This window comes from Drosophila elegans, unplaced genomic scaffold (genome assembly GCF_018152505.1).
Source record: "Drosophila elegans isolate 14027-0461.03 unplaced genomic scaffold, ASM1815250v1 contig_476, whole genome shotgun sequence".
In the NCBI taxonomy this organism is placed as follows: domain Eukaryota; kingdom Metazoa; phylum Arthropoda; class Insecta; order Diptera; family Drosophilidae; genus Drosophila; species Drosophila elegans.
The window spans coordinates 10,119,955-10,246,486 of record NW_024545863.1 but is presented as its reverse complement, the minus strand read 5'-3'; the positions used below and the strand labels follow the sequence as shown (position 1 = coordinate 10,246,486).

At 38.2% G+C, this 126,532-nt stretch overlaps 9 protein-coding genes and 1 long non-coding RNA gene across 13 annotated transcripts; 5 read left to right on the top strand and 5 right to left on the bottom strand.

Moving 5' to 3' along the window:
* The first annotated feature begins 21,831 nt into the window (after positions 1 to 21,831).
* Positions 21,832 to 22,874, top strand: LOC108141012 (nuclear RNA export factor 1). The gene has a single exon (XM_017264089.2). It carries the CDS (start codon positions 21,884 to 21,886, stop codon positions 22,712 to 22,714), a length of 831 nt encoding a protein of 276 aa, XP_017119578.1. The 5' UTR covers positions 21,832 to 21,883; the 3' UTR covers positions 22,715 to 22,874.
* Positions 22,875 to 24,336: 1,462 nt separating this feature from the next.
* LOC108140952 lies at positions 24,337 to 24,691 on the bottom strand. The gene is given in 3 exon segments (XM_017264021.1): positions 24,337 to 24,411; positions 24,510 to 24,541; positions 24,544 to 24,691. Coding segments are annotated over 3 exon segments (255 nt in total).
* A 7,904-nt stretch (positions 24,692 to 32,595) lies between these two features.
* On the bottom strand, positions 32,596 to 33,381 carry LOC108141013. Its single transcript, XM_017264090.2, has one exon. It carries the CDS (start codon positions 33,379 to 33,381, stop codon positions 32,653 to 32,655), a length of 729 nt encoding a protein of 242 aa, XP_017119579.2. The 3' UTR covers positions 32,596 to 32,652.
* Positions 33,382 to 35,815: 2,434 nt separating this feature from the next.
* Positions 35,816 to 36,299, bottom strand: LOC108141019 (male-specific sperm protein Mst84Dd). 4 transcript variants are annotated; one of them, XM_017264098.1, is made up of 2 exons: positions 36,184 to 36,299; positions 35,816 to 36,130 (listed from the first exon to the last, which is right to left on the bottom strand). In XM_017264098.1, exon 2 carries the CDS (start codon positions 36,113 to 36,115, stop codon positions 35,915 to 35,917), a length of 201 nt encoding a protein of 66 aa, XP_017119587.1. In that variant the 5' UTR covers positions 36,116 to 36,130; positions 36,184 to 36,299; the 3' UTR covers positions 35,816 to 35,914. The 4 variants fall into 4 exon arrangements, with proteins under 4 accessions (XP_017119587.1, XP_017119586.1, XP_017119588.1 ...); XM_017264097.1 differs by having other exon boundaries at positions 36,188 to 36,299; XM_017264099.2 differs by having other exon boundaries at positions 35,816 to 36,133; positions 36,188 to 36,280.
* Positions 36,300 to 37,841: 1,542 nt separating this feature from the next.
* Positions 37,842 to 38,341, bottom strand: LOC108140951 (the record flags this gene model as incomplete). Its single annotated transcript, XM_041709334.1, has 2 exons — positions 37,842 to 38,198; positions 38,255 to 38,341. Coding segments are annotated over 2 exons (336 nt in total), but the record flags the coding sequence as incomplete, so codon positions are not given.
* Positions 38,342 to 38,345: 4 nt separating this feature from the next.
* On the top strand, positions 38,346 to 38,939 carry LOC108141003. Its single transcript, XR_001774199.1, has 3 exons — positions 38,346 to 38,360; positions 38,453 to 38,646; positions 38,708 to 38,939. It is a non-coding gene; the product is annotated as an uncharacterized LOC108141003 (long non-coding RNA).
* Positions 38,940 to 39,789: 850 nt separating this feature from the next.
* On the bottom strand, positions 39,790 to 64,338 carry LOC108140950 (protein toll). The gene is made up of 3 exons (XM_017264019.2): positions 64,013 to 64,338; positions 41,584 to 42,052; positions 39,790 to 40,971 (listed from the first exon to the last, which is right to left on the bottom strand). The coding sequence occupies exons 1-3, from the start codon at positions 64,336 to 64,338 to the stop codon at positions 39,796 to 39,798; spliced, it is 1,971 nt and encodes a 656-aa protein (XP_017119508.1). The 3' UTR covers positions 39,790 to 39,795.
* A 3,346-nt stretch (positions 64,339 to 67,684) lies between these two features.
* LOC121467550 lies at positions 67,685 to 71,900 on the top strand. Its single transcript, XM_041709130.1, is given in 5 exon segments — positions 67,685 to 68,016; positions 71,416 to 71,453; positions 71,456 to 71,638; positions 71,641 to 71,713; positions 71,765 to 71,900. Coding segments are annotated over 5 exon segments (762 nt in total).
* An 18,222-nt stretch (positions 71,901 to 90,122) lies between these two features.
* On the top strand, positions 90,123 to 93,108 carry LOC108141017 (glutamate [NMDA] receptor subunit 1). Its single transcript, XM_017264093.2, has 5 exons — positions 90,123 to 90,655; positions 91,218 to 91,398; positions 91,461 to 91,591; positions 91,938 to 92,108; positions 92,169 to 93,108. Exons 1-5 carry the CDS (start codon positions 90,123 to 90,125, stop codon positions 93,106 to 93,108), a joined length of 1,956 nt encoding a protein of 651 aa, XP_017119582.2.
* A 14,528-nt stretch (positions 93,109 to 107,636) lies between these two features.
* On the top strand, positions 107,637 to 111,496 carry LOC108141001. The gene is made up of 8 exons (XM_017264075.2): positions 107,637 to 108,044; positions 108,101 to 108,270; positions 108,419 to 108,562; positions 109,421 to 109,630; positions 109,694 to 109,870; positions 109,967 to 110,262; positions 110,956 to 111,101; positions 111,155 to 111,496. The coding sequence occupies exons 1-8, from the start codon at positions 107,753 to 107,755 to the stop codon at positions 111,457 to 111,459; spliced, it is 1,740 nt and encodes a 579-aa protein (XP_017119564.1). The 5' UTR covers positions 107,637 to 107,752; the 3' UTR covers positions 111,460 to 111,496.
* The last annotated feature ends 15,036 nt before the right edge of the window (positions 111,497 to 126,532 follow it).

The window sequence follows — 126,532 nt, the reverse complement described above, 5'->3', positions numbered from 1 at the left end:
CGAAGAGAAGATCGGTGGAAAAAAGCCAATAAAACATCAACACGAGCAGAATGATAACAACTAAGTAAACGTCTGTCACTCAGTCGACCTGGCCAGAATTTTGATCAGCCGAAAAAAGAAGATCAAAGGAGGTGCACAGAAAAAAATTGCATTTGTTGAATCTAGAAAATAATAAATATGAATTGAAGCAAAAAATCCGATTTTGTTGTGTGTTGCAAGTGTGTTTACCAACTCGATATTAGTTTGAAATAAATACATTAAAAACGGATTTGTAATCGTCCTGTTCCTTGCAGTCTAACGTAGTTCTTAAATATAATATTATAAATATGTAAGATATTGAAGTATAGATCCTTATTTTTTCTGTGTGGAATCAGAGATAGGGAACCTTCGATTGAAGCCAACGGCAGTTGATCAAAGGCCCCCAAACTTGATTGAAGGCTGAGGGACACTGACGATTGCAGTGCAAATGATAATTTATTAGATTGCGATCTTTGGCCCGGCTCAAAAATGCGCCAGCCGAGAATAGAAGCTCCTCCGGACTGCTTTGGCATTTTTATTGAATTAATTTAACTCGTCATTGTCTGCATTTCTAATTAAGCCGAATTAATCATGAGCATCCGAGCCGGTCGCAGTGCACTAATTATGCGTAGACCAAACTGGGCTAACCCATATGGATAGAGTTCCTCCATCTTGTGTTGGTTTGGTGGGCCTCTGGAGCAGCTGCTGGCGGCAGTTTTGAAAGCGTTTTGCCAGAGCGATGATCATGATGAGGCCCACGATTATGATCAAACACTTGATACCGCAAACGCAATGGGAACTGGATCGGGAACTGTGGCGCAACATTGTCCGAGCTTTGAACCGAACTCAATCGGGCTTTGATGTCTACCGACTTGCACGACACTCTTAATGCCATTGCTTACCCTTTGGACCCAGACGATGGCCTTGATGGGGAACCTTAGAGGTATTTGGCCAAAAATTCCGAAACAGTTAGTAACAATTTGACCGCTTTTACGAGCTATTTTTGGCAAAAGGAAAGTATAAAAACCCCAAAGTAACCACAATGTATTCTTCAAATTGTTATACTTGTCTACATTTGTAAAAGATGTTACAGTTTCAGTCAAAAGTTTGCAAAGTAGCGAAAGAAATACGGATTTAATTTTATTAAAAAGGAAATATCGAAAGATTCAGCGGAAAATCGACATAGCTCTATTGTTTTTAGACACTACAACAAACAAAACAAAATATAGTTTTATATAGAAATTTGTGTATTAGGTGCAAGTGTATAAGTCTAGTATATTAACAAAGTTTGCTTCCTTTCTTGTTGTTCTACTACCAAAATAATAGGAGCCACTTTTGCATTTAATTGTTCAACTCTTTTTGTTTCTTCGGTAATGCTTTAAAAATTAATTTTTATTTTAAATATTAATCACAAGTTTTTTGTTAAAAGAAAGTTGTTCAATGTTTAGTATAGTTCATAGTTCATTTGTTAAATGTATTGTGATTCAATTGAAAATACAAATAAAAACTAACACTTGGTCAACTGATCACTTTTAAAATAAAAAATGATTTTGAATTAATACTCAGTTGGTTTTTGAACTTATTGTGTTCGTTACCTCATACTACAGTTTATAATAACAGCTTTAGAAAACGCGTAATGTAAATATAAAAATTGTTCCCTCTGCTTTGCAAAGCCTATATTGTTGTAAGCCAAAATTAACGTTTATAACCATTTTTAAATGTTGTTATGTTACTTTAAAGTGAAACGTTTTGAGGAAAATTGATTTAATAGGCCTTGAAATATACCATATAATTCCGTTTTAATCCAGTCCTCAGATGGGACATTTTACGCAAATTTGTTTTGTTTTCCACCAAATGTACCACTTAATTCGCTTCTAATCCACTTGCCAAAGTTGGGGCCAACAAAGGCGACTCGCATATATGGCTTAGAGGACTCCCGGCCAGACTCACGTCAAACCCACTGGCTGGTGTGTGTGTGTGTGTGTGCAACCTGCCCCTTTTAAACCGCTTAATAAAGTCACTTAAGGCCGACCTTTTGACTACGTTACAATTGACACCCAACACAAACACACGCACACTGCCTGGCGGGGTGTGTGTGTTGTGTGTTGACAAAAGTTGTTCCTTTGCCCCGGGGTGCTGCCATTGTTGCCGCTTTTACAAGATATGTGTACAAAAGGTGAGTTGGTGAGGGGGGATGGGGAGCGGGGGGACGGCGTGACAGGCTGTCTTTTGTTGCGGTCAACCGGAAAACTGCAAAACATGTCGCCCGGGCCGCTTCCTCCCTTGTTCTTGGCGAAACAACAACAACAGCCAGCTAAAAAAAGGATCAGAAACAAGTCTGTCAAGTTTTCAGCTTACAAAATACCTGTCGCCGCTGGATGTTTGGTATGTGTGTGTTTGCAGCCTACTCAAATGTGATAAATACGTGCAACATAAAATTGTGAATCATTAATAAAAACGGGGGTTGCAGCCCCCACTCTCCCAGGACCTAAGCAAACAGGACAACTTCGTCCTGAAGGTCCATTCCGCTCTGGCGAGAACGTTTCGCCGTCGCTGTGGTTGAAGTAATTTGTACCATTTTTCAGCCACATCATGTGTTGGCCCATCTCTTCGTTGGGGCAATCTGCGCATCATCATCATCATCATCATCAGCAGTAGCAGCAGTCGAGTCCTGCGATGTCCTGGCCCACATGATGGTCTTCTTGTTGGTCATTATGGTCATTAAGCCCCGTGCTACACGCATCTTAATCCCCGGCACATAGACAACCGCACTCCAAGTCCTTTATGACGGATTGCCGGAATTGCTACCTTTAATTTGATCAGATTTTGTGAGTTGGAAAAATGGCTGGAGCATTAATCCATCTCCCTGAAGAGGATATGTAGGTCAACATTAAAGGGGCGATGCTTGGAACATACTTGCTTGCATATTCTTTAAATTTGTGAAGCTTCTTTGTTCTAAGCACTAATTAATGTGCAAAGCCAAAGCTGAACCTCATTTAAAGGATGTGGCCCTCATCAGTTGATTCCACATACTCATTTTCAATTATTTCTTGTGCTGCTCCTTATAATTTATGTGACATATGTTACCAGGCAAAAGTTACTATGGCAGAAGGTGGGTATAATCTGAATAAAAATGCCGGGAAATCCAAACAATGCCGTACGAATTCCGTTGCTACCTTTCACGAGCAAAAGAATTTCACGCTGATTTATTTGCTTTCTGAGGTATGACAAATGTTGGCGGTAACAGAAAGAATTCACATTAAAAAGCTATTTCAAAGCTAAGGCTTACATTTCGTAGACTCACTTAAAGAATTGGGCCCTAAAAATTAACCCCTCGAGCTGGGTTCATTGACATTCTGCTTAGATGATTCACAGAACACTTGACAAATGAATTAGTTCAATTCACTCACAATGCGATACAATGCATGTCTTTCAATGGCAAAGTCAAAGTGTCAGGCTAAAGTCAAAATAACAGTAGACAGAACCCTCACGAAAATATAGAGAAGTCCGCCGACAAGCAAACAAGTCACACAAACAATCAAGGGCTTCCTGCTGAAACATTGCGAACTTCCGACAGGCCAAGGAACATGGAAACATATGCCGGCAGTGTGGGCAGCGACCTCACCATCAATACAGCAATAGCAATCCACAATCCATGCCAGATCCACAGAAAGAAATATCACACACAAAATGAAATATTCTAGGCCAAATATAGCTAAGAAATTTAACAGATGAGGAACTCTAATTTAAACATTAAACATAACTTAAAAAGTAATTTTCAAAAAGAAATAATAATAAATGACATAAAAGATCAAACCAATAAATTTGCCCCTTAAATACCTTCTTTTAAAAAAAGTACCTACACTGGATTAATTAAAAACCCTGTCCTGAACCGATTTTTGACTTTTTTTTTGCTATGATATCAGATAACTATAAATAATAAAGTTTAATATTTTCTTTTTGAAAATATTTAGTTCATCACAAATTTTATTTATATTTAAGGTTTTATTTTTCCAGTGTAGTTTCTAAGGAGCGAGTGTAGTTGAAATATTTTGGTGATTTATTTGCAGCGCGTAGTTTGTGGCATGTTCGCTGCCGACAAAGACGAGCCAGCGCCAATAAACAAATTGCCGACGCATTTTGTCAGCCCTTACGGGGCCAGGATTATGTTAAACAGTTTTGCCAGAGCCCCAAGATCCCGTCCGACTGCCAGTCAGTCTGTCTGTCGGGACCTCGACTCGACTCCTTGGGGGTCTCATTGTGAGCAGAGGACGAGTGGGGCAAGTGATTTAAATGAGCGTCTTTGGAGCGCCACTTAATGTGTCATTGAATTTAAATCAATTGGAGTTGTGTGACTCCTAACTTAATGGGCGTTCTCAACACATTTTTGTCACATTTCTTTATAAATATCATCAATCTATATACTATCCCAGTGGACACAAATACGATAGTTAAATGAAACTATCGTAAAATATTCGTAAACATACTTAAAAATTATACAAATCAACGAGCGTGGCCATATTATTTCACCTTTATCTCCAGTTTTTACTCACTTTCGAGTCCGTTCGCGATAATTATCAAGCATTGAGTACCTATTCAGGTCTCGGGTTCAAATCCTAGCCTGTGAAAACAATAAATTTATATTTTTGTTTGTTTTTTCGTTAATATTTTGTTTTTATTATATTTATAATCAAGCTGATTGATTTGAATCCTTATACGGGTTTAGTGGGTCTACAAATCCACAGGTTCTAGGTTCGAAACCAGCTTGGTTGAGGCGACTTGTTCCTTAAGAAAAGTAAGTTTGTTTACCTTTCCCTTAAATTTGTTAAATATTAAGAAATGCATAAAGGGTGTCCTCCGAGGACGTGAAATGAACAAACAAAACAATTTGTTTGACTATAACTTTTTTTTTTTAATTTTTAATATAAATGTCTTGCTGGTATATTATTTTCGGCTCGTTGACGATATTAAAATCTGCTTGCCAAAGATATAGTAAAATGAGTTTTTATGTTATCGAAAATGTTACTTTCACCGCCACAAACTGAGTGCCTAGTGATTCGTTTTTTGTATCGTTTTCGTATCGGAATACGACACGTGTTTTACGGGTTTTACTTTGGTTCCGTGCCACTTAAAACTAATTGTGTCCAGATGTGGGTACAAAGGTTTAATAATAAAAAGCTTAATTCCTTTTTCTACAATAATTTCGCACATTTTATCTGAACTGCAGAACTCCTTACCGCCACAACAAAATGGGTTAGTGCACTGCTCGTTGAGAGGGGCATTTTTGACATCTTGCTCAACGAAGATCGCACATACGGCCCATGTGTTCACTAGCCTTATTGTACGCATATTCCGCTGCTAAGATTTCGAGCCCAAGGAATCGTAGACAAGTCAATTCATTCACATTAACGCCGCCCCTCCCTGGCCATCTGGCCGACGACAGTAGCGCCTCCAGTGAAATAAATCACAGAAATATGTCTTTCATCTCGGCGCCTGCAGCTTGCAGTTGCCAGTTGGAACTTTAAAGTCTTCGGCCTTCTTGGCTTGGTAGCAATCACCGGGGTAGCGCCTAACTGCTGGCCATACATCATCGCAAATGGCAGATGGCCGGCCACGCCCCATTATGAATGTTTGTCGCCTTAATTACTGCTCAGAACCTTACAATATTTGTACAGCAACTGCAGTGATAATTATAAATTTCACTCAAAATAACAATATATTTAAAAAACAAATGTACCAAAAATAGTTAGCTTAAATTATACCATTAAAATAAAACACAAAATATTAGTTTGTTTCATATCTTTAACAAATTATTATTATTATTATATTTAAATAAAGTATAGATACAATTACTATCAATCAACATATATTTAAATCTGCTTGCTGTTGTAAAATTTACAAATAAATTTTTTAATTGTTTTGGCTAATTGCTTTTACAAGTCCAGGTGTTAAATGAGTTTTGCATTCCATTGTGAACAGTGTAAGACTTTTAGTTTGTCTGTAATTCTTGATGAATGAAAGGCGCCCGAGATTTAAAGGGGATTCCGAGGGGTCTTGTGGAGGGATTTTCTGAACCCCTTTGATTGGTGGCTTGATCGTTTGTCAAGGAACTGCATAGAATGTAAGCGCCTTAGGTCGCAGCGGAAGCAGTAATGAGTTATTCGAGGCAATTAACTTGCGAACTCCTCCCCAGGGTATCAGATGTCTCCTTCTTCGCCTATAAATACAGCGCCACCTTCTCCCACATAAGTTTTTGGTAACCTCTTTCGCAGACACAATGTACCTTGACTTGATAAACCACTAAAAATAATTTACGACTTTCTTAGGAATTTGAATTTCAACGCCATTGCCCGCTCTCTCTTTCCCTCTTCTCTCCATTTCTCTTTCTCTTTCTGACAGTCCCTTGTTGGTGCTCAAATACTTGAGATACTTTTTTAACCACAACGCGAAAATTTATGCGCTGCATGTGTGTTTGAGTAGGGCTCACAACAACCTGTTCCGAACGCCTCACCCACTCGACACAACATCCACACTTAGAGAAAGATGGTACATTTCCATGGCAAGGTGCCCGGAAAATTTCTTATGCGAGTTATTTAATATTGAACATTACTGAGTTTATGCGATAGCCATTTCATGCAATCATTTCATGAAAAGGGGAAATACGTGTGTGCATAAAAACCATTTCATGTATTCGCTTAGACACGAAAGGTGACCATGAATTTACACCAACCGCGTAAAATGTAAAACGTATTAACTAAAATAATAATACTAGCAGAGCTGTCAGACATGTAAATTAAGTTGGGAATTAATTTGGCATTTCAAATTTCTGCAACAAACAGGGGCAATTTTGATTCATTCAAGAGTTCTTGAAATTCTTATAATTAACTTATTATTTTTAATGCATATTACTTGATAGGGCCTAAATATTTTTAATCTAAAGGTGGTGAGCTCGTTTTAAAACTGATGGGAAAATGGAAATGGGATATGTATATAAAAATATGGAATATCTTAAAAAATGTTGTGTCCTTGCATAAAAACTAGCTTCTTAGTTTGCAGATCAAAGAGGCGTAATATTAGTCAATGCAAATTGGTGTCTTTAAAAAACAAATCTTCTCTAGATCGACTTCTAGTCCAGGCTCATAAGCTCTCAGTTTGATATTCACCTTAACCCAAGGCTCAGCTTTTCGTATTTTCTAAACTATTTTTTCGGTGTAACACAAAATACACTGTGAGCGTTTTTATTTCCGCTCAGATAAGTTTACTTCATAAGCGACACTAAATTATATGCCAAGAATGTGATAGCTGGTCGCCGTTTCTGGTAGACATCTTGTTCATTGTTGTTCCTCTTGTTCTGCCACTGCTATTGTAATTTATGCAAAAATATTTTCGTCTGAAAAATACTCGTACCCGTATCCGTACTTTTGCGGTAGTCTCTAGCAGCGGCAGCCTTGGCTCCTTCTCCAATCGTTAGAGATGCGACCGCCTTATCCACATCCGTATCTGCTGGTAGCTGGGCACGTATACCGAGTAGTTTTGATAAATGTTTACTTGGCCCAAAAGGCAGGAAGGGGTGCTGCGAGATAATAAAATACACGTATCCAGGTCTTGGCTTTTTGGCTATTGCATGTCTGTTTGTGACGACTTTTTTACATCCAAGCGTTGGGTAAAGCAGTGTAAGTGTTTAAATTATTTTAAAACGATGGTGGTGAACATTTACCGATTTCTCATCATTATAAAAAGTAAAGCGTAGTATATATCATCATCATTCTATTGAATATTGCTTCAGACATATTGTGACTAATTAAAATAGGTTAAGCCCAATCAACCCAACCAAATCACGCTTGGCGAAACCAAAGAAATTTTCCCAATTCGCAATCAAATAATAAAAACCAAGAGAACCAGGACAAAAAACCATCAGCCAGTGCAATGTCAGAAATGCAATTTTCTAAATAAATCGCAATAGCAATTCAACCCCTGAAGCGGAGCAACACGAGCAATTTGTGTCCCAGTGGGCGTTGCCCAGAGCGAAAAATTCGATGACGAGCGTCCTTGCAGCGTCTGCAAAATCTGCATAGACGTCACCTCCTCCCTGAACGGAGGAGAAGTTTTCGGCTGCGCAGGTCTCGAAAAGGGGGAGCCACGCCCCCTAGCATAAGTGCAACAAAAACAGCAAGTTCAAGTTGAACGGGGTGATTTAATAAACGAACCTGCAGAAAAAGCACGGACTGGGAAAATTTGCAGTGTAAATGGAAACAACAAAGTTGACATTGATATCGCCGTGGGTGAAGGAAAAACCAGAACTGTTTGTTGTCGGTGGGAGAGTTGATTAATATAATAATTGCTGGGATACTTTGTAATCACTCTAGCATTTCATCATTTTGTAGCTATGGCCTGGCTCCGTTTTCGTCGCATTCTAGGAAGTGTCAAAGGAATGTGCATCTGGATCGATCATTTTTACTGAGAATCAAGCTTAGCCAAACCAAAAGGGATTCTTACTTTATAAGACCCAGCCAAGCCAAATTTCGCAGACATTGTAATGATTAAATTAAAAGACTACTTTTTATACCCTTACAGAGGGTTTCATGGATTATGAATACAACCAAACTTACTACTTGTAAGTCCAATACTTTTCTGTTAAAGGAAATTAACTTTTTCCCAATATTTTCAGCTTATAAATTATAACTGTAGATATTTTATGAATCATTTTATACCTTTTATTTTATAACAAAAACTAAAAACTTTTCTTGTTTTATTTCGTTGATCCACCCTTTTGTAGCATTAGAATAAAAACCAAAGAAAACACACAATGTTATTGATTTATTAAACTATAACTGAAATATTTGGGACCTTATTCCATTTTGTATTCACTTGTAAACTGCTTTAACAATACTTTACAAAACAATCTCAATAATATTAGGAATTTATTGAAACCTTATAGCGTTCTTTTTAGATGTACATAAATATGATCATGCATTTAAGTTCAGTTTGATTTTACTAAAAAAGAATGCAAACTTCGGCAACTCGAAGTTTACATATCCTTGCAGCTATTACAAAAATTAAATATTCTTTTAAATGATTTTGGTTTTTATGCGCCAACAATGAATCTATGTCGCCTTTCCGGTGCATTTTTCCATCGATCGTATGGCAGATATACGACACTGCTATTCTTTTTTGTTAAGATAAAACAGTAATTCTGAAATAGTAAGTCTAAGTATATTTGTGAAAATTAAAAAACAGCCAAGTGGTACTTTTTGTGAGCAGAAACGGACAGCAGAACAGATCAACTTTACTAATAATGTTGATCAATAACATATATACTTAATAGGGTCTTCACTGCGTTACAAACTTTTGAGTGGAATCATATTTCCCTCTGCAAGGATATATAAACCTTTTCTATGGCATTGGGATAGGGTATCCGAACACTCGGCTTCTGTGCCCGCTTCCCAGACTCTTGGCAACTAATCCCCTGCCATATAGGTAGGTTCTCCGCGGGCTTTCCCGCCAGCTGGTCAGCCCACCTAGACTTCGATGGCCGTTCCGCTGCTGTGACTAATATGGCAGCGACCGGCAATGGCTTAGACCGCAGTACTCCTACTGGCCAGTAAGCACCATAATCAAGCCTTGCACTTTGCAGCTATTAAGCCATAAGACCCGAGGGGAGCGGGTCGATGGGACAGAGGGACAGAGGGAGCCCCAGTGTCTCTGCAGGCGGCAGTGGATGGAGAGTCTTTTCACCGGCCTGGCTTTTAATTATTGTTTACATTAAATGGTCATGAGTCTGCTGCGCCGCAGAGCCGAGGCATTGGGCGTAATTCGCGTTTTAGCCGCGGCTACACTACCGTGTACTTAAACAGCGATTAGGCTGGTCAGACTCTCTTCTTGTAATTAACGTGCAGGGGTTGAGTGCGATCAGCGGGAATTACTGTGAGAACCTCGGCGGTTTATGGGGCAACAGGTCAGAGCGGAGATTTGCCGAAAAAAAATGCCACTTCCTGTCCCCCTTTAATTCGCTTTTAAAAGTGGCAAAGTTTTTAATTAGGCACTCCGAGTGAAGGGTTATTTGCCCCATCACCATCCTGTGAAATTTTGCACACGTCATTTCCCGCTCGGCATGAATTTGCATTTTCCCGAGTTCACCAGCTCATTTCAATATCCTTTCGCTTGTTTTCCCCGCGTAAACGTTGTGGGGGGTAGTCGGGTTGCCAAGAGCTAGACGAACGGAAGTCATTTGTTTAATATGCGCCGACATTATCCTTTATTATGGCGGTTTTGCATTTCTGTGGCTTATGAACTGGCACGGAATCGAGGAAAACTGGGTAGCAATAGGGGTAGGGGTAGTGGTAGTGGTGGGTGGTCGGAGGGCGATTGGGTCTGCTGTGCAAATTCAAATTCGGTAATGGTTCCAGCAGTTTTTGCCTGAGTTGTAAAATCAATTAAGTGCTTTAAATTGTTTAAGATTTAGAACTGCCCGAGAAACGAAAATGAATATTGGGCTTATCCTGAACAAAAGTAAAGTGTTAGCCAGTGAAATCACTTAGAGAAACGGTTGGTGATTTTACACCCTTGCAGAGGGCATTATAATATCATATAGCTATCATTGAACCAATCGGGAAATACAAAAAATTATAATTTGGCTTTTTTTTTAATTTTAGATGTTTTAAATTTCATATGGCTCCCATGGGAACAATCGGAAGTCTAAAAATATAAAAAAAATAAATGAAACAAAATTGTATAATACCTTTTCATATTTCTAATTTTTTCAAATTCTTTAAGCCATAGTTGTGGTTTAATCTTTGAGAAGTACGCTTTTTATTTGTGTAAAATTCATCATTACTTAAATGTTTTTAAACATATACGCATATAATTAAAAATGTATATGTTTTATAGAATATTTAGTTGTTGCAATAGCTGCAAGGATACATCGGCTTGCCGAAACAAGCTTTTTATTTGTTCATGGTATTTTTCTTCAAAAATTAATGTTTTTTTGTGATTTGGAAACAAAATTAAAAAAAGAGAAAACAATTTGTGTTAGTATTTTCAATTTGTGAAGAAAAGGGTCCAAGTAAACTGGCCTAAAATTGAACTTAATTCCAAATATTTTGATATAACCTATAACTTTTTGTACAAAAGTGTTACTCGCATAACATGCTTGAAAAAACCTTTTTTCCCACAAAACTTTTATCAACATATGGGGTCAATATCAGTAAATCGTTTTATGGCAAACTTTATTACCAATTTCACACCAGCGGGGAAAAAGTTTTAATAACTTACCAAAAACTTTGCTTTGACTTTGAATACTCAAGAGAAAATGAACTATTGAAAGCTACCTCTTATTGGGAATTATTTCATTGGATTAATTATAACTAAGAAAATGATTATTTAGAAAGATTTATGACACTTTTTTCCCGTTAAATAATTAAAGAAATACGATTCTCCCCCAAGTAAACGTATTGTTTTCCTGCTGTCTTACAAATTATATTCGCATTTGTCGCGCTTTTCCAACTCCAACGACACACTTTAGCATATCTCCAGATTTTCATATGTCCTGAATATTCCACACCCTCGTTTTTTTCCCCGAAAAATGCCCGAGTCCTTGGCCTCACAGAATCAGGATCTTTCCTTTTCGACTCAGCGCACATAAATCATTATTGTCGCTGCGTTTATTTTTGACTTTGACAGGACTACCACTTATGTGTTTATGCTTGCGTTGAGAAGGAGAAACTGAGAAAGAAAGTTGGAGTAAGATTGAGATGGGGAACGAGAACGACAACGACAAGTAGTGGGAGATGATGGCCAAATTTTACTCAAGCTTCGGACTTTGTTTGCTTTGTTTGTTTAAATATCTTAATATAACAAAAAATATTTAATATTTGCTATCATAATAATGTACAAAAAACAATACAAATACAAATACGAAACATCCCGGACACAATAGACAGAATTATCAAAAAGGTTAAAAGCATTTTTGTACTACTCGCTTATGCTTTAAACCTTTTAATTATTTAAATATTTCGTTGTCGCTTGATGTGTGTAAAGGGAGATTAAATGTAGATCTTCATAACCATTCGTAAATATAATAAGACGTTTTCATTTAACCATTTTTTTAATAGACAAAAATCAGATTAATACTTTATCCAACTTGTTCTAAGCAATAGATTCAAAAACCTTTAACAGAGACTAAACAAATTCGGTCCAAGAGATTTGCAACTAAAAAAATTGTAGAAGAATTTTTTCATAGCCCATTTAACGCAGAATTACCGCTCAGGACTGCTCCACTAATTTCTACAATCTCGACTTGTAACATTTTAATTAATACATTTTATAAATCACAGCACCCATCTTCAGCCCCGATAAGGGAACAAACTTACTTTGCTGCCCCAAACCCACAAAGACACATACAAATTTGCATGCCGGACATCGCTGGACATTTGCTAAATGACCACAACACTTAGGCTAAGATTTATTTGCATTGGCCGACTCGGGTTTCATTGTAGCCCAGTTGGTGTTTACTTTTGAGTGAGCACACGCAAAAATAGAGATATAATTGAAAGGGGTCTCCGCTCGAGTTTAACACACTTCATTTAGCCGGAGGTATTGCCTCATCCCAGAAACGACCTTCCGGATTGCAAATTGTGGGCGTTGATTAGTTTGCCTGGCTAAAAAATTAAACCAAAGCCAAGCACTGCGGAGCATAAAATGTCTCCTGAAAAAGTTATGAAGGGAATGAGTTATTTGCAATAAATTTAAGTGCTGGCTGAAGCGGTTGCAAAAAGCTAGCACTGGAAGTTACAGTTTCTAATTTATGACAAATGCACATGCCCGTCTTGAAGTTTTTGGCCTGACCAGGAACTCACACTGAAATCGAGACTGGACCCGGCCCCGCCCACCTCCATTTGTGTATCGTTACTCGGGGGAAACTTATTGGGCGATGGGTTTTGCGGTTTCAAAATGCGGCGACTCGATTTCCAATTTACTAAATTTGCCTGCTCAAGTGTTGCGTAAAGCGTTGGTTTTAGTTTCTAAAATTTGTGAGCATTTGTTATGATAAATTGCACAGCAGGCGGTGTCACAGAAAAGGGAAGAGAGCAATCTGAAAGTTGAAAATTAAATTTGAGATGTCTGTTAAGGCTGGTGATGAACGCTGGAAGTATGAATATGAATATATCTTGGACTCATAAGTGAGTTCAATATCGCTATTTTGCTGACTATTTCACAATAAGTATATTTGATAAGTTGCTCGTACTTTAAGCAAACTCATGTATGATATATTATTTTGTGATAAACGTATCGCTACTTTGTTATGAGATTTAACACAGTGCTTTTTCACTTGCTTCAATAAAACTAGGAAATTCTAATCAACAATTGCAATCTCAGTCACGCCCCTCAACAAAGTTGTGCACTCTCATCAGTGCCAAAAACTATTTTCAATTACAAAACAAGTTCCTGGAGAAGTGATTTCTGGCAGAAGGAGCTGGCATCCACATTTTAATCACAGCATGTGGTCGGAATATCAAATTTTCGTATCGAAATCGAATAACTCACCAGCCGAAATGGTTGAAGTCAGCAATTACCTAAAAAGCGAGCAGCAGCGACATCCTGCGAAAAGGATAATAGTGCTGAGGCAAACAATTTGCACGGACCAATTTGGAATGTGTCCCGCTGCTGGCATATTTACACAGAAACAGATCCAAACATAGCAAAAAGAAGAGCAGCCCATAAATCACTCGACTGGGCACAAAGGCCGAATTCCAAAAGGATGTGAATTATATACAAATAATTTGACATGGCCCAACGTCGGGGGTTGTATAGCCAAACGAATTGCAATAGCCGCGAAGGCGATGCCAAAGTTCAAGATAAGCGGAGCTGCCAGATAGAAAAATCTGCGAATGCCTAGGGAGAATTTAAATCTCCTCTGTTATACCCATAATACCAGAGGGTATTATGAAACTTACCCAACAGTTGTCTTTCTATTGCAGGTAATACATTAGTCGGAACGAACGGGATCGGATGCCTATAGCATATAGCTCCCAAAGGAACAATCGGAAAAATATTTGAAACAAATTATAGCCTAAAAGACCTTTGCTTGGTGGTACTTAAAAGTGCCCACAGTATTTATTTAAAATTTTACATTAATATTGTAGGCATTTCACAAAAGAGGATCCTTAGTCAAATAGTTGCACTATAGCACAAATATCATTTGATTATGCAGTAAAATTCAGTTCGGCTCTTTCTAGTTGGCTCTTTGATATAATTATTTATTATAATTATTTATTTATTAATTTAAAAAACCATTTCACATCGATCACTACCTTAATTAACATTATCGTTACGTTAACAAACAAAAACATATTTCAATAGACTATTACTGAAATTCTATCGATTGAGATATTTTATTTTTACATAAATGACATGCTCGACCAAAATATATTTAATATATGTTTTAATTTCTTTACAATCTTTAGTTCCACTCAAGAGTATGCACCATTGTAAAGAAAAACTCTCTCTTAGAGCATTGACGGAAAAAATATAGTTTTAATAGCTGCAAAGCTTAAAATGAACAAAGAACTAAGAAACCAAAAAAAAAAAAAACAAACGTAAAAAGACGAAAAGGAGGTATTAATCCGAAGATAGCCCTCTAGTCTCTAAGTTTTGGGTTAGTTTAACAAGAAGAAAGTATGCTGCAAGATTTTTTTTTGGGCGCTTTGAATTTTTATAGTCATTAAAGTTTGTGTGCAATATTAAATGATTATGAATATAAATATGAACTTAACTTAACTTTTTTTCGCAATAAAATTTTTTTTCAATTTTACCAATGACATACAAATTTATGCGACTGGCCTATATTGCTTACATGATTTCCGCTTTTTAATTCGTTCTCTAACAGTTGTTTTACAGGGAATGTGTGTGCCCAGTCGACATCGCCTTTTCGGCTGATTATTCGATTATTTAACGTTGGCTGTGTGACCGTCCTGCTAAATTCATTTGACGTTAGTAGTGCAGTAGTACTGTAGTTATAGTTCTTTTTGAATATTATAAATGATTATGTTGTTAGCGCTTAACTGCTGCTGGTATATTGGTTTCAAAAGTTAGCCGACTTATCAGCTTTATGGACCATTAAAAGAATATTAAAGCTCGTTGTCCGAACTTAAACAAAATAAATACGCATTGACATTTTGGAATAAGTAAATTAAAGACAAATATAATGTGCCCTATTTCGTAATTTAATGACCGCATTTAAATTCAATTGTCCCTTTTTTTATTTTAAAGAGAGCGAAAACTTATTCGCCCATATTCGATGCCAATCAGTTTTAATTACCATTAACATTAATTTCCAATCCGGCCGCGAACAAGCTTTCTTTGTCCGCATTTTAATTGCCTGGCGTACTCCTGGGCCCTGACAACGGCTATTAATGAAACGCTTTTTAAATTATGTCATTAACATTGCAGCCTGCGCCGTGTAGGACTGGTTTATCTTGGCCAAAGCCTGGCTTCTGGGTAATTATGGCATATTTTTATTGGCTCGCCATCGAATCGGAATTAGATGCTTGTAAATAGCTTACAACAATTATTTCATTAGGTCTCGATCTTGCCCAGAAAGTTTTTCATTCGGAGCCAAGTACGATTGTCCGCGTACATCCTCATACCTCGAGGTCCCGGATGATAAACTGCTAGAAAGGAAAAGGGGCGCGGCCACATGCGGTAGCGGTCATATTGGTCCTATTATAAATGACTGGATGTGAACCGCCTGTCATGTTTTATCTTTATTCCCGTGCATTTTCGGCTGACGGCCGGCGTGTCTGCACATTTTCCGATTCATATTTTTTCGCCAGCCAGCAGGATGACGATAATGGCGCTTGCAGGCCCACTGACGTTTCTAACAAAGTGACTCGCATTAAGGATAATAGAGGCAACTAAAAGCAAGCCCCCACAACATGAAACAAAGCAGGCCAGGACGAAGCAGATTCGGAGGATGAGCCAGCGATGACTGCCAGCGATTTGCGCATCATTATCCCTGGCGGGAAGGGAAGACTTTCGACAGAGGTCCATGGCCCCAAGATGTCCATCAACGGCCAGAAAGAAGAGCTGCACTGCCTCCTGGCCGCATATCCTGGCACTTCCTGCCTCTGACGTTTTCATCGTCATCCTGCACGGAGAGAAATTAATTGTTAGTCAGGATTTCAACTTCAAATAGTTTGCTTGCATTTATTCGACACAACTCTATATGCTTTTAAGCGTTAAATTCAGACTTTATTGTTAAAGTAAGATTATTTCGCTGTTTTTAGCGTTTAAAAGTTTGCAATATTAGCCTTTAAGTTCTGGAAATATATCTTTTACATTATTGCAGCTTTGAACTAGCAATAAATTTATTGAAATCATTGTACATTTAATTTTTAGAAACCGTTGAATTCGCCATCGACAGCTCCAATAATAGAGCTAAATTGTAATTTTAAGATTCAAGTTTACTTATTTATTTTTAGCGTTTAAAAGTTTGCAATATTAGCCTTTAAATTTTGAAAATATTTCTTTTACATTATTGCAGCTTTGAACTCAGCAATAAATTTATTGAAATCATTGTACTTTTAATTTTTAGAAACCGTTGAATTCGCCATCGACAGCTCCAATAATAGAGCTAAATTGTAATTTAAAGATTCAAGTTTACTTATTTATTAATCGACCTCGATATTTATATACCGAAATAAATAAGTATGCCTATTCGTTATAGCTGAAAGGGAATATAAACTTTCTTGTTTTTATAATTATGTGTTGACGTTTTTATTGCTCTAAAGAGATTTTTATTTTTCAAGCAAATATGAAATATTTGGAGAGGCGAGTTTTCGTTTTCCAGATTTCTTCTTGCAGTGTGACGTTCAGGGAATGATTTATGACCGACTAGAAGACTCAAGTGTCGCACCCCCAAAAAGCAGAGAATGTCCTGCAATTGACAATTGTCCATTGTATTTAAGGAGAAGATCTCGACGCCCTTGTTCCGTTTTCTTACCTCCACTAACCAAACCTGAACGTGCCCTGAAACTAAGCAAATATTTATTAAGCGAATTAAAGTCGCGTCTCACAAATTGCCGGCAAATCCCCCGAATACAAATGACTGGAGATTTCTCATGAGCAAACATTTGATGCAGGTCATTTCGACACCGAAACAGTTGCCCCGTGACTCGGCAGCTTCCACTAACGAATTATGCGCTCTAGCGCCTCGAGTTCTCCAGCCAAATCTTCTGACATCATTAGTCAAAGCTTTAAGCCGATTTAATCAATAGCAATGGCAAGACGAAGTAGAAAAGCCTTCCTTGTTCCAGTGTTTACGAAAACCAAATTGCGTGTCCTTCAGGTCTGGCCGAAAAATTAAGAAAATTAAACGAAGCCTCACGTGCCATATGCAATACATAACCACCGTCTAACCAGCTGGTCTTACCGCTTCAAATTTCGGCCAACATACTGCAGAAATGGAAAACAAAAGGGCGGCCGAGAGGAACTGCTACTCATTAAACAATTACTGTACGCTTTTTATTACTGGTTCCTTTTTTTTGTGGTTTTTGCTTGGCAACTTTTGGCCTTAAATCACACCACTTTAAGACGGGATAATAAGAACACTTTTAGATTCACCATTATGTATTTTCGGACATGAAAGCGAGATCAAAAATTTCGACGCGGTGCTTCAATGTAACCAAAATGATAAATGAGTATACAAAGTACATGACCCATCGTAAGAACTTAAAAAAAATGATTGCAGCTGCTTATGGATGACATAAATGGGAGAAATTATACTCAAATGCATTGCAATAAACTAACAAACCCCAAGAGAGCGTTAGCAAATACAAGCCAATCATTACATATGTGTATATTCATATTTAATTTATTTAATTTAATAATATGTGGTTTGTGAACCACTTCTCAAGTAGCCATTTGATAAAATATAACTTCAGTGCATTGGAATATATCTCTTTAAAAGTTGTGTGCCTTGCTTATGCCATACAAATTTTAATTTCAGCATTTAATTAAATTTACCAAAGCAACTTTGAACAAATTTGCAAAGTCAAATCCGCATTTTTCGACAGCGAACAAGTGAATTAAGCGTTGCAAGACGGCAATCAGTTAACGTTTAATCGCCATTTTGCCAGATATATATTATGATTCCAGTTTTCCGTTATCTTACCATGTCTAATCGCAATTTGGTCTATCAGGCCTGTTTCAGTTTTCACTCGGATATTAATTTGATAACATTTTCGGATTTCCCTTAAACATATTCGAATTTCCCTGCTCCCTTCCCTTTAGTCCCTTTTGATCCCAAGCAAAATCAGCTGACTGGCAACTGGCAAAGGCGTGTGATTACTCTGAGTTTTGCTGCTGAATATATTTTGGAACGCTGATAACCCTCAGCTAATGTCCTTAATGGTGTACTAGTTTAACGCATAAAATCGAAGTGCCTGGCATAAGCGGTCACAAATACAAATTAAATAAATATTTGTATTTGTGAAAGCGGGTGATTACAATTACTATTACAATTATTTGAACATCACATGCTATTTAACCAGTGCTGAAATCTTCTGGTGGCAGTGCTGTGAACTATTAACATGTAGTGGGGAGGACCAGAGTTTTCCAATATTACTACATTAAATTAAACGGTAATAAGTTCAAAAACACTTTCAATATAAACTCAGATTAAATACCTTTCTAACCGTACTTAAGATTACACAAATTCGCAGGAACAAGAAATTAGAAGAAGAAAGGCGGGCTCACAAAAATGATAAGGGCTGAATTCGAACTGAATCTAAAAGCAACGCCAAAATAATTTTTGTAAAGTCAAATACGTTATTATACACTTTTAAATCACAGCTTGCAACAAAAGAATTTTTTAATTAAACTCAATTAATTCCAAACTCTATTGAAAAACCTTGTCAAATATTATCTACATAACTATTTTGAGCCATCTACGTCGCGCGGCATCTACCGTTCGATTTTAGAACTTGTAGCTTCTACATGTGAACTAGATATACTTTCTACAAATGTTTTTGGCGCCATCGAGCGGCAGGAAGCTAACTTTATGTTTACCACATTTTTCCATCAATCTGGCAGCCTCGTTAAAATAAAAATAAATAGATGTCGCGGAAGCTTAAAAACCACTTATTAAATAGTGTAAGATTAAAATATCTATTTCTTATTTAACAAGAAAGAAAGCAAACTTCGGCAAGCCGAAGTTCATATACCCTTGCAGCTATTGCAAGAATTAAACATTTTTGAAAACATTAAAATTATAATTTACTTGCGTATAAGTTTAAAAACATTGAAGCTATGATGATTTGCAGCTCAATTATTTGATAGTTATTTTATATATTTTTATTGTTCCTATGGGAGCTATATGATATAGTCGTCCGACTTTGATGAAATTTAAACCGTAAATCGAAAATATTTAACCATTACTAAATGTCGAAGAACTAAACAAAAAATTAAAAAACAGAAAAGTTATAATTTTTTTTCATTTATTTTTCCGATTGTTTCTATGGGAGCTATATGCTATAGTCGTCCGATTTTGATGAAATTTTTACCATAATTCTGAAATATTTAACCATTGCTTTATGTCGAAGAACAAAACAAAAAATTAAAAAACAGCAAAGTTATAATTTTTTTTCAATTATTTTTCCGATTGTTCCTATGGGAGCTATATGCTATAGTCGTCCGATTTTGATGAAATTTAAACCATAATTCTGAAATATTTAACCATTGCTATATGTCGAAGAACTAAACAAAAAATTTAAAAACAGCAAAGTTATAATTTTTTTTCATTTATTTTTCCGATTGTTCCTATGGGAGCTATATGCTATAGTCGTCCGATCCGGCTCGTTCCGACTTATATACTACCTGCAATAGAAAGACAACTTTTGGGAAAGTTTCATGCAGATAGCTTTAAAACTGAGAGACTAGTTTGCATATAAACGGACGGACAGACGGACAGACGGACAGACGGACAGACGGACATGGCTAGATCGACTCGCCTAGTGATGCTGATCAAGAATATATATACTTTATAGGGTCGGAGATGTCTCCTTCACTGCGTTGCAAACTTCTGACTGAAATTATAATACCCTCTGCAAGGGTATAACAAGAAGGGAAGCAAACTTCGGCAAGCCGAAGTTCATATACCCTTGCAGGTATTGCAAGAATTAAATATTTTTTAAAACATTAAAATTATGATTTACTTGCGGTTATGTCTAAAAACATTGAAGCTATGATGATTTGCAGCTCAATTATTAGATAGTTATTTTATATATTTTTATTGTTCCTATGGGAGCTATATGATATAGTCGTCCGATTTTGATTAAATTTAAACCGTAATTCTGAAATATTTAACCATTACTATATATCGAAGAACTAAAAAAAAAAATAGAAAACAGCAATGTCATAATTTTTTTTAATTTATTTTTTTGATTGTTCCTATGGAGCTATATGCTATAGTCGTCCGATCCGACTCATATACTACCTGCAATAGAAAGACAACTTTTGGGAATGTTGCATGCATATAGCTTTAAAACTGAGAGACTAGTTTGCATATAAACGGGCGGACAGGCGGACAGACGGACGGACAGACGGACAGATGAACAACCGGAAAAATAAATGAAAAAATTATAATTCTGCTGCTTTTTACATATTATTTTTTGACTTATAGTAATGGAGAAATATTTTAGAATTTAGAATCCGATATATCGGACCTTGAGTCTTTTTTATTAAGAGAAATATTATATTCCTAAGAGCACTGAAGTCATTAAAGGTTGGTTGAATAGAAAAGTAATTGGTCAAGACAATGCTTTGTCACACAACTAAGAATCTTATCAGCGGGTCCGAAAGGACTTTTCAAGCAAAAAAGGTCGCTGACCCTTAACTGTAAACATAAATATTATTAATGTGAGATAGGGGATAGGGATTGGGAGTGAAGCAGTGGAAAAATGTTGGAGAATAGGTTGACTGAAAAAAATGCGCAAAAGGTTAGAAATGTTTAAAGATGAGGATTCAGTTCTGTTGTCACAATTAAAAGATGAGGGTTACGCATTTGATATTCTTTTAGCATTTACAAAGGAATACAAATCTTTGGGCTCGTTGCGTAAATTCTCTGTACACTGAACAATGTAGCGATCTTGGCACAGGTCATAAGCATTAATAAACTCCCTACGGATAGAGTAGTTCGTTAAAACATCTTTCGCAGAGTTGGTTTTTATATATTTTTTATACAGCCTCAATGTTTTATTTTTGAGTGAGGGTCTCGTTGTTAACAACGATTAAATCAAGAAGCCTGTCTTAATATTATAATATTGTTCCTAACGAAGTCTATCTTAGGTAATTGAAAATCACCAATTATAATTTGATGATCCTTATCCCCATCGCCAGTTGAAGAGCCCACTTAATATATAATTATATGGCATTAAATGGAGAGAAGCATTAGGTCTAGGTAAAATGTAAGAGCAAGTTACTTACATATTAATATTCAATGGAACAGAAGTTTAAAAAATGAAAAAGCTCCGAAAAAAGTGAGTTGTTAAAGTAATTACGTCGTGATCGGTGGAAAGACTGTTACTCAGATTCCCCAAAGGGATATTAGCCCGTCCAGGAGCCCCTTGGCTTGGGAGAGGCGTATCATTGGAAAATGAAACAGCACTTGGTGCGACTGAGTTGATAGCAATTGGATCCAGTTGCCACTAAATTCAACTGTTTGGACATTCAATCCCCAACACGGCCATTGAAATGACTGAAAGCTATAGAACTAAAGCTATCACTTCGGTTATTGTCATTATAGTTTCATTCGTCCGTCATTTAGCACAAGGGTTTGTTCCGTTCCTTTCGATAAGCGAGACGTAAAAATATGTTCGTTACACCGCGTCGAAACTCCAGTGAAGGACCTTTGTGCCACTCCACACCGAGGTCCGATAGATACGAACCTCGACCGAAGCCCAACCTTCCCGTGAGCGTCTATGGCTGGTACCGAGTGCTCATATTCAGCAGCGATCGTCGACAGTCCATCAACCGAGTGATGAGGCAACTCCGGAGGAGCCTGTGTCCGCTGAAGCTGGACCCCCGTTACCTGCACTCCGGCGGGGAACCTGATGTGGCTGAGGACTTCGGCGCCTTATGCACGTTCTACGTCGACGGGTACAACATAGCGAGCGCCCTGTTTCGCCTCGGACGGCTTGATGAACGGGTGTGGCTGATGGTCAGCGACCGGATGCCCCGGATCCGGATCGATTCGGAATACCGGAGGCGGCTGAGGCGGGTGCTCCTGACCAGATATGACCGCCAGCAGCGCAGCCTGGACCTCACTCTGTTCCACAACGACGAGGCCTGGCGTGGCGAATTCTGCGCCCTAGCTCAGCCGGACTGCATGAGCACGGTGATCGGCATTATGGAGCGGGAGATGCCGGAGCTGGGGCGTTTGATTCTGGACCGGAACCACCTGACCCACCTGTGGCCCTTCGACCGAATCGAGCGGCGTCTGCCGCGGCTTCAGTGCGTCTCCCTGAAATACAACGACATCGAAAGCCTTTACTTGCTGCGCGTCTTCCGATTTCTGACCCTAGTCGAGCTGAACCTCGAGAGGAATCTGCTTCCGGCAGGCTACGAAAGGGACGTTCCATATCTATGGCCGAGCCTGGAGGTGCTCAATGAAAGTCCAGTGGAGCAAACGTACGGGTACTAGTCGGGTTCAGAAAGCTTTTGATGCAAAACAATGGTGACTACGACCATGCGGTTTGGGTTTTCTATAGAATGAGTGATCACGATCTATTAGTTAAAAAATTATGTTTTGTTGTTTCTGGTTTATTTGTGGATTCTATTAAAATTTGGTTATGTTTCCCAAAGCCGCTTGTTTTGCGACCCTTTTATAAAAAATATATAAATAATTTTTGAGTTTTTGGAAAAGATATCTGAAGATAATGGCGCACAAAAGAGTAAAGTATTAAGTAAGCTCGTTTGGGGTCTTGGCCTTTTACACACTTGAGCGTCTGTTTCTTGGGCCACTCCAATTACGTAATTTGCCTGTTAACCCAAATGTAATGTTCTTACTCAAAACCTAGAAAAGTTTCCTTTTTTCGGCGACTTTTTGGCATAGAACTTTTTACTTTTCACTTTTCACTTTGTGTTGAGCGAAAAGCTCAAAGGTGAAACGGCCACTACCGCTGCCACTGAAGTTGTCGTTATTTTGTTTCTCGAGTGCAAAATGAGTTACAAATTATTAAAAGAGACGTGGACACAACGCCTACGCAATGGCAACTGTTTTCCACTCCGACCGCAGGCTAAAAGTGCACTCAGAAAAATAGTTTGATTTCGATTTTACAAAAATCAATCTACTCGTATTGTTCGCAAAAGACTTTTGAGTCTATTGCACAACAATAAACAGATGAAATACTCGTGGAGCGACGAAATTAGTCCTAAATTAGTAATATCTTTCATTAAATCATAAGGAAATGATTTCAAAACTACACACTTTACATTGATATACTTTTGTACTCAGCAAATGCAAAACATGTTTTGAATTTTTGTCATAAACAATCGAACCTTAAGTTAAATTAATTTTTTATTGTGTATAAGTTAGACCGGCAATGAGAATGGAAAAAGTAATGGAAACAAGAAGTGGTTGCTGCGGTACGATGTTGGCCCAAACGGAAGTTGGCGCTGATGGCCGGGCTTTGGCTTTGCCAACTTCAAGATGCTGCTCCCAGGGCACGGGCCACTCGCTTTTCACTTTCTTGGCACTTTATTTTAATTTCTGAGGCGTTCCAAAGTTTCCTCTATGTTTTCTCCAACACTTCCATTCCGGCCCTGGTTAGTTGCGGCTAAGTAGAAATTACTTCAACTTGCGGCTTTGCCGACTACTTTTTTCAGGTCATCAGGGGGGCAACTTCAGGAGGTAGTCTAATGTTAAATGTTACTTTCTTCCAACAAAGCACGGTCCAGATCTGTGAGCATTACCTGCCATATCCACAAGTTGATTAGCTTTCTCAAACGAATGTTTTTTTTAAGATACATTTTTTTGTATTTACATTTAAATTTGTCGGCAGGGAACTATTGCTACTAATACTACTAAAAGAACTACTTTCTAATCCAGTTCTCATGAATGGGGCCCAGGAAAGTTAAGCTGTACAATTCATTTTTAAAAAGTAACCCCAATCTACGCTATTATTTAAACAATGTTAGGCAAATGTCTTCTGTGTCTCACAAATTAATTGTTAAATCAATTATCCCGAAACATATAAGTCTCCAACTAGGCATTACGCCTGTCTTGCTCGATAAGTCTAATCGCCTCCTGGGAGTCTTTGGTACTCAGGAAATGTCTGCAAATGTCTGGATTGCGGACTGAAATTTTTTCAGCTGTATCTGAGATTCGGTCAATAGGTTCTACAAATTGTGTGTTCAGAAATCTAAATATTAAATAAACTAATACAAAATGTGGAGTTCTGTTTCTATTAAAATTAAACTTTTTTTACAACATTTACCTGAAAGTCAAACAGTTTTTCCAAGTGCTCGTTTTTTTGTGGGCTAGTTTCGCCTCGACTTAACTCTCATGCAGCCGCCGGTCTTCAAATTTCAGCTCCTGTATGTGGAACTTATAACACTGTTGAAAAAAGCAATCTTAATTTATCAACTTTTTGAGATCTCTTTTACGAGGGTCCTCCATAGTTGTAAATAAATTGTACAAATAAAATGGATGTTCATTTAAAATGCTTAGGATGATATTAATGCGAATGTTTTGCATGTTTATTTTCCTAGCAAAAATAGTCATACTGAATTTGTTGTTTTCTTAAACTAAGATAAGAAACTTGAAATGCAATTGCAAACTTTAGCAGAACTAAAATTTTAGTAACTTTACCTATTTACCTATTTTTAGAAAAAAATGAGCTAAACTTTAATCACGTATGTCACAAACAAAAAGCGATAAAACATTAATTAGTCTAAGTTAAGTTGATGGACACTCAAATTCAAACAAAATGTTATATAAAAATGTGCAGTATGTGTGAATACTTAAAAAAAGTTGCCTTCAAAGTAAACATGAACAAGCAAATAAACATGAACAAGCAAATAACACATTATTATGTAAAAGTCTCACAATATAACTATTCTGCAGTCTCACGTTTTAAGATAAAGTGTGCAATGTATTGATTCTTAGTTTTCCACTTCGAATCCACGGACAGACAGAATGCAGAGTGTGGAGAGCATAAATACAATTTATGTATTCAAGTTTTGCGTTTTTCTTTTTCCGTTCCTTTTACTTTTTCCCGATCACCCATTCTGGGTTTTCAGGGACGACAACTGGGGGCGTGGCAGGAGCCATAAAGCTAACAAATTGCTGACACAACATATGAATGACAATATATCAGTTGTGGAACAAGCCAGCTGAGTGGCTGCTGCTGAATACCATTTGATTTAAGGATGGCACAAGTAGAAAACTGGTAACTGCTGGTATTTAAAACTTAACCATTGAATAAAACTCGCGATTTAAGTGCCCTAACCACCTATAGAACACTTTGTTTGCGTACTTTGGGCACTTCTCCAATTATCAACCACTTAGCACTTTACATTATTGGTGTAAATTATCTCTTCACTTTGTAGTGCACCTTCAAATAAGATACACGAAAAAATAACCGCAAAGCAGCCAAAATTAAAGCTTGTATAAATACAAACAACTGAATTGATACGTGTGAGCGAATTGGGTCAAGTGGAAAAATTCATTTCCGTTTCAGCCAATCCCAAAAGGGTGCCCAAACGAAAAAACAGAAAATTTATGCAACATTTTTATTGAATTCTTCGCGAAGGCCATTGCCACCGTTTTTCTTATTGTCAAGAAGGTTTTCCCATGATCGGGGATAACATCTTAGCGAAATCAACGGGGACCACCCAGCATGATGTTCAATTAATCAAATTGACACTCGTTGCGGCCACATTTCATGGCCATCTTAATATTTCAGGGTATAGAATGGCATTTGGCATTTGACATCCGCTCATCGTGCCTTAACATGTCCAATGAATGAGAAATCGCTGGGAGGTATTTGGCCGAATAGGGGAATCCCGTCCCAACCCATGCAGGAGCCCAAAACCACTGTAGTTTCGATTTGCCACATCGTTCAATATGCGACGTTTGACTTTGTGGCCCATGGAAACAAAAAACAGGAAGTGCGAGTGGCATTGTGGTCGGGAAATTGGGTTGGGTGGGTAAACTCTGTGCGTGTTTCTATGCCGGTGGTTAGGCGGAGTTCAAGTATCTGCATTTGACAGGTTAGTTGCCGTTTGCTGGTGGGGTTCTTTTCAACCAAGTACAAGACTTTACGCAAACAAAGGTAAAAACTAACTCTGTGATGTACTCATTTCAGTTGGCTAAAAATTCATTTTCCAACCAACTTTTGAAAGATTATAGTAAATTCCCGGAGATTAAAAATAAAAATCATTTCCGCCCAAACCAATAAATCAAAAAAGTCTAGGGCGAACAATATTAAGTGGCAGTTAACTGACCAGCTGACCAAATAATAATCAAGAACGATTACTGCGATTTGTCAAGTGTGCTCTTAAGTGGCGTTAAATTCATCCACCGAGAAAGTTTAAGGAAACTTAACTTACTAACAACTTTTGTAATTGATTGCAAGCAATGTAATGTGCTTTGGGCTATTACCGAACGAAAAGTATAGTGTTTAATATAGAAGCTAGCAGCAACTAGATTTACCTAAATTTATTTAACAGCTTTTGAATGAATATGTCGTCTCAATTGCAAATTGGACTAACGACTCAATTTTTTCAGCTTTGAGCAGCTTCTTTAACAAGGAAATGAAAAATCGACTGAATTTCCATTCCTATTTACAGATTTACAGTACAAAAGCTTTGGATGGAAAACGTAAACACAGTCATAATCAGCTCACAGACACCTACACTAATGCGTATACGTAATACGCAAGCCCATGTGAGCTTATAACAGGGATGCGTAGGAAATTGCAGCCTACTTTGCGGAGACGAAGAATAGGAAATAAATTACATCAAGCGTTTTAAATAGATACGCTGCCGATGGGGATATAAATGGGATTGGGAAGAAATCAAAATGTATGATAAGACGCAAACGGTAAATGTTGTCGTCCGCTTTGAAGCTCAACAAACACTTCGAACCGAAGCTTTAACTAATTATTTCAAATTGGATTTCTTTTTCAAAAAGAACCTCGTGGGAGTGTCCAAAAAATTCAGCTTTGTTGTTCCCTTGCAGATGATTCTCGCCCGTCTGTCCGTCTGTCCGCCTAGCAACTGCAAATGAGTGCTATAAGCTTACACCTCTGTGCGAATGTGTGACTGGGAAAGCCTTGCAAAAAAGGCAGCAAAGCGGTAAACCGGTAGCAGCTATATTGAGCCGAGCAGCTGCGGGCGACACCCTGCCACTTTTGCCTGAAGAAAAAACCACGCCGAGCTCAGTTTGCTAATACCGTCTCTGCGCAGAAAGAAAATTCGATGGTGTGTGCATTGATTTCATGTCTTATCGTTGTGTTATAAGATAAATGTTTTTAAAATAGGTTTTTAAAATACATTGAAGATTTGTTCAGAATCAAGCTTGGGCATACATTATATTTTATCCCAAGATGTGTTTTTATAAGACAAATTTTCAATTCAAATGATAGTAATGCTTTAAAGTGTTTTGAAATAGTGAATAAAAGCAAAAAATCATACTCGTTTCTGAAGAGACTTTTTTTAATTTCTTGGTTTATTCTTTACCTCTTTGGTAAATTTGAAATCTATTTTTAGGTTTGTATTGTATTTCTCTCAGTGCACGGTTGGGTACGCGTCACCGCTTTGCATACATATGCATTGTGGTTAAGCAATTTGCAGCAAACGAAATGAAAGTGCTAAGCGCATTGGCCGTCAGTTTTCCCCCACCTTTCCTTAGGCGGGTGTGTGTGTGTGTGGCAGGTGCGATATGGAAAAGCTGTCACATAGCTGGATGTGCGGATGTGTGGATGTGTGGCTGTGTGCGTGAGACCATGTATCTTTTTGTGCAACTCCAACTGCGGCTTGCGCTAAATTTCATAATTTTTGCCAGCGTCTGGTGCTGCCGGTGCTTGTCTGGTGTCTCGCAGTCACGTGTCATTCGTATCGCGCCATAAACAAACCCGACTTGCTGCTCCACCAGCCGCCCACTCCGTTGGCATGGAGCATCGTTTGTTATCCCCACAGTTCCCACAGTTCCCACAGCCCTTCGCCACCATTCGATTTATTTTTATGGGTCTTTCCTTCTGCACTTCTGCAGTGGGGATACTTTTTGTGGAGCTCGGCTCAACCCTCGCACTTGTTAACTGAAAATACTTTCTCATGCGTAAAATGCATGACAAGCGAAGCAGACACAGACGTGGACGCATTGAAATGAGGATGGGGACAACAAGTCCACCAAAGGTTATCAACTTTAGACATTGCATCAAATTCTGATAATTTGAAAAACCTTTTTTTTTGGTTAGTGTTTCTGAAAATCGCAGCGTCATTGATACTTTCATTAAACAGATCAAAAATTACATAATTGAATACTATTTTCATCATTTAATAAACAAGCAAAATAAAATTATTTTAATTATTTTCCAATTGAAATAGGTACAGCTATATAATAAAGTCGAACAATCAGGTGCCTTCTAACTTGCTTAAAAACTGACCATGTGCAAACATAAATTAAAATCCCTCGTACTTTGAAAGACGGTTTTATTAAAAAAATTCCACTCAAAATGTTTATTGACAATGCAAACTAAAACAACAACACAATTAAAAAAAAGCTACAGTAAAAATGGTCTCTCAAAATCATGTTTAGTTTTTACTCTTATATAAATCGGTTTCTTTAAATCTTATACCTTCTCAATAATAATTCAAAACGTAGGTGTTTAACTAGAAACTGTTCATTAGAGGCATTTTCTTCGCTTGCTACAATATTTTAGTTCGGCAGTCCGAATTTTTTAACGATTCGTGTGTCTAAAGACTTGTCGTTGACTTATGATTTATTATGTCAGTCGTTTGGAAAATAACTTTCTCCGGCAGATTACAAATCAAAACCTAAGCCCCTTTTAATACAGTATAAGTTTTTTTGAGATTGAAGGTCAAGTCTGATTGTAGAACAACTCGAACCCAACATAGTTGTTAGTAAAATTAAATATATTTTGAATACAAAATTTCGGCAAGACGAAGCTTGTATACCCTTGCAGGAATTGCAAAAATTAAACACTGTTTAATATATCTAAATTTCGAATTATATGCGAGCATGTTTAAAAACATTTAAGCATTTTTAGCTCAATCAATAAATTAAATTATTTTCCAGTTTTAATAAATTTACAATAAAATTAAAAATAAGGAACAAACATTGTTTTTTCATTTGTTTTTGAAATGTTTTGATTGTTCCCATTGAGTTATAATTTTTTCAATTATTTTTCCGATTGTTCCTATGGGAGCTTTATGCTAAAGTCGTCCGATCCGTCTCCTTCCGACTTATTAAACAACTTTTGGGATAGCTTAAAAACTAAGACACTAGTTGGCGTAGAAACGGATGGCTATATCGGCTCTCCTGGCGATGCTGATCGAGAATATATATAAATTGAACACGCTTATATTGCCATCCGCTTTTTTGCTTGTCGGTTCCCATTTTTTTGTAATATACGTGTTAATTAATTATTTATAATGTGATGTTGTCAATATAATAAAAAGAGGACAGCTCCAACTTTTTTTTGGGACCAATTTTTTAATTGCCTAATCTCCACTATTTTTGTGACACCAGCGGAATTTTTTGGTTGAAAAACCAGGCGTCCCCAACAAGGACTTTTGATAAACACAATGCAAAAGACCAACATTTTTTTGAAAGCATACTTTTACACAACTTTATAAATGAATTCAAAACCCAAGTGGTTAAATTGTCTTCCTTTTGCTTAGAAACTCACTCTTAACTTACGGATAGCTTGAGTTAATTGGTGGATAACGGCACAAAAGAAATCATTCAATTAAATATGCAATCGAAAAAAGCCAATAAATAAAAACTCGGAGAACAATGGCCGGAGCAATATCAATTGGGTAAATATTCATCGGAAAAACTGCAAACACAATGGAAACTTTCCGGCTGATGAAATATTTAAATGGTGGAGAAAAAAAAATATGCATAAAATAAACAAGATAAAGTTGCATCCGCCAGTTGTGAACAATAATTAAAAGGATCCCTAGGTCGGCGATTATAATATTTCAACTGATTCCAGCGGAAATCACTCCCCATGGCCGGGTTATTACGGTTAGAATTTATTAACCTCCACCAACAATATTTTAATTTACAAAGCTGTAAAATACCAAGACGAATGTATTGCCTGGATTTCAGAAACTTTAACCATTTGAGAACATTTGAAACATCAATCATTTGTTTGGAAAAACTGAGATGTAGGTTTCCTAAACTCAGTTCCATTTAGTATGTTTGTTTTAACAAGTCCAAACACTTAATACATGAATGACTGGAAAATGAAATGTGGATATGATTTGTTATTTAAAATTAGTGTTTTGTGTTACAAGTATTTATTTGAGGCGTAGTTGTAAAATGTCGCTTTGTTTGGCTCGTTTTTATAAGCTTTTACATTTACCAATAGAAAATATACTAGTTTTAAAACCAATGGAACAACATTTATTGAAAATAAAAAGTTTACCTTATATTATTTATCCTTTCTTATTTCTTGACATTCCCTCGATGTGCAAAAATCAACAATTGCGAAAAAGGGGCAAACTAGTAGAGTCTGTTAGGAGCCGCAGGAGAGCCTGGCAGAATAAATTTAAAATTTTCAAATGCTGGGCGAGCAAAGAGAAATGAAAAAGGCGTTGAATATGCAGTGGGATCTGGTCGAGCCGGCCTCCGAAATGGCCCAGAAGCTGGTCCAGAGCTGAGAGGATGGCTAACGAACGTTCGGGCGGACAATGTCCTGGGCGGCCAAGAGTTTATCGCTGCACAAGTTTTATGTTAACACTGGCCACAACAAGACCAATGGTAATAGCAATGGCAGGCGAAGAGGCAGCAGCTGCTTGACTCCTTTTTTCGGACACTTTTTGTCTGCTTAGCTCCCGAAAGTGCCACAAATATGGGGCAAAGTGTGGACTCTGCCAGGCCCAACTCTCTCGCCTGATAAGTAAATGAATGTGGCAAGCTGTGGGGCGCGGGCGCAGTTTGCTGTATTTTCAATCATCAAGTATGAGAAAGCCAGCCATGAGGGTGTTATTAATGTTGCGTTATCAGCAGGTCTTCCCCCCCCCATGACGTAAAATTCATCGTTCCCTTAATGCACTGTTAAAAAAGGCACTAAACATAAAAAGAAAAATAAGTATATTTGAATATATTTTTTGTATAATTGAACTCTATTTTTGAATAATATATTCCAAGGTCAGTTAAATCGGGGGGTACTAAAGAAATCACTAGGCCTGAAACCACTGGCAAAAATATTATAAAAAATCTAGTCTGGAAGACTCATAGATTCATCAAAGTCTTTTAATAAGACAAATCGATTCTCATCTCAGTATCGATTTGGATGTGACATGTTCTGGGTTTGAAAGTGCTTTTTTTCAGTGCTTTCACCGCAAAATGCACAGCCGGAGCAGCAAGAGCCAACAAGCAACAACCGGCGACCGACAACCAACAACCATCGCGGAGCAGCTAGAGCAGCTGGAGGAGCCGGAGGAGATTCGGCCATGAGGATGCAGATTCCCGCTGCTGCTCCGTGTTGGCTGCATAAAAACCCAGAAATTAGCATAATTTCAGGCACTCGGGCTGCGATGGCGCAACACTTGCGACCGCAGATAAGGCGCAAAATGAACGCATAGCGTCTTCTCTGCATGTGTTTGTGGGTGCGAGTGTGTGGCGGCTGTGTGTGTGTGTGTGAGTTGGGGTGGTGGGGGTGTACACACACACACACACATAACCGAGTGGTGGGCGCGATGTTCATCGCTTGTTGTTTCGGCAGCATTGTGTAAAACTTGCGGCATATGTGGATACCCGGGCATTAGGCAACGAATTCCGAACTCCCTTTTACCCGAACGGGCTCAAATACCCAAAAAAGGGCCGAAAGCGTTTTTAGCTTAATTATATTTAAACTTGACTTAGTCATCAGTCATTAACAGTTTAAAGTCCTTTGATCTACTTTTGCGTTTGTTAAGGGAAACATGTAATGAGCATGAAAATGTAATTTAAACTCCCAAATCACATAACATTTTTCAAGACCAATCAAAACAATCATGATTGACTATGTTTTATTAAGGTTCTTCAAGCAGTCTTTAAAAAACTACATAGTGCATTTAAAATTCGCCTCGTTAAGCATTTTTCTGGTCCAGAATTCCAGAATTCCCCACTGCACTGCACATATTCCATTGTAATGGTACAAAGCGGCATAGGATTTCCATAAAAGCACAAAACGGCGAAATGCGTGGCAGAAGATCTTGGACAAGAAAAGTAACCTGCGGCATACAGATTTGCTGTTGGGGTTTTCCAGTGGGACAAATGAAGGGGCAACTGCATATGCATGAGGCTGTCGCTGGGGAAGAAGTTCACCCGGCTAGATTGCAAAGTTTCGATTGACAATATTTTATTTATTATCGATCGTTGGGGCACCGAATAACCCACAGCTAATGCAAGTAGAACACCTCGTTGAAGGCCAACCTTAAAGCCTCCCTCAGTCCCAGTCCGTACAACATGCCGTAGATGAGCTTCATGTCCAGTGAGCTTAGATCAAATCTTAGTGAGAATGATCTGGGGCTGTGGTGATGGCGATGCCTCAGACCCAGATACTGCTGAAAATGCAGTTGAGCTCGTTCCCAGTGGCGTCGTTCTGAGAACAATCTTCTCCCCTCGGGCCCCTCATTACTATTGATGGGTAACCGAAGCCAGTTTCCGATGACCGGCATATAGGAGTCCCGTCGCAGTTGGCGCCTCAGGCTGAAATCCGTCTCGAACAGGTAACCAAATCCGGTCGGTGGACTGCCCACAGTGTTCCTTAGTCGGCTGTAGAAGGCCAGACTCCGTTGCAGGCTCATCTTGCGCAGAAAGTGGGTGCGGCGGGGCGGGCGTGTCCGAGGCCGTTGATCCGGCGCCATCAACATCGGCTGGCGGGAGGGCGGATTTGGGCGGCTATGGCGGGGGCGTTGCACGTGCGGCCCATCGCCGATCAACGTGATTTCCGCCACACAGGTGGGACTTGGCCTGCTCCAAATGCTCGGAGCGCTGGCCCTGGTGGTAACAGGCATGTCTGATGGCCGAGATCTGACGGCTGGGCCTTGCAACCCTTTCAAAAACGAGTAATTTCGGAACGGACTGATCGAATGTTCAGCAAAGGCCAACTGGATCCGGGGGCACATCTAAAAGAATATTAATCAGTTACATTGCTAAAAATGGGTTGTGTAATTACATTTACATTCAAACATTGCTAAACAGATCGAATTTCTTGTTTTTAGGGTTAATTTTATTTAGAGTTTGGGACTTATCAATAAAAAAAATATTTGAAAATTATCTTGTTTTTTCTAAAGCCATTTTAAAACCGTCTTTTTCATGGGCCACACTGTGGAAGGAAAAAAGACAGTGCGTGACGTAAACTTCTAAAGCTACAAGGACACTGACTTAGATTACATCGTTTCTGCGGTGATCTGAATTCCCAGGGTACTGCAATTAACGGCTGAGGCATATGCGGGACCTAGGATTACTTGTTCATATCGAAATACATACAGCACTGATTAAGCGTTTGACTGTCATTCCAGCAAGCAGCTCTGATGCGACCCTACGGGTATTGATGCTGGTGCTCGTGCTACTCGAATTGCACGATGAACAATCCGTTTGCATGCCGCCCGGATGCCATATACCATATGCCCGCCATGTTTGAGAATTCCCCACAGTGCGTCATCGGGCTGGGCCACTGCCTCGCACTCACACCAACGAAGCCGCTGCCTTCATAATTCAGAGTGGAAAGTGGAAAAGTCGACTGGTAAAATAAATGATGAAAATCAGTTCCCAAGACATTCCAATGGCATTCTATTGCTTGCACACAATAAACAATTTGCCTGCTGATTTCCAGCATGAATTGAGATGTCAGCAGTCTGCACTCGAGTCGAGCAACCATTAATAATTGACTTGGCGCAGCCACACGGGTGTATGGATAACATTGCTTGCAAAATATTTTTGATTGGCCACGGCCACGCCCCTTTTGGCACCATTAATTTCAATGCACTTGACACTAATTAAAATCCCCTGGTTGGTTAATTTAAACGCTGGCAAGGCCGGTCTTCTGATATTTTCCAGCCGCAGTGCCTCGATTACCTGAGCATGTTGGCATAAATTAACTGCTCCTTTTATCCCCATGGTGATGGGACTCCAGCTAATGTGAATGTGTGTTGTCAGCCAGATGTTGCCGTGTTAAGCTGGTCCAAGGTCTCTAAGGGAGTGCTTATCCCCTGGACCAATATACTTTTTTGTGTTCGTTTGGTTTTTGCCGTCAGCTCGAGCAGAGAATGACAAACATAAGAAAAAACAATAGCTGGTTTTTTGCTGGATTTTGAAAAATACGTTGCTAATAATTGCTAAAAATTCTTATTTTGGTTAGACAGACGGATACGATAAACAGTTTAAGGTTAAATACACCTGACAATGGGCTTCACTAGAACACGTCTGTATCATTTGACGGTTGAATTGGTAAAGAATGAGGGCGGAATAAGGAGAGTATAGCTAGTCTAGATCCAAAAATTTTAATTACGTTTTCCTGACGTTTCAAACTTACCAATATCGAGAGCGACTTTACCCCTTAGCGATACGTTATATACAAACCTTCCGAAAAACACTTAATCCGAAAGCTTTATTTAAAAGATTAGATTGGTTTAGATTGTATTAATATATGCAAAATGTTCCCTTATATGCATTTTAAGCGCTACTGCTTAGTGTGAGGGAACACAGTTTCTACCACTATTATTGATTCTCTCCAGATTGTTGTATAAACATAAGCTGTTCGACCACAAGCGGCACTACAATAAGAATTTGTAACAACAAACTTTTAATTTAAAAATACTTTAGAGTCTCCAAAGGCCAATTCACGGAGTTCCATAATTCACTTGGAGGTCGTTTTATACCAGCAGAAGACTATGTCAATGTCTTGTCTAGACAATGTCAAGCATACGCACTGGAGATCTCGCCTTTTAATCCCAAAGGCAAACAACTATATAATGCATTCATAAAAACATGCAACAAGCTGGACTAAGTTTGCAAGGAAGCTTTCAGATTTAATTAATTTTGCTGTGACATAAAACTTCTCTCGCAATTTAATAAGTGCACAACCGCTCTCGGACATTTTATCGGACCACTCACGCTATTAACATTTCTTAAAAGCCCGGAAGTAATCGAGCACTTTCACAGGCTGACGTCACACAGAACCAACTTGTTTAAATTTGCCAGAAACTTGTGTAGTACAAATAGCCATAATTATGGGAACATTTGCCTTTTCAAAACACAGCTTTACCAAAAGAAACTCTTCTTTCTACCTGTTACATACTTTTCAACGAATAAAATATATCCTTTTATTCAATGTGTAACGTGTGTAAAAATATAGCCATGCTATTTTGCAATTTATACGATGGATTAATGATTAAGCGCTTTAATTTAATTTATAGCCGGGGCAATGATGTCTGTAGCTGTACGCATAAAAATCGAATTGAAAATTCCGATCGGATTATCACAGATTTTTAATTTTCCGGATATTTATACAATAGTAGTCGCCCCCGTACATAAACTAGATTCGATAAACGACTTAAATTGTTGTTTTCATTAAACTTCTTTATTTCTTAGCAAGGTGTTTTAATATCTAAGACCCAATCCGTATTTCTGCTTCTTTTTCGCCACTCTTTGTAGACTCTAAAAAGGACAGCATCGTTGAAGGCCGTTTCGCTTTTCCATAGGTCCACAGCATGGCCCGCAAGGTCCACAGGGTCCACAGCATGGTCCGCAGGGTCCACAGGGTCCGCAGCAGGGCCCACAAGGTCCACAGCAGGGTCCACAAGGCCCGCAACAAGGTCCACAAGATCCGCAACATGGTCCACCCGGTGCACATCCCATGATTAATACGTAAGCCTACTAATTGAATTTTAGCACTCTTGTTAATAGTTGTTTTTTTTTTAATATACCTACTGGTATGAGCAGAAAAAAAAATTTGCCTCGGACTACAAATTTAGATGCTTTTGGGCTTGAAGAAAAATGAAAACTGATTTGCTTCATTTGTAAATGGCTTAAGGAAACTAGAAAACAGGATCATAGCCATCTATGATTTCCAAAAAAATAAATACCGAAGTTAATACAGCGTTGCAGCTATTTTAAAAATTAAATACTCTGTGAGTGTGTTTTCATCTATCATCATCTACCTATATTTAGAGGTTATAGAGTTCTTAAGTCCTCTGCTGCAGCCCTGCCGTCGCTCAGCCGGTGCTCGGCCGATGCTCTGCCAGTGATCGCTAACGTATAGAGACAGGAAAATAAAACTGTTATCGTGGGGTGGAGGTGCTGCACACTCTGAGCTTCTAAGGTTTTCTATGCAGCTCGACAACATTTTTTAGCTGCGTAACGGGAATCTAATAGACGGGGAACTCCATTATACCGTCATTTCTTGTTTTTGTGTAAAATTTGTTTTTTAGTGCACACACATAAGAATGAATAAATCCAAATATAGCTGGCTGTGGAAATCACAATTCAACTTTCAAGCTCATATACCGATGCTAGTTTCAGATTTATATCATTCTGATTTAGACTCTTGTTGGGACTACATCAAAATTTGTTGTCTTGTCTCGAATTATTTTTTGTTCGGTAAGTAGTTAGTAGGAAAATGTTTTTACGGACCAATTTTATTATGTTTTGCTCTATTTTAGATTTGTACGATCACCATGTGCTGTGGACCTTGTGGACCGTGCTGCGGACCATGCGGATTTGGCTGTGGACCATGTGGACCCTGTTGCGGGCCTTGTGGACCACGTTGTAGACCGTGTGGATCATGCTGCGGACCTTGTGGTCCCTGTGGACCTTGCTGCGGTCCATTCGGCAGTTGCTGTGGAGGATGTTGGTGCTAACGCTTCTGAAACGAAGACCAATCCACACACAATGTTTAAACCAACACCTGATACTTTCAAACAAAATATAGTATATGGGACGCGGCAACAGTAATAAAAATGTATACTTTCCAGATCCGTATTGTTTAGCTAAAACCTTCTTTACCTGAATATTTTAAATCAATTCTTGATACCCTTCTTTCAAAAGGATTGTTTGAAAGGGGTGTTTCGGAAACATATTGTAGTAAACCAGACTAAAACTGTCGCTGCTCTGCCGGGATGTGGGTTCTGCACGCTCTTAGCTTCTAGTGTTTGAAAAAAAGTTTTTTTTACCTTAATTCTAGGTTGCTAAAAACAAAAAAGGGGCTCGGTTTTTAAAGCTTTATCAGTCTGCAGGCGCTTGAAAATGTAAATTTGCTCTGTAACAGAAAAATTCCTAAATATTAATCCAACACGTTTGTATTACAAACTCATATCTATTATGTCAAAAAGAACTACAAATTGTATTTGCAACTCTTCGTCAATGCTATCCGCCTGTAGATTAATCATCTGTCATAAAACAATTGAGATCGCAACAGCTTGAAACAAAAAGAAAATTTTCAAATTGTAAAGTGAAAATCAAAGTTAGTTTTAGGTCTACAAATATAAGCGTAGGATTGCTGCGTTGCGATATTAATTAAAACTAAATTTAATAGTAATCGGAGCCGCTCAACTATTTAACCAAAAATATTTTCACCCACCAAAAATAGTTTTTAAATTCACTCCATTTTTTATTGTCTTGGTCCACGCTTTGAGAGGAGTTTGCTCTGCGTATGGTCTTAAGCTATTTTTAGCCGTTTATTGGAACGAGATGTTCACAGGACTTGTTGTTTAGCACCCACATCCTCCGCAATAAGGCCCACAAGGACCGCAGCAAGGGCCACATGGTCCACAGCCTCCGCAGCAAGGACCGCAAGGTCCGCAACAAGGTCCGCAGGGTCCGCAGGGGCCACAGCAAGACCCGCAGGGGCCACAGGGTCCACAGGGTCCACAAGGACCGCCACATGGGCTACAGGGTCCACAGAATCCGAGGGGTCCACAACACATGATGGATTCGTAAAGTTCTAAAAGAAGTTATAATAGATTTCACTCCCTAATATATCTTCTTATATATACTCACTTTGAACCGAACAAAAAATAACTTAAGACGACCAAAAAATTTGATGATTACAGGCCGAAAGGTTAAACAAGAATGCTGAAACTCTGAATATCATATTGGGATGAAGGTTTGATAACTCAAAACAAAATTTCATGGGACACTAGATTACGAATTTTGTGATAAACTGTATTAAATATTTATTTTATCGCATTACCTTAGAAATTTCAAATCACTGCTGTCAAATGTAGCTTCGGTTTGCTACGGTAGTTCTCGTCAGTTCTCTATTACATCTTCGATAGTGAGCACCAAAATTTTCGGTGGTTACAAGTTTCCTTTGGATCCCGGTTGTCAAGAATTGCCCTAAAATTAAAATCATGTACATGTACGTCAACCCGAATTACGTCTTGGTTGGGGTATGTATATTGGCCTTATGTTTCAGTACATTTGGTGGGCATAAATAATTTTTTTTGCTAGGGCCCCTGCTGCGGTGGATGTGGTCCCTGTGGCGGTGGCTGTGGTCCATGCTGTGGTCCTTGTGGTGGATGTGGCCCCTGCTGTGGGCCTTGCGGAGGATGTGGACCTTGCTGTGGCGGCACCAGCATTTTTTGTGGCTGCGGTCCCTGCTGCTGATCGAGATAACCGGGAAACCTACGGCACAACTTGAGGCTGCCATGTAAATCTCGAAAATAAAACTGGGGAAATTAAATTGGTTGTTTATTTGAAAGTCTTGGCATATAGCTCCACATAGATGTGTACAAAAGCTTGCCACTCCTGGCTGCGTGTCGTTTTCATTGGGCTTATATTATTGATACTTTTAGATTTTAGAATTTTTATTTTCTTCATGTTAATTACTTTTGCGAGTGGATTCCTTTCTTTAACGCTTCTGTGGTAAAAAATCGTATACCTATAGTTTGAAATAAAATTGATTTTCAGGTTGAAAATGCTTGATATTTTATCTTAGTTCCAAAGCTATCTGAAAGAAAATAGCAACACTCGCAAAAATAGATGACAAAATAAATAATTTACGAAAATGTATTTACTTATTCAGAATAACAGCTGCCATATGATTTTATATTATTTTTGTATTAGTTGCAAGGGTATATATAATAAACCATAGCTGAAACAGAAACAATCGGAAAATCAATAAGAAAATTCAAACAACTTCTTTGCTCTGTAATATATCATATATTGTAATTTTTAATGATTTTAGACAAAGGTTTTTAATTATCGAAGCTAGTTTCATTTTTGGTTTGTTTCTGACGAAACTAAAACTTAATTGTGACACTTTTTCTTTTTCTTTTTTTCTGGTTTAATAAGTTCAATTTTTCTGTCCATTTACATGTTAATTGTTTTATGCAGAACTATATTCAAAAGTAAATCAATAATATAAAATCAACACCACGAGACATACAAGTTTTTTAAAATTTAACGATCAAGGAAATTTCATAGTTGTATTGGACAAAAAATAGTATCGCAATTGAGTTATAAATCTAGTTTATTAGCCATATTTTGATTTGTGTATGTATATTTGTATATTTGTATATTTGTAGGTTCCGTACACCTTAAATCGGCTGTCCCTGTCGGAGCTTTGCATGAGGCATTGAGTAAATCAGCTTGTTCCAGAAGTTTGGATGACTCCTCTCCAGATAGGTGTTGAACACCATGTAGGCCCTCAGCTCGCTGTCGAGGCTGTCGAAGTTCCTCACATCCGGATAAAGGACGACGATCAGGCGCTTGCACCTGTCCTGGGATGTGGCGTGCAGGGCGAGGCGGAACTCGAGTCGGCCCCAGGTGGACCTGATGAAGTTGTCCGTCATCAGGATGATGATGCGTCGCGAGTCCCTGACAGACCTGCCGATGCAATCTGGAATGGATTCGCCCACCAACCAGTCGCGCAGGTAGAAGCAGAGTCGGAACCGGGGTTTTCCGAGTTCCAGCTTCTCCACGAACTCCTCCACCAGCGCCTCGTCCTTGTGGGTGAAGGCCAGGAAGGCGTCAAACTTCTTTGCCTGGTCGAGTTCCCGTCTGGCGGCCAGACTCAGACAGACGTTGTGCTCGTAGAACCAGACCAGAAGCGGCTGTCTGAAGCATATCATGAAGTTAATGGCAACGATCACGGCTGCGAGGGAGATTGCGAGAGCCAAATAATAAGCGAAACCAGAAGGACATATCACATCTTGATCTATCGAGACGACCTTAAGCCCAGTGGAGCAGCTTATTTCAGTAAAATCTACAATAGATGACGAAATACTTTTCATGAAATTGATATTTTCTATATCCTTGCAAGTGCAGGACCACGGATTGTTAAGCAAGACCAGCTTTAGCGGCGAGAGCAGTGATCTTTTCGCAAAAAAACTACGGTCCTTCTCAGTAAATGCGGTGATATTGTTGTTGCTTAAATCCACATAGGTAACCTTCATGGACAGCTCAGGAATCCTTCGAAGTCCTTCGCTGTTGCAATCGATTATGACGGACGACGATGTTGAGCTGTCCAAGCAACAGACACAAGCATCGGGACAATCCGCTCGAGATATATTGCATCGGCCCAAAGTAAGTTTATATTCCAACGCTTCGTTATCTCTCAGAAATGAAAGGATCGATCTCGATTTACAGTCGCAATTCCAGGGATTGCCGGACAGTTTCACTTCAGAAATGTTTTTAAATTCTTTTAGGTAACGAGTCACCTTATCATCAAGGGTTTCCAAACTATTTTTACGTAGATCCAGATACCTAAGGATCTCCGGAAGCATGTCAATGGTTATTTTGGATATATTATTGTTCGATAAATGCAGTTCAAGTTGGTTGGACATATTATCCTTTTGTGTAAACGAACGATTTTTAAGGATAACATCTGGAAAGTTGTTAACAAATTTGTTACTGCAATCGATTTTTAAAGTTTGGGTAGCTCGTCTATGACAGCATTCACATTTATAGGGACAGGCCACCGCCATTTTATGATAATAAAATAGCTCATATTCGTTGTTAACAACAGCTAATTTTTTATGAAACCATTCCATATGCTTAAAGATGCTCATTATTTTATTTAATTTGTTCAGTTTTTGCAGCATGCTTGTCACAACTTGATCTTCATAAATCAAAAAGTATGTTTGCTTTATTACGCCAAGTCTAAGAAAGTGTTGACCCAAAAACTTCATAAACCCTTTATTTGACGATGACAGCTTTACAAATATTGGTCGAACTTCAACTTTTCTCATCCGAATTATCATTTTAAGATTTTTAAATAAATGAAGTAAAGGTTCGTCATCACAATATGCAATCCATTTATTGCCTGTCTGTTTAAATATTATGACTTTTTTTATATATTCGATTATATCTGTGTTCATTTCAACAATTTTGTTAAAACTAATATCGAGATAATCTAATTTTGTAGGAAGACGATTTATGCTCAAGCTTGTCAACGTGTTTCTGGAAACGTCAAGTTTTTTTAACGTGTTATATCCAGCTAAAGTGCTGTTCGGCAATCGGGATAAGCTGTTGTTGTAGAATATAAGGTTTACACCTCCGATGATGGGTGTAGGTAGAGGAGGAATTAAAGAGAGACCTCTGTTGCTGCAGTTGATTTTCAGCTCCAATTCTTCGTAAATGTATCGGCAATCACATACAGCAGGACACTCTATGCCATTTGTTCCACGAATAAAATTACACCAACTTTGGTTGCATGTTAAAGCAGTCAATTTCTCATACGGAATATAATTCCGTACTTTAACTAATTTAAGCTTAGCAAAATTCTTCAATGATTTCATATCCACCTCGTTGTTAATGTCCAGTACCAAATGCTCAAGACTTTTTTGGAGAGAGCTAAAAATATATATAAATTTGTACATGTATATATTGGTATATTGCAAAAAAGGAAAGGAGTTCGCCCCATATTACAGTCTGGTTTTTAAACCTTTTTTTTGGGATTTTTTTGTTTCACCGGAAAACCTAGAACTTCAATAGTTTTTTTTTATATGTTTGGTAACATCTTAACTACAAATACATTTATATTTTTTAAGTACCTAATGATTTGGGACTTATGAAGCTACAAAGTGGCCTTGTTAAAAACAAGAATGGAAGCAAACTTCGGCAAGCCGAAGTTCATATTCCCTTGCAGCTATTGAAAAAATTTAATATTATTATAAATAAATATTCTTGTTTTACATATACTTTGTTGCAAATAAGTAAACACGTGTATCAGGTTTTTTTTGTAAAAAGAAATATTTTTTAGTACGAATATTACCAATTTTTGAAAAATACAACATAAAATACCCTTTGAATAAAATTTTTATCTGCGTCTGTAGTGGTCATATCGACTTAATTTTTTTTTTGCATTTATATCTCCATAACTTATTCCACCACCAGTTCCTTTAAAAATTTCGTCAACGAATACAATATACTCTTTTACTCTACAAATAACGGGTATAATTAAGAGTTTATAACTACATTTACCGAGTAATAAACAAAAAAAAAGCTAAATGTACTCACTTTATAAATGAAAATTTTTTTATTGTACACTTGGAGAGCACAAACTGCTTTAAGTTACTCAAGTGAGAAAAGGTTTTAGGTGTAAGGTTCTCAATTTTGAGTCCCGTAAGTGTTAGTGATGTTATATTAAGCTTCCCTTCAAAAATATTTTCGTCAATCATAACAGTTTTATTCCCAGATTCGCTTCTCCTGTCAATTTTAATTTCATTTATATTATTCATTGATCCTTTTACATAATCGGTTATTTCAGAAAGGGAAGACATATTTTCAAAATTCAAAATAAGAGATCTTGGTCCATCAATGTAGTGAACATTTCTTTCTATAGCTTCAAATGTGTTCAGTTGTTTTTCGAAGCGAGTCACTGTTTCCACGCCAAGTTGTCGAAGGTAGTCAACTCCTCGTACTTTACGATAAGTGTCTGATACTATTAACTCTTTTAGCTTCACATTGCTTTTTTTGTTGATTGGTGTAAGATTAGAGATCTGTGGATTAGGAATACTCCATTTAATTTCTAAATAGCCGTCTCTCATAATTAAAGTGTATTCATTAGTGATAACAAAATTAAGATCCTCGTTGTCGCAAGTTTTTTGATTCGTTGAATCGTTGCAGACGCCGTTACAATATGTCTCACAATAATCTTGTGGAATAGTTTGTAAAAGCTTTCTAGTCTTTGTTTTACACACAACAATACTTTGACATATTAAAATTATAACAAATATAATCCTGAATGCTCCCATGTCTCGATGTGAACTCAACGAACGTTTGATTTAAACAGCACTTTCTTCCTCAAGCCCGCAAATTTAAAACTTTTGTGGCAACATAATGAGTCCCACAACTTCAATTATTATTTTTGAAAGTAATTAAAACATGAAAAAAATTCAAATTCCGGCAAGCCGAAGATTATATATCCTTTGAGCTATAGAAAAAATTAAATATTCCTTAATGCTTATGCTTTGATTTATACGATTTTCAACCCAATTATTCGGTAGTTCCTATGACAGCTAAATAATATCCGATATTAATAAAATGAAAAGTTCTATAATATAAAACTATGTCCAAAAAACTAAACAAATAGCTGTCACTTTTTTTATTCAATTATTTTTTTATTTCATGATATAGTCGTACGATTTGAAATTAACTAAAGCCGTAATTATACAGAAGGACATTGCTAAATCGACTCTACTAGTGATCTAGCCGATCCAAAATATATACTTGATAGGGTCGGATATGTTTCCTTCACTGCGTGCAAGGGTATAAAAATACGATCAATTTGTGCCCAAAGTGAATAATACCCCTTTATTAGACATTTAAATGTATAAACTTACTTTTTAATTTTAAAGTTTAAAGTATTAAATGACACTAGAGAATCTTTTTAAATGGTAACTGAAGATATCTATTTATCGGGGCTAGTTACCCGACTATTAGATACCCGTTACTCTGTTTCTGTCTCCAGCAAATGCCACCAGCAATTCTATTCGCGCGATATGCCACAAAATATAGAAAGAATACACGAAGGCAAAACTGAATGCTCGCAGGGACGCAGCTTTACTTTCCAATAACTTCTTAAATATCATTTCTCTCGACGTTTATTCGGACAGAAACACGGCCAGATCGGCTAGTGATTTATATATGTATTCCGAATAAGGTCGAAATCGTTCTCTTCTACCAGTTACAAACTTTTCAAGGTAAACAGTATAGCCTATTTCCTAAACGAGTAATGGGTATAAATATTTGGTTGTTTGTAAAATAGCCGAGTACTTCAGCGCTCTGATAAGGATGTGATTCATCACAACATGACTAACAGTGCGATACGCTTAAGCAATGTTTTTTTTTGTTGGGGATTACTGATATATAAAATAACATACATTTAATAGTCCCGTCTGAAATACATCAAACTTTATTTGGCTTAAAAGGCCAGATTTAACAGCAAGAATGCAAGAATTCCAAGTGGGAAAAGGCCAGCATATTCCTAGCATGTGCCTCGAAGAACAGCTCTAGTTTTTTAAGGACCTAACAAAATTAATTTTATTTTTCTAATTCAAAAATCAGCCAACTTGTAATGGGCCTAGAAATTAATGGTATTGGTCATCCAATCAATGACCAATCATTGAATTCACTGTCATGATTTTTAAATTGTAAATCTTTTACTATTTTTATACCGTTGCGGAAAGTATTATAATTTCAGTCAGAAGTTTGCAACGCAGTGAAGGAGACATTTCCGACCCTATAAAGTATATATATTCTTGATCAGCATCTCTCCTAGTCTGTATGTCCGACTGTCGGTCCGTCCGTTGCCACGCAAACTAGTCTCTCAATTTTAAAGCTATCTTCTTGAAACTCTGCCAAAAAGTTTCTTTCTATTGCAGGTAGTACATAAGTCGGAACGAGCCGGATCGGGCGACTATAGCATAAAGATCCCATAGAAACAATCGGAAAAAAATAACAAAAAATTATAACTTTGCAGTTTTTTAATTTTTTTAGTTCTTCAACAAATAGTTATGGTTATTTCCTATCTTGTTTTTAATTTAGACTGCTGGTATTTTCAAATTTTATTTGAAATTTTATTTAACTTCAAGCTTAGGATACATTTTCTGTAAAATAGTAAATTTATTGCAACCAAAAACTATTAATTAGGTTATTTTAAATCACTAAGCCTTTCCTTATTTTGGCAATTTTTAAGACTCAGGAAGGAATTATGCTTGGTCGATGACTAAAATGTCACCCTTTATTCAAAACTTTTAAATAAGAAACGTTATAAAGAAATATTTCTTCAGAAACCAATCAGCTTAGACGTGGTCAGCTCACACGATAAAATGAATTGAGTTGTAAGCTTTGTTGGTCTTTTGCTGGTACTGCAATTTAAATAATGCATAAAATGAATTTAGTTGCCAGCCAAATGAAGACGACAGCACTTTCCGGTGTCTGGAGGTGGTGGGTGCGAAGTCATTCGGGGTAAATGGAGCAAATCCTTCAGCAGCTGCAATAAAAATCGAATCATCTTAAGAAAGGAGTGAAATGAAGCGCAGACAAAAAGCCAACCAACTAAGATGGCAACCGATTGTGAGTTTGATGTGACAAAAACTGAACACATTTTGGCCAGGCAATAGTTCTCAGAAATATTTTTGTAGAAAAGAAAGCGGATAGAACTGTTGAGCGGCACGCTAAGCCCCAAACCGGTGGGACCATATATGTACACATAAAATAAATTCTTGTAAAAGGCAACCATTTCTGCAGAAACAACGCTAATACCAATTATTGTTGCCTTAATTTATTGAAGAGTAAATTACTTAAAGTGATTTTGATATAAATATTTTAAGGTAAATTTATCTACGTTTTTTAGTCAAATATTAATTATAAAATATTATTGATACGTTCTTAAAAAAGGTGTGGTGGCACTGGTCTTTAAGTTAGGGCGAAAATATGTGAAGACTAACTTGGTGAACGGAGGGCTAGTATAAAAAGATCAAAAAACAAATTGGATCTTCTAAAATTTGTAGCTACTTTTAACAAGTTATTACACCTAAAAACTTAGTTAGAAATTAGATAATTACAAAATAACTAATGTAAAAATTGATGATCATACGTAAAAGTATCAGTTGTTGTGGTCGTCACTACATTACAAAATATAACAACAAAATAAAGTTTAAAATAACTTTACTGTAAAAATTCGTTGTAGGAGTTTGATAATCTCACCAACAAAAATTTGTTCTGTGTACGGAGCTCTTGTGTGTGTCATTGATATATAGTTCGATCCGTCGATACAGGAAACACGCAGACACACAGGATGGCAATAAAAGTGGTAATGATGTAACGTGGACGAGATAAAAAGTACAGTCGCACGAGTAAACCGGATATGAGTCTGGCCATTAAAGCTGGCAAGTTGTCGACGGTGACACCTTTTTAGCAAATAATGAGTGAAAAAGAAATGTAATCCTAACGATCTTAACATTATATTTTGGTATGCGACTTATTCTTGCATGGATGGATAGGTTAAATGCAATTTGCTCCAATAAAAGCAGCCTGTATTTCGAGCAAGACGACTTACAGTCTACTGGTTAATATCAATATTTTGCCTTTGAGTTACATCGTGCATCTGGTTTAAGTCAATAAGGACTTACTTTGAATAATATTTAACACACCACTTTTAAATGAGACAGCTTAATTTTCTCCTGCACGGATCACATTGCAAAAATGTGTAGTTTGATGGAATTGGTAGGGGCAAGTTCGGAACTCTGAATAAAACTTTATAGGGGTATGTCATCTAATTAAATATATCCGTGTGTAATTATGTAGCCCAGTTTCAACAAATGTGGAAACTAAAATACGAAACATGCCATGTGGCTGGTAACAGTTGCTACCAAAAGTATTTATTTCTGTTAATTAACGCAAAATGACGAAAGATTTAACTTTGCAGCTTGCATCAAATTGTTGTGGGTCGTTAGGCAAACCTTTTTTTAAGCCAAATGGTGCTTAACTTAACAGAAGCACTGTGTATGCCAACAAATAAGCACAAACGGCAGACGTGCTTTGTTGAGGGTGAATACACACAGAATCTCGGCTTCCGGCGGAATATTTCAGTTGAAAATTTTTAATGAGCTCGAAATTGTCGCAGCAGATTTTGCAACATACCGTGAAGCATCGAAAAAAACATAGAGGGAAATAACATGAAGTCAAGTAAATGGATGGGGCATTGGATCCTGCGTACTAAGGTTGTTACTCTTGATAATAAAAAAAACTGAGCAAAGGATTATGACATACAACAGTGACTGCTCTCTGCTCTTTGTTGTGTGTTAATTTAAAAAAGTTTCAGAGTTGCATTAATCAAATCAACACGTATAAATTCAACTCCTGAGTTACCCTTTAGCTTTGTGTTTTTGGGTTATCAGTGTCAATACCGTGCATGCGCCTCACAAATAAATCCCAGACACATTACATGACTCGGCAACATTAACAGGATATGTAATATATATATAAAATTTACGTGGCGTTGAGAGTGTGCATCACACAAGTGAAAGCCTGGCGGAAATCATCCACTAAAGAGGAAGGGGGCTTGCGGTGGCTGCTGCGGCAAGCCGAAAACAACCACTGGAAAACAAACGTGAAACAAGAATCTTTCTGTCCGTCTGGCTGTACGAATTTTGGTTGACATTTCGTTTTAATTTCACATAATGGCAACGGTTATGATGTGTACAACCTTGGCGGAAAAACACACCATATATATTAATCGCAGTTTTTTTGATTATAGGTTAAAATATTGGACTCACGCAAAAGTAAATGTATGTTCATAAAGTAGTTTTTCTACACCAATTAAATTCTAAAAATTTTATATATCATTCTTTATGCATACAATGATCAAATATTAAAACTTTAATTCGCTTTGATAGGCTTATTAGCTTACTAAACTTTCACAGGTTCCAATTTATAAAAAGTAGTCCCTAATTTAATCCAAACAGATTTGTCATCCGTTTAAAATGCCCAGCATTCAATGAAATGGCTTTAACGAACAATTTCCCGTTTCCTAATTTTCACGCTTGGAGTCATTTAACTAGACTTTTCCTGCACAATTTTATCGCTTTTCGATTCACGTAGTAGATCTAAACTCAACCAACCGATAGATAATTAAGAAGAAACGGAAATTAATTTGTCAAAACGTCTCAAGGGTCTGTCGTGAAAAATAACATAGCTAATTAAAATTGTTGACGTACTCAAAGTGAACATAAAGAATATTGCTGTTCTGAAATGACTTTGCCGAGCTTTCGCTTAGTTTAAGCGATTTCTGTTCCGTTTTACAATGTCTGCACGGGACATGAAAAAATACTTCATTGAAAGGTGCAGATTTAATCTACCCCTTCATCTCAGTTTGGACACACGCTGCGTATACGCAACGTACACGAGGAATGAAAAATGAAAACAGTTTTTCAAAAACGGCCATCCATCGACACAATCCCCCTGCAGTGTTCGTATTATCTCAGCACACATCGGCCGTTGAAGTTCGCAGATACGATTGCCATTGCAATGGCCAAACTAGAAGCAGAGACTCAAAGGCGCCATCTCAGTGCGAGCGAGTATTATTCCGCTGAGCTAAAATCCACAATGGTTTGGTTATGAGCGGAGTTTGCACTGCCCTTGGCAGCTTCATCAACATCCAGTTCGGTTCCCCCTTCCTATATATATTCCGCAGTATTGCGCTGTGTTCCGAGCTTTGATGCCGTGTATTGTTCAATGAGCCTACGGGGTAGGGCTGCGATCTATTGTCAACGCTGCGTATGCGTTATACGTTTTTATTTACCACCCACCCATTGATTTCTCGAACGGTGCCTTTGTGTTCGCAGGCTAAAGTGACTACAGGAATTCAATTTTCCCGATTTTGGACTCCCCCTTCCCCCACCCATATAATTCACAACCTCCCCCCACTCAACTTTGATGACTACGTAATCATTTCAAATAAAATGTTATTAATTGAATTTAATAAGTGTTGCCAAATGACGCGTTATAGCACATTTATTTTCGGCGAACAGCTGTTTTTTGTTCTGACTTATATATAAATAAATTGTATATAATTATAAAATAAATATTGACAATTGTTGCGTACTTGAGAATTGCTTAATATATAAAATATATATATATATATATATATATATAAACAAAAAAAAATTACCATTGTGTTGTAACATATCGCTTAAAGTGTACAATTTTCCATTATATTGAATGGACTGTTACTTTAAGTGGAGCTCTCTGAGTCAATTTCTTTGTTGATACGACACCTTATGGATATCTTTATATTTTTCGTAAAGTTTTTATTTTTCAGTTTCGTTTTGGCCACGAGAACTACATCACTTGCAAATTACGCACACAGTCTTGCGTCGTTCAGAATCAATAGAGTCGGCAGCTGAGAAAAGCTGCAAAAATGGCAGCTCGACGTCAGCTTAACACCTTGAGGTTAAACTCAAAAGTACAAAACCATCACAGGCAGCAGGAAAAACGCATGCCAACATGTGCAATTTAACCTTAGACACGCCCGACGGACGGATGGCTTTGAACAAAAGATACAAAAGGGAACGGGAAAGGCAATGGGAATGGGAATGGCAATGAAAGGGGACAAGGGTGGGGAAACAAAAACCGGTTGGGCCAAAGGTAAGCAAGGAAAGAATGAAACAATTTAGCCAGCACTTAACCGTTTAAACCCCAACTGAACCGAGTGCACACGTTTGACCCAGGAGCGACACAACGAGGACATGTGGGAATTGAACAAGGCTGCAGCTCAAGATTCCATTGGGGGTGTTGTAAGAACAAACAGAAAACGAGTACGGGCACGAGAGCGAAAAGCCCCGAAAAAAATTAAAACCACGCAGGGCTTAAATTTATAACCAGCGCGATGCTGTGGCAGAAAAAGGCGTTAGCAGGAATTCGGTTTTGGGGGCGGCAGGACCAGTGTGGCGTTGTGGGCGTGTCCAACAAGCACGAAAATGAAAGCCGCAGTGAAATGCATTTTAGAAGTTGCCTTGACGCTGACCAACAAAAAAAAAACAATAAAGAAAGAGCACTCACATGCACCTACAAAAAAAGTTTTAAAAAAATCGTGATATTATCACTGAATGAATAATTTTAAATTATAAATTATAAATCTTTAAATTATTTTAAAGATTTAAAGTCACGAAAATAAATAAATAAAGTTTATGACCAACAATCTTTTAAATATAGGAAAAAAGTGTAATTTCCTATTGTCTTTAAACCTTTAATAAAATAATTGTTGATTCGTGAATTGAATTACTATTCTTAATAATGAAATGCTTTTATATAGTAGGCCCTCAAATCTGGTAATCCTTTCTTTCTGTGTGCTGCGTGAAAAAAGTTTGCTAGCTTTGTGTGACGGCGACGATTTGAAGCCGTGACCCCGCGCAGTATGCAATGCAATTTTTCGGTACGAGACTGAGCCCCTTCGTCTTTCCCTCAACCCCCCGTCCCCAACTGCTGTGCCAGTTTGATATACAAACTGTAAAATGGCAGTTCACCTTAACTGGAAACTCAACTGAACTAAACTCAAACCAGCTGAACTGTTTTTGCCGCTTTCGACGCCAACATCACACACAAAAACTTATCACATGTGCAACGCAACATTTCCGCTCCTCCGCCCGGACTTTCACCCCATATTCTCTGTGTCCCTCTTTTTGTGTGCTTTTAGTCGAGTTTCAAATGTTGCTTACGCTGCTGGACAACTGAAGTTGGACGTGCAGGCTTACAATCCCCTTACTTTTCCCTTAAAAAAGTAACTTAAAAAGACAACTGCTGCTTCCGCTCGACTATTATTAAACTGATAAATTTGCAAGACACCAACTGCAAAGTAGAATTTCAGCAGTTTACACCGCGGATTCACGTTAAGTATCCGCAGCGGTTGCCGCCGTCAGTTATTACTTACGAGTATTGTGATGCCAACGGAATGCCGGCTTATCCACTGACATGTTCTTCTCCCTCGAAAAACTATCTTTTACACAAGCCAACAGTGGTGTGTTAACGGTTTTAAAATATGAAGCAGATTATGTGATCAAGCTTAAATGATTTATAAAAACCGTTTGATAATTACTTCTTATTTTTAATAAAACTAAATAATAATAATAATAATAAATACATTAACACAATGCTAAATACCTTAAACTAATACCACTGTGCTCATGAAGTATTTATTTTGGCCATAACCTGCACAATCTACAAACACATTTTATATTAATTTCAGTTGTCGAGTACGCGTGTGTTTTTTGGGTGTTTCGTTTTAGTTGAGCTGACAAAAAGCACGTGATTTGCTTATTTGAGGAGCTCAAACTGGAGAAAGCGATAGGGAAAGGGCGATGGAAAGGGAAAGGGATACACAGGTGCGCGACAACCTGATTTGTTTCGCTTGTTGCTGAGCATTAGTTTTACAGATTGCATAGCTCGCTGAGATTTCATGGCAGCTGTTGAAAATTGTAGCTTAAGCACGCCGGATTTTGGAAGCGTGTTTGCTGAATTTTAATGGCATTCATTTATTACCCATCGATGTGTAGCAAGAACAATATATTTTCTGAAATTTGAAAAACATAGGCAGCATTTTATATAGTTAGATTTGTATTTGGAAAAATCACTTTAAAGAACGATGCTTAATTTAAAATATTTTTCAACAGCTGTTTCGAAAAATTTATAAACTTAATGTTTTTATTTTTAAAAGTCAAATCAGCTTAAGCTATTCCGCCTTTTTGGAAAATCCCAAAGCTAAAAACGTATCGATTTATCGAATATCGCGTTGCTTAAACTATTTGATGCGTAGCTTTTCCAATCAAAAGCAAGAGATATTTACAATGGAAGCAAGCTCTATTTCTCGACAACTGTCAGTTGAACCAAAACTAAAAGCCAGATAAAATTACAGAACCCAGGTCCAAATACAAAGTACGAACTACAAATGAGAAACTGAAAACTAGAATTCGATATCAAAAGCTTTAACTCCATCCTCCGCCCTTCTTGCATGGCCTGTTGGCTACTTATTGGCACAGTGAAATTCTTAACTCTGCGTCGCTGCTCGTACTGCTTTTGCCAGTTGTTGTGGCATGTTTCACCGAAAACAGAACGCAATGTAAGACAGGCCAATAGACAGCCAGACAGGAACAACAATGTCCGTGGGCCAGGGCCAGAACCACAGCCACTCTCACACGGATTGGAGTTTATATGCTGCCAGGGTTTTTTGCGCGCTGGCTGGCTGGCAGGTTCTCCTTATCGGAAATAAGCTTATTCCGTTCAATGAACTGAAAAATATTGTTTACCTCTGTGTTTCCTGCAAGTTGCTCAAATTGCGTGTGCGATTCGGACTTTTTTCGTCCGCCTCTTCGCTGCCATTGCACTTTTATTTATTCTCATCACAAGACCATAATTGTCATTAACGAAAAAACATCGGTGCCTGTTCGCACTGAAAAGAAGGCCCTCAATGAACTGCATACAGGTAAACGAGGGTTCAAAATATTTGCACTTTTCAGGAGATAATTTCAATGTGTTTCATGTGATCGGGAGACCGCCTTCCACACAAGTTTAAAGTCCTCGGACACTTAAACATTTTTATGCCATTTGGCGCGGACACGGAAAGGGTTAAACCGAAACTAGGAAAAAGTTCGTCCCCTTTTAAACATGACATTTGACATATTTCAGCAAAAAAGTTGTGCTACCGCCGCATTTTCAACCCTTGTCAATTAGGCTGACGCGGCGTATGCGTAATGCGTGTGTGTTTGTCTCTTTGTGTTTTGGTCAGTGTTGGGTGGAGCAGTGAAGTATACGCAAAAAATTGGTTTAGCACGAAAAAGTTTTCCGTTTGAGCTTAAACTTTGTCCCGCAAACGAAAAATGCGTATTGCGGAAATTTGAGAGTCCTTTGTCAAAATCTGAGACAATTTGCCAAATGTACGAAACCCCAAAACGATATCTTTTTTTTTGGCTTAATGGACTTTGGCGAAAATTAATGAGATGGAGAATATAACTTATGTGGATACCTTTGCTTAGTGGGTATTATGGTAAAATGTTTTGAAATACTTTTACCCTCGCAGAGTTTTATATATCCCACGTTAATCCATTGATTCTTTAATATTTTTAAAGGAAAATAATATCTCTTGATTATGCAATGCCTATCGCCCTTCTTTGTCTGAATAATTTGCACGACGAAACTTGACAATATGTGTTGTCCACTGCTCGTTTCCTGCTCTGCCGGAGCTCTGCCGGAGCTCTGCCGGCTCATTAGATAGGGCCATGTCGATTAAGGAAATGCATACATATGCATGTATGTGGAACTTAAACTTGTTTGATTAAAGTTACAAAGAAAGTAAAAATAAATAAAAAGGTTTTTTTCTTTTAATGAGGCTAAAAGTTGCTTCCTTTTTTTTGGGAAAAATATTTGCCCTTAAAAAAAGTCTTCTTTTTTCCCTTCGGATGCCAATAAAAGGAAAAGTGAAGGCTTTTTTCATCTTCGTCGACTGCTAATAAATGCTTTTTTCCTTCCTCGACGGCTGCTAAGAAATGGAATTCAGCAACATTTACTGCTAACTAATTTAAGAAAGAATTCTGAATTCACGAAAATACCATTCTCTTTCCTTACAAAACCCCTAGACTTGTGTCTTGATTTTGATAGGGGATGCTCATATAGCATGCTTTCAAGTCCCGCTGGGAAAGTGCGAAACTGCGAGTGAATGTATGTACTTAATCTTCGGTGAAGGCGGTGTTGAAGTTTATTTATACAAAAAAACCATTACCTAAAAGAAATCCCTACCGAAATTGGTACACGTTTTAAAGTCAAAAATTTAAGTCAATTTGTATATTGTGAAAAGAAGTATCGGTAAGTAATAATAATATATTCGTTTTGTAAAATTGATAAGCGGACAGTAGTATAAATATACACACATTCAACCAGCAAAAATCTTATCAGCTCTAATCATTAATCTTTGACACCAAAGAATAATTTAAATGTGTAAAAAATAATAAGAGATATTGAAAACATTTGGTTTAATCGGTACGATACCGGTAACCGCACCTCGTTTAAATTGCGGTACCATAACCGCAACCTAAATACCAAAACCGAAACAGTAATCGAAAAGGGTATATTGGTTGTGACCGTAACAGTAACCGAAATTCTCTTATTCTTTATATACCCTTGCTGCGAATATTAAGTCAGAAGTTTGCTACTCAGTGAAAGAGACATTTCCGACCTTATCAGGTAAATGCCATTTTACTTATTGGGTAATATCTGCACTACAGAAAATCGCATTAAGTCGATATCGTCTAAGTCCCTGTTTATTTCCGAACATTTTAACAAGTTTCAACAAACAAATCATAACAGAGAACAGCTGTTCAGACGCAGAGAAGCACGTCTGTCAAGTAAAAACGGCTATTCTACTTCATTGGATCCTTTCCTATATCGATAAGAGACGTGCGCGAGTGTAACCGAATAATCAAAATCGCCCACGACTGTGATAAAAATGACAGAGTTTCACGATTTCTCTGCAATATAGTGTACGTTGCCTAATTTTTGAATAAAATAGCGCTGCGTAAGCATCCATAAAAAGCTTGAATCAACGCGTTTAATCACAAATCTCTGGCTTTTGTAGAGCTATAGATTTCGACGTTTAGACAGGCTATTCATCCTGATCAAGAATATTATTACCTGAATTTTTTTAAAATAATAAAAAATTTAGCAAACGAAATTGATTGATATTTGTTCCCAAAATATGGGATATCTTGAGTTGTTAATAATTCAGAACTATAAGATGCTTTTAGTCATTTTAGTTAACACATTTATTTCTGAAGTTATGTGCTATGTGAATGCTAGTGGTATGAGTATAAGCAATCAACATTTCCGTTTCCGCAAGCTAACTGCACTGTATGTTCATACACGTGTTGGGTGTCTTGTTTTTGCTGAACAGCTTTATCTGAAACGATAATTTTATTGGACATTAAAAACATTTACGTGCCACGACATCAACGCCAGTCACATGATATTTAAAAGCCATGACGAAAAATATGACATAAGGCATAAAACAAAGGCATAAAACAGGGCGACAAATTCTCTTGTGCGTGTGTCAGTAATGACAGGAAAAGAAAAGCGTCGAGAAAAACTTGGTCAATGGAGGCCAAGTATCGCATATCAGGCCCATCAGTCATAAACTACTCAAGGAAACGGAAGACCCCACCATCTCCCCTTGACTTTGCTTGGCACAAACATGGCGAAAAACGTAAATGATATAAAAAGCTATAATGTTCTGTTACTTTCCCGACAAACAATAACAAGTATTGTTGGCTGTATTTAGACAGCGCCGAGATCGACGCTTGGAAATAACGTAGCCAAGGGCGTGCCACATGCAAGGACTCCGAGCAGGACATGTGAGAACTTCTTGACTTCTTGGCCAATGCACGAGGGTCCTGTGAACGGCGCTGCGGCCTCGTGAGCACACACATCATGTGGAGGGTACGTGACTTTGCGGCGAGTTTCCCATTAAGAAGAAAGAGTTTGGCACGAATACTTAGTCCGGCTAGGGTTCTGCAGCAGATTACTAAGCAGAATGTAAAAATACAAATTATGTAGAAAAAGGTTACTATGTATTTAAGAGGTTCGATGAAATTTAAAAAACTGCAGAACAGGAAAATATATGTTTTTCAAAATTCTCACCCTATCCGGTATACATTATAAATGGTAACAGACCTACGCAAAAAAAAATAAATACATTTTTTCTGCTAAAGTATCAAACAATTAATTATTAATAGTATTGCATGTTACATTTTGTACATGGTAATGATTTGATAGAGAGATTTTAAGATAAAATTTTTTACTTATCACACGAAGTGAAAAATATCTCGCATATTTTATTACTTACCTTTTTAGCTTAACAAAAATTGGAGTTGCTGTTTTTAACATTTAACAGAGCGATTAAACTTTATAATTTCTAGTGTGACCGAAGTTTTGGGAGCTTATCGCAACTGATTGTGTTACGGTGTTACCGCCAGCCTTCAACAGTTAACGAAATATTATTGATATTGTATATATATAATGTTTGAAGCTTTACTGAGGGACTCTTAAAAAATTGGCGTCAATTACATTTTGTTGCAGGAGTTTTTTCTTTAATTTCCTAATCCGAAAAATACTCTGCTCTGTCAAATCCAACATCAAAAGATATAATTTTGTATTCCTTTCGCTAGGGCCTGACGAATGTTCACTAATAGCCCAGTTCCACAGAGTCCATCCAAGCGAAACGATTGGGATTTTTGATGGATGGTAGACTGGTGTTAACACAGAGCCACCATCCACCATCCTGTTCTCCATTTCTGTTCTCTCTCTTGAAAAACCGCAAATTGGCCGTACACTTTGCCAATATTTATATTTTCGCAGTTAGCCAAAAACACGAATGTACAACATCACAGCTCTTAACCATTTTTATGTTGCCCGTCAAGACATTTTGTATCTCCCTGAACATAATGCGGTCGAATATAAAATGGAAAACAATTGTACAATTATTGGTTTTTCAGAACGATGTTTATATGTTTTTGTAAATTTTTCCCCAGGGTCAACAATTTGTTTATGGTCTATTCGATTTGTTATACACTTGGTTGTGAATTATACAATTTTTGGCACCCCTTTCCAGTTTGTTTAAAAGAAATGGAATCTCAAAGTTTGCGAAGTCAGCCATGAGTTTTGGCCGCAGACGGCTCGTAACCAAACAAAATAATGTATACGCACTGTGGTCTAGGACAGGAATGATGGAGATGGTAATGACGATGGGCATGGTGACGACAGCCGAGGGCTATCCAGGCGTGCAATTTATTTCAGTTGGGCAAACAACCGAAACAGGCAAAACTGCCAATAGAATTTCATATACGTCCGTTCGAATTGCTTTGCTAAATTTAATAAAGTTGCATCAAATTTCAATCAATTAAAGTTGCCAAAAATTGCAAAAATTAAAATGATTTGTATCTATGATTTTCACGCGGGTATTCCGGTCAGTTTATTGGCTTTATATAGCCATTATCGCCAGAGCCATATTTTACAAAAAAAAGAAAACGCAGTGATACAGTTAGAGATGATGTTGCATGGCAATGGAAATGAACAAACAGATTTATGTTGCTGCCATGTGTTTGGTGGGCTGCGGTTGTTTATTTATGCGATAGTCGCGGCATTATTGAAATATAATAGATTCCTGCCGCAGGTGTGACAATGGCCCTCTCACCATTGTTAATCCCCCGCCCGACCGCACTTACAAGTTGTTGGGCCCACAGAACAGGCGTCCAATAACTTAACACGCTCATTCCCACCGCAAAACACGGCATCTGCCGAGGGCCAAGCCAAGGGGCATGGGCATTCCTGCATCATTTTGCCAGTGTGGTCATTGACAAATGTATTTCCAATTGGTTGCCAGCTCTCTTTGTGTCCGATCCACCTGGTACGGCCCTTATTACAACTTTATTCCCGCTTTTGTTCGAGCCAGTGTTTTATTGAGCCGCAATAATTTCCGCTCAGCTTTTGGAACTTTTCTCTTTTTCGGGACGCCCTAACACTTCATTGAGGTTACCCGACATGTGCGTATTGTTTAACCTATATTTTCTCTTTTCAGGTGTTAATAAATGTATAATGCAGCCCGTTCAAATGATACAGGCAATGAATTGTCGGAGAGAGATTTTTCTTTTTCAGCGTCATTCGGAAAAACTTTGCAATTTCAGAGGAAAATTGCTTTTATTCCATTTTGTCGCTAACAAGTTTGTTCAATTTTTGATTTCGCCGGCAATAAAAACAATCAAATATTCACAATAAATGCTGAGTTATAGTTCGAAAGTTTAATATATCAAATGCAGGACTTGCACACGGTGCATGCAGATGTCTGTGCATTCGCGGCTGCCACCGTGGCGTATACGAAATGCCCATGTTTGTATGAATTGCGGAACGGCAAACTACGAGAGCTAGTTACGAACTCGTGCTTTTTTATTTTGCACATTTTTATTGCAAATGTTTTGTCTCCCTTTGTTTGCTTGCCGTGTGTCCTATTGGAGCTGCACAAAAAAACAAAATAACAAATAAATAAAACCAGGCCCAATATTGAAAACTACGCGGCGAGAGACAAAGAGAAAAAGGCCGCAACTAAAATGCAAATAAAATTGTATTAAATTTTAATGAAATATTTGCAGATTTATTCAGTTTTTGTTTGAAACTGATAGTTACTGATAAGTAAATGCATATTTAAGTTAGTCGATAACAAATATAAATCCGTTGCGTATGAGCAGTGTTTTTAAAGCCACTGAAAATTTGAATTCTCATTGGGCAATCGGGAATCCCATTTTCCTGTGGCTTCAACTAACATAGACTACACGTTGCGGCCATTTCTGCCGCCCACTGAGAAGAAACATTTTCCAAATTGATCCATAGGGGCCGAGAAAAAAGGCTCAGCAATTAAATCGTATCAACAGACGCATATTTTCGGGAGTGTCAATCACACAGTCATAGCCTTAATTAAACGTCACACACAGAGGCAGCTGATACATATGCAGGGCTTACATCAGGACAGAGAAGCATTGCTGTTGGCCAAAAATTTGCATAACGATTCGATTCAATTTGAACTTCACTTTCTTGCTCCATAAACTCCAGAGGCACTATTAATAAGTAAATGCGTAAGCAACAATTTGGGGTTAAATAACCGGCCAAGGAGCTGGTTCATGATTTAAGGTCCTGCTGCAGCCAGTGCAAGTGGCCATAAATCAAACAAGAGCTTCTTTTTCTGGGGCTCTACTCTGCCGAGCAGCTTCGACCAGGCGAAGAGAGACTCCAGGGACCCCTGGCTGTCGGCTAGTTCCTTGTGGCCGACAATAACTTAATTGCAAAGTCATGTTTGCATTGTGGCAGGACAGGGGGCAGGATGCAGGATGCAGGATCCTACCTGGTTCAGTGGTGCCCTCCTCAGTGCGGTCAACACAGAACCAACACGAACCCACGGTGTACACGCCCGTAAACAGAACATGGCCGGATATGGGTCAGTGGATTATTTCCCCACTCCAGGTGATACTCCAGATTTATGATTAGTGCTGGAGTTCATGTGTCAGGTGAACAAAATTTGTATTATTAAATCTGATTAATGGAATGGCCTCTCCCGTCATTACTATATTCTAATGCAGCAAATTGACGTGTGCTGGTCGTAAAGATTAGAATAATATTAATAACTGTCAAATCATTTTAAGAAATAAAATAACACTCTTTACAGTCCGCAGGGAATAGTTTATTGAAGCACTTCTTTAACTACACTTGGTAAAACTTACTTTAAACTACATTTCATAATCTGTGCATTTGAAGTCGAATGCAATGCAGTTAATAAATGACTCAATAAGGGTTAACATTTTTAAAACAATATGGGGTAAAACATAATTTCATTGAAGTATTATTTATATTGGCTTTTGTTGCATTTCAGAATCAGAAATTAGTAGTCAATTAAAAGAAATTGATAGTGGGAGAAAGGAAACACCAGTATTTTGCTTGATTATTAATTGATTAAATACCATTAAATAATTGAGTGCTCTCTAAACTATTAGACCATTAAAATCAATTTACTTTTTGTTAGTTTTTGCTTGTAATTATTACCATTATAATGAGTTTGCACAACAACACAAATTACGTTAAACAAGAAATAAAGCAAACTTCGGCAAGTCGACGTTCATATACCCTTGCAGCTATTGCAAAAATTTAATGTTCTTTAAAAAACACTTCAATTGCGATTTATATGCGTATATGGTTAAAAGCGATGAAGCTATTGTCTTTTTAAGCTCAAATATTCGATCGTTTTTATGGTTGCTATATGATATAGTTTTCCGATTTAAAAAAAAAACTAAAAGCGTAGTTCTGAATTATTAAACCATTCATATTTCCAAAAAAAAAATTACAAAGAAATTGAAAATAAGAGAAGTTAAAATTATGTTTATTTTTTTTTTAATATTTCGATTGTTTCCATTAGAGCTATATGATATAATGCCGAAGAACTTTAGAAAAACTTTGAAAATCGGCAATGTTATAAATTTGTTTAATTTTTTTGCGATTTTACCTGTGGGAGCTATATGCCATAGTCATCGGAACCAGCTCGTTCTTACTTTTATACTACCTGCAGCAGGAAGACAACATTTAAACAACTAAGTGTAACTAACGTATAAGTAAGCCTTCAAACTAAAAAATAAATAAATTTTTAGCAATTTTCGGGTGAACTTTAGAGTGCCAAAAAATACTCTAAACCAGACTGAGTAAAAACTGCTAATAGCAGCGAATGAATGCCAGATCGAAAAAAGAGTGCGAATAAATATAAAATAAAATAAACATTTGGCCAACATTCCTCGGGCGTCGTTGCTGCACATGTGGCCGTCAGGCCATAAACTTTAAATTTGAGCCAGCACAAAAACGAAGTAGCGCGGCCCAGGCAAGTTTTAGTTTTATTGTCATTTCAATGTATTTCCGCACTTTTAACCGCAGTCGGATTTGGATTTGGATTTGGAGTCGGAGTCGCTCTCACACAGCTCTGACCCGGGCATAAAAAAGAGGAAAAGGAAAAAGAATTATTTCAAGCAGTTTCCAAGCAATAAAAAACTGCATTTGGCAGCCTTGGCCAAAAAATATATATGTTCTCGATTTCTGCTCTCCACATTTTCATCTATGCTGCATTTTCATATTTTTTGCCTTGCGGATGGACATTTCTAACATTTGCTGCACAGATTTGCGTGCCAGCGACATATTTAAAATGTTGAAAATTATTTATAATTAAAAGTTGGAGGCCAAAAACTTTTTGCTGTCCCCACTGTCCCTGTCGAGACTGGTTCGCATTTCGAGAACATTGCCATAGTCATAGCCATTTGACCGGCTCTGCTGCATTGTCCTCTCGGCGGCGAATAGAATTTTTAATAAAAATACCTAAGGAGTGGTTGAGCGACCCATGGTCCGTTCCGCTTATTCAGACGGCCAGGAATGATTGTCATTTACGCAATGGCAATAATAATTCAATTATTTTTACACCGCACACGTCTGTGTGGAATATTGAATATCTGTTTGCAATTCGCAATTCCAAATCTGAACTACAAAGCATTTTTCCTCCGGCCAAAAAATTCTCCTTAAATGATTTCTTAAATTGTGGCACAAGTTCATTCGTTTAATTTCCATGCAATTGACTGCCGCACCCATGTGTAAAGAGACTTATGCTAAGCATTTCTACGTACCACTCCACGCCCCCTTGGCTGTCCAATAAAAGTCAATAAGCATCTCGGAGGTATGTGCATTTTTCAATTACGTATTTGTATGCAATGCCAGCATCACAACAGCAGCAGCAACAAAGAGCACAAATTCAAATGACATGGGGACACAGAGCGCCGTACAAGGACGAACGCTCCGCAGGGTGGAAAAGTGGGGTGGTGCAAAGCTGGAGCTATCGCTACACGAGAACCATGTCTTTCATTATGTACGACAAACTGGCTGACACGGGCGGCTAATAACGACCACGATGCACAGAACAGTCGGTTGGGAAATGGACAAACTGACTAACTGACTAGCTGACCAACTGAGCAACTGACTAACCGACAGACCGACTTACTGACTGAGTGTCTGAGGTCCGACTATCACACAACAATAAAGAACACCAACTTACGGACTGCCCCGATGCTAATGGCCAAGCCAATGCAAATTGGCAGTCCACGAAACTAAAAAGCAGACTCGATGGAAGCAACAAAAAAGTAAAAGCTAAATTGGTGCGGGTCAATAAGCTTAGTGTTACACAAAAAACATCTCTTACCAAATTCGTTTTTCAAACCAAAAATTAAAGACCAGCTTAGAACTAGATTCACCATACAAGCACGATGTTCAAATATGTTTATTTACTCACTTTAAATAGCAATAAATTTGACATCCCAATACAATTTACATTTAAGCAGAATAATTTTTGTTCTGTGTACCACTGCTGATGCTTCTGCTTACAGCGAAATCGAATTAGTATTAGTCCAAAACAAAATTAAGAAATAAAATGCTCTCGCTTGGCCCTGACACGAACTGCAGAGCAGCTTGCTTTTCCGCATTCCCAGCCCCCTCGCCCCTCGCCCATCGCCCACGCCCTCCGCTTCCGCTTCCTGCAGGACTTGCATTACCATTACCACTTCCACTTGCTCTGGCTGCTCCTTCAGTTCGCCTCCGTACACATGACTGGCCAACGAAACTTTAAATAAGAACCCAGCTGCCGTAAGCCGGGCCTCGAACGCCCCTTCCCCCGCGGCAAAGGCCAAGTCAATGGACTTGGCTAAATCCAACGCCCACTCCCGACCCTTTTGGGTCTATTTTCGAGCGCGCTTAGTGAACCGTGCACCTTTGGTTTGGGCAAAAAGTATTTATTAAGTGCGGAATCTGGGTCGCATTATGGAGAGCGCAGAGATGCCGATCGCAAAGTCGATTGCAGAAGTCCGGATCCGGCTGACAGGCGAGGCTGTCAACGCAATAAACTTGTCCTGGGGAAATCCGTGGCGTTGAATTTATAAACCGTATGCAGGAAGCTGCATATTTTATTTATTAATATGAATTACTAGCGAAAACAAAGCATAAATCATGCGGCACACACGGAACAGGAAAGCCTTTGTGCCATGAACATGTCAACCTGCATTTTTTTCGTTATTGGATTGTAATTAAAAATAAGTGATAGCTCTTTATTGAAATTAACATTTTTATTAAATACAATTCATGCCATTTTAATATGTTTTTTTATGAGATTTTTTTATTTTTGTGAAGTTTTAGACAAGGGTGTGTGGAATGTTAATAGCTAAAAATTATTTAAAATTGACATTTAAGAAAGCATTGAAGAAATAAAACTAAAAAATATACAAAGCTAAACTAACCTTTTAACACAAGGCTGTTTTGCAAAAGTAAGAACCAAATATTCTTAGAACTCCCTTTTTATTTTCAGTCGCTTTTTAGAGCTTACCCTCTTTGAAAGTCAGATATCCAAGCTAGCCTATATATTTGTAAAATACAAATGATAGGGCTTTTGTGAACTGACAATTCCACCCACGGATTTTTGTCGAAAATTCCGCTGCTCCCGCTGGCTAATCGTCCTCGTTAGTCTTTGGATGAAGCTATGGCTTTTACTGGCTCATTGGGTCATTGTTGTTTTAAATGCGTTATTGTTGGCCGTGGGAGCAAACAGGCGCATTAATAACCAGCGCCATTGAAAGGCCGTGTCATCAAATGAGGCAGGACAAAGCCTCATCCTCGTTCCCGACTCCAGCTTCGCCCTCATGATGATTGTTTATTTGTGCACAATGACGATGAAACATCATTAAATGGCCAAAAGTCACGCATTTACAGTTACGACTGACAAAAGCCGACCTGCACGACTCATTTGCCGCTCCCTTTTGCCGACATGCCTCTATATCAGTCAATTGTTGCCCACTTAGCTATTTTGTATCCTAGCTATTTGTATGTCAGAGTCGATAACATAATTCCTGAAAATTTCAGGAAATCATAAATAATTCCAAATGCGCTTAATATTATTAATAGACTTACAGACTTGGAAAATAACTTAAGATAACAGCAAACTTTTTAACTTGTTATTTAAAAATTGTAACTAATACGAACGGAAAACTCACCACAAATTAGGCTTTTTTTGACATTAAGCCCACCAAGGTCACAAATATTATATAACCGTTGCTTTTGAGATATTGACGTCTATTTGATAGCCTTTTCTAAAATTGTAGTCATCATCACTGGTACACTACATCTCGTCGGAACAGCGGTTTTAATGATGACCACCCCGGGCAATTGCAGACTCCACGCCCATTGCAGGCTCTGCCCTCGATGTGCTGGCAAATGTAACTGTCGAGTGTTGAAAGTTTAGCTGTCATTACGTGTCCGTAAACCATGATCAGGCCCCAGCTCATTATCGTCATCATCATCTGCGGACGACAACTGGCCCAGTTGATTGCCCCGGGTCCAGTGACCGATGCCCAGCAGTCGGTGACCAGTGACCAGTGACCGGTTCCCACACAGAGAACAATATACTCGAATATTCCATAGTCATATAGGGTTATTGTTTTAACACTTAAATAATAATACTCAATTTTAATCGAGTGCTTCATTTGTGGTAAGACGACTTTCCATCGTACCATTTAACATTTTAAGATAATTTTTTACTGTGCAACTTGCTAGTAACCCAATGAACAGCAGAGTTGTTGTGTCAACAATGCAAGGACGTCGTCCTGCTGGTGGGCTCCTCCCAAAAGCCAACAATCAACACATCCGTTTCCGTGGAGCATTCAAATTCACAGGCGAACAAAGCAAAGCGGCAAAAGGAAGGCCATCTGGATGGACTACAACTGGGCCAAGTTGTTGACCAATTGCCTCCACTTAGATTGAAAAATTCACTTACGCGAGGGCAGATTTAAAAAAGTTTGCAATGGACAACCTTACCTAAGTTCCGATTTTGTTGATAGATTAGAGGCCTAAAAATACTGCGATTTTGAACACATTAAATTCTATTCAGAAAGCTTATATTATGAAGAATAAATTCCGTACAATATTTAAATTAAAAGTGAAAATTTGTCTGTCAAATGTCAATTATCATATAAATGATGAATACGAATAGTATCCTACATGCTGTGCACTTGTTTTATCTCTTAATCTAAATAAGATTCGACCTTTAAAAATGTCTTGTCGTGCTCGTTAAATACAATCTTCTGCGAAGGGTAAATCACAACTAATTGAGCTAAGCCTGTCCTGCAACTTTCCAAATATTTTGGCATGTAGCGTCAGTTTCGAGGGCCACTCCTAATTGTTGTGGATCTCCTTCCCCTGGACTCCCAGTTCGGGACAGTTTTGTGCTCCATTGACGGTTGGCTATGGAAATGACAAACCCAAACAAGCGGCTGGACTGACAGGGAGCAACTAGAGGAGCTCTCGGTAGAACAATTGGCTAACAGGTAACAGAACACAACTGCTGGCGGAGGGAGAGTTACCGCAGCGGCGGTTGGCTTCCGTTTCACTAACTTTCGCATTGCGCTTTTTGTGTTTTGTGTTCTGTGTTCGGTGTTCTGTGTTCGGTGTTCGGTGTTGCCTTGGCCAATTGCTGGCCGGCGTAGTTGCTGTTGTAATCCTATTAAAACGCCAGCAAGCTAGCTTTTGTGGCCCGCCGGCTGCTGCTTTTCCAGCCTGTCAGCCGGCATTGTTTGCTGTTTCATTTCGATTCGGCGAAACAAAGACTTAAAGTGCTCATTCACCTGATTTTGCTGGTTTAGTGCCGACGCTTGGCCCTTTATGTTCAGTTCGCATGTTTATTTAAACCAGAGCCGACGCTTTGCTTTGTGTTGGCTGCCCCTGGAATTGTTCGGCCCAAATGGGCCTCAGTTTAGCCGGCCTTTCATTCGGCGGCTGAGTATGTGCATGGCACACTTTTCATCCGAGTACTTAGTCCCTTAAATAAGCCCGCTGATTGATGGGGTCTGGTTTATCGCAAAACTACTGCTCACTTGGCCCGAACGAGGGGAATACTTACACATCCGGTGTTAAACGATGGGAAATCACTTAGCAATCTTTGTTCAAAATTACTATTTTCATTAAGAATTTATTTGGATTTTATAGGTTCCAAATAAAGCTGAAAATTATATGTTATAAGAAATGCAAGAAAATGTAAAGCCTTATTTAATCTACTATATTTTTATTGAGTTGTACCCTTTGTTCATAAAGTAGGTATAAATTTTGCCGCCCAAAAGTTATGTTTTGCCGGCAGTAACTGGGACATGGTGAACATTCAGCGCTAGTGAAAATGAAAAGTTCTCAAACGAAACTTGCTAGACCCCCAGACATCCTGAAGATTGTGCTTTGGAGTGAAAACAGCCCGCCCCGAACCCATTCACCTTGCTGGATGCACATAAAATCTCAAGTATTTTATGGCAAAAGCAATAAATTGGAGCATAGCTCCACTGCGTTACTTCCTCTATTTATTGCCGTTTGCATCAACAGTTTCCATATGTTGGGACCCCGATCGCCCGATATCACAGGGAGTTGCCTTCAATATCCCTCGCAAGAGCCGCCTTATTTATTGAAATATTCGCTGCTTTATTTCGCGCAACTCCTGGAAAGTTTGAAGCTCTTTCGATTCTGTCCTTGCAAGGCAAAGCCGAATCCTTGACCCCCGGGGGGAGGTTGAATGTCGCCATTTGGATGCAGGCACATCCAGACAAATTGTCGTAAAAATCGGCCGTAATCGTCAGCATCAACCCAGTCGATTGGGCACCTAAGCCCAAGAAGCCAGAATGGTTGTACTCACACCCTGAAAATTGCACTCACTCGGCCTAATAGAGAAATCGCAGTAAATTCTGGTGCCACTTATTGTGCAGATGGCCCGTCTGTGTTGCCCTAATAGATTTTTTGCTGTGGCCGGAGGAAACTCAAAACGCATATTCAAAGCCACACTGAGTGTGGTTCCAGCCTTAAACTCTTTAAACCATAAATAGCTAGAGCGGCTTTCTCATTTGCTAAGGGGCAATAAAGGGAATCGCACTCCCACCTAATGGGTTTCTGTTATCTATTGCCGAATTTCTTTCACGTCCTCAGGTGAAGTGCGATGCTTTACCCGGTGTGCAGTGAACACTAATCAGAAAGAGCGCGGAAGAAATAAATATATATATAGGTTTACATTTGCAGGGCTATGCTTCGTTTTCTTTTTTGTTAAATCTTACATGGCCAAATAACACGTCTTTAAATAATAAATAAATAAATTATGAATGCAAATAAATGTGAAGTGATATCAAAACCTAAGTAAGCTTATCCATGGTAGTGTCTTTTTTAAAAACCCAGTTTTTAAAATCTTTAACGTAATTTCATTAGTTAAAAATAATTAAATTTAATTTCAATTTAATATTATTTTAACAATGTTTAAAAAGTTTTTAAAATTATTCCAAGCAATTTATATTTTGTATATAAAACCAATGGTATTTTACAAGTGGCTTAAGAAAAATTTTTATTTTTATTTAAGAAGTTAAAGTTGCTTATTTTTTTTTTTGATATATCTTTATTCTGGTCGTTTTTAAAGCTATTTGTTGTTCGGAAAGACATGACCCACCATCAAAGCAACTGATTTAAATTTAATTACGCCGGCTGTGCTCAATCTTAAAATTCTGCGATCATGACGAGCTTCCACTTTGCTGTCAAGTGTAATTGAAATGGTTCGCCGTTCGCGACACGAATTCAATTGAAAAGGTAAACAAATCAGAAAACGGCAACGCCGCGACATTAGCGCAGCCCCATCGCCAAAAGCTGTCCAAATGGCATGAAACTATGTCGACGGCTTGGTTCCTGTCGATGATGTCCTTCCTCGTGGCTCTGGCTACTGCCTCGTAGCTCCAATCTGGTTTCGAGAGGTGGGATTGAAGCTGCGGCCGAGTCCTGCCGGAAGCCAAACGCAAAACATTTCTAATTTCAGCGCTGATGTTGATGAATGGCGATGGACAAGAGCAGGTGGCAACGGCAGCGGAAGCGCCCAAAACGCGACAACAAGCCACCCACGCCCCGCACACCCAGTCCCCACCCACAAAAGCCCCTTCCATCCACTCATATGAATGGGACACGAAGGCGACTGTGATGGGTGGCCAAATGTCAATTGTCGGGGGCACTGTTTCGCCCGCTGGGACTCCGAATGGGAACGAGGATGGCTCCGGGAATGGGACGGAGGACTTAGCGAATGGGAAAGGCCATTTGTCCAGGAAGCCTCGCGGTGACATGCGGAACAACTTTAGTCTAAGGAGTGCACAGAAAGAAAGGTAATGTCACAAGTCAAAGTCGGTATTTCTACAGGACAAATAAAAACCTGCTTATAAATTGTGCAAATACTTTTGAAATAAATACATTTTTCTCAACTTATGTTGATATTTTCTTTTAGATTTTCCGATGCCCTGATGGTAAAACAATCGATAGCACTATCGATACTATCGATGGCCGAACAATTTAGCAAATAATTATGGTACATGGTCAAAGTTAGAAAGAGATGAAATTTGGCTAAGAAGTTATAAATATGAATTCGTTATAATTTGCTTTGTTAATCAGCATTAAATAAAATACATTTAGATTTTGGACTCGTGTTATAGATATTTCGTTCTATTTTCTGTTAAGGCCTAACAATTTTTAGTACTATCCATAGTATTGATAGTGGTCACCATCGAAAGCCAAAACTATCGACAGCTATTAACAAAGTTTATCACAGGCTTTCAAAATATCTAAACCAACATTTCAATAGTTTCACTTAAAAAACTTAAATGTTTTCAATTTCAAACATAATAAATGCACTGTAAAAAAGGTTGAATAAAACTTATTTGCAAATACCAAAAATAAGGAGGAAATTTGGCTGCTCCGATTGTTCTCCGTTTACGCCTGGCAACGAAAGTTGCTCGGATGTCTTGAAATGTTCGCATGGCTTTGGAACGCATTGTTTGTGGCTATGTTATGGATTTTGGTTCAAACTCGAACTCGAACTCGGATTGGGATTCGCTGGTGGCGGCGCGTGTACCGCCATTGTGTCCTTCGACCGAGGATGGGGATGGATGGTCGTAGCCGCACCCGCAGATAGATGCCAGTTTGTCGGCAGCAATTACCGTTGATCTGGAGTGTTTTTTATCGTCACGGCTGTTATGACAACGGTTGGCACGTATTCCCACGTCCAACTCATCGCATTCAATTTGCTTGATTTCATTTCCGTTTCGCCGTGGCTCTACACGGCCTTCGTTCGAGTTCCCTTTCTCGAGGCCCCAGAGCTCCAGTGCTCCAGAGCTGCAGAGCTGGTCATTCGACAGTCCATAGCGAAACTATTTCCATTTTGATTGGGCACCCTGCTGCCAGCGGACTTTGATTTCTGTCGATGCCGATGCAATTGCAGCTTAAGTGCGCCATTTGATTTGATTTTGCCCATTTTTTGACAGGTCCTTGAGGCCCGCTGCACGGCTTCTCCGCCCAAAAAATGAAGCACCGAATTGACATTTTGTTTAATATTCTCGAGTGTGTTCTGCGCTGTATTCTCTGCCCGCCGGGAAAGCTGGCTGTCGTTTGCTGGCAGGATGTGTGTGGTGTGGTGGTGCCGACTGCGATTGTGTTTGTGTTTGGGCAGGGCCAGGATATGAATTGCCGGGCGATTGGCCATGTGTTTGGCCTGGCGCTGCATTTGGCCCTCTCGTGACACCATTTAAGGATAAGTGCTGGCGAGAAGGTATCGTGTCATCGTGCTAAACACGGTACATGCTATGGCACCAGTCTATATATCTGCTATATGTAGCACAGTAATATTATTTAAATAGCTGTGTGTTAAATGTCTTTCCCTTAGTCAAACAACTAAATAATAATTTTCGTACTTTGCCTACTTCCTTTTCGTCGGCTTAACTTAATAAACCTTGGAATATGCGAACAATTTCGAATGGGTCGACATTCAATCCAAGATATACCCGTAGCAGGTCGAGAAAGTACAAACGAGGAGAAGCTGTAAGAGCAGTGGCAGCTGAATTCCATTGTCAGCGCCCCATGCCCTAAACTATTTCATTTCGTTTAATTTGATTTATTTGCTGGGTTTTTATTCTGTTTTGCTTTTTGCTTGTATGTTGTAGCACTCCATTTGAGGCCAAAAGGAATGCAGCTTAGTGGCCGCCCACTTTCGGAAGCAGACCTCCTTCGAGCTCATAATGAAAACACAAATCCAAATTCAGTCCTTGAAGCGCCACGTCCTTGAGCCATAAAGCCTACTCTGAATGGAGAGGGAAAAAAGTGCGAATATAATTCCCAGCCAAAAGATTAAAGCCATAAATTTGGATTTGGGCATGGGAATGGGTCACAGATTCTTTGTAAGCGAAATAGAAAATATAAATGGGAGCATTGAGTATTATTTTAGTAAGAGTTGGATTTAATTATAATTTAAAAAGGTAAATGCAAAGAATAGTTAAGATGAATAGTTGAATTTGTGGTTAATTATCATGAAAGGGCAAATGGAAACTAAAAACAGATTGGTCACTTAAATTTAGCTCTGTAAATAAACAAAATATACATATGTTTATATTATATGACATGAATATAATTCATGTAAATGTTAATTCAACAACATCTTCCACTCACTTTTAAATATATATGTATAACCATGAAAGCGTTAAGCTTCAGTTGCTATGCGTAGTAGTTATGGAGGATTCCATTTCACCTCAGCGCCAAATAAATTAACCTTAAATTGCACGCAAACTTGCCTCTATAGCAGAAAACTTTCATTTCCTTCTCTGTGGGTTTTCTTTGAAATTATTGGGAGTAAAATCAATGATACCAAGCCGACTCACAGACAAGGCCACACTCACACTCACACACACACACACACGCAAATGACTTTTGGGCCGCTTAATATCATCACGCATACGCCAAGTACGCGCACACGAACAGCTCCGCCTGCTCTGCAATCTTTTCAAAAGGTTTATGGTAAAAATATTTTACATATTTTTAACGCACAAAGTATGTTGAATGTGGAGCCCGAAGGCTGAGCCGTTAAAAGGATGCTCGATAGTGGGTGTTGAGGGGGTGGTAAGACGCAATTGAACGAATCGCGAGAAAATTGTGGCAGGGTTGTGAGCCCGATAGTTGATAATTTCATTACAGTTCCCTTAAGTTTATTGATTTAGGGTTTGATGAAATATACATAATACTTACGACATTCAGCATATCGAAAGGCTAAAATAAGTAGTTTCGTTTATTCACTATTAACTATTCAGTATCTCAAGATGTGAAAGTGCTCTTGGCCTCAAGTCATTCTTGCCACTTAAATTAGTTATAAATGTGGGCATACCAAAGCTGAGACCGATGTCTGTCTTTCGGGCAGAGAAATAAAATTTCGTGGGCTTAAAGTCTTATTGATTCATATTTTACAGCCAAATGAGAAACAGAACTTAATCTAGCAGAGCTTACAATTCATTGTAACTTTCATATCAGAATGTCATTCATTTGAAAGAAACTAAAAACTAAACAAACAGGTTACAAGTTTTGATCTTGTTAAACTCCTTATTTTTTTTTTTTGAACTGGGCCATGGCTTATTGCTGAGGATGATAGTGATAAGCCAAAGAGGTCCTTACGGACCGACAGTGCGTTTTGCATTTGGGAGGCAAACTGCGAAATTTGATATTTGACAAAAATGTAAAACGCCACGCAGTACACAGGATTTTGATGAACAAGAAAATAGCCGATACTTACATACAAGCCCAAGAATGATGATCGTGATATCTGTCCCAAAGATCCCAGCTACACCAATGTTAAAGTTCCCATGTTAGGGTGTAAGATCATTAAAAGCACGACACTACTACTACTACTACTACTACTACGCATGCTACAGGAAATTACCTGTAAGAAACGTTTGAAGATAGACACACGACGATATAAAAGATGAATAGTGAAATCTCAAAATTAATCGACTACCAAAACAACGCACTGGAAGCAGCGTATTTCGTTTAGTAATATTTCCCTTTGAAGCGAAACTCTTGTTCAAAAACCTCTGCCCACAGAGTAATGTCATACACCACCTTGTGGCCACCATATCATAGCAACCTGGAAATAGATACCACCTGCCGTTAGTTTTACCGGATGTCGAAGAGGGAACAGACCCACTTTGACATTATTATGTAGCCTGAGTTTTCCTGAAGGCGAGTTGCATATTAATTCAATCAAGTTCGATGACATCACGGGGCAGCACCATCTCCTGCATAAATGTTTTCGAAACTTAACCAATATATTGCATTTTGAGAGTAGACACTATTTATGGCATTAATATGCGAATTCACACCAAGATAAATTAGAAAACAAATTTAGCAGACAAAGATTTGCAACCTGAGACAGAAAAGGCAATGCAAAATGTCGCAAAGTCTGCCCAGACTCTGAGGAAAACGGAATAGATTTGCAATTTTAATTTATAGAGTAGTTGGTAGTTTATTTTGCACAGTCAAGAAGCGAGGAGCAGGCCAAAACAGAAACATAAATCGAGGCACAGAAATATTCCGAGTGTTCTCGGGTACATTCGATCTGCATAAACAGTTTCCGTTTCCCGACGACTCATTTACATGGCAAGCAATGGGCACTCCATTTCGGATGTTATGCAAACCAAGAGCAACCTTGGCCGGGGAGTCGGAGTTCCAGGCTCTCTGTTCTCTGTTCCCTTATCCCGGATCCCGGATGCCGGATCCCGGATCCGTATCCGGATCTCACGAGTCCGAGCCCCATCAACGCGGTCGCAGTGTGGTCCGTCTGTCGTTTACATTAAATATTAACCCAAAATGTTGATAACCCGCACACATTACAAAACGTGCTGAGCAGGGGAGCGGAAGCCGCGGAAGTGGCTGCGAGAAAATACAAAATGAATTCTTTTCTGGCAGAGTTTATTTTTTTGAAAAGCGATGGGAGACGGGCGAAGAAAACCCCAAATTTTTCACTTCACTGAATTATTCATGAATGCAATTTTTGGCCACAAATAAAATATAAGCAAACGCAGACGACTTGGTGGGGGCGCTGTGAGGGGCACTGTGAGGGGCGTGGCTGCGCGGAACTGCAACTGCGCCCTGTTGTGTTCCTGTCGACTCAGACGTCGTTGCAATATTTAGTGTAAATTAAAAAGGAATAAGAAATAAGAAATAAAAGAACAAGCAGTTGCGCCTGAACTTTGCGTGAATTATGAACCCAGTTGTCGCAAATACTCCCAAGATCTGTTGTGTTTAATTTTGTGGAAAATTATAATTTTCAGGAGGGAAGTGCATTTTTAGGTGCGAAATATATAATAATAATTCAGCATATTTTGTTTGAATTACTAGATAAATTTCTGAAAGTTATTGATGCACAAATATATGTTAAATTTCGAAAATGTTTTGGAGTTTAAGTTTAAGTATCAATGATACTGAGTTTTGCACCTGAAAACCTTTCTGCAAATAAAACTCTTTTAAAAAATATATCTAAAAAAAAGAGACTCTTTGTTCCTTGGCGTGTTGCGATTTCTTCGGAAAAAATATCAATCGCATGACGTAAAGTATTTTTCCGTCGAAACTTTAGTTGGGCAACTTTGCCATCGAGCACTTAGATGGGACTTGCCAAACTTTTCGATTTTGCGGCAACTTAAAAATTTGAATTTCAAATCGCTTTTTGCCCAATGAAACCAACTTGTAGTCGCAGGAACAAGCTAGCAAATGACTCTACTGCAGGAAATGCACGATGAATGACTTTTCGGAGGCCAAACTTTCGCAGGTGTTAAATACATCTGCATTGGCAGCTCCACAAAAGCGGAGAAATCATGCACAGCGTAAGTACGTTAAGTTCTGTGGCATCAAACAACCGAGAAGAGCCATTAAAATAATCGCTGCAATAACCGCATTTGGTGCGATTTGGTTGCTTTTGTCTTTCACCTTTTCGCAAGCGGGGCACGGCAGCGTTCAAATTTGCATGCATAAGTTATGCGAAGTTGGGCTGTGGGACGAGCAGCAAACGTAACATATTGACACAGTAAACTGCTTAGATTGTCAAAGTTCGAGGGAGCTTTATGCTCCTTCCCGCATCTTCCCTCGGCGTTTAAGGTGCATTCAAGTTTTTGAGAGTGCGCGCAAACAGTTGGCCAGGTCCCAAGGGGATTGCGTTGCATATTCTCCGTCTTTGGCTCTGGTTCTGGATCTGGTCCGGCTTTTTCCGCGTGTATCTGTGTGCCAAGCATATGCACTGAGGTCCTGGCCAAGTCGGCACATGTGTGTGAGAGTGGGTTCCTGTGGCACACGCACACAGGGCTGCTGTATCGCTGGCAAGAAAGTCCCCTCAGTTCCTTTACGTTTGTATGATTTTTCGGCCAGGTTTGTTTTTACTTTCATGTCACACCAAACGGTGCTTTGGGAAAGGCCTGAGAGAGTGCCACAATTTCTCTTCCCAAAGCGACAATTTTCCCCCAATTTCTGGGTTGTTCGTTTTTAGCATTCACGAGAGAGGTACGGAGCAGGCGCAGAAATGCGCGAGAGAATGTCCCTGGGAGAGCGTCGTGATATGGTGGGACTTTCTCGTTAAAAATGTGAATTTATTTCCCTTTTTTTTCCATGGGGAAATAGTGGTTATGGCAGTACAATATTATTGTGGAAGGCAACAATTTAAGGTAGAAGAAAGTACAAAACGACTTTAGTAAAAAAAAAAAAATTTTGTGATATATTTTATATATCTTAGTTGGACTAATAAGAATGAAATTCATAAATTTATAACTTTGTAATTTTAATACTATTAAAAACTGTTAGCTTTAAGTAATAGATTTTATTGACTGGATTATCTCATGTCAATGTGACTAGCGCAACAAAAATAAGCTTATGCTTGCAGCGCTGGAATATTATATTAGTTTAAAAAAACAGTACATTTTATTTAAACGAACCCTATAAACATTTTTTGTAATCCAGCAGGAGACTCCAGTGCTAAAGTGATGTGTGCTAAAAGCGTTACCCCTTGCAATTTTCGAAAATTCGACCTAAACTTCCCGTTGTATTCCTTACCCCACAAAGTCGGTGAATTCGCCACCCCTGAAAGTCGAGTCGTAACAAGTGCCATGCCCCAAAAACATCCCCTCGCCCAGTCGCAAGTGAGAGCCTTCAGATGAACTCTCTTGGCGTAGGTCGTAAATAGCTGCAGCTGATGCGGCCGCCAGGATGTTTGGTCCTTTGGCTGCAACAGCAACAGCAGCAGCAACAGCAGCAACAGCAGCATCAGCAACTCCTGCTGCAGCTGGGGTGTCCGGTTTACGAGCGCCCTGACCAACTGCAGCTTATGTGTTCAGGTTACTTTGCCATACATCCACCCATCCACACACACTAAAGTGAAGGGAAAGATTTATATTTTGTCACACTTACTTGGAACGGCTTTGGCTGCCACTTGTTCTGTGGTCTATTGCAGGTGGGCGAGGCACAGGGCTCCTCTGGATTTCCTTCATTGGTTCCATCGCCCTGCCATCATCATCGTCAAGTATATCGCCTGGTCGCCGCCGAGGGACTGTAGTCAGCAGCATTTACTTGCCGGCATTAATTTTCTTGCCATTACAGGTCTGGTGTGGCAACGTGATGCTCACGGCGGATGCAAAGCGAGTGCTCTAACTTTTAATTGGAACCGTGAAAACAGAATTTTTGTGGAAGTACTAATTCGAAATTGAAATAATTAAGCAATCTTTTCAGTTTCAATTTAAATGTTTGTAGTACAACCGAAATCCAATTGGAAATGTATGTAATGTTTATTGAATCTTAATATTTAATCATTAAACAATTTTATTTCGAACATTTTAAAATTGTTTTCAAACTCAATTTAAATATTTTTCCATTTGATTTTCATCGATTTTACCTCTTAGCGAGGTAAAAAAATCGTGCCGATCGCGCCTTCGACGCACAAAATTTCTGATATTAAATTTTGTGACAAAAAATTAGTAAGCTTTCAACTCAATAAATACACATTTCAAAATATATATTTTTGTTGCAGCGTGCCGAATAATTTTTTTGCTCCTCCGGCCCCAACAGCTCCAATATTATGCCAAAATTTGTTTACACTTTCACCAGCTTTCTCCGGAACCAAATGACTTTCTAAAACTTTTAGTACGCACAAACTCTTATAAAGCCGCTGTCATTTATTAATTGCTATTTTTTTCTGATTTCGAATATTGCGGCTATATATGGTAGTCTCCTTGTGATATGAAAATATTAAATTTTGTAATATTAATAATATTCTTAAAATATTTTAATAATAAATCATCAAAAATATATAATGCATTGCATTGAATATTGTGAATTAATATTTAATTTTAATATTTAATATAAAATAATTAATTCAACAGTAAGGCATTTATATTTAGAGCTACATATAATATGTGTTATCGGTTCTCCGAAATCATCATTTTACTCAGCCTCTAGCGGGTATTAAGGCCAAGTTGATAAAGGTTCGTGAGCAGGCCAAAATCATTCCCGCGTGAGCGTGAGTCACCAGAGCATCGCTGACGCATTTGAACAGAAGGCAATATAATGTGCATTTCGCCTTGGCCACTGCACCTGAGTGACTTTAAGCTGCGGCTGGCGCGACGTATGGCGCTGGTAATGATGGTTTGGCCAACGCCAGTGTGGCTGGTACAGTGCTCACTCGGAGAGTGCATTGATACCCGTACCCTGGCGACCCCGCACACGCGTTCCACTCTGCCACTTTTTATTTGCAGCTGCCACTTTTCACGTTTCCCTTTGCCGGTCCACACTTATTTTTTTTTGCAGGTGGGACGGGCAGCACATGACTCAATTATGTTGGATTGACATTTCGCAAAGGTTTTTCATCAATCAAGTGTGCTTTTTCCGATGCTGCTGCTGCTGCTGCTGCTGCTGCTTGTTTTGGTGCAACGCGGCGGATACGTAATGGCTAACAGCAATTGCTAACATTGCACTAGCAATTTATCGTGTTGCGAGCCGTTGTGTGCGAGTGTGTGTGTCTGAACGACCTGGGGAAATAATTTCAGCATTCCATTTTGTTAAATTTTTTTACCTTTCGTTGCGGGTTTAATTTCGATTGCAGCTGAGAGCCAAGCAATCTATACGTGAAATGGAGTAAGTCAGAGTAATGTATGGCTAAGTTAAATATAAGAGTTGGAAAAAGAACCACCGAATACAAGTTGATTGATTTTAGTTTACCCAATATTGGTGTACAATATTATCTGGAAATCGAATAGTAAATTTATCAAAAAAGGGTTAAACCAATGCGCACCAGTTAAATTTTCTGTTTAAGACCATTAAATACAAATGCTACCGACATATTAAAGTAACATATGAATACATAATATTGGGCCATTTGTTTGTATTGTACTGGAAATTATCGCTATCGCATTATCGTATCGGTTTTTATATAAATATATTTGTTCAACCCTCAAATCAAATTATTTTAGATGCTATTCAGAATTTAAAGTTAAAAGAGACAACATATTCAAGGACATCACTATTTCAGTTATCTGATGGCCACTCAACTACAGCGTTCCTGCTTTTTATACTCGCGCATCCAGATTTTTCTTCAAAAATTCCAAAATATTGCTCACAAACTGGTTCTAAAATTCGTCACGTAAACCATTAAAATTTTCATATTTCCTACAAATATTTGCCAGCCAAATCCGCGAAACCCTCTCCGTTGAAAACTTTGCACTGACTAACCCTTTTCCCCAAACCTCAAGTAATCCCTAACCCGTTTTCTCTGGTCTTGGCCTCAGAAAGCCAATATATTGTTACCTAAACAAACAGAAGAGGGAAACAGACGGAAGGCAAATGCAATCACCTGTAACACAAAACTGAATACACAAACAAAACAAAAGGCGAAGGGAAATATTTATGCCAGACTTTGATGTTGCCAATTGGGGCAGGCAATCGTGGGGAAAGTTGGGAAAGAAGGCCAATGGTGTAAGCGTTTCTTTTAATGCCTTGATTATGCAACAATTGAGCAGAAATATGTTAAAATTAAATGGCAACTCAAACGATTTTGCTGTATGCCCTTAGAAAACTTTTTCTCCCCGTTTATTGGCAAATTTCGCTTTTTGTTTAGCTTATTTATGCCTTTTTCTGTTTCACTTCACTTGATTCAGCTGGAAAAGGTATAAAGAGTTACCCAAAGTTTATTGTGGTCCCCTTCCAAAAGAAAACTCCGAGGAAATCTAAGAAAAGGAGTGTGATATTGTGAGTTACGCCCCAAAATGGTCGGACTCCTTTTTTCCCGTTTTTCTCTACCTTGCAATCTTTTATTTTGCTGCCTTACAGAGTAAAAATAGTGCTAGACATGATGTTTTTATAAATTTCTGGCTAAGTACATCTTACCTTCAAGCAATTACAAATAACATTGTTTATAGGTGTTTCTAGAATCTATGTTCGTACATTTGTTAGTTTGGACTATTAAAGCAATGCTGCTTTTAAAATATTTTTAGGACATGTTTTATAAAATGTGTGTCCATTGAACAAGTGTGGGTTAAAATACATTTCCATTGTTACTGATGTAAAATTATGTTTAAATTATGAAAACCGTTTTCCGTCTGTTCGAGAAAATTAGTTTTAACTAAAAGAGATTTCTGTTACGCACTGTTGAACCTTTCTAAAAGTAATATCCAATAAATAAACCAAATTGTTCGCGGATAAGCTATAGTTGTGTTCTCCGTACAATGTTGTTTTTCCTGAGAGCTCAAAGTGATAATTTCTCTTAGTGTTTTTTTGTTATCCCTGTTCTAGTCAGGACACCCACTTGCAGTGCGATTGTCTGAATGCGAGAGAGTAAATTTTGCTCACAATATGCAAATAATGCTGACAACAATGAAGGAAGTTCGGTGACAGGGGTGGGAGTACGGGGGTAGGGGGTAGGGGGTAGGCTATAGACCATTAGCATGGACTGCACTGATACACGAATGCCGGAAGATATTCAGCGAAAATATTGGCCATTGTGAGTGGGAGTTTTGTGTCTGAGTAACTAGATATGCTCGCGAAATGTGTTGTAAATGTGGGTACATAATGCAGCCAGCGAAAATGGCAACAATTATGTTATTGAGTTAGAACGGAGAAGCGTTTTCATATTTCTATTTAAAGCACTCAACACATTTTGTTTCTGTGGGTGGGAGTTTGTTTGTTACCCTCCGAAGTCTAAATGTGGAGCAAAGCTTGGTGTCTGTTGTGTCTGGTTTTTGTTGGCAGTCTGAATTTAAAAATAGCTGCAGTCGAGACAAAGAAATCCAATCTACCCTACCTGCCATCAACGCAGAACAAGAACAAGAACCCAACTTAATCGCTATTCAATTACTTTAACTTAACCACTTAATTTATTCATCGTATTACAGGTGTCCAAACTGGCAGCTCGCCCAATCAGCGTGCAAAATCCCAGCAAGTCCATTTGACTAAAAAAGGTAACGAAAAGTATTTTCCCAAACCTCTGCTGGCAAAATCTGTTACACAGGGAACATCTTTGCAAGTCACTGCTCTGTATTTTAACGAACTAATAAACACTTTTCCGTTTATTTATTAAGAAAATTAATTATTGCCAAGCAAACTTAAATTGTTTACCTATACACATTTCAGGAATGAGCAATAAAATCAAAACATACTTAGTTATATTTTGTTTTGGCATACAATTTTCCCCAACTTGAACGTTTCCTGCCATATTTATCTGTCATCATCGCACTTGTACGTTTAAAAATGCCTAATTTAAAGTATATTTGTTATTTTGCCAAGTGTACAGCGGTGAAACCCACCACTTAGCCGTCAACACTCCGCCATTGTGTGCGCCGGAGACTCATCGCTCGCCTCGGCGCCATTAATCCAGGTGAAATGAAAGGTGAGCGATTTTTCCCAAATCCAATTTGTTATAAAAAGGGAGCGTAAAAACTGAGAGCGAGCGGAGGACATGAGCCCAGCCCATTCTTGGTACTGATTTCGGTGTGTAACGTAGCGGGAAAAAGCGTTTTAAGGGCTTAAACAGCACCTCGGTCCTCGCTACTCGCAACTCGACCTCCGAGCTGTCAATCGGGGTGACGTTAAGTGCAGTTTCATTCCATTTATTTGCCGGTCTTATCGGTGCCGAGCGTCTAATGTGTCAATCCTGGGAGAGACCCATTGATTCTGCATAACTCATTGCCAATTATGCAGATGCAGTTTCCAGTCGCTCGTCAGTTTTCCGCTTTCCCGTCGTAAAATCAATAAACCCCTTGGCGGGCGGCCACTCATCAACAAAGGTCGTTAGTTTGATAAGCCCTTGGGGCCTCCCGTTTTGCACCCAAGAAGAAAGTTGCCAAAGTGTCTCGAGTGCTTTAAACTTCTTCAAACTTCTGGCCGGGCCAAGACGGTGATGCTCAGTGCCATTTCCGCGTTTCCTGGTCCACTGACTCTCAAGTGGCCAAGTCGCCCTGGCTCCAAGCGGCATTAGGCCAGGAGCAGGTGGAAGTTGCCACCTTGTTGAGTCGAGTGTGCGGTTTTTGAGCGCCAAAAAGGCCAAAGGTGAGCGCCGGGCGGAGTGCACTCAAAAAATTACCTACTTGAAATTAGAATGATTCTATATAATTTGTAATTAAACAAATTCCCTTGTGCAACGAATTTATCAATTTTTTTATAAAAACATTAATTTATGTCGGGCTGTAATGCGCATATTATCGGCAGTTGAAAGACAAAAACAGAATAGCAATAATGTGCCGATTTTTATCAAAACTAATACTAAGTACCTCAGAATTCAACAAAAAATGTGTGCAATGTTTTATCCCATCTTCTTACTTTTTACAAATGCCTACATACCTTAACCATTTTAATCCTGAACAATTAAAAATTAAATATAAATCAAAAATGTCTAAGGCTTAGATCATTTTTTCAGGTCGAACTTTATCGCCGATTTTGGTTTCAAGTGTGCGCGAGGGCCCTGCAGCCGCACTTCAAATACGACCTCTTCGAACGTTCTTCGATAAACTTAATGGCCATCGAGAGTGGCCCTGAACCGCCTGACCCCGCCCATTTTCCAGCCGCGAAACCGTTAAATGATTATGAAAATTGTTGGCAGCCAGTGACCTCAGGGGGGTGGGAAAATTGAATGGTCTGCGGACGGGCTTTGGCAGCTGCCGCAGGTCACGCCCCAACAGTTTTCGAGTGTTTTTCTTTACGTGGAAATTCGAGAACTGAACTGCCTGGGAGGAATTTTTTAAAAGCTGCAATGAAAAACTGTGGAATTATGGCTGCATCATTCAATTACGTTTAACAATGCAATTTACATATTTTTAACAATTAATCAGAAAGTAATTTAATGATAAAATTATTTATTGATATGGAAACGCATCACAAATCATTTGGATAAAAAATTATGATTATGTGCTCGTTTTTATATATGTTTTTGCTCAACTGAGTTGTGTCAAATTAAGTCCATTAAAATTAAATTGATTTGAATAAGATATCACTTCCAGTTGCTTCAAAAAATGTTTGCAAACAAAAAAAATCAAAGAATGTGCAGTGTACCTTCCATTCAAGCAAAAATGTTAAAGAAGTAAAAACAAGGAGGCCCCTTCTAACTAAATATTTTACCAGAAGAATGAGCAAGAAAGAAAACAACAATCTTGCATTTTTTAATGACAACTTTTTGCTTAAAAGTATATACCCATCTTTCTTAAGTTTTGAAGTTTTTCAACTGAAATTTCTGTTGGGCTTTATTAAACCAAATTTTATTTTAAAAAGCTTGTCTGTAAAAACGAAAAAATGTATCACTCTTATAAATAAATAATAAACTATAAATTGATTCCGAACCAATTGTATGCTTAATCAAGTACTTAAACTAAGAGCTTAAAATCAAAGTACTAATGCAGAAAAATACACACTCGAACACAGAAATATGCAATCAATTTTTATCGCCAACTTTTCCATTAACTTCAATTCGGAATCTATACACGAAAAAAGAAGCAATTTAAAATTCGTCATTGCTTTGGCTCTTCCTGTTGTTGTTCGTTACCAACAGTCATCAATTATGGCCAGGAAAGGATGGTCGGGAATAGGCAGACCCGCCCCGGGTTACGTGCCACGCCCACGCCCCTTTAACCCTCCGTAGGCCCGCTGAAAAAGTGTCACAGGCGGAAGAGTCCAACTAACTAAACTATGCAAATTGGTTATTTTATGGCCGAAACCCTTTTGTTGTTGGCAGCAGGATAACACGACAACGCGGCAGACAATGCAGCAACAAAAAAGGCAGCGTCGCAATATAATAGAATAGAATGCACTGAAAAAAATATGCGCCGAGGACAATAAAATCAAAGCTTTTTTATTAGTTTTGTTATTTTTATTATTAAGGATCTAGAACCGTTTCTGTATTGAATCGACAGCTTCGGTTAACGATTCTATTTTGGTTTTAATGTTTTGGTTCCGATTTTCGTATAGTTACATTAAACAACATTTTTAAAGGAATAAATCAAAGTTATTTTATGTGAAAGTTTTTTTTATGCAGAAAGTCGTCTTACTTTTGGCTTACTTATATTAATTAAAATAAATTTATTTATGGAAAAGGCTTCAAAACATGGCTTAAACATCGATTGAATTTGCATAGCCAAACACCCTTCGCGTTTCCAGCTTGGTATAAGCACAAATTCAAAATTAATGGATAATGGAAAATTAAATCGAATTCGGCTAAGACGTATATTTAATACCAAATCCATATATGTTTATTTATTTGTATTTTTATTTAATGTTACAGTTAGATACAAATCCAAGTTTAAATTCGGTTCAGTTTATTTCAGATTACAATTTCCCTTCTGATTTTATTTACTGTTTTATTTTTAATTTTTAATGTGAAAAACCTTACATATTTTTAATAGCAAAACTATTTCCAGTTTATTCTGTATTTTAACCTTTTTAGAAATAGATGGGATATCTCAGATACTGACTGTGATTTTTTTATAAGTGTAAAAAATAACAAAAAGGAAAAGCAAGGACAACGCCAACTAATGGCACAATTTCGCCAACTAGCTGGATGCGAGTGCGGATGCGGATATGTGAGAATTCAATGAAATGGAAACTAACAAAATCAAATTGATGGAAAAGGCAGGGCACGGATCGGTCTTTAAAGGGCCCTGGGATGAAAAGAAATCGGCGCAAATCAAACTGGGCAGCGCAGCAGCAAAAATTGGGCCGGCAAAAAAGAGAACCAAAAAAAGGTTAGCGGAAGCGCAGCGACAAAAGGGCGGCACCGGAGCTTTTCCACCGCCCATCCCTCTGGAGAACAACAAAAGATGCTGGGAAAGCCGAAGAAGTCACGACACGGAACAAAGCCTCCGCCTCGGCCTTGGCCAGGGATGAGCGACGGCAGGGGGCGGGTGGTGGTCGTGGGGCGGCGGAAGTGGGCGGTGCGGAAGGTGGGGTGGGGCGGGGTGGGGCGGCGAACTAGCCGGGCATAACTCGTGGCCAGCTTCCGTTCAATTTGAAGCCTTTTTGCTGCCCAAGTAGAAGAAAGGCCCGGGCGAAAAACAAAAGCGGAAACGAACAGTTGGCGGCCGATTGGAACAATTGCAGCAAAGGCATCAGTCATCAGCGGAGGAAAAATAATGCAAAGAAAAGCAATGCTTACATTACGCCGAAGCGTAGACACCCTTAAACATCTGTGAAAATCGGCCATAATGTACATATCCTTGAAGCTATTACCAAAACTAAATATCCTATAGATCAGCTGTTTTTCAAGACATGACATCTTTATGATATCGTTAACCGAATTTAATCAAATTCAAAGAGTTATTCTGGAACATATTATACAGTTCATATCAAAACTATAAGACAGTTCGATTTGTATACCCTTGCAGAGGGTATAATAATTTCAGTCAGAAGTTTGCAACGCAGTGAAGGAAACGTTTCCGACCCTATAAAGTATATATATTCTTGATCAGCATCACTAGGAGAGTCGATCTAGCCATGTCCGTCTGTCCGTCCGTCTGTCCGTCCTTTTCTACACAAACTAGTCTCTCAATTTTAAAGTTATATGCATGAAACTTTCCAAAAAGTTGTCTATTGCAGGTAGTATATAAGTCGGAACGAGCCGGATCGGACGACTATAGCATATAGCATAAAATTCTAATTTTGGTGTTTTTTATTTTTTTTTAAGTTTTTCGTCATATATTAATGGTTAAATATATCACAATTACGGCTTAAACTTCATAAAAATCGAACGACTATAACATAAAGCTCCCATAAAAATAAATAAAATAATAATTTAACTTTTTTATTTTGTATTGTTTTTAGAAATTCTTTTTGATTAATTAATAATTGACAGTTTAAATTAATTACGCATTTAAATTAATAAAATTCGGAAAACGATATAATATAGCTGCCATAGGAACTATCAGATAATTGAGCTGCAAATCATCATAGCTTGAAGGTAAACATACACGCAAGTCAATCATAATTTTGATGATATCAAGAATGTTTATTTTTTGAAATAGCTGCAAGGGTATATGAACTTCGGCTCGTCGAAGTTTACTTTTTTTCTAGTATTTATTCAATTTGTATCATCTAAAGGATAAAAATGACTTTTTAAGAGTTAAACAAAAAAATGTATCTTCGGCTCGAATTTACGATACCCTATAGAAAAGTGTAAAATTGAAGCGAATCAAGACGCAGCGGTGGCAAAAATTAAACAAACATAGCCGACTGCGGAACCGGCAAAAAGCGAGGAAAGCGGAAAAGGGGAAACTACTTGGCCGTCCATTGTTTGAAGTTATTATTGGTGCAGTCAATCGAATCGGAGTCCGGCAGCGGACCCAATCATCGGTCCGACTTGTTATGGCCTTTTCTCCAAGGATATCGCCCGATTTCCCCCTTTCGCTCATTTCATAAAATTTTTTGCCTCCTCAATTTCTGTTTGTCTTTCCTTTCGCAGTTGGCATGTGAGCGTATAATTTGTAAAAATTATTTGCCCTGCTGTCGTCCTGGCTGCTGCTGCTGCTTCTGCTCCTGCTCCTGGATCCTTCTCCTCTTAGCCTTCTCAACCGGATGTAAAAGAAAATATTTTTTTCATCATTGCATCATGGTTCGGGACTGAGAACTGAGGACTGGGACAGGAAACGTTGCGGTCGCCGCCTCCAGCGAAAAGGGTTTAAATTTTAAATTAAGCTCCTTTATTGACGGGTCTGAGAGACTGGGTCGATTCCCCTTGAGGTGATTGTCAGACCTTTAATTGCGCCAAGTGACCCAACGACCTGGCTTTAATTGGAGCAAAGATGATTTGCAGATCGATGCTTCGAGTGGACCATTGAGCTGGAGATGTGTAAGCATGCCCATTCACCTGCATCGAAATCCACTTCAGTTGAGAGATGATTAATAAATATTTGTATTCGTAGAGAAACTCTTATAGCAATGACATCCACTCAAACAATCTTTAATCTTTTTTACGAGCTTTAATCGATGCCAAATCCAAGCAACAGCGTAGAGAAGTCGGTCTTTTTTTTATAAAAACACTCATAAGATTTTTTAATCTGAACTTTGACCAAATATACTTAAATTTGTGGTATCCAACATATTGTTATTGAACAAAAACACCTCTTAAGAATTCGAATAAGTAATTACACTTACTAAATGTTTTCATTCGGACCGCTTCATTAATAAGACTAACAAAATAATTTAAGACCAAGTTGCAATGCATCGCACGATTTCCGGGAATTACGATTTAGTAATGCTTTTAAATTAGAAATTTTCCAAAAAAAAAACTAATAGCAAGCTGACCTTTAAAAGTTAATTAAATAAGCCGATAATATTTTTGAATTCCCCGAAATTTCTGGGAAAGTTACATTCGATTAACAACATGAAAAGAAGCAAATTTCGGCAAAGACATCTTTAAGACATCTCAATTTTTTAGTTTTATGCGTATATTATTCGATTGTTTTCCAATTTTTATAAAACTAAACGCGCAATTCTGAATTACTAAACCATTACTAATTCCGAAGGAATTTGAAAAATAAATTTAAGACTAACACAATTTACAACTTAAAAAATATAATTAAAAATCAGCAAAATTTTAATTTTGTTTCATTTTTCCCGTTTGTTCTTATGGGAGCTATATTATGTAGTCATCAGATCCAGCTCGTTCCGACTTATATACCGCCTGCAATAGAACCTAACTTTTGGAAAAGTTTCATGCAGATAGCTTTAAAACTGAGAAACTAGTTTGCGTAGACAGACAGACAGACGGACACGGCTAAATCGACTCTCCTAGTGATGCTGGTCAAGAATATGTATACTTTATAAAGTCGGAAATGTCTCCTTCACTGCGTTGCAAACTTCTGACTGATATAATACACTCTGCAAGGGTATAACAATGAATACTAAGCTGAATCCTACTCCCTATCCAAAAGTGCGAATCGTCACTACTTGTACTGCCGTCCATATTGAGAACATATCAAACAAACTATCCGATTAAAAAATATGGGAAGATTTACTTGCACATTTTTTTTGAAATTGTAAAGCAAACGAATTATTTTCGAAGACTTTTTAAACAAACTTTTGATGTAAAAATCATAGCATTTGGGTACGAAAAAAATTCGGTATGATTTTACATTACGAAAAATTGTAGGTGAAAAATACGCAGGCAATATCGATGAGGTACTGTTACGATGTTGATATTCGGCTTATATTTAAGCCAGATCTAGGCCGGGATATTTTAATTTAGGCTAAAATGAGAAATTAATTATAATTTTAAAAGCAACTGTATTCTCCCTTCTGATGAGAGTGCGCCTTTTTGCAAGAGAGCTCCATATGTTAATCTGCGTAAGGTCATCGTATAATTTGGGGATTTTTAAGTTAACTGAGTCAGGCAGAAGAACCGAGGCTGATCCGCAGCCAATTCATTACGGTCCCAGCAGTGACAACATTCCCTCCGGCCATTAAGCCAAATCGAACAGACCTAGGACGCAGAAAAAGAGCTCCGGACATCCGACAAGGGGAATCGGGAATGAGCATCGGTAATGGCGTGAACTGAGAGGGACACAGAATTTAATGCAGCCGACGGAGGACAGCCTGGCAAATGGAAGTTGGCGGCTTAGCCCGCCAAAGGCCACAGAAGTGGCCGTAATGAGAGCTGGCACATCGATGACCGTGACCGGCAAAGGACTGGCACTGATGAGGGAACAACCAAAAATCATCAGCGGACATTCTTGGCCGAAGACAGCCGCTAAGCCGTCTGCATTGAGGCCTCGTAATTGGAAATGATGCTCAAGCCCCACTCGAGTGACGAGCGAAGCATTAATGGCCTCGACTGCAGCGCGTATTTTGTACACGCAGAATAAATAGGGGAAAAGTGAAGAACGTTTTTTATTTGGACTTCTTTTTGATTGAGATCGGTGTTCGGTTTTTCACGGTGTTGTGAGCTGTAAAAAACAATGATGGAGGGGGCATTCCCCAGTAGTGCCTCTAAATTAAATAAATGTGACTGCGCTTATCGGCGACCAAGTAACTCGATCAGAAAATGGAACTCTGCAATGGCAGTTGGCTGAAGGTCTCACTCCTGCGAGCATTTTCATGCCTTGCACTGCCATTTCATCTTTTTAATTGAATTTTAATTTGTTTAGAATGCGCTTAGAGTCGACAAGTGGCCAAGAGCTACTCGTTGGCCTCCTGCTGCTGATTCCGGCTTGGACTCCGTCTGGAGTGCGGACACGCCCTCACTTAATTTACCATGCAACCCGTCCGCACCCGGCACTTCAGTTTTCGTGCCTGCACTGGTTGGTGCTGCTGGCAGTTTTTAACAAATCGATTAAATTTAATTTGTTTTCCTTGCTGGCTTTCGTCCTCGCCTTTCTTCCCTTTTCGGGCAGCTTAGTTTCTAGCAGTAATTTCATAATGAGTTGACTTTATGCGGCCCAGTCGCAGCTGCGGAGAGACTTTTCGCCCATTGCTGTTGGCAAATAAAACTGTTCGCGCCGACATTAAACGACCATGAAGTGTGGAACTAACAACGAAGTAAACTTTCAGTCGGAAATATGTGAGAAAAAAGGAAAAGTACAAAATCATTTAATTAAGGTACAGTTTATTAAATTGAATTGCAAACGGCATTCCTTAAATGTTTCTTAACTTATAATTGCTTTAAATAAACATATTCTCTTTCGCAAATTGTGCTTTCTTTTTAGGCAAAAACTTCATAGCAAAATTTTTAAGCTTAAGAACTATCACAAATTCAGGCAAATTTTATTCAATAAGTCTACCGCTTCAGGCCGAAAAGAATGAGTCGCATATTGTTTTTGTCGTTTCGAGGGACTTATTCCGAGCTCCGTCCCATCGCTGCCGGGGATTTTCCGCTTCCTTTTTGTTGACTGCTTTTATTTGGCCCATGGACAAGTTTTTCCGTTTGCGAGCATACTTACCTACAATTAAAATCCCCCGCAGTTGAAACGTGAAATTAATTATAAACAAAAATAAAGCGGAGAACGAAGAATTTGTAATTTTTTGAAGAAATCGTATTTAATTATAATAATAATAATGATATTATTCCCTGTTTTGGGAGCGAAATTAATTAAAATTTTTCGTCGTTTGTTTTGTGTTGCTCTTTTACATTGCAATGTAATGGGCTGGGTCATAAAAATTACTGAAGAAACCATGCTCAGAATTTAAAGAGAAGCTGTTCTATTAAAATATAGGGTCCGGCCGAAAGTTTACGCAGCCATTGCCAAATCCTTTCTGCAGCCTACGTTTGGAGTATACAAAATGAAACTAAAAAGCTAAAACTTTTTTGTTCAAATATTAAAAAAAAAAAAATAGAAGCTGGTGGGGTACAAAATATTAAACCAAAATGAGCCCCCGGCGATTTGTGTTAAATTTGTGCTATGTCTACAGCAAACGTATTATTTTCATTCGAAAAAAGAAATTAATTTTCCCACATAGTCTTGCTCATTTGCAAATGTGAAATCGTCTGCCATGTGTGAGAAAATGTCAAGGAAAAAAAAAAGAGACAGAGGAAAATACAAACAGCGAATTTAAAAAGGAATTTTAAAACGTTTCGCTGGCTTGCAAACAGGGCGTATGCGCACTTGCTTTTGTCATTCCCTGCATGTGTGAAGACAGAATTTCCGTGCTCTTGAGATTTTTTTAGCAAGCAACTCGCGTATTCGATGGAAATCTTGCGATAAAATGCCAGGGAATTTCCCCTGTTCGCAATGAATACATTTGAATGGCCTTGTTCTTCCTGCCGCTGTTTCAGTTTTCTGCTGCTCATTTGCATGCGGCCTTGCGCAAAATGTTTTTTGTCATTACCGGCGAAAGTCAGCTAAGCAGGACACAAAAGGATGCCAGAGACAAAAGGGTGAGCTGCATCCGTATCCGCATCCGTATCCGCAAGAATGTCAACAAATTGAATGTAATTCCTTTTAATTTCGGTGCAGTCTTAAAGTCCTTGCAGGACTCCATCCCGTCTTCATTTCGGCCGTCTTATCTACGCCCCTCCTCTTTTGGCACATGGCACGCTGTCGTGAGGCAAATTGCCCGAATGAAGTTGCCCTGCAACTCGCGCATGCCGCGTGCCATGAAATTAAGTTGCAAGCTGCAGGATTTGCTTTCAAGTTTCGCAGCATTTTCAGTGCCACATTCGTCCAGTAGTACGACCCCACTCACACTTTCCTGGACGGGACACACGCTAAGGTCCTTGGCTCCATTTCGTGGATGCTAACACGCGTTTTTGTCGTTTCTCGTCGCTTCTTGGCTGCAGTCGGATAATGTCACGCTAATGCCACCAGCTTTGTCCTGCTTAATGTTGCGTCTGGTTATTGGATTTTGCTATATACTGGTGGGAGCCCTCTTTTTACTAGGTGTAACTCGAAACGGGGCTTTGCGGAGTTGATGAAGCTTTGATCGATAGTCCGACTGTGTCCGGGCAATGGCCTCACACTATTTTGAATGGGGACACATTTTAACTTTGCATATACATTTCAAAGTATGTTAGGTTTGTCTTTTAAATTTAAATTTAATATATAATAAATAAAGCCATGTGATATATTTCGGTTTAACTTATAGCTTCTTATAAGCTTATAGCTACTTATCACCTACACTTCCAAAGACAACAGAATACCCTTCGAAAGACAATAAAAATAATTTAATGGCATTTAAAAGTTCAACCTTCGTTTAAAGACTTTTTAATTTATTTTAGATATTTCGTGCCGCACTTGAACACTACTCGCAATCCTTTGAAAGTGTTCAGCGTATTATGCATCCCCACAATAATTTTCTTGTCAACCGCACAATTTGCATGAGTCCAGAACACACCGATATGATTAATGTGAATAAATTATGCACATGCAGGGGAAAATGAAATGCTATAAAAACGCCAGAAGCCCGCACAAAGCAAACACAAGTCCCTGCGAAGAAGTCGGTGCTAAAGTGGCCATATAAAATGATTAAGTTGCAAGTGAAAGTTATTTCTTGGTCTTTTATAATTTTAACAGCATTTTTACGCGTGCCGCAAATTGAAAGCATAAATACCAATTTCCTAGAGCTCGCAGCCTTCGAGGACTTTTTGCGTTCGGAACACTTGAGCCAGGTCCTGGTGGTTCGCGGCACTGATGCTGATGCTGATGCTGATGGCGGTGGCGGTGGCGACTGGCACACTGAATGCCACCAGAAATTGTTGGCCAACTATCGTGTGCAATTTTACCGGCCAGGAATGTCGGCGAATTTCGAGGATCTCAGCTTCCGCGAGTCTCCGCGCCTGGCGGTCCTGGTGCTGAGTTTCGAGCACATCCTTGTGAGGCGTCGTGTGCTCGAGGTGGCCTCCGAGGCCGGGTACTTTAACAACTCGCTGGCATGGTTTATTCTCGGCTCTGGATGTGAATCCCTGGCTGACGAGCAGCTGATTGAGCAGCTCTTGAGTGGCTACAGCATGGGCATTGATGCCGATATCACAGTAGCCTTGAGGCGACCAGATAAGTGAGGCAGTACATTATCATATTTATTAGACAAGACGTCAACTAGTAGATTTAGCAATTTGTATACCCGTTACTTATGGAGTAAAAGGGTAAATTGTATTTGATGATATATAAATTCTTGATCAGGATTAACAGCCATGTCCATCGGTCTGTCTGATTTCGAATTTAATTTAGTTATAATTACGCAACTTTATTTCAAAATGCCCAAAAATCTTGAAGGACAAACATGTTTCTCTGAGACATGCTATCATGTCCGTTTATAAGCCTCTGTTCTTGTGTTAGAAGTTATTATTATTTTGCAACTCTATTGTTATAACTTTTGAAATGGTCTTTATATTTTTGAAACTAATAGAGTATACTCAATGCTAAAGCATTTATACAATTTGATAAATAGGAACTTGTAAAATAGAAGTATATATTAAATGCTTAGCTTATAACTGAAAGGGTATTTGATCCTCGGTGGACCGAAGTAACCTTACTCCCTTGCTATGTTCATAAAGTTATCCTTCTCAATTGTATGTTTTTTGGAGCTGTAAACGAAGCATTAAAACGAATAGTTTCAGCACATCCTGGAATCTCTATGATGTATACCGAATCAATCAGCAAGTTCCAACACCTCTGATAATTGAAAAAAAAGGAAAGTGGTCTGCCTCTGGAGGATACCAAGTCATGGAGAACTTTAAAAACACCTTGGTAATTCGGCGGCGCAACTTCCGCAATATCACTCTGTTGGGCAGTACAGTGGTACGTGTGAATATGACCTTGTCCAATCACCTCTCGACTTTCACTTACCATCCTTTGCCCAGTTGACAGATAAGCCTCCTGGATTCGATAGCATGGAGTACCTGGCGGACGATAAGCAGCTCCTGCAACTGGATGCCATGCAACGGAAGACCTATCAGTTGTTTCAACTCGTTGAGCGCATGTTCAATCTCAGGTGGGTCTGTGAAATTCTGAACGAAGCAGGTGCTAGTTAACGAGGTTTCACGCTCAGAAAAATAGTTACTTACTCAATAAATGTCCTAATCTGTGTTTACACAATTGACAATTGATAAAGAATAGAATTTTATCCAAGTAGATATAACTAATCTACATTTAAAATTGAATAATGGTGACTCAAGGAAGTTGTGTTTTCCCAATTAAGGTTTAATTAATTTTAATTATTAATATATGAAATTTTGTTGTAGCCAATACATCGCCTTGAAATTAGTAATATCAATAACATTCTTACCATTTATGGTAAGCCTTTTAATAATGGAATTACGTGTTTTCTTTCGGTGCAGGCTGGACATCGTTTTTACGGATAAGTGGGGCGAGTTGCTGGAGAATGGCAGCTGGTCGGGAGTGATGGGTCAAGTGACGAGTCGCGCGGCGGACCTTGCCGTGTGCCCCATTCGCTTTCTGCTGGACAGACATCCCTACGTCCAGTACTCGCCGGCCCTGCACATCGCCTAGTAAGTAGACCTCAGTGAACTTGACTTGCATCGAGTCCCAGTACAGTGTTTCCTCCGCAGCATTCACTTTATCTTTCGGCATCCACGTCACAGCCACATCAGTAACATATTCTTCGAGCCACTGAGCAACCAGGTGTGGTGGTGTGTCCTGGTTCTGGTCACTGGCAGCACCCTACTGCTTCTGATGCATGTGAGGCAGGAACGGGTGCTGTCCCATGTCGAGAGTCGTTTGTCCTTCGTTTGGTTCACCATACTGGAAGCCTATCTGCAGCAGGGCCCTGCCCCCGAAACCTTCCGGCTGTTCTCCACTCGACTGCTGATCAGCCTTAGTGGCATATTCAGTTTTATTCTGATGCAGTTCTACGGCGCATTTATAGTGGGCTCCCTGCTCACCCAGAGTTTGAGGAGTATTGTGAGCCTGCAGGCACTGTATGATAGCAACCTGGCGATCGGGATGGAAAACATACCATACAACTATCACATCTTCAACTCCAGTATCCCGCTGGTGAGGGAAGTGTATGCGAAGAAAATCTGCAGAGCTGGCGAGCACAATATCCTGACCTTGCAGCAGGGAGCCGAAAGGATCATCCAAGGACGCTTCGCGTTCCACGCGGATCTCGAAAGAATGTACAGGTTGCTCTTGGACCTTCGGATGGATGAGGTCGAGTTCTGTGAGCTCCAGGAGATACAGTTCGACTCGCGGTACGACGCGGCATCCATAATGCCCAGGGGCTCTCCGTGGAGAGAGCACCTGGCCCACGCCCTGCTCCACCTTCGAGCCAGTGGCCTGAAGCAGTACAACGACAGGAAGTGGATGGTCACTCGGCCCGACTGCAGCCTGGTGAGGGCCTCGCAGACAGAAGTGGACCTGGAGCACTTTGCTCCGGCGCTCTTTGCCCTGGCACTCGCCATGATGGCCAGTGCAGTGGTCTTTCTGCTGGAACTCTTTATGCACTGGCTACCGGACTTTCGCTGGAGGCTGGGGGCCATGTCCACTTAAGTAATCATCCTGCCCCCTTTCGGCTTCAGCTGGCCGGCACGACTTTCGGCTACAAATTTGTGTCGCTTTTAATGTTTTCTGCATTTTTAATAATAGTAAAAAATTTGTAATAATGTCAGCTATTCCCAGTGCTGAAGCTCCAACGCGGGCAGAAATTAAAAATTCCATTAAACTGCAAACACTTGCCTGGGCTGCGCCCTCCACCATTCCGCTCGTTTTGGCCAGTTTCTTGTTTGGGCTCGGACTGGCCTTCTGCATCGGGTTCATTTCGACTTAATTATGAAGCTGGCTAGAGGCGGTGACACTTGTTTTCTATTAACTGACAAGCTTTTAAGGGGCGGGTCAGGCTGTTAGCGAGCGCGGGGTTCCCAAGTCGCATCATAGGACTTAGGGAGGGTTAGGGAGATATTTCCATTAAATTATTAAAAATTGTGCCTTAAAATCGCTGGCCTTACACTTGACTCTAATAAAACGCAATTGAATGCATCTCGCAACCCCTTTGGATACGCTAGTTGGGATGTTTGAGTTGCGACTTACAAGTATTTTTTCCGATTCATAACTTCTTATAAAATGGCTAGCAAATTGCCACAGTAAGCCGCACCCTAATTGTGTAATCACATTTGATGCAATTGGATGCGTGATCAGTATCCTGCACTAAGCTTTGTGTCGGTGGCCACGCATGTCCTGGCATCCGACTGAGGTCACGCAGGACCTTCAATTAAGTTGTCATAATGTCTGACTGCGAAAAAAGGGCGGTGCGGTGAAACTCGACCGGGTCGATATAATCACATTTATATGACAGTTTAGAACGAGATTGTGCAATGGGTCGGCACTACTAAGCGTCCGCGCGAGTGCAGTGAAGTTGATAATCCAACCTGCTTTAATCTGTTATTTATAAGAAGTGTCAACTTTGAAAGCTGCTTTAAGCAGAGCTAATTACCACAATTAAATTCGAGTTGAAACGTATCCTAGTTTCATGTTCTGTTCAGATTAACTAAAATAATAGTTGTTCTTTGAAATTCATCCCATCTTTTGTTGTTTCCCGGATTTATTGTTGAATTTTAAAACCCCAAACTACCCGATTAACAACTTTTCGAATGGGCTGTTATTAAAGATCGACAGCTGAAATGCAATGAATAATTTTTAAATGTACCAGAAACATCATCTAAAAAATAAACTTAAATCTTAAGTTCTTACTTAAGCGTTTTAATAGGCTATTTCTAGCCTGACTGTTTGACTGCTTATATTAAAACGCAGATTAATATATTTTTATTGTGTTTTGAAGAACCGATATAAAATGACTTTCTTTATTTCTTTACTTAATACAGGTGGCCAAATTTAGTTAGTTTTATTATTATATTTTCTGTTAAAGAATTTATCAAAGATACTTGTTGAACGATTTCGTAACTGTTGTGTTCCGATTTAAATAATGACACGATCGGGATGAGATCAAATGTTGAACTAACTTTATTCTGCGCAATGAACATCATTTATATACTTGCTTTGAGTGTGTTAGCATTGGCGTGCACATGAATACAAATATGATGCAATAATATAATATATTATAATATAACATTGGTTGCATAGGAAGTGATTTTTGAGAAGAACTTTAAAGGTAAGGATGATGCAATATTCTAAGAAGTCAGTAAATATTTATAAGTTGTATCGTCGTTTATTGTTAATTGTTACATACATCGTTTGTGTTCAGGAAATAGCTTTATGTTACTCAAATTAAACTAAATTTTAAGCATAGAGTAATTTCTTTACTACATAAAAATATATATATTTTAAATTTTAATCAGAGGAAGGTGCATTATATCTTTGGCTGTCTTGCCTAGGACATCATTGCTTTTAAGGAGACGCACACATTCACGTCAAATTATGCAAATTTACAACATGATTAAGCTCGTTTAGCTGGACTCTCGTCCAACATCTATATATATAGTAGTATACACCAATGTCGTCAACGGTCGGCCTGCTCTCGTGTTTGTTTTGCAATTCAAATGAATTTGCTGAGGCTGGACTTCGTACAGGGCCTAAAAGTGGAGATAAAGCTGCGAATGACACAGCGGCAGTGCTGGCAAGTTTTCTATTGTTGAATGAGGTGAAGTGGATTTAATTAATATTGTAGAAGAAGTTTTTTTTTAATTAATTGAAACCATAAACTATCTCTTGTTGTACTAAGAAATTTTACTAAACAAACAAAATAACGTTAAAACATGAAATACAGTTTTAAGACAACCAAGTCATTATTGCAAATGTTTATATTTTATGTTTACACAAGTGTGTGGGATAAATAGTTAGTATATAAACATTTTTGGAATTTATGAATTCAAATATATAACAGATATATTTCAATAGGTTTTTGGCAGCACTCCTTGGGGACAATTTCGGCATGTTTGTTTCAACGTTTAGTTGTGAGTTGTCTGGGTGGGCAAAGGCCTCCCCTTTCCTCCACATATAAATTCGTACAAATTGTTCAATGGCCGTTCGCTCTGTTCCTTTGGCCAAAGTATCAATTGTTTGGCATTGGTCTTTATTTATGCATTGTTGTTGGCATAGTTGTCGGCATTGTTGGTCTGGCCTATCCGATGTCTGCATGGTGGTCTGTGTGTTTTATTGCTTATGGTTATGGTGGGGATATGGCGACCGTGCTCTGAATGAATTTATATTGTTTTTGAAGTGCTTAAATGTTTGTCCGTGTTTGCCACTGGGCGCTAGCACACTGGGCGTATGCGTAATGCGAAATTATGCAGGCTTAATGTTATGGCAAGTGCCCTAAAATGGAAATTTCGTCGCCTCAGCGACGAGAGATTGAAGTTTATGCAAATAGGGCTTTAATCAAGATTCGACTTGAGTGCTAATTAAATAAGACAAAGTCAACTTTAATTTGCAGCTAATAGACTCGAAGAAATTATTTAAATGTAAGTTTCGCTTGAAAAGCTTTGCAACTTTTGGGGCTTCCGATACTTGGTTGTTTACCCAAGAGCCCTCTCTTGTTTAATTTTTTTTCTGTTTATGCTTGCTCGGTTCAATCTTGGCCCTGGCTATAAGCCGTAACCAAAAGCTGACTAAAGAGCCGCAACAACTTGTGCAAATCAATATTAATTGCTCAGATTCACTCAACCATGAACTCATTTAAAAAACCAAAGCTGCAGAGTAGCTGGAAAAGCGTGCAGAATGAAAACAACAAACTGTTATATTTTCACTATTTATGCTGGGGGTTTCCACCGCTCCTCTGGCGATTTTCCTCTTTCCACTCCTTGACCGATTGTCGAGTGGAGAAAAACTTTAGCAACTTTTGCGCTGCATTTGCGAGGCATCCTTTCGTCCTTTCCGAGCTCCCTGCAGTCGGGCTAATACCTCTGCGCCCGCCCTGGCGTCATGTGCTTATTATAAAATAATTAAGTCCTTTAGGAAATTATAGTTCTTGTTGCCGTGGTCCCGCTTTCTGTTGTCGTATTTTCTCGACTCTTGCAATCTGTGCCTGGTTTCTTTTCGTTCTCCGTACTTTCCTGGGCTCTATGGTTTCTGAACTGTTGCCTTGATCTTTTTTTTTTTTGCTTATGTGTATTTTGAGTAAATTGAGAAAAATGCAAGAAAAAATTATTCATGCTTTCCTTAACGAAATAAGTAAAAAAGAAATTGTGATATTAAAAAAAATTGATTTCATTGATTGAATCGATGAATTCAATCAAAAATGCATGTGGCAATAATCATTTCAAAGTTACTATCTTAAGCTTAATTACTGGTTATTAACTACGCTTGAGTTTTCATATATTAAGTTTTTTAATTTTAAACACAAGGTCTAAGAATAATTTATAATATCTTCATAGTCTTGCGGCAAGTAAAATAAAAGACAAGTATTATTACTGCTCTTAAAAAGGGTTTCAGAAACTTGTCCCTATCCAGTTAACAAAAAAAAAACAAGTTTGTATCCTTCGCCTTGGCTGATTACTTTCAATAATGTCTGCGATGAATAACCTGGGATGGTTACCAAAAGGTTGAAAATTCTACATAAATTGTTTCCAAGTCCTGACATCCCCCCAACGTTCCATCATTTCCAGCCTACGGGAAAAATTAGACTCGTTTTGACTCATTTCTCTTGTGGGCTGCCACTGGCATATGAGTTATTTATTGTGTATCTAATTAATTATTGCTGCCGACGTATTTTTCCACACCAAAACAAATGTGGTCAGAACGACTGTTTATATCTGTTTCTGTATCTGTATCTGAATCTGTCTAGCTGTCTATGTGGGCGTCTGGGTCGGCATCGTTAACATTGACTTAATTGCCAAACCACAGAATGGCTCTTTTAGGAGCTGGGGCCTGGAAAAGCCAGCAGTCATATCTTGAACCCACATGCAGGTCGGACATCATGATCTATGTGCGGGACACGACACTTTGCATTGAGTTTATGTATCGTCTGGCTCCTCCTCTTTAAAAATGCAATGGCCTGCCCGTCCGGCGTGGGGCCATGGCCATCCATTTTAACATGCCACGGAGTATGACAAGTGTCGGTCAACTATAAACAGGAAGGAGCGTCGCACCACTAGCACCCTCGACGAACACATGGACAGTGGCAGTGGCAGGATTCAATGGCCCTTCGGCATGGCATAAAAGCCGCTCGAGTGCGATGTTCCCGCGGAGTCTGTCGATGGCCAGGCTCACGGCTCCCACTTGGTGCTGTGCGGGGTTAACGTATAGATAAGCCCGGGCCTTACTGAAAAAACAATTAGTGTCGTCAATGGAGTTGTTCAGAAGAGACCCACATAGGAACAAAATTGATTAAGGAATTTTTATATCCGGTTATTCTTTATTCGGAACTTTTAAAAAACGAACTTCAAAATCGCTTACCCTTAAAGTTTAATGTTCTTAAAACATAAATCCCAAAATGTCTAACTCTTTAAATTATTCATTTAAGAAAGCAGTTATTGGATCAAAAAATTTTCTTGGTCCCTATGCTGACTTGATAACTGGCGGTATTACAATCGAAAATCCAGCTTAATGATAGATGAAACTTTTCACTACAATGTGCAAATTCGCCATCTACATAACGCCCAACTTAATGAGTTGTTGCCCAAGTGCAATATTGACCCACTAAACAGTATGGAAATTAATTACCGCATAAGTTGGCTCAACTTTGGCCCCAAAAAGTTTCGGAGAAATCAAGCCAACCAATCAATTTTCGTCTGTGCGACAAATGCGCAGCCAAAAGTTGCCCCACAAATCGTTTATCAAATTTAAATTTATTTCGAATCTGGCAAAAATGCAGTGCGTAAAATTCACCATGGTCGCCAGTGTAAAATCCCGCAGATGTGTCAATGTATCTGCTCTAAATGTGTTCGTATGTGCGTTCTGCATAATTTTGATGGTTCACTTTTGGGGAGTTCGAGAAGGTTTGGGTTTTTCGCTCATTTTCGGTCTGTTTTTTGACCGGGCATAAATTTGCATCTTGATTCGCTGACGCTGCTGCTCTTGTTGTTGTTTGTGTTGCCGTGGCACGAGTGTTGGCAAAGTCCTGGTTTGGGGCTCACGATTTCCCATTTTAATTAGGCAATGTCCTGTCACAATCAGGCGTACTCTAGATGTGGTTATGGTCACTGGTTTGACGTGTCCACTCAGAAAATATCTATCACTTAACATCACTTTTCTTTTTTGGCCAATAATGTTGTTATTTGTATTTGAACAATTTACGTGTATACAATACTAATATAATTTGATTTGTTAACACAATGCACAAATCCGCTATTTACCATTTTAAATTTTTTTAAATAAATTATAACTTTGCTGTTTTTTTAATTTTTTTTAGTTCTTCGACATAAAGTAATGGTTAAATATTTCAGCGCTACGGTTTAAATTTCATCAAAATCGGACGACTATATCATTTAGCTCACTTGGAAACAACAAAAATTTTTATAAAAAAAATATTGGTTTTAAATATAACATTTCTATTTTTTATGTTTTTTTTTAATTCTTTTTAATAATATGACAGTTCGTAATTATGCTTTTAATTTTATTAAAACCGGAAATCGATATCATATAGCTGCCATAGGAACTATCAAATAATTTTTTCGGGTCAATCCACATTATGCCATGTATACATACGTTGAATGGTTGCACGTTGACAGCCTTGGCGTCCTTCTAGACTCAAAACTCGAGTTTTCTGACAACACTACATCCATGGTAAATAGAGATACTTGGTACTTGGTACGGGGAAGTGGGAAGTCTGGACTCATTGTGTCGCCAACACTTCTCAGTGCCTAATAGAAGTAGTAGAAACTATTTGCATCTTACTTTAAATCATTGTAGTTCAAACAATGATATGCTTGAACCTAAAATAGAGATATTTATTGAATATAATAAGCCCTACTACTACTAATAGATATTAGCACGATGTTAATATAAGTTTTCTAATATTAGTATTATCCAATAATATACATTTCCAATCCTATAAGTCAGGACTAATGTTGTAATCAATGTTGGTAATCAAATATGTTGGTCAAGTCGACGTATATCCCTTCATTGTTGGCCTTTTAACACACAAACAGCTTCAGCGGTAGTTGACATTGCAGAAGTAACAGATTATAATAAGCTTGTTATTTTAATTATGTTATAATAGTAAAGAATTTCGTGAAGCTGTCACCCAGCATCCGTTTTCATTATGTGCATCCGCTGGAACTTCGGGTGCACTTGTGTTCGAGCCACAAACTAATTCATAGCCATTAATTTTTTGCGTACACATTTAAACCAGCAAACTTTTACATCCGTTTTACGTCTACACAAATAAACAAGCTGTAACTAAATAATTGCCAAAGACTGTGCAAACGTCAATAAACAAGCCCCGCACACACAGGCGCTCACATGGCGTGTTTCCGTTTCCGCCCTTTGCATGGCACGTGCGTGTCTGCGGCTTTTGGCCATGATTTCACTGTGCGAGTGAGTGCGGGTGTGGTTGCCATGCCTGTTGACAAATTTGTGGTCAAGCGAAGTCAACAAAGTCGTTTCAAATCAAAGTACTGGTACTTAAAAAATTATGCTTTTAATTCTTATTAACAGCTAGAAGTTATTGAAACAACGATTTAATTTAATGTGAAAGTAAACAAATTCTTAGAATGCCCACTAAGATTATGTTTTGGAAGATTTAAAAAAAAAAAAACAGCTAACTTCACGACTTTGTATTGAGAGAATGGCATAATTTATTAGGTATCATGAATATCATTCATTTAATATCCATCTAAGATATATCAAAAGGCATTTTGTGTGTTATCTGAAATGCAAGCAAAATTTATCAGATTTTCAATCTGTAAAAAATATTATCGATGAATAAAATATGCTCAAAATATAATTTAATTTAACTAATCGCAAAGTGTTTTATATAAATTAATTTCTGTTCTTGTGAAATTTAATCCTCCAATTGCTTGACGGAAGCTTTCCATGAGTGAGTTAACAGAGGGAAAGCGAAAACTGGAAAAGGGCCGTATATCTTGCTAGAGTTGGGTCGGCCACTCATGACAGTATCAATATATCGAATATTTGGGTCCAGAAACACTATCGATTGAATTTCGATTGTAAATGATAGTGGTAAACGCATTTGGCGATAAAAAGCGTGTCTCGTGTGGGTGTTAATTGGTGTTGGTAGGGAAAGTTTCTTAACATAGAGCATAGAGTAAGAATTATAGAGAGACACCATTTGCTCTGCCGCTCTCTCGAGTGACCTTTCCATTAAAAAAGGGGACAATTTCAGTTTTCCACAGCTTCATTCGAGCTTGTAATTTTGCCCCGCGGTGAATTTCTGCACCTAAACTGTAGTTCTTACTCTATGCTATCATGCAGCGAATCGTAGCGGTTGCGCACCTCGCAGACGACCAGCCACAGGCTGAGATACTTTTGGGGTAAATCGGAATCCCAGAATCGGGCTCCTTTTAAAGCCTTCGGCAGGTTTTTTCGATTTAGGATTATGTGTTGGTCCCAATCTGTAGAAAAAACACAGAACAAATTGCACTCCCATTTTATTCATAAATGTTATACTTACATAGGCGGTTTTAGACGACGAGCATATTTTAAGCTCCAACGCCACCAGTTTTTCCTCACTTTGGATCGGGAACGAGTCGTGGACTTCTGCATCCTTGTATTACATAAAATTAAGGCAAACAATTTCTTCGGTGTAATTTTAGGCCATATAGTCTTAAATTTAGGGCAATTTTAGAGCTGCTTCAGATCACTGTTACCTAAGAGTCAGCTTAATCTTATCGTTTGGATTTTTATTGTGGGTCTTCAGTATGACTTAAGACTAAAATTTTGTAAGTTATTGCCGGATTCCGTTCCGGATTTAGCCTAATGCGCATTTACTTAAACAGGGAATCCAATAAGTCTAAATGCCGCGTTTAAAATAAATGCGATTTAAAATCATTTGCCCCGAACATTTTTGGAAAAAATATCGGAAAATACTGATTTTTAACGATATTTCGTTAGTGCCACCACTATAACAGCTGGGTTTTTATGCAGAGATGGCGCAATATTTGATTTCTTTTGAATTTCTATTTTGCGAAAAATTACTGAAAACAATAGCAAAAAATCTCTAACGTACTCAACGTGAGTTCTGAAATATTTTTTCTCAAACTGAGTAAATTGAACTCAAACTGAGATATTTTGGTCTTGAATTTTGTTTGCGTGTGAAAATTCTCAGATTGAGTGCAATATACTTGATTATTTTCTCTGTGTAGTTAAAAATTGCAAGTTTTAGTTATACGAATTTTGCAGAGGGTATTATAATTTCAGTCAGAAGTTTGCAACGCAAAAATTGTATTTCTATTGCAGGTAGTATATAAGTCGAAACGAGCCGGATAGGACGACTATAGCATATAGCTCCCATAGGAACAATCGGAAAAAAATACAATAAAAAAATTATAACTTTGCTGTTTTTTAAATTTTTTTTTAGTACTTCGACATATAGTAATGGTTGAATATTTTAGAATTACGGTTTAAATTTCATCAAAATCGGACGACTATATCATATAGCTCCTATTCAAATAATAAAAATATATAAAATAGCTATCTAATAATTGAGCTGCAAATAGCCTAACTGTTTAAAAACATATACGCAAGTACATCATCATTTTAATGTTTTCAAAAATGTTTAATTCTTGCAATAGCTGCAAGGGTATATGAACTTCGGCTTTCCAAAATAAAATTCAACGCAACTCAAAAAGATAACAATTTAAAATATAACTATTATCCCTTCATTTTTATAATTGACATTTTAATTATTACGGTTCCTGATAAAATAAATTACCAAAGCAATACTGGGAAAGGTAAAAACATTTAAGCCACTGTCAGCTAAATTAAATTAAGAAATTAATACGTTGCGTGAAAAGTTTTAAATATAATAAATTAGTTTAATAGCATTTTTCAGTGGCCTAATTGGCCGAAATGCTAAATTGGGCCGTATGAAATAATTTGTGGTCGTATTCAAAGCTCACGCTTTTCGTAGTTGGTCAACTACGTGTTGGCTACTAGGCTCTGATAGTTTCATAACTGCATTTGACCAATTTAATTAAAATAAATTCTTATTATTAAATTATCTTACTCCAGAGTTTGTTCTTCGGAAATTAACTTTTGCCTTGGTGACACAATTTAAGCAGGACAGGATTGCATGCTTGAGCTACCTATTCATTTTGCCGCTTAGTCGTTTTACCAAAGCCCCAAACCTCACTCCATTAGGCTTTACCATTGCGTTTTTAATTAATTAATGTGCCCCGTGTGGGGCTTCGCCACTGTTTATGGCTTAGAAAGATCAAGACAGACAAAGTATTAAATTTAAACCGGGCCGTGTGTGTGCGTGTAATTAAAAGTGCCGCCTGCCACTGGTCCTGGCTCAAAACTTATGCTCGGGAGCTGGAAAGGAAACCGAGTCAACAACTTTCTATTTTGTCAATGAGCTGGGCTGCTCGCTTCGCTGCCAGAGTTCAGAGTTTCAGTCCGACCCTCCTGTAAATGACACACTCTGCATATATGCAACTGGAAATAATTTTTCAATTCGCAAATGAAACTTTTGACACACACAAAAAGGAGAGCAAACTTTAAGTTTTCAGTTGCTGCAGCAGCAGTAGTTCCCTGGTGGAAGGCGGTAAACCAGAAAAGGACGGGGATGCGGACCCAGGGAATCCGGGGCGCGGATCTTGAAGCCCCAGCTAGTCCAGCTGCAATCGTCATGTTCCCGTGCACTTCTTGGGGTTTCTGTGCCATTTCTTGCTGTGTTTCTTTTAGCCACGGCCCCAGTTCCAGAAGGAAATTACAAACCAAAGTAAACGCCAGCAGCAGCCAAGGAAGTTGTTGACGCAGGACGAGCGCCGGCGCTGAGTGTCAGTGTCATATCCTGTGCCAAAAGTGCACACAGAACTTCGGGCCGAGGCTCCAGACACCAGGTCCTGGGACTGAGTCTGCACAGAGAGAAAACACTTGCCGTGAAGAAAGTGTTCGATTTCCTTCAGAAATCCTTAAGTCAGTAAGAACACCCCATAGCTTTTTATGAATTGGTGTTTTTAGGATACTAAAAAAATAATAATTATAAAAAAATAATCAACCAACCTACATTGATAGGCCATATATTAAAACTCAATTTATGATTGTGATTATCGCTTTGCGGACATTGCATTTTCTTTTGGCATAGTTGGAGGAATAAGATTCTCTGATTAAGAAAGTAACAAAACCGTTCTCGGGTTTTATGCTGAAATTTAAGAAGTGACTCTTGAGTTTCACCAATAACCTTATTGCAAATGGAAAATTTGAATTGGTGACATTTTTGTCGAATGAAAATCGTAAACTTAAACAACAAAGCAAAAAAACAATTATTATTAACTAAATGAAATTAAATTAAGTGCCATTAAAAATGATTTTAATATTACGCCTTGATTTAATTTTGATTTGGAACCGATACAGGCTTTTACTCAGTGCATGACCGAGGGCCAGAGATGCTGCACATTACAAATGAATAATTTATGCGCGCGCGCCCTCAACGGCAGATGGATGAGGGATACGGATGTGGATGAAGCCGCTGGCTGGGGGATTCAGATGGGGAAGGGTGGCTTGCATAGTCGGTGCCCGGACCCTGCAGCCCAGTGCCAGTGCCAGTGCCAGTAGATCCAGTCACGGAGGACTGCGGCAACGTCCAATCCTGGTCAATGCCAAATGAGTTGTGGCAACGTCTCGCTGGTGCCATAAAGGGGAAAAGGGAGCTGGAGCCCGGGGATGGGGCGGCAATGGGGCTGCGAAGCTGTTGCTCTGCATAAACTGAAATCTGCTTCCCGAAAACTTCGCCCCAGAAGGGCAAATTACATGGCTCTGGTGTGAAAATTATCTTCCTGGCAAGCGGCGGCAAAGAAGACGGAAGAAAGCGCAAACTCAAAAGTTATTAGAGCAAATTTTTGCCTTTTGCCTAAGTAATGGCCAAGTGCATATCTCTCAGCACATATTGAGTTATGACTTAATTGGATAAGAGCCCGGTTTACTCAACTTTGCTTTACCATCGCACTACCCACTACTACACACCCCTCTAATGCTACCAAGTTGAGCAAAAAGTTAAGAAAACATTTTTCCTTTTTCGCGCTGAGCTGGGCTTGCGGTAATGGACCTCGTAAGACTATCAGGTCTGGATCTCAAAGTTTTGATTCGTAACCGTTATTCTTAGCCGGTATTACCTTATCAAAACCGTAACAGAAACCGAAACCGGAAACAAAATAATTATTTCTTTGCCGAAACCGAAACCGAAACATATTACAACCGAAATAACCAATAGGTACCAGCCCGCTTTCCACACAGGCTTAAGGGTATTTTTTAGAAACTCTTTTTTCTAAAATATAGAAAATAATTTTTATGTTTTAGAAAAATGTCGCCTTATATTTTAAAAACTTTCTTTCTGTCATATAGACAAAATTGACCATAAATCCAAATCAGAGGCGAATTTCTATATCTATTAAACTCAACAATCTGCCGGTAAATCGATTTTGTACGGATTTTTCTGACTGTTGTCTTCGTTAGCATCTGGATATGAGTATCAGCATAAGCTTTACAAAAGTCAGCCTCCTAAAAATTTCCGTTTTTCTAAGTTGAATTTAAAGGCTTGTTGGCTTTGTAAATGTTTCTTCTTCAAGATAAAGCTATATAATCGTTTTCGGTTTTTAGGTGTGTATTTTTTTAAGAGCTAAGTTTTGACCCCAAAATTGAGGTTTTATCTCTGGATGATTTTGTCGATTTAAATTGATAAACCAGTATTCCATACAATTCTCACCTGAGGTTTAAAAATCGTACTATTGCGTATTGACTCCAGAAAAAATTATCGAACATGCACTGCATTTCCAAATCAAATTAACAAGTAAACAAGTAAGTTTCTCTAGTGAAAACCGAAACCGAACCGAGGAACCTTTGTCGCGTTCAAGAAAAATTATTAAAAGAGAAATCCGGAATTGAACTGTGTGTTTTGGTCAACCCTTATTAGCTTTTCACGATTAGCGTGCCAAAAGTTTTCTCAATTCGAAACATCCCAGATTGCATAACTCGCGTTTGGCATATAAGCATATATATGTTTATTTCTACTTCTAGTCTGGTTCTTCATAATACCTTTTATGCCAAGATTTCCTGACGTTAGTTTTGACTTTATAAATAATTTGCCATAAATATCAATCAATTCCATTAAAAGAACTGTATTGTTTATGTTTATGAAAAAAGAATACAGTTTCGGTCGAATTGATTAAATATAGTAGTCCATTTTGCAACTAAGTCTCTCAGAGTTCAGCCCGTTAAATTAAACCTGAATCGCTAAGTACTGCTGAATCCCAATTGGACAGGATCTCACCACACGACAGGCAAGATCAGACGGATGCAAGCTCACTAAAAGTGTCCTAAATCCCTGCTGGGAACCCAATCAAAGCGAGTTTAATGCAAATGCGCTGCCATTTCCCTTTGCACTCGATTCCGTTGACACACAAAAAGCGGAAAAGCACAGAAAGGGGATAGAGAATCAGGGATATAGAAACAGCGACGAACCGGCAGTGCGATTTGTGCTCATTTGTCAATGCACGGGCGTTGTTGCTTCGCTGCCACTCGCCTCACGTCAATCCACATAACGTATACGCCCCTTTGGCCACGCCGAATGCAGTTTGTAGCTCTCTTAGTTGTTGCTTTTGGTTGCGGGGCTGTGTGGGCTGCCAGCCATTTTGGTGGAAAGCACACACGGAGCACAAAACACAGAACAATTCCATTGTCAGTTTCAGTCTCCACCCATTTGAACATCAAACACTCCGCCCTGAGACCGCTTTGCTGTTGGGATTTTAATTTATAATTCAGCACTCGAACATGTCACCAAAGAGGTTTAACAATATGCACTCCAAAATCAACTCCACGACGACGTAAACCGATTAAGCTATTCGGTGATTGGAAGATTCTCCATACGTAAATCATCAATGTTTCAGTAGGCCTTAAACAAAAGAAGCCTGCTTCGATAAACTGTTTGCCCATTTTGTGCAATTGGTTTTGTTGCTGCCGTAAAGGGTTTAATATACCTTTTGATGTTTTCAATAAACTTTACTTGACTTGCAATTCAGTTATTCTGCATACATTCGTCGAGACTGAGGAGCCTTTAAAATATATATAATACTTTGCTCTTTTTGTATTTTTGTCCTTCTATTGCAGGTTGTATATATATATATATATATATTATAAGTATATAAGTCGGAGCAATCGGAATCGGATAACTTTGTCATAACAATTAGTAAAAAAAAGAGTATATATACTTTATAGTTTCGGAAATGTCGCTTAAACCGCGTTGTAAACTTTTCATTAAAATTATAATACTCCCTTCAAGGGTATAATACTTATTTTATGATTCTTCGACATAATGTATTGTTCTTTGTACTGCAAAGGGTATACAGTTTCATTCAGAAGTTTGCAACGCAGTGAAGGAAACCTTTCCGACCCTCTAAAGTATATATATTCTCGATCAGCATCAGGAGAGTCAATCTAGCCATGTCCGTCTGTCCGTCCGTTTCTACGCAAACTTCGGCAAGCCGAAGTTCATATACCCTTGCAGCTATTGCAAAATTAAAATATTCTTCAAAGCATTAAAATTATGATTTACTTGTGTATATGTTTAAAAACATTAAAGCTGATGAAGATGATTTGCAGCACAATTATTTGATAGTTCCTTTGGCAGCTATATGATATCGTTTTCCGATTTGAATAAAATTAAAAACGGAGCTCTGAACTGTCAAAAAGTCTAATAAAATTATAGTCGTTTGATTTTGATGAACTTAACCCGTAATTCTAAAATATTAAACCATTACCATTATGTCGAAGAACTAAAAAAAACAGCAAAGTTATAATTTTTTCATTTATTTTTCCGATTTTTCCTATGGGAGCTACATGTTATAGTCGATCGATCCGGCTCGAAAGAGACTAGTTTGCGTAGAAACGGATTTGTAAAGGAATACATTTTTGATTAAACGGTTTCCTCAGAACTTAACTTCAAAATGTCAGAAATACAAAAATTGGCTTACATAAAACACATCTTTCTTTTGTATTTGTTGTTTTTACTTTGTTGTTTTTTTGATTGCGACTTGTTGGCCCCACACACTCTAACGATATCACAATGCCCAGCATATTGAGTGCATCTGATAGTCTTCAGGCTCCGAACGCCGGAGTGAAGCCGAACCTGCAACCTTGGGAGGTTATTGCGTGGTCTCCGGAACGTTTGGGCTCCTTGTATTCGGACTGGGCTCTCTACTTCTTTCGGCAACAGCGATACGCAAATGGTCTTCGCTATTTTAATAACGCCGAGGATCTGAGCCCTCTGAGGGCGAGATCCCTGATGCTTCGGAGTCAGCTGAAAAGGTCCCTGGGCTTGGCTCCGGAGGCTCTGAAGGATTGCTACCAGGCAGAAGGTCAGTCCACCATTGTGAAAAGTAAAATCTCTTCTAAGTCTCTTTTTCAAGGGCAGATCTGCAGATGAGGCTTAGGCCACCAGTCACCTCTACCAACGTCAGTCTGGAGCTCTGCGACGCTCTGTATGAGTCAAATCGTCTGGAGGATGCCAAGATAAACTTGCATTGCCATCTAAGGCGTTTTAAGTCCGCTAATAAAGAGCCCGTCGTCGATCAGATTTCTGTGGTAAGTGTCATCCAGTTATAAAACACTTTATTTCCAAGTAATAATACAGTGAAAGGGTCATGACAAAGGCAAATTAGTTTAAAATAATCAAATCAATATTTAAAATCGTTAAGCCATTAATAAGGATCATTAATTTTTCTCTTTCCAGCTAAATGAGAACTTCAGTGACACATTGTCGGATAATACCACGATGTCGGTTCAACGCCTGATCAATCGGATGCAGGCGAGCTTGGCCAAGGAGCCCAAGGAGCTGAAAGACGAATGCGATGTTGTTAGCATAATGGAAAAAGAGGTAACCAATTTTGTATATATTTTATTAGAGCCCTGAACGATTTGAGCTTAGACTTAGCTGCGAGCTTCAAATCAAAGAAGTGAATCAGTTAACATCACTGGATCCCGAAAAACTCAATATCAAATACTAAGGAAAACACTACTGCCGAATTTATCGCATTTCTGGGGCAAAAATTATTATACCTTGAGTTTTTTTTTACGCAACCATAACAATCAATAAGTGCGAAAGTATTTTTCACATTTATAACTACACCACAAATTAATTATGCCCAAGTATAAATTATACAAGTTTTTCAGAGTTTAAAAGTCCATCAGGTCCTTAGTTGAAAAATACACTATTAAATAAAGAACAGCCCATTACTGATCTAAAGAATTTTAAAATTATTTTATAATTATTGTATGGAAATTGAGTTTAATGGCTTAGCTCATAAATTTCTCATATGGTTTACTTAATTCGGTCCATAACAGAACGGCTTATGAATCCTATATATTAAGTTTTGAACAAAGCTCTAGTGGATCCAACTTCTACGGATATAATCAGATCACTTAGTGAGTTCTGTATATATAGTAAGATAAACAAAATCAACAGTATTAAGCCGTAATTTAAACCACGCTTCGTGTATTCCTAGGCAGAAAAGGACTCAATTTGCTAATAGGATTGCATATACCACTTTTCTATGCAATTTGTTACTAATCCGACAATGATCCAATGTAATATATAATATTCTACCAATTACATAGTTTTAAACAAATACAATATACCCTTTTACCCGGCGGGTAACGTGTATAAAGATAGAACAAGTCCACTCTTTCAGGGCTCTATTATCTAAACAATACACAATAAAATTTTCAATTTAAGGAAGTGCCACTGTCCCCGCTGGAATTAGCTAGACGAAAAAGGCACTTTAAGATATATAACCAGTCGTACCTTAACAAGTGCTGGGTGGATGTGGCGTTCCTCAAGAGACTTCGTAATGATCCCAATGTGCAACCCAAGCATTGTCAAAAGTCATCCGAGTATTTGGGCAAATTGATGGCAGGCAATTATAAAGCGGAGCGAACTCTGACGGTTTGAGTTTGACATTTTAATTAGCCCCTTTAAATTGTGTTTCCCACTACCTGTCATTTTTAGAAAATGCTGCACACTCGATGCCCCATGTACGCCCTGCACCGTCAAAAGTATCCCAACGAGGGACTTTACAACAAGCAGAAGGAGGAAAACCTATATCGCATTCAGTACCAGACAAGACGAAATATGTTCAAGATCTTGCGCAGCATTCGCCTGCTAATACGAGTTGGAGAACTTAATGTGGGTTATGGTTATTTAAAATTTTAATTGCTTATTTATTACACTAAACCAAATTTAAATGACCGTTCTTTTCTCGGTTTGTTTATTACTCCGCAGAAACTGACAACATTTATTGAGGAGGTCATGGGAGATTATGTCACCATCAAGACACATCGCGTAATGCCGTGGAAATTTGAATTCACTAATGAGGTCTACAACTATTTGGGTCTAGCCCGCATTAATGAATACAAAATCCCCAGCAACATGACCGTCTTGCAGGGCAGACAGCGCCTTTTAACACTTTTCAAGCTGCCGCTCAAAAATGGTCAGGAACTAAAAAAATCAAAGGCGAAGCAACCGACCAACCTGATAGCCAGATCGGTAGCTACCGATCCCAAGGCGGAGAGATTCAAGTATGTGTACATTTCAGGGCGACTCGCCTTTCATTTAAGAAAATGATTTTTTTTTTTAAATTACATAATTTTCTTAAACGTTTGGCAAGGGACTTGAAAATTAAAATTATTTCTTAAATTTAGAACATTTTTCTGATAAACTAAGGTGTTTCTGTCTTAACTACCAAGATTTTCTTAATGCAATGATAAATATTTCCTAGACAATTATTAAATATTAACACATCATTATTCATTCACATATAGAAAAGCTAAAGTATATTTGAACTCACGACCGCTACCATTATAAAGCACCGCTCTAAGCCACTCTTCCATGTCTGTAACTTAAAACACGATCCCTAAAGAAGTGTTCTCATGACGATTTTTCTGTTTAAAAGATTTTTTATAACGGGCTTAACCGCTTATTTAGAAAAACAAGAAAAACAACCAAAAACAAGGAAAGTTAAGATAAAAACCAATGAATAATAATTAAACAAATTTTAATTTGAAACTTGCCGCGACATGAGTTTATCTGGTTACAAGATTAAGTTTGTAAGCAGCTAAAACATCCAAAAAACGCATCTTAAGCCATAAATAATTTCAGAATCCAAGGTCAAAACATTTCCCTGGTGTACTGCGGTATCTATTTTAAGACTAATTTTTTATGAAATGAAATAAGTAGTCCATAAACTACAAAAGTGTGCTAATTTTTTTTAGGAAACAAGTAGCACATCTGGAGAAAAGGATGAGGTTTTCCGAGTATCACATAGAACGCTCCTATCTTCTGCATGAACTGGCCCAAGAGCACCTGAATTATCATTCATTTGATGTGGCCTGTTCCATCGCCCGAAAGGCCTTGGAGGGTACGTCAAAAAGTTGTAGAGCTAATTAAATATTTTCACTTCATGTCCCACAGAGGCCGTCAAATGCAATAGTTTTGTTTGGAGCTTCTTGAGTCTAATAGTAATATGCAAGGCCCATGCGATTCTGGGCAAGATTGAGCAGGAAAGGGAAATCCTTGCTGAGGCCTTCGATCTGGCCAAAAAGATGAAAAACCTCGATCTATGCCTGTTCATAGATATCTGCATGAAAGTCAATGCGGAGGAGATGGAAATGAAGAAAATGATGACCTTGGATTTGAGCTCAAAGAAGTCAAAGCTTGGGTCCAAAGCGATCCAAAGCTACGAACAAGTATCTGAGGATAGAAGCCAAATTACGTAAGAAATAGTAAATGTAATGTTATGAGTTCCTCAAAATAAAAAACATTTTAATTTAACGAGTATTTGCGGTTTCTATGGAAAATATATTTAGAGCTATATTGAGTTAAAGATTATATTGTAAACGTTGAAAAGTGTGTAACAGGTAGAAGGAAGATTTTCCGACCCTATAAAGTATATATATTCAGGATCAATATCCGAGTGCTGCACGCATTTTGCTTCTATAGTTGGCTATGGAGTTTGACAGATGGCGCCACCTTAACTTCGATTGTTTTGTTGGGGGAATACTTAGTTTGAAGTTTAGCTGAGTTACGGGTATCAATAGTCGGGAAACTCGACTATAGCGTTCTCTTTTGTTTTTCTTTTTGGAAATAGAACAGGAAAACAGAGCATTTTTATTTTCATTCCAATTACAGAAAGCGGTTTCAAGAGGGTGGCCTTATAAAAATATATTATTATATAAAATATATATTACATCATATATTATTAAAATGGGTACCAGTCTGCTTTCAATCCAGGGTTAAGGGTTTTTTTAGAAACTCTTTTTTCTATAATTAAGAGTATGTTTAATATATATATATATTTTAAAAACTTTCTTTCTGTCATATAGACAAAATCTTCATTAATCGAAATCATAGACGATTTTCTATGTCTTAGAAAAAAATGTTTTCAGTGTACGTTGCAGAAAGTGAAAACTTTAAAGTGCGACTTTCCCCTGGTATATCCGGCCAGCTGAAAGTTTATCTCAAACAAAAAAAAAAAACAACAACCCCAAGCACATTAACGGTTGTCGGCGTTGGGCATTCAATCACTGCAAAGTGCAGCTGCAACTTGCTCTTATATATAAATAGTTTATGTTTCTTTCTGCTTCGAGGAGGCGGCAACGTGTTCAAAGTAAACTTTGTACACTTTCGGTTTTGGGGAGTGCCGGATCCAAGCCAGAGACCCACGAAAAACTCAATCCCCACCTGCTGGGGATTCTTCAGCTGGCTTCGATGCTCGCCATCCTAGTCTCTCCACCTGGTGGCAGGAAGTTTCGTTCTACATCGCACAAAAGACGCAAATAAATGAAGCCATTTGTTGTGTTGTTAGCTGATTTTCGTTGCAAGGGATGGCCAAAGGTGGCAAACTTTCGCACCACCTGCCCTGCGAAACTGTTGGCAATTCCCATTAGTCGCTTGTCATTTAAATTTTCTTGGTCGTGACCTCATGTGTATGGAGTGAATTTTTAAATTCAAACGCGCCAATGCCGTGCCACAACTTTCCTTTTGACTTTCGGTGACTTTGGGTGTGGTTTGAGGCAAATGATGTTCATGCTGCGGAAGTGGTTCGGTGAGCAGCGGAAATCATTTGTCGTCTTTTGGTCAGTTGTTTGATTAACAATATTTTTCGCTGCCGCAAACTTGCTCTGATTTTTGATTAGTATTAGGTGCGACTCCTCTAAGATTGTGTTTTTAAATTCAGCAAGAGAGAATCAGTATATGTTATAATACATACAAAGACTAACAAGACAAATCTTTAATACAAGTGTTTTTTTTTCAAGAGTCTTAAAGGAATTTAGGTATCCTTAAATATATTTATTTTTATATAACAAACGACGCCTCAATAGTTTCATTCTAAAAATGTATTAATAGGAACAATCGGAAAAAAATGAAGAAAAATTATAACTTAGCTGTTTTTAATTTTTTTCCTTAGATCTTCGACATAAAGTATTGGGTAATTATTTCAGAATTACGGTTTAAATTTCATCAAAATCGGACGACTATATCACATAGTTCCCATACAAATAATAAAAATATATAAAATAACGATATAATAATTGAGCTGCAAATCATCATAGCTTCAATGCTTTTCAACATATACGCAATTAAATCATAATTTTAATGTTTTCAAATGTATTTAATTCTTGCAATAGCTGCAATAGCTTTCTTTCTTGTTTTAGTTGAGTTTTTGTCACAAAATTTGTTTTCTGATATTTTGTTATTTAAGTGTGCCATCGTCACGTTTTTTATAATTCGATTAGAGGTGTTTTGGTTGATCATTACTAACAGAATAGGTGAATAAAATGGAGTTTTGGAAATAAGAAAAACAAAATAAACTTTTTATCTTTTTTTAATTTTTAACTATTTAATTTAAAAAATGTGTAGGATAAACAAAAAGGAAACAAGAAAACTGTCAATAAATTAAAGTTTTCTAATATATACCTTATATATCTAACATATTTATAAAAAAATATTTTTTCAAATTTATTGTTGCTTTAGGTTTGTTAATTTTTCTAAACTCATATGAATGGACATTTAAAAAGTTTTTTCGAAAAGCATTTATTTTATGACAGCTTGCGGTACAAGCATAAGAGAACAAGCAAAAGGAAAACAATATACATACAATGGTAAAGCAAACATTGTTTTTGAGGACTGAAGGCCCATATTACTCTGCGCTTTGCGTTTTGTCATCGATTATTAGTCTAAATGAACGTGATCACGCCAAGTAAACAATTCATTTCTAACAGAATAGTGTGGAAGTCTCCATCAACTGTACCTTCGCTTTCCTGCTCCAACTCTCACCTCAAGTCTCCAATCCGCTCTGGAGCACCTTAGATTATTTAGCTTAAGGGGTTACATACAGTTAAAAGGCCTAAAAAAAGAATTTTTTAAAATTGTTTGTAGAAAACACTTAAATTTAATCAAGTGATATTTTGTACACATATTATGTATTGTTTTAACTGTATTTTAAGAGAAAGTATTGGCAAAAAAATATTTATTTTGAAATGAACTACAGCTAATCTCCGGGAGCCCCTCTCAAAAAAAGCGTTTTGCTGTAATCACTATGGACTGGATCCTCCGAAATTAAAAAATTAAAAATATGTCGTTCAGTATTATTTAATCTATAAATTAACCGAAGGAGCAAGCTAAATAAAGTTTTTTGACAAAATTACGGTTTTTCAAACAAAAAATGTATTTATCAGCAAAATTTCGGTCTTAAAATGCTCAAAAAAAAAATTGTATCGGAAAAAAATCTTCGACTAATTACTAACACATATTTAAAAAGCTCGTGTGAAAATTAGTGACTAATCGGTTAAGTCGGTTCGAGTTATGTTGGTCACCGACTGTAGATATACCATTTTGTACTTGTACTTGAGAGCACTCTGAAAAGCCTTTTTAAATTTGGGTGTAACTTCGAAACGGAACGATAAACAAATAAATTTTTTAAAAATTCTAACTTATATAACTCCTATTTCCGTTCCTATTTACCAGTGAAAATAAACGCATATCACGTCGCGCAATACCGCCAATTACCGAGCTTTTTTCGCATTCCCCCGTAGGATTTTGTTAACTTCTGAGTCAGACCCAATCAAGTCACCCCCTCCAAAATAGTATGTAATACATTTGAATTATCTTGCATAGTTTTCCCCACAGTCAATTATAGGAGGAAGTCTCTATCACATCGCTGTATAGAAATGTATCCCTGCACAGGGCTTAATTTACCTACTTTAAAGTCAGCTAAAAGCAACCACGATGCAGCATCAGGGAATGGGTTTCTTGGTCTGGGCATTTTGCTGTTTGTGTTTTATGATGCAAAATTACACAAAGCCAAGTAAGAACAAAGAATGCGAAAAGCGGGCAACAAAGAAAAGCAAAGCAAAATAAAACAAAGCAAAACAAAACAGCCCGACAGCCCGACAGCAGCCAACTAAAACTGCAACTCAACTTTGTAGACACACGGAGGCTGCTGCAGTTGCTGCTGCAAATGTTGCTGCTGCTGCTGCTGTTGCGGTTGCTGTTGCTGTAATGGCTGCCGAGACATGCCATAAAAAAGCCGAAGAAATTGCTTGCAAGCAATTAAAAGCGCAGCATGGCAAATAAATGGCCACGCCCAACGATCGACGCCGCACTCTGGTAATGGACTTACGCTAAACGGAGTCGTCGCTTCGGTTTTTATGTAGTTACCAACTTGACGTACTAGCTGACTAATTAGTCATAAAATTACACGACCCAGGACGAACAGGACGAACAGGACGAGCAGGACGCACAAAAGCCAGGCAAACAGCGAAGGAAGGGATCTGGTTTGGTCCTGGCTTCCAAGGGAACTGGTTGCCAAGTCAAAGTGCACTGAGCGGCCGGAAACGGTTGGCGGTGACGGAAATGCGTGCCCACCGTGCGTGTGTATGTACGAGCACACTTGCAGCAGCCAACTACACATCTACATATACGGGAAAATCATTAGCAAGCATTGTTCTTATATGGTATCGTTATTCATTATCCTTCCGAAATTCTTAGTCTTACAAATTATTTAATTACTGAAATGAGACAACAAATTTTCCTATTCATTTTTATTTTAACCAAATTTTTTCACAGGCGTTTCATACGCTAAATATATTAATATTAATATTAATATTAATATTAATATTAATATTAATATTAATATTAAACCATTACAAAAATTTTATTGGCATAATTTAATTTATTTATTCTTAATACTATATTCTGAAAATCTGATTACTAATAAAAAAAACAGAAGCAACGCTGTATTCGAGAGGCTTGACTATAAGATACTCGTTACTTAATTTGAAAAAAAAAATGTTGTTTTTAAATGTGCCCCATTTGCCCTACTGTTACATTTTAGCAAATAACTTCTGAAATAATTTATCGAGATTTCGACATTCATATGGATTGATCCTGATCAAAAATATATTTATAAGGTCGGAAACTCTTCCTTTTATTTGTTACATACATTTTAACTAAATAAATAAAAGAATGTAATTAATATATTATATTTGCATAGTTGATTTTGGTAAATTCAAACCGCACATTAATTAATTTCCTGATGTAATAAAAAAAATATTGTCTTAAAAAAGTATAATTCTAAACAGAATCAGAACCAAAAATTATTTGAATTAATGTTTTTTTTTTCTAAAAGAGGTCTGCTAAAATTTACATTATATCGAATATATAATAATCGAAATACTATTATTTTGAACGTTTCTGTGCCTAAGAATCAGAGGCAACTGGAACCTCAGGGCTTGGGGCGTTAGGTCTGCCACTAATTGCTGATTTCCCGTGCTGCTGGCAATGGAAACGGACTCGAAAACTAGCGATGGACACGTGAACGGAATGGCGAGTGCAGCTCGATTGCGACGGCGTACTTGGGCAGAGGGAAAGCGGGGAGTGGAAAAAATGGAAAATGGCCCCACTTTAACACACACACACACACAGGCTCAGGAAAACCAAAGCAGGCCGCACATTTGCCACATCACTTATTAGCTTTATTGCTTTTAACAATTTCAACTTCCACTTCCTGCAACGGTAGGGAACTAAAACGTGTGCTGATTAGTGGCACACACCAGCACATACGTATACGTATCCTTGTCTGCCAGAGGCAGCGCCATAAATTCCTGAGCTGCAGGCAAAACTGCTGCCAAAGTCAAAGGCAGCCTACACGATGAAATGGAGTGGGAGTTGGGATCTGCACTGCGACCTGTTCGTTTCAATTGTTTTATGGTAATATTAAATAAAATAAATATAATCAAACTTAAATTGACACATACTTTTTAGAGGCTTTTTGCCGCTACACCGTCACTTTCACATGCCTTAGCAGTATATATTGGGACTATCGAATAATTATGATTTTTCAGATAAAATTTTGTTTGTTTTCAATAACAAATATACAGAAACATCGTTAGATATGCTTTTTTTCCACCTTTCTGGCGGCATATGAATATTAAAGGACTGCTTTGGAGTTGATTTGTCTGGTGGCCCGGTCTTCAAATATGACTTATAACGCTTCATCGAAACTATATCATTTTTCATTACCAGTAAGAAGCTGATGCTTACCGACATATTTTTTATGCCGCTGAAGCCTTGTTTCCGAAAAATTCAAAACATTTTAACGCAGTGACACATACTGAAATGTATAGCTTAAGAACAGACAAACGGTACACACAGCACAAGTTAATATTAATATTTTTAATTTTCTTTGTTCAGGGACATGTCCCACTGTTTAAATGTCGATAATCTCGCCTTAAGATTTACTTAAACGACTGTGACGTTAAACATCCAACCGTGTGGGACTGATCGGGCGAATAAGTATAACTACTAAAAAGTGTTTGAGAGAATATAGTTAACTGATTGCAAAAGTAATTGAAACTGCGTAAACTACTTTACTTACAATAGCTAGAGGAACGCCGAATTGGTGACCAGTTCCGGGGGTATTTTTTCTCAGTGGAGGAGTTGGAATTGGTGGGGGCAGACACATGCAACATTTAACATTGCAGACAATTTATAAGGACATTCATGGCGCACGGCGGTGGCGACGACGATGCGCGGAGGCCAGGCCCATAACTTGGCACTCGGGACAATGCGAACAGCTCGTCCTGCCCCCATCCGGCCCTACCATGTGTCCTGTTTTAGTTTTCTCCGTTTTCGTTTTCCCCCTGCCTGCATTGTATTTGAAATTCAACATTTAAGCCACTTATGGGGCAACTAGAACTGGCATTTCAAAGGCTGCAACGCAGCTAAAGGAACAGCAGCAGGACAATGCCGCTGGAAAGATTTATGGCTGGCTATAAGCGTGAGAGAGGATCTGGTGGCAATGATAAATGCCGCCACAAAAAACGCTTAAAATACGGCAATAATATTTAGCATCTAATAAATGGATTGAGACAGAAGCCTTGCGAGGCCCATGTTTTTAATCCGCAAATGCAAAAGTGAATCAATAAATAAGAGGCAATCAACTTTTGCAAAGTCAAATTAGCAGCAAGTACATTTATCAGTCTATTGAACGATAACAAATGTCAAGAGTTGGCCTATTAAGTTAAACATAAAATGCTTATCTTAAGACAATTTTTGTTTCAATGTTTTATAGAGTAAAATATGTTCTAAACACAGAAAAAATCATCAGATAAATCAACTAGTTAATAATTAAAACTGTCCCAATCTATAAATAGGAAAATTCGATACAAATAGTAACTTACCTCTAAATGTTTAGGTACACATAAAAATTGTGAAAATATTTATTCATTTAAAAAATATTTATTCATCTGTTTTAAATATTAAAAAACCACTTAAGGACCTAAACAACAAAATACTTAAAAAACAGGACGGAACGTTATAGTCGAGTTGCCGACAATTAGATTTCAAAACAAGCACGGCACAGAACAATATCGGGTTTTAGGTGTCGCCATCTACCGAAAATGTATATGCTAATAACTTCTAAAATAATAGTTCAATTTGAAATTCTCTTTGTATGAGTCGATAGTTACTCAAAATAACACTTTAAATTTTTCCGATTTGTTGATCCCCAATCTCCAGCATTAATATGTAGTTTAGACGTGCATACGAACAGACAGACGGATATAGATAGATCGACTCGGCTATTGATCAGAATCGCATACAATAAACTCTTTTACACTTCGAGTAACGGGTATTATAATAATAGTTTTTCATAATATTATAATATTCAATGGTCCAAACCAATACAAAATATAAGACGTTTTTGTATTTCTATGTGAATTTTACAAAGGTTTTTCTTCTATACACTTAACTTTTTCAAAATCTTGTTTTATTTTTGACATTGTGTGATATTTTATCATACTATCATACATATATATTTTCGAGGCCCAGCCGGTGCCAGTCAATCCATTTCGATACCCGTTCGATTAAACCGAAACTAGCGCAATCTGTCAAACCACCGGGCACTTAAATCCGGCTGGCTGGGGAACTTTTATGGCTGCAGCTGTATCTACACTTTGTGGGTTAATGCATTGAAGACAGGGCTGTCATTTGAGCCCCGGGAGCAGACACAAACGGATCCCAGCATCGACATGCCATTCGATTCCGGCCAAGTCATCGGGGAACCTTAAAGAGCGGAGCGGAACTGGTGGGAGAACATGGAAATTAGATTCGGGCGAGGTAGCAACGGGGCCAATTCCGTGTCCAGCCAAGCGACAAGGATAAGTAAGCCACCGCCCGATGCACTCCGGGACATTCAGCCATGGGAGGTCATTGTCTGGGTACAAGAATCCTGCTGCACATGGTGAAATCTGCGGAAAATTAGATTCCACTCCCTCAACTGCACCGCATATGTGCATGAAAATTGCTTGGAGAACGGGCTGCAAAGGCCAATCCAACCGTATTTATGACACGTGACCAAATTAAATTATTTTCGCAGGGCAGCCTGAAATCGTAATTGTGGCAGTCCCGCCGCCTTTTGGATATATTTTTGTTCCAGTCGCCTCGACATGAAAAAGGTGGACAGCCCGCACACAGAACGTTCACGGATTAAGTTAAATATATACCTCATACATGCAAACTCAGCCTTCGATTGTGGCGGAGTCAACAGAGGGAATGCGCCTGCCTCTGACAGCCCAGTTCAGTCTGCCTCGACTCGACGGAGTCTAGATAATAAAGTCGCTTGACAGCCAGGATGTCATATCGTTCTTCGGAATTTCTTGGGAGGCAACAAAGAAAATTATTCCAAAAAGTATTACTGAATTGGTAAAGTTCTCAGATATTTCTTTGACATTTAATTATTGTACTATTACAGCTTTAAAATTACTATTTTATAAATATTACTTAATGGAGGGGTTATAAAATCAACATCTCGACTGTTCTTTTCAGGTTTGCAATGCGCTCTTTTCAGGTAATCTAGTCCGACCTCAAGTAAATACATCTCGTTTGTCTCGAAACTACGTTTTTGAATCCGACGGAAATTTTCCGTAAAAAATGATTGAAGTGAAAACTAAAAAATGTTGCCTAGAAAAATTAAAAAAAACGCCTTAGTCAGGTGTCTAGACTGTAAGCTATCCGAAACTCAGCACCCTCCGGCTTAATCCAACACCGCTCATAGCCTTATGCTCTTTTCTATGAATTGGCAAAAATGTGTCCAAATATTTTCAAACCGTAAATATTTTAATACATCGTCTTACCAAAGAGTGTTTTTCAAATTAAAAAGAAAAACATAAATACTGGGATTTTAATAATTTATTGAAACCATTTTTTTAAAGCTAACGGATATATAAAAAAACAAATTCAATATAATTTTATATTTCATAGAGTTCAAAAATATGAATATTTGATTTGGTATTTTTTGCTCGACCTTAATCCACTTATAGTCGAAATCGATCCACTGTACATCGTTTATATCCTGCGGAGCATCTTTGTGAGTTAAAACAAAAGCGGAAAGCCTTCGCAGTCAGTGCAGCAGTAATAAACTTAGCCCTACCCACCAAAAATCCTCAAGTTTGATTTCTTTAAGAGCAAAAAGTAAATCAAACGAGTTCGCATGCCGCTGACAGATAGCATTGAATGCACTGCGAAGACAAAGCCCTTGTCGGCAAAATGTAAAAATAAAATAAAACAGAACACCGAAAACCAAAAACCGAGAATCGAAAGGGGAACCCCCGAAACGCGCACAATTCAATGCGTGACTTGACTGAGCAACTGACGGATGTACTTGAAGTCAACTTCATTTTAATCAGCGCCTGACAGCGGGCAACTATTAAGGGGAAATGTAATAGTGTCCTGCCCCACCTTTGGCTAAGATCGGGCAAGGAATTTGATAAGCCCCGGGTGATAAGGCGGCGCCGGCAGACGTTCAACTCGGTTCAGCTTGGTTCAAAGTGGCGTCACAAAATACATTTTGAAACGAGCAGCGAAAACGTGAGTTGATTAGCAATAACCCGCTGGCTCTTCCTCGATATGTGTGTGCGTGGGCGTCCTCAGCGCCATTTTGTTTCATAGCGGAGACAAGTTTAATGGGCACCTCTTAAAAGGTTTCCATTCCAGGCTCCGAATACGGCCTGCCACATTAGTGCCTTCAGTCTGGAGGATACTAAAAAATGGTGTGCATCAAGATATATGGTTAGCACGTGGCTCCCATATGTCAGAGTCGCCTTTATTAATATTTTATGTGTTGTTTATAAAACAACAAAAAAGGACACATTGTACTGACGAGCTTCCAATGGGAATTACGAACGCATATTGACATAATGGCTGGACCAGTTTTTCCCCTCGGTGCTTTTTCTTTCAATTAAATGTATCTGCAATTGTCAACAATTTCAATATAGTTTTATGACAAAAGCTTATATTGTTAGCCGCTTTAATTTGCCAGTGGCTGTCATTTGTCGCACTTTGAACATTTAAATGGTTGCATTTATTCTCTTCGGTTAACTGTCATTGCTTACGCCTCGTTGGTTTTTGATGCAAAAACGAAAATCATTAAACTGTGGAAATCCTTTTTTGTTGATTTCCATATACACACAATATATTTAAATTTTGTCACATAAAAGCAACAAAAAACAAAGAATGCATTCTTCTATCGAACTGCAAAATAATAATTTTACTTATATCTGTTGCTATTAATAATCTAATTCAAAGTGCATTGAATCTTTTATACAGCTATTTTTGGGGCGATAAATTGTTTGAATATTTTAATAAAAAAAAAAGAATTCATTTTCCTAGGTAGTGCAAAATATAAATGCAACTGTGTCTTTCCATGAAACAAATACTGAGCAATAAACCAAAAAATGACAAACCCAAATTTCAGACGTTGACAAAGCTCCCAAAGAAATTTGCCCAAGCCAAAAAGGGCAGAGAAATATGTCAAGCCAACTGAATCACAATCGAAAGAAAAGGAAATTAAAAACATAAATAAAAAGTCAACCCACACACGCAAGGGTCCGGCCGAGTTGACCCGTTCCTCTGCAACAACAAGTGAGAATTATGAGCCAAAGCTTTCGGATCTGTGGCCAAGGAGTTGTGTATTGTAATTCATTTGCTCAGCTGCCTCCAAACAAAAAATAAGCAGAATTAAATGCACACAAACAAGGCGAGAAAATGCACCAGAAATTCAACACTTTTTCAATCGGGTGACAGTGTTGTCGCATAAGCTATTCAATTGTTTCAAAAGTTTATGAATTGATCTTCATTTTCTAGTTAGTTAGATTTTGAAAAGGCTCTTTTTGCAAAAATGACAAAACATTTTGGATTTATCTGTTACGTCTGTTTAGTTGACGATGCGTTTATATTTTTTTGGTAGAATACACATTTATTAATTAAAAAACAACTTGGATTAGTGACGTTAATTAACAAAAGCGGCAATAATTGCGCTTTCAATGAATAACAAAAATCAAAAGCTATGCAATACAAACAATTTTAAATGAATTTAAAATTAAAATTTTACCTGAAATTCTAAAAAATCCTTTTCTTTTTAGTTTGTCTTATTATTTCGTCATTTATACTAAAAGTGTTTTGAAACGATCTAGAACTAAGCCATTTTTGTTAGGGGCAACACTGATTTTGACTACGACTACCACCACGGTTCCGGATACACTTAAAAAAAATTAAGTGGTAAAAATAAATATCTGGATATTAAATTCACAGTTATTTATTTCATAAATAATTATATAATAAGTTATAATACAAAATATAATGCATATTAATTTGCAAGATTTGAAATTAAAATGTATTAATTAATGTTTAAAATGGGTCCTATTTTATTTAAGTGCAGTATACTGTAGTATAGCTTTAGGTAAATTTAAGTATTATAATGCACTCCAAAAGTAGTCAACAAAAATGTTTTTAAGTTTAAACAAAACTAAAATTGCAATGAACGATCATTTAAATTGAGTGGGAAATACTGGTGATTACCAAGTTTTTTTTTTACCAATGTATGTGTACGGGTCCGGGTCTCCGACTCCGACTCCGGTCGTCGTTGTCGCTTAACATAGATAAATTGCGTTAGAAAAAGAGGCGGCGGTGTCCTGGGTCCATTCGTATAATTCACTTTTGTCAGACTCATAAAAATGGTTGAGTGACATTTGTTTGTGTTTCCCGTTTGCCGTTCTTGTAGCTGTTGGTTGTTGCTCTGTGTCCACTGATTTTGTGTCAGTGCAGCCATCTTTTTCTTTTCCACTAGACTACCCACACACAGATACTCACCCACACACCCTCGCAAACGAATGCCGTGTTTTGCCATTTCGCTTTTAACATTTTTCTAGTTTTTTTCTGCGCTCTCGTGTTTCGTCTCCACATAAAAGAAAATTAGTGAGTTTTGTTGCAAAAATATAAAACATTCCCCCACCCCTCCCCCCGTCGGGTAATCCTTTTCGGCATTCTTTTTGGGTTTTTTGTCTTTGCTTTTGACATTTCTACTGTAGGTACATAATGACAAAGGTTTCCGTTTTCAAATGGCCTGACACAAAGCGATGAAAAAGCTTAAACTGTTTTTGTCCTGCATTGTTTTGCGTTTGATTTGAATAAAAATGCCTGCAATTGCATAGTTTTGAGCCTTTGAAGCAATTGGAGTCCTTACTCAGAGGGAATCTCCTGTGTCCCGGTAAATCGGCGCCATTGGTCGTGTTTGATAGCTATTAAAGGCCAACGATTTGAGTGCATTTCGCTCAACACTTTCAGCGATGTTTGCTCGTTCGGATAATAAATGAAATTATTCGAATTTAATCGAAGCGACATTTAAGTTATTCAGAACGATCACTGCTTGGCCGGTGGGCCCATCCGACTTAACCATTTAAGCTAGGGTTAATAAAACATTTAGCAATCATTGACGGCTTAAGCCAACCCTCAATACTATTGTTCTGGAAAAAAATATTTTTCTGCGTTTAAGTGTCAATGTGACACTAATTCAGTGGCAAATTGATATTTTCGAAATTATCAATATGAACTTTTCCGTGTCCATATGACATTATCCATTGTCTTACACTTGACACTACTTAGTATTAATGTGGTATTGGAGTGAGGAATTTATAGTATCATTTTTGGGGTCCTAATGGTACATTACTTAATAAATTGTGGTAAAATAAAAACATGCGCAGTTTGATTATAATTGCAAGTTGGTTGAGTGTGTGCTTTCCTCATTTAAACTAAATTTTATTACTATCTTTCTGTAAAAAACTTAGTCGTCGGCGAGAATAGTATCCTGGCCATCGGAGCGGAAGTTGGGCAGCGTAACACTACCGTCAAATGTCAAGCTTAAGAAAGCATACACATGTTTGCCTTGCCATCTTTTTATATTTTTACCTTGATTCTAAGAAATCGTTTAGACTAAAACAACAATAAATATATACAAAAAATAAAAATCCAAAATCGAAACAACCGAAGGTTTGTGCCAAAGTGACCCTTATTTCAGCCAATTGAACCAATTTAGTGTCAAATTAGATTTTCAAGACCGCGTAGTGACCCTTTGACACTCATATAGGTTTAAGTTAATCCCAGAAATCAGATACTAGGTGTAGTGTCAAAATTAACCACACTTATCAAATTGACAATCAGAGGTTTTTAGGGTGTAATTACGCTTGGGGTGAGTCATTGCGTTTGATCTCAAAGGCAGTTTTAATTAAAAGAACTGATGTCCCATGAGCCTAACAAAATGCTGTCGCCATAACTTTTGTTCTGTTTTTGTACCCGTCACTTGTAATCATTGTAAAGTATGTGACAAGAAGAAGTAAGCTGTTTCGACCCTATTAACTATATATATTCTTGATTAGGATCTGTATGAACGTCCAGATCTCGAAAACTATAAAAGCTAAAGACTTGCATGCAGATTCTAGTAGTTTAAACGCAGCGCAAGTTACTTCAAAGCGGAGTTACGCTTTCTTTAACGCAAATCGCGTTTCTAGTCGTAGGAAATTCTTCATCCGCATCTGCATTTCAAGGGGGTAGTTCGTAGGACGATTCTTTTCTACAGTTATGACAGTTTGGGGATGCTGAGTGCCTTCCACCTCAAACTTGGGATGGGGCTCTAAAGGTCGCCTTTGGGGGAGGGGCTTATAAGCTTTTGTGGAGGGCCTGTCTTCATTGTTTTGATGGATCCGTACAATTTCCTCGAGTTGCATAGAATAGAAAGGTTCGCACAGATCAGCGATACCCACTCTCTAAAAGATTTTATTTTTACCTGGGAAGAAAGCCAACCTAATTCTTGGCACGAGTCGGACTACACTTTAGTCCACTGTGTAGATGTTGAAGAGATATTTATTGGAGTTGGCTTAAAAACCGCAGAGTAGGTTTAGCTAGTTGATCGATGCTTTCTATTTGCAGATTTCTGCATTGTTCAACAGTTGACCTTCAAAAAGGCCGTGCACTATCCGCAATCTACGAAAGATTGACCGAAATAATTTCTTACAAACGGAAAGGTCTGAATAACCCAAAAAAAATATTTTTCTCGCATAAGTAAATTGTTATGTTACCAGCGGTTTGTGAAATTTTGGATGAAAAAAATATATGTTAAAAGATCCTAGAGTGTTTTGATTGTAATTAAATTGTCACACTTTCCTCTTTATTTAGATTAAAACAAGTTTTGTAACTTTTAAGAATGATTAATGTCTGCTTCTCCCTTAATACTGAATTGCTTTTCAGCTCAATCTCTTTAGAACGCTTAATTTTTTTAGACGCTCAGTAGAATCTAAAGTTGAAGTCGTGATTACGCTTCATTAACTCGCCAATTCCAAAGTTTTCTTTTCCCTTCCACCGAGTCCATTTTACCTTTCATATGCGAGATTTTTTTATTTTTTAAGTCAACACGCCAAGTTCGCTCAGTGGCATATTGAACTTTGCATCGCCAGCAGGCAGCGCCCAGTGGCCATTGCTTTCCTAACGAACCACAAAACGTCCACAGCTCCGTCACAAATCACGGCCAACACGTGCCATCCAGTTCGGAGTCGACAGTCCAGCGTCCAGGGCAGCTCCGCTTATTAACAATCCTTGAAGGGATTCGCCCGTCTGCACTGGCGCTTCCTTTTCCATTCACATTTCCCCGGCATCCGTGTTTGCCGTTTCCCGTTGCCGCTACCATTTTCACATTAATGAAGTGCTCGTGTGAGCAAGTAGTTACATTTTCTTTCGGTCTGGCGTTGATTACATGAGAAATTCATGTTCAAATTCAAATTTAAAACTTTGCCAACCGACGGGGAAAACTTTGTTCAACCAGGTAACCGATAAAAAGGGGCAAAAAAAAAAGGCAGCCCAAGTTTTTTTCAACAAAAATGTTCAGCTCGACTTATGTTGAAGTCGTGCCACTGCACTTTCCCAGGGTTTTGCCTGATTTGTTGGCGGTGGCGGTATCTCCGA

Excerpts from the sequence above, each read along its gene's own strand:
- LOC108141001 (XM_017264075.2), top strand. The coding sequence starts at position 107,753 with ATGCCCAGCATATTGAGTGCATCTGATAGTCTTCAGGCTCCGAACGCC. Across the intron at positions 109,631-109,693 it reads AAGCGGAGCGAACTCTGACG|AAAATGCTGCACACTCGATG; the intron begins GTTTGAGTTTGA and ends TGTCATTTTTAG. Across the intron at positions 109,871-109,966 it reads TACGAGTTGGAGAACTTAAT|AAACTGACAACATTTATTGA; the intron begins GTGGGTTATGGT and ends ATTACTCCGCAG.
- LOC108141019 (XM_017264097.1), bottom strand. The coding sequence starts at position 36,274 with ATGAAGCAAATCAGTTTTCATTTTTCTTCAAGCCCAAAAGCATCTAAA. Across the intron at positions 36,131-36,187 it reads TTTTTTTTCTGCTCATACCA|GCTTACGTATTAATCATGGG; the intron begins GTAGGTATATTA and ends TTCAATTAGTAG.
- LOC108141013 (XM_017264090.2), bottom strand. The coding sequence starts at position 33,381 with ATGTGCCCCCGGATCCAGTTGGCCTTTGCTGAACATTCGATCAGTCCG.
- LOC108141012 (XM_017264089.2), top strand. The coding sequence starts at position 21,884 with ATGTTCGTTACACCGCGTCGAAACTCCAGTGAAGGACCTTTGTGCCAC.
- LOC108141017 (XM_017264093.2), top strand. The coding sequence starts at position 90,123 with ATGATTAAGTTGCAAGTGAAAGTTATTTCTTGGTCTTTTATAATTTTA. Across the intron at positions 91,399-91,460 it reads CTCTGTTGGGCAGTACAGTG|TTGACAGATAAGCCTCCTGG; the intron begins GTACGTGTGAAT and ends TCCTTTGCCCAG. Across the intron at positions 92,109-92,168 it reads CCGGCCCTGCACATCGCCTA|CATTCACTTTATCTTTCGGC; the intron begins GTAAGTAGACCT and ends TTTCCTCCGCAG.
- LOC108140950 (XM_017264019.2), bottom strand. The coding sequence starts at position 64,338 with ATGAAGCACTCGATTAAAATTGAGTATTATTATTTAAGTGTTAAAACA. Across the intron at positions 42,053-64,012 it reads GGAGTCTGCAATTGCCCGGG|CTCTCTCCAAAAAAGTCTTG; the intron begins GTGGTCATCATT and ends ATATATTTTTAG. Across the intron at positions 40,972-41,583 it reads ATATTAGTTTTAACAAAATT|ATCCTTAGGTATCTGGATCT; the intron begins GTTGAAATGAAC and ends ATGCTTCCGGAG.